Source organism: Trematomus bernacchii, unplaced genomic scaffold (genome assembly GCF_902827165.1).
Source record: "Trematomus bernacchii unplaced genomic scaffold, fTreBer1.1, whole genome shotgun sequence".
NCBI lineage: Eukaryota > Metazoa > Chordata > Actinopteri > Perciformes > Nototheniidae > Trematomus > Trematomus bernacchii.
Window position 1 is genome coordinate 15,105,281 of NW_022988050.1, and position 131,625 is coordinate 15,236,905.

At 39.8% G+C, this 131,625-nt stretch overlaps 1 protein-coding gene across 2 annotated transcripts; it reads right to left on the reverse strand.

The window, feature by feature from the left end:
- Positions 1-12,829: 12,829 nt before the first annotated feature.
- LOC117473824 (corticotropin-releasing factor receptor 1-like) lies at positions 12,830-91,496 on the reverse strand. 2 transcript variants are annotated; one of them, XR_004555062.1, is made up of 15 exons: positions 91,045-91,496; positions 83,426-83,513; positions 81,632-81,691; positions 81,168-81,293; positions 42,575-42,660; positions 37,289-37,395; positions 29,972-30,092; positions 28,146-28,299; positions 26,360-26,420; positions 24,844-24,916; positions 21,079-21,164; positions 20,752-20,887; positions 20,491-20,532; positions 13,382-13,737; positions 12,830-13,217 (listed from the first exon to the last, which is right to left on the reverse strand). XR_004555062.1 is itself a non-coding variant. In XM_034119724.1 (14 exons), exons 1-14 carry the CDS (start codon positions 91,072-91,074, stop codon positions 13,597-13,599), a joined length of 1,311 nt encoding a protein of 436 aa, XP_033975615.1. In that variant the 5' UTR covers positions 91,075-91,496; the 3' UTR covers positions 12,830-13,596. The 2 variants fall into 2 exon arrangements, 1 of the variants encoding a protein (XP_033975615.1); XM_034119724.1 differs by having other exon boundaries at positions 12,830-13,737.
- Positions 91,497-131,625: the final 40,129 nt, after the last annotated feature.

Genomic DNA, 131,625 nt, shown 5'->3' on the forward strand with positions numbered 1-131,625 from the left:
CTGAGGCTTTTATACACATATTTCTCTCCCTGTGGCCTCTTATTTATGCCTCTTTTTTTTAAAACTTAGTTTACAAATGCACCTTTTTTAACATCCATACTTTCTTGCCATGAGGTAGTGCAACTTTATCATACAGTATGTGCCGTTGTATGAGGGTTGTGTTGAGAGGATTCAAAATGGTATTGTTCACACATGATCACAGCATTGCACACTCAGTAAATGTAACCCCTGTAAGTAGTATTAGGAGCAGTGTGCCGATATTTTAAATACAGCACCCAGGTATCATTACTTGGTCTGTTCGGGGTCTTGAACCGGCGTCCTTGAGCTTCCAACGCCCTTAAAGGGTTCAAATCTGACCTTTTTCCCAGGCTTCACACCTCCTCCTCACCCTGTACATTTTTGTTTGTTTTGCTTCATAATGCAAAAGCTAAAAACACTGAGGAAACATTTAAATGTAGTTGTAATAAATCAACACTAGATGGCACTGAGACCTCACTCTCAACATCATAAAACGCAGCTTGCTCTCACTTTGCTTACTGTGTGGAGAAATTGAGTTATTGTATTTGACTTATAATATTTACCTCTTCTAATATTTACTTTCAGTCCGGTTCAGCACTGTGCAAACACTCGTTCATAACCAGCAAGTTAATGTTACTGACTTTTAGTACAAATGGAGTTTTTTTCATTATCAGCAGTGCACTACTTAAAAAGTGTCATGGTTTTGGATTTATGTTGTTTTAATTTTCCACCTTTTATTTTGAAATGTTTTCCTCCTTGTGTCTTGTCTGGTCCTACTTCCTGTGTTTTTGTGTCTTGTCCTGTGATTACCCTTCTGTGTATTTAGTCTTGTCTTCCCCCTGTGCTCCATGTCTGTTCGTCGTCGTTTCGTGTCCATGCCTCGCCTATGCTCGTCTATGCTTGTCCATGTCTCCTGCCTGTTCCCGTCTGTAAGTTTGTTCCTGTCTGTCGTGCTCCCCGGTTTTGTTTTTGTTAATTAGTTTCTTGTTTTTCATGTCTTCGGCTTTTTTTTAATAAAGCTCGCTTTTTGTTAACAAACCTTATTGTATTTTTTAACTGCACTTTGGTCCTATTTTCCCCAACCTGACAAAAATAGGATGACAGAGAACAGGAAAAGGCCGGTAACATCATGTTTTTTATTGTCTGTGGACAACAGTTGTCTTCTCCATAACATAAAAGGGACAATATATAACAAGGGATCTCATCAGCATGATCATTTATTCATGTCAGCAGCCTCTTCTCTTTTGTGAATAATATTGAATACATTTCATTGTTATTCTTTGCCATGTAAAGAATTTAAAATGTATTTTATTTATATTTGCACATCAGGAGTTTGTAGTGATTGATGTGCCTACGAGCCCAGGATGGGGGGTGGGGGTTATTACCTTGTTATTCGGAATGAGCTGTCAACATCAGTTTCCTTTTGTCACCAGTGGATGAGTATTTACTAAGGCCCCGCTCACACGGGACCGTTTGCGTTTATGCACAGTATGTGTATTCAAAAAAGTCTTCCGTTCACATGCATTCGTTTCATTTAATGTGTCTGTTCAAACGAGGCCGCTGGAAACGCTGTAGTACATATGCCGGGACTGTAAGTGGCGCTGTAACTTCCGCCAAAATACACCAAAAGCCGCGAAGAAGAGCAGCCCGAGCAGCCCCGCCGCAATGTTGCCATGGCTACCCTTCTGTTTAAGCCCCGCGGTGTATTTAGCAACATGTAGTTCATGTAATTCTCCATGTCCACTTGTTGCTGATGGTTGTGGTAGAGGAGCTGTAGATTTTGCACTAATATCTGTAGCATGGTCAGTAGCAGTAGCACTAGCAGTAGCTACTGACAGGAGGAAGTGTGTGTGGCGATTGCTGGTATTCAGCGGGATATAGTCATTTCCTCAGCATATGGATAAATGCAACGGGGAAGTTAACTGAAAGAAACCGAATCTGTGGATATTGCATCGACCGACCAAGAAGCACGTCTCTGTGGAGAGGACGGCTCAGAAAGAGAGATATTCTCTACAAACACCGGGTGAGATCCTCCTTTGTCAATATAATGGATCAATGCATGAAATCTGACTCTGTTTATTTTGTTTAAGGAGTATATTGGGCTTAACAATTCTGGTTTGCCTTTTATAATATTATTTCATTCAAGAACCCCTTGTGCGTTTAATTAACACAGCTATTTTTGATAGTTGCTACAGCAGTGAGAAGGAGAGGTGGGGCTATCGCTATTTTTTCAGGAAATATTCGTATAGAGGTGATTACACGGACTCGGTTGACCCCCCAGAGCGTTTCGTTTGCAAATCTATCCACCTTGGGACCCGTTATCGTTTGTGGGGTCAGTTTCTATCGGCCTCGTGTAAATAATAGGGCTATACGCACGCGAAACTATGCAGATACAAGCAGTTTTCTCCTCGTGTAAACGGCGCCTTAGTATACTGCCCACTTTTATACACATTTAGAGCACTTGTTCTTTTATTACATATTTCCTTTTTTTTCTATACCAGTACATTTTCTGACAGTTTAACAAGTTAAGAGTTTTGCTCAAAATACAGCTGAAACTATAGTGGATTGGCCAAACACTAATTCATTACTATTTTGAAGGCTTCAGTCATTTTTCAAACTCTACTGTTTTTCCTTTGACATCATTTAATAACCTTTACTTTGAGGTTTGGATTAAAACAAACTTGCTGTGTATCCTTTTTCACTATTTCTTACACAAATTAAAACATTTAATGTAGAAAATAATCAGCAGATTAATCGATAATGAAAATCCTTATAAATTATCAAATAGATAAATTATAATACGTGAACTTCACGTCAAACTAATAAAACAATATCATCCTGATATTAAGGCATGAGTTAGTATAATCTAATCGTATAAAATTGTACAACAGTCACAGGGAACTTTTTCTACTTTAACCACTTTGTTTATTTTTCAAATTACACTGAAATACTCCAGCAACCTTTTTAATTAAAGATTTTCACTTGTAGCCAAATGTGGTATAAATATTTGTCGTACTTAGGTAAGAGGTCTGAATACTTCCTCCACAACTGATTTCTCGCTAAAACTAAAAAACGAATTAAAAAGAATGTCTATCGGTTGTGTCTGCCCACCACATCACAGCCCAGAAATGTGGCTTGTTAGTGGGCGAAGGTAATATGTTTTCGTGCATCAGTAAGCCCTTTAATATCCTTCAAAGCCAGACTCACCCACACTGGAGAAGCACAAGCTTAACTGAGTTATTTCTAACAGAGTTGTATTGTTTACATGTGGGGAGGTTACTTGAGTAACCATGTTATGAGCTGAGCTCTCATGCATTTAAACGCACCGTTGTGAGTCAGTTAGTGTGACAGCTCCCTCCTGAGACCTCCGCATCCTCAGCACGGCCTTTCATTATTAAAGCTCCTCGCATACAGATGGCCCTTTAGCTTTACTGTTATTACACTCATTGTATAACACAGTCAGATTGTTTATATGCTGTATTAGCTTCTCTCAGATTTCCCTTGAAGAAATAATGGCCAATACCCTTTTTTCATTTATGGCTGCACCATTCAGTCAAATGGAAATGTCGTGTGTCATTTTATACACATTAGATTTAATGTTTTTGCAGAATGGAATTGAAAATAAAGTACTGTGCATTTGAACAATGTTTGACAGCAGAACAGGAGGTGGTAGTGGGAGAATTCCTATCCTTTAAGTGAAGATAGCAATATCGTCCTGTCAAAAATACTCTATTGCATGTTACACTAAAAAAGTATTAGAAGCTAAATTATTTACATTATTACTTACAGGGTGGAATGAACCCAGGCCATACATGAGCGATATTACTTTTATGTTTATTATTTTTACATTTAAACATATTTTCAAATACATTATATACGTTATATTTATTACCCTTTTTGTATTTTTTAGTTGCTTCTTCTTATTCATTTTGCGCAATCGCAAACATTTCCTTTGAGATTTTTACATTTGTCTTCTCTCACCTTATACCGTATTATATATTATTAAGTGACTAATGCTTTCACACATAAGCATCATTTGAATTGCACAGCTGGTGGAGGTGGAGCACATTCTATGCTGGAGAGTTAAATCTACAGCACTGTGTGATATTTAAACATTCATCATTTATTTTATCTGTAAGAAACTAGAAACAAATGGTGGAAGAAATATACAGATTGTCTAGGTCCATTAAGTAATACTACAGTCAAATACTCTTTAGAAAGTACCAAAGTATTGCCATCCTAATATACTTAAAGTACCCTCCGCAAAAAACACTCATTATGCAGATTGGTCTATTTCAGAATTGTATATATGAAATTAAGGATTATAATGGTGCATTCATGTTTTATCAACTTACATTTTACAGCTGGTAAACATAGACACAATTTTAAGTAATTACTATGCCGCTTGGTAGCTTGTAAATGTTTTAACTTCAACTATAAAAGTACGTCATAATTTATCTTTTGGTAAATTTTGTTTTATTATCTGAATCTTCAAAGTAACTTAAGTTATCAATTAAATGTAACGTATTTGCCTCTGACATTTAAAGGAGTAGGAGTTAAACGAAGCAGACAATTAAACTTCTTACTTAAACTAAAAAAAGACTTTGAAATCATATTCAAGTAGCTCTCCTTAAGATTTAGTCCAGGTTTATTTGTTCATTCCTTTTAAGTGAAAACAATGGAGTTGGCTAGAGTCTCCTTGTTGATGCATGAACTTCAAGTTTTCAGAATTGTGTGCAGTTCAAGTTTTTGTGTGCAGGCAATTCAGAATAACTTTAATTAAGTTCTTTGCCACAGACACACAGTTTGTGATTTTGCCAAAAATATAAATATTGCAATTCTCTTATCTGTGGGCCATAAATAAGAGATTAAATTATTTGGAGGTGTCTTTCACAACACCCAAAGACAACTTACAATTAAAAAAATACTATAAAAGGTTTAAAACATGACAAAAACACAAACCCAGTATAGTACTTACTGTAAGTTAATCAAATGTACTTAAATACTATTTTAAATACAAATTCTACCACTTAAGATGCATTGATTTTCTTCCAACTCCTTTGTTGAATGGTTGTGAAGATGGAACACGATGCAGCCTCTCTACTACAGAGTGCATCACTCTGACACAATACTCGTACTGTTCCAGACAAACCTACAGTCATTATGAAATCATCTCCAACAGCTCCGACTGTTAAGTTAATGACATAAGAATTGAGTCATGCTGACTAAACGTGAATCAGAGCTCCAGTCCCAGAGCTAAAAGCTGATTGCATCAATGACTCCGTAAACTGGCAGTAACAGTCCGACTCGAGCTGCTCTGCAGGCAGCCACTAACCTTGTTGGTCACTTTAAGTGTTTGCATGGGATTTCACATCCAATTTAATGTTCGTATGTTGTGATCCTTTGAGAATCAACATGAATACTGTCACAGTCAATATCTGCAACTCGCATACCCTCCCTTCCGCTCACTGTTGTGCATTTGCACAACATCTATGATTAAAAGCAGGAGAGGCTTTCCTCTTGTTCACGAGAGGAAATGGTGAATGTTTACTTGATCAGTTACAGGTTACTCTAGAGCTTTACAGTTCATAAACTCATCATATTCTATGCAGGCTGACATCATGTCGGCTTCTTCCAGATCTTCATCGAAGCCACATGATGGCTCCGTGTGATTCATGGCTGCACTTTTCAATCAGATGGAAATGTTGCAGATGCCTTTTGTATTTTGTAAACATTTACCCAAATTGTAGCCAAACACATTTGGTGTTTTCGGAGATCAGGATTAAAAATAAAGTTCTGTGAGCGATGTTTGCTTGCAAATCATCCAGAGATGGAAAATTATGCTACTCGTGTTTTATTTATGTAAAAGTAGTATTTTTACTCTGTTACAAGTAAAAGTCCACTTTTGGAAGAAATACGCAGCTCTTTTACTTCAGTAAAAGTAGGAATACCACAGTATATGATTGATGATATACGATTGAACGTCGTTTATTCAGAATCTTACATAGGAGTGAAATCATGCTCATTTTCAGATTCATACTTGTATTTATCAATATGTTGTTACAAGCAGTAAAGTACATTTATTCATAGTATCTATACAGCATTGTCTGAAATGCTCCGTTTGGGTTGCTTGGTGAAAGTTTGGGTCAATGTTTACTTCGTGTCAGAAGCTGTCATTCACATACGTCGTAACAGGACTAAACTAGTAAGATTTAGAATCTTTAAATGTAACTGTGACAGGTATTTATGGGTGCGTTTGTATTTTCAATCTGACGCTCTATGCTAAAATGAAAGCGTTGTTGTGTTAAGAAACAGCGTGTTCTATTTCTACATGAATTAACCAAAGGGCTAATTCAAACCCATTAAAGGAAAACTTTCATATTGATATGTAGAATACAAAATAAAGTGCCTCTGCTAGTCAGTGAGGATGACAATGTAACAGATGATTATGATGAGATGTGATAGTCTGTAACAGTATGCCTAAGTAAAAAATTAGAAAATGTTGGCTATAGCTAATAGGAGTAAGATTAAACGTACTTTTAATCCTTTCGTAATCTTGGAGCGCTTTTGAAACATGCAGTTCGGTTATTCAGAGCTGGCTAGCTCACAAGCTGGCTAACTAGCTAGCTCTAAAAAAAAAAAAAACGTCATGTTCCAACATTATTGAAGTCCTGACGGATTGTTAAAAGACATGGTTTCTTATGCCGCTTGCATTTGGTGTCTTTGTTAATTTAAAGGGGACCTACCTATTATGCAAAATCCACTTTTTCATGTCTTTTATACATCAACATGTGTCCCCTCCTCTGTGTAAAGAGACTCTGAAAGTTTCAGGAAAAAATATTCGCAATTTCTTTTCCCTGATCCATTTATATAAAAACCTGTCTGAAAACGAGCTGATCAGATTTTGGCCACTTTATAGATAGATAGATAGATAGATAGATAGATCGTACTTTATTGATCCCAAATTGGGAAATTGTTTTTGTTACAGCAGCATAAAAGGCATTTTACAATAAAACAAAATATACAAGAATAGAAATAAAATAAAATAAAATATAAAATAAAATATAAAATATACATGTCAAAATACAAAATAGAAAATATACATACAGATATTATATATATATATATATATATATACAAATATACAAATATATATATATTCAAAATATATGGAATTATGGAGTATTAAATATGAAACAGATTATGTGTGAGTAAAATGTACAAGGTGGTTTTATTTCTAGAGAAACTATGGAGCAGAGAGTTCTCTTCCAGCCAGAGGTGATTTATTGTACAGTGTTATTGCAGTGGGCAGGAATGTTTTCCAGTATCTGTCCTTGAGACAGGGGAGCTGCAGCAGTCTGTTGGAGAAGGAGCTCCGCTGACTGTCCAGCTGCAGGTGGAGAGGATGGGTGGGGTTATCCATGATGGACAACAGCCTGTTCAGTGTCCTCCTCTCCACCACAGCTTCAAAGGGTTCCAGCTTGATGCCGATGACTGACCCAGCTTTCCTGATCAGTTTATTGATCCTGCAGGTGTCACCGGCTCTGATGCTGCCCCCCCAGCAGACCGCAGCAAAGAAGAGTGCACTAGCCACAACAGACTGATAGAAGATCTCCAGCATCTTACTGCATACGTTGAAGGATCTCAGCTTCCTCAGAAAATAGAGTCTGCTCATCCCCTTCTTGTACACAGCGTCAGTGTTGATCCTCCAGTTCAGCCCATTGTCTAAGTGCACTCCCAGGTACTTGTAGACCTCCACAACTGCCACATCCTCTCCCAGAATGCACAGGGGCAGAGGAGGAGATGTCCTCTTCCTCCTGAAATCAATGACCATCTCTCTGGTCTTGGCCACATTCAAAAGCAGATGATTTCTTCCAGTCCACTCAACAAAATCACCCACCAGCGCTCTGTACTCCTCCTCCCGTCCATCCCTTATACACCCTACCACTGCAGAGTCATCCGAAAACTTCTGCAGGTGGCATGACTCTGAGTTGTATAGAAAGTCAGAGGTGTATAAGGTGAACAGGAAAGGAGACAGCACAGTCCCCTGTGGGGCTCCAATACTACCAACCACCACATCAGACAGCACACTGCCCAGCCGGACGTACTGTGGTCTGTCCGTGAGGTAGTTGGTAATCCAGGAGATGGTGGACGAGTTTACCCTCATAGCCTGCAGCTTGTCACTCAGTAGCCGAGGCTGGATCGTGTTGAATGCACTGGAGAAATCAAAAAAGGTGATTCTCACAGTGCAACCCGATCCATTCAGGTATGAGTGAGCACGCTGCAGCAGGTAAATAATGGCATCGTCCACCCCCAGGTGAGGCTGGTAGGCAAATTGCAGAGGGTCAAGGAATGATCTCACCTGCGGTCTGAGATGGGCCAAGACCAGTCTCTCAAGCACCTTCATCACATGAGATGTGAGTGCTACAGGGCGATAGTCATTGAGCCCAGAAGGAGTTGTCTTTTTAGGGACCGGAACAACGCATGATGTCTTCCACAGCACCGGGATGGTCTCCAGGTGCAGGCTCAGGTTGAATATATACTGGAGAACAGGAGCCAGCTGGCGTGCACAGGTCCTCAGGACCCTGGGGCTGATACCATCAGGGCCAGCAGCCTTGCCTTGGTGGAGTTTTTCCATCTGACTCTGGACCTGTCCTGTGCTCACAGTGAAGCGGGGGGGGGGGGCTAGATGGAAGGGGGGATAGAGGGGGGGGGGGTCTGAGGCAAGATGAGCAGAGGGGGGGGGGGGGGGGTCAGCGGCAATGTGAGCAGAGGGGGGGTGCAGAAGCCAGGCTGGGTGGTGGAGGAGAGGTGTGAAGTGTAGGTGGTGAGCAGAGGGGGGATGTTGACGCCAGGCTGAGAGGAGTGATGATGTCATCATCTTTTTTGGCTTGTGTAACCATTAGCCAATCACCAACCAAGGTAACACCCGTCCACCTTATCACCTGAATCTCCTCCTAGAGCACCATTGTGTTCTTTTTAACCAAATATATCGCAGAGGGGCTCCTTATTTTTCATCTAAAGTAACAGACAGAGAATCAGCACTTTTGAAACAGGGCTGAAACAGAGGGGTTTATGGGATGCTACAATGCATGATCTGTTTGGTATTTCGAGCCAAACACTTCAGAGACATGTTTTGTATATATCTGAGACCTGTAATATTGATGAAAAACAGTATAATAGGGGACCTTTTAATATTTCGATATATCAAGTATTTACATCACACTTAGACCGGCTTTATATAAACATGAACATCTTTTAACAATTTGGGATCTTTAAATAAAAGTACAAAAGTATTAATACCAACGTATACTTACCAATAAAAGTACAAATACTATACAAAATAATCCCTTTCAAACAAATGAATATAGTATCGCTGGATTGCAATTATTATTATTATCATTAATGTGTTCATCAGTTTATGCTGAAAGAGGTGGAGCTAACTTTAATGACCTTATACTAGCTTCGATAATAATACATTGCTATATATTAATTGGTTTATATTTCTAGTCTGAATTTTTAAAGCTAAATCTGTAAAAAATAAATGTAGTGAAGTAAAAAGAGAAATGTATTCCTTTGAATTGTAGTGCAGTAGAAAAATGAGAAGTAGAAAATGGAAATACTGAAAGTGCAAATAACTCAAAATTGCACTCAAATACCCTCTGAGACACCCTTGCGTGCACACACACACATACATGTACACAATATTACACACAACCACACACACACAGGGCTTAAAAGGATCACACGATGCTCAAGATGCATTCCTTGTTTGCTTTTGTCTCAGGGGACCGTGGAGACAAATGCCACAGTGAATCTGAGCCTTTTAAGTGTGTTAAAAAAAAAAGCGGTACCCCATAACACTAGCTGAATGTGTATATGTGTCTTGTGCTATATAAATAAAACTTGACTTCACATTGTTGAATATTTCATTCAGTCAAACGCGACACAGTTTATTATCTCTTCACATCTTTTCCAGTATGAAAATAACAATATTGAAAATAAATAACATTAAATAAGAATGTGAACTTCATTGTAATTCTGTTTTTACCACTTTATGTACCACATCACTATGAAGACGTCATTAAATATCTTCGGATGCTTTTTACCGTGTCACCAACATCCACTGCTGCTCATTTCTGACATTTTAAATGTTCTTTTTGGTAAAACTCACTAACATCATAGGCATTGTAACTCCACTTCTTACTTAAAACACAATACCGTTACAAAGTGTGTAATCTCCTGCCACCAAAGCTTGATTGTCTCCAGTTATGTCTGAGAGGACTGCTCTATGTGTTTGAACCTTCATGTTTTTAGAAAGTTCTCTTTACAAATAGCTGTGATTTTGTGTGAAAGGTTTGCTCTGTAGATGGAGAACTGTAGAGGATTGAACCAGATAGACAATTGAAAGTCCAGAAGAATCCCTCTGGGCATTAGTTCAATAAGAACTGGAATAAACAGGAAATGTGCCGCTTAAGCAAGCTCTTTGTAAAACTGCAGCAGAAATAAAAGGTTAGCGTTAACACAATTGGAACTGGATCAGGAAACATCCTCTGAGGATACTTTTCTCACAAACCCCAGTTTAACCTCTTCAATCTAACTACTCAATGGACTGTAGAGGGCACAAAGAAAAATACCTCTACGTGCGTTTTTTGAGCCAATTTGAAACGTAGTGGTTGGGTAATGATAATTGGTCCTTTAACACATGCCAATTTCTTGAGTGATTTAGCCTGTTATTCCTGTGCATTTCTGCTTTTCACGTGTCATTTGTTGGCAAAGCCTTTTTAGAGGCAACTTCTTTACGAGTAAAGTGACACATACAGTAAAGAGCATGAAAGTCTGCATAGAGAGGATGGACGGGTCAAACTGCAGGACTTTCTCAGGAGACATTTCTTATGCAAAACCCCAAATCAATCAGAGTTAATACCGTTGACTACTTACTTATGCATAACTTCATTTAAGTAACATACAAACATTTTGACACAAACCATGATTTTTTCTAAACTTGAACAATGAGTTTGGTTGCCTCAACATAACCATAGTTTTCTTTGAATTAACAGCATTAATGTGTTTCAAACTGGTGATATGAGATGAGCTGGGACTGGGGCTTTAAATGACACGCTAAAGCTTAAAATGCGTGAAATGACACCAAAATGCCCTTTGAAGCATCATGATAATTAAACACCTTCCCATGAGATAACTTTGGACAAAAAAATTACATTATTCCCCCATCATGAAATTGATTAAAATATAAGTTTGAAAATGTAAATTCTTCTTCTTTCTGAGCAAAAACGATTTAAAATGTCAGTAACACATTTGGCGTCCGCATTATACTGTTATTATCTCAATTAAAATAGACATTATGGAAAGAAAATATGACAGCTTAATTAAAAACATTTCATCCGTAGTGTAATTATGCGTTATATTACCCCCATATACTGTACATCCAATTACTCATGATGCAGCTTCACTCAGCTGATCAACACTAGAAGAAGACACATCACAGCAGCATGTGAATTCCTGTTACCTTAAACATTTTTGACATTTCATCAGAACCAGAGCTCACAATTCTATTGGGTATTAGTGCCATTGTAGGTAACTAGAAACATGTTTTATTATGCAGCCTTGAGAGGGGGGGTATCATGAGAATTGCGATAATACAGAAGAAGACAACACAAAAACGTCAATATAAAAGAAATCCCTTATAGAAAGATGTGTACAATTTTGGGCTATGCAATTAAAATATAAACAACTTAGCTTGACTATTTTCTTTGTAAAAACGGAATGTAATATTCAGGGTAAAAATTCAGATTTTTCCAAATTTAAATTCTTATTGTTTTTGAAAATCTTCATTCCCAGAGAATTTAACAGAAATGTTACATTGTTTTATTTTAGTATTACCCCAATCCAATGGCTCTACAATTATAAAAATGAACAATGGTCCTAATATGCCATGCACTTAACTTGAAAAGGAAAACAAAAATGGATTTTAGAGCAAAATGATGATGTTCATATACAATTTGACACAAACAGCAGTTGATACAAATGCACAGGTGCTAGGCATACTGGTATAGTAGGAATGTGGACTGTGACTTGCTGATCACATGGATGAATGTGCCCATGATTCACAGTGTGTGGTTTGTGTTTTTTTGGTTTATATTTGTGTCTTTAACCCCCTGTTTATATTATATTTATATATGTACAATCAATCGGTAAATAGAGATACTGTGTAGCTTGTTCCCATCATGTTTCAAGTCAACCCAACCCAACACCACGGAACGTCATTTGATGAGATACAAGAATACAAGAATGAACTTCTTCCTGGTAAAATAAACTGTATATCACTGGTTTGCTGGTAGAGAGGAAACAATAATAAGTCTCTTTATTCAGCTGAAGAGTTTTGTTCCAAAAACATCATTCAAAGTCCATTCTTGATCTTATAGGAAATAATAAAAAAACACAGTGAACATTTCTTTTAATCCGCTATTTAAATCATGAAAATGTACTTAAAGCAATACAGAGATAACAATTTTCCCTGTGAATGGAATACTATTAAATCATTAGATTATGATTTATGCATTCATGCAAATGCAGAATTACTGTTGTATTGGTGGAGGTTAAGTTAATGTTGAACTTAGTTTATTATCATTATTGAACCATAAAACCTTTAAATACAATAAATAAAATACTTGCCGATACATTTTCTAACAATCAAGTATGTATTTGTATTTAAATATATAAATATAAAATATATTATAAACTGTTTAACATAATATAACATCATACTTTATAGACTCTTCATAATCTCATAAAAAAGTACCTGAAATACAGTACTTGAGTAATTGTACTCAGTCAAGAATCTATGATTTTTGTACATTAGAGTAAGACAGGCTAACTATTCCCCCTGCTTCCAGTCTTTATGCTAAGCTAGGCTAATTACTTCCTGCCTCTGATTTTTCTTCATAGTCGATGTATTATTTTAGAACAAAACTCTTCAGGTATAAAATGATGGAATGCGTTCAACGTTCTGGACAAATTATAAAAGTAGCATGACTGCACTGAACAGAATTAACAAACACCATGACCAGACAATTGTTTGTGACAACAGAATACAAAATAAATTCATTTGAATAACTTAGTTTAAGTCCAGTGTCCGCAGGCGTGGAATCCAGTTCAGTGCAGTCCAAGCGGCCAAAGCTCTGAGTTTTCACAGATAGCGAAACAAATAAATTAAAGTATGCAAGCAGGAATACAACAGAGACTTTCTATGGCAGGCAAACATTAACGAATATGGAGTGCTGTACATTCACACCCTGATTCAAAGTCACCCAGCTTGGTCACGTGCATCACTTGATCCACTAACCTCTTGCTTTTCTAAAGTCTGCAGTGTCCTTTTTCTCCGTCCTCATCCATTTTTACGTCTGTGTAATGTCCCTCCGGAGGTTTAGGAGACTGATGCAGTCCCTCTCTGTGGCCCTGCCCCAGCTCACAAAGTGGTTCAGTGTACTCCAGTGATCTGGCAGAAAATGATGACGACAGCTCAAAAAACTGTATCCAGGTCGGCGCCGGCCTTCTGTCTCATAGTGACGAGGACTGCTTAATGCTGTGAAAGCTGACCCGTGAAGGGGAGGTGGGGATGGACATGGCCTGGGTCATCCGGGCCCGGATGGAGTGCTGCTCCTGCCACCGGTGGAACCGCTTTCTCACAGCCGACCGCACCTGGTGACAACAAAACAGGAAGAATCATAAAAGGTCAGCTGATCTAGTGCAGGGGTTTCAAACTCAAATACACAGTGGGCCAAAATTAAAAAATCGGTACTAGTCGAGGGCCGGACTGGTTCAATGTATATTACAAAACGTATTGAAATGAACCTATTGCACATATTAAATCTGGAACTAACAAAGCTTAAATTATTGCCTATAAAAACATCATTAAACATTAAATAATCAGTTTTAAATAATAGTTTAAAGGGGACCTATCATGCAAAATGCACTTTTGTACGTCTTTTATACATGAATATGTGTCCCCGGTGTTCCAGGGAACTCACCAAGTGTCAGAAAACACAACCCTCTCTATTTTCCTCCATACCCAAATCTCTAAAAAAGGGGCTGCAACGGATCTGATAAAAACTGATCCAGATTTGAACACTGTCCTGACGTCAGGACGGTGGCGCTACGGCTATTGGGCCAACTCCACCAATCAGGAGGAGACAGCCACGGCCATTGCCGTTCGAAAGCGCTGGAGACGCTGTAGTACATATGCCAGGCCAGTAGATGGTGCTGTTCTCACAGAATCAGCCCTTGCTAAAACAGAGCTACAAAAGTGCAAATTGAGCGAAATGAGGCATGGCTAAAATGCATGATCTGTTTGGTATTTTGAACAAAAAAAAGTATAAATATGCCTTATATAGGTATGGTCCTACACTATATTATTAAAATATAGCATGATAGGTCCACTTTAAGCCAGATACTTGGCATCTCATCTTGGATGCAAGTTCATCAATATTTGGGGTCAGGCTCTGAGGTGAGGAAATCCTCAGGATTGAGTGAAGGTGTGCGTGCAATATACCGGCGGGCCAGATCTAATAGGAATTAGAAATTATCCTGCGGGCCTTGAGTTTGAGATGTATGCTCTAATCTAGTGCATGTAAATGGTCTGCAAAGGATAAAATCATTGTGTTCTCTCCAGAGGGAGTTTCTCTCCCAAACAATCTCCCCTGCCTGAAACTCCTCCATTTGACTCCTTTGGTTACTTCTGGGACATAATGACATCACAATAGCCGCGTTCACACCAAGTACTTTGCCGTATTTAGTGCCGGCACTCAGAGCCCCGGCACTTATGACCCCAGGGCATTTAGTACAGATCGCGTTCACACCGGAGTACTTTTCCCTGAGGGAAGATTACGCAAATGAGCCGCTGACGTCACTTCGTCTTCTTCTGCTTTGGGTTTACTGGCAGGCCGCAAACAACTTCACGGCGTATACTGCCACCCGGAGTCCCTGGCCGGAAGTCCCCGGAGTTGGGGACTGGCTTCAGTAGAAGCTGCTGGGACTCCCAGCAGCTTCTACTGAAGCCTTCCGAGTAAATCGCCAGAACGCCGACACCTCCTCATCTCCACCGCTCCCATGTTTTGTTTTGTGTTGCCATAAGTTAGTCTCTCTGCGTTTGTGCGCTGGGCGAATGCTAATGCTAATAATGCTAATGCGAGGATAATAAAATGGCGGCTCTACAAAACATTTCAGAGTTGTACGGGGCGTGGTTTGCAATTCGCCCAGCCAACCAGAACTGGGGCACTTTTTTCCCCCAGGAAAGTACGATCTCTCAGCAGGCACTAAAAATGGGGGTAAAAGTTCCCGAGATTAAGTGCTCTTTTTGGTGTGAACGCGACATAAGGGGTACTAACGGAACTAAACGCGAAAAGTACGGTGAAATGTACTCCGGTGTGAACGCGGCTTATGTAACACTCACGCCAACACATTGTACGTGCCAGGCTAAGAGGCGGGACAACTTAGCGGTTCACCAATCACAACAGAAGCCGCCATTTAACCAATCAGAGCAGAGTGGGCTCTGTGACATAATGACATCACTGTGTAACACTTGCGCTTCTATTGGCACAAAATACAAATATGAACCTGAAAATGAGCATATGTCCTCTTTAAATGTCTTTGTCTTTGCTGTTTTAGGCCATTTAATGATATTTTAATATGTATGAAAACAGCAGACAAAAGTACATTTCACGTACTGTACTTAAGTGGAATTTTGAGGTACTTTTTTATTTTCTGCTACTTAACAGTTAGAATTCCTAGAACCTTTAGTTATTAAGACTTTGCAGATCTAGATTAATAGTATAACATGTAATCAGTATACATTATTATATTGGGAGATGTGCATCAGGGGGGAAATGACTGTCAACCAATTGGAGGTTCAGTGGTTCAGTCCCTACAGTCAGCGGTCAACATGTTGAAGTGTCCTTGGGGAAGACACTGATCCCCAGAGGTGCTTTGTAAGTCGCTTTGGATAAAAGCGTCAGCAAAATATATGTAAGATGATATTATATGAGTAAGACATTATTGATCCACAGGGGGAAATCCAAAACCTTTTAAAAGTCTCCATGGAAGACTTTCCTTCAGTGTTAATTTCGGAAACTATGACAAAATAGGTTTAGCACTTACCATTTGTTCCATGACTTAAAATTATAAGAAGGCAACAATTTCATTAAACACTTAATGTGACTCTGTCAACATTCATAAGCTGACAAAAAAAATGAGACTAAAATGTTGTGAAAATTAAAACGATCCCAACATCTCTTTTTGTCACAGTCTACCTTCGTCTGTGTTCTTGTCTCTTTTAGCTACTATATCATATATGTATAATAATACATGTTGCACTTCCTTGGGTTAGGTCAGGTTTATGTTGATTGATAATGGCATAGTTGGGTGGAGCAGATTCTCTAATAATGTGGGTTGAGTGGATGGGGCTGACCTACACACTACTAATGAGTTCAGTCTGGAGGACTCGGAGTAGCAGAGCTGCATAGTCACTCAATCTGGGTTTTTCAATTGATCATGATGAGGTGAAATAAGTTTGAATCCAAATGAAAATATATTTGTTTTTGGCTTGTCTGATTTATTAGATTTTATATATACAATCTAATAATGACAAAAAAAAGGACATTTGACAAAGGAAAACATTTTGCCTAGTGATGACTTAATAAATGATAAAATGTTGACATAAACTGGAATAAAAATATATGTTGTTTTTGACTAAATATATATAAATTAAATTAAACTGACTAAAATAGGACTAAAGCTAGTAAGAATTTATTTTATCAAGACAAATACTTTACCTTAATAAAATCCAAAATGTATATATTGTTTTGGCATGAATGGGCTTCCATACTTATCAATCTCTGCTATTTAAAATCAAATTTGCACCTGCAATTCCACTAAATTCCATTTAGTTTGTAACCAGGATCTATTGCTACATCTTGCAGTAAATCAGTTTAATGATGATTAAAAAGGGTTCCTCCTCTTCTCCTCTCCTCTCTCACGTCCAAACCAAAATCAATCGTCCCATGTGTCCCACTTCTCTACATCCCTGCCTTTAGTAATCACTATCCAAAAAAGAGCTTTAATCTAAAAAAAGCTGATCCCCACAATCACTCTAACACACTATGATATTTCACATCTCATTTCATCAGTGTGTTAACCAGTGTTGTATTGGCTTCTGTCATCTGTGAACAAGATTTAATCCTCCCGGCACATGTTATGGAACGAACTGTGTTCCCCTTCTCGCAAGTGACCACGGCTATCCTTTGTTCATCTGTCTCATTTATTTTCTGCTATTCTCAGCCTGAAACAAAATCCTAAATCAATATCCTCTGTAAACTACACACGCTGGTTAAGCTCCTTGTTGGTCAGTGATGAGACATCCATTCATCATCTAGCCGGCTCTCACAGAGTGGGATGTTGACCAAAGGCCAGCAGTCAGCTGATATCACATCCATGTGCCGCTCCTCGAGGAACACCTTGTAAAGTGATGATTATTCTGCAGTGGACTGAATCACCAGATTACGATTCAGCAGACGAACCAGCAGGCTGTCCTGATTAAACTCAAGATCTGACATAATCCTCATTACCACACAAAAAGGTCAGGTGATACTATATCTTAATGCTTATTTCATCTTCATCACGCAGGTTTTAGCTGAAGCCAAAAGGGTATTGATCGCTACTTGGGAGAGCACGATGTGGAAGTTAATTTACCCTTTGAAGTAGAAAGCTGTCCTTTTTCAGATAAAACCTTTTAAAGGCTCTAAAAATTGATTTTCTCTGTCAGCTTCTATGATAACAGATGAGGTCCTTCATGAACCGGTTTGGCCTTATAAGTATTTATTGCTGAAAAACATTAGCGAACAATTAGAACCAACAGGGTTTACAGGTCACTATTTAATTTAGGAAGATTAAAAAAGAAATTATGACATTGAAGTGGCCAGGTTTCATTTGAAAAACAGGAAATTTAGAAATATATTGATTACGATGTGAAAAAAGCTGTTTGGTTGTCAATCAAATCACCTGCTGAACTTACATGTTACGTGTGGGAGAGAAACTCCCTCTGGGATTTGAGCCTTTGCAGACCATTTACATGCACAAACACATATAACACACTACAGGAGAGGGAAACCCCCCAAAAGTATAGAAGGACCTCTTTATGATATATTTTATACTTTTGGGGTTTATACTTTTTTTAAACTTGCATGATTTTCTTCTGATTCATATTTAATGAGCATAGTTGAAGGGAGCCCAAAACTCCTTCTGTGCTGTGTTCTATAAATATAACAAATAACTTTGAACGAAAAAACATGTTTTCAGAGGCTTTCAAAACCTTTTCAAATATGTAGCAAGAAAGGGAAAGCTCAGCAACAGAGACAATGAGTTACGATGAACTAACTGAAACAACAGAGCTATTGTTTCTTATACTGCTACAGAGTGATCCGTCAGTACTGCCTGGTGCTTTATTTTGAAATTCAGTCAGTCGGTCTTTCACTACGTCCCAAATATGTCGATAGTTCTTGGATGGATTGCCGTGCAACCTCTTCTGCTTCACTTTTGTTATTTTGCTGCCTGTGAAGTGTAAAAGTTAAACTAAATAATCATTTGTGTGCTTGTTATTGCTTGGAAACTTCTGCAGAGATTGTGCAAAGATGGGAGGAGGGACAGGTAAGGTGGAGGAGAGGAGGGTTGAGATCTTTTGGAAGAAGACAAAAAGATTGATGCCTATTACTTTTTTAGATTTTTCTCTAGCTTGTGCAATGCTTTGCTTTTGGTAATTTATCTCTGTTTTTGGGTATGAAAACATTGTATATCCCACACATATTCAAACACACATTCAAAGATTTCATCCCCCACAACAGGAATCATATAACAAAAACTACTAAACAATAAAACGAATTAAATAGTAAAAAGTAAGAATAATAAATAATTTGATAAGATCAGTGTGGTTAATTTAGATTCAAACAATAAAGGAATTAAACAGTAAAATGTAAGAATAATACATAATGTGTTAAGTTCAGTGTGGTTAATTCAGATTTAAACCTAATAAATAAATCCTATAGCATTAAGTAGGAGAGTGTGCAACATTTAAATACGTTTCAAGATTATTATCTTATAAACAAGGACACATACATAAGAGATAGGTAACATGACATCTACCCTATAACACCACGTCTTATTATTACCAATAACCTTTGTTTTTACTTACAGTTTTGATACATTTGATTGAACCTGGTGTCCCAATGTTGAGTTATTTATACATTTGCTTTTCTCTCTCTGTTATTGTATAGTGGTGAACCCTTCCCACTTGCAGCATATTTTCCCCGTCCGGTTTTTCAGCCGGTGCAGAGTTACTTCCTGATTATGGGAGTTGTTTTTTTTCCAAGAGAATGTGATCTCTGCACTGGAACACTGATAAATACACACCTGGTGTTTGCAATACCAACTAAGCTTATTTCATTTACATCTGGCAGGTCCTAGCCAAAGCCAAAAGGGTATTGATCGTAACTTTGGAGAGCACGATGTGGAAGGTAATTTACACTTTTACTGTAGGTGCAAAACTGCACTTCAAAAAACAAAAACTTTAAGGCTCTAAAATGGATTTTCTCACTCTGCTTCTCATACTATGAATGATGAAGGCCTTTATGAACAGTTTTGACTTCTGAATCAAAACAAAATGAGTTTGAATTGGCCAGGGTTCATTAAAAAAAGGTGAAATTCAGCAATATTCCAGTAAAAATGTGACAACAGCTGTTGGATTGTCAATCTAACCACTTGATAGTGTTTGCAATATCTACGGGAAACCACGTAGTAGTCGTTTTTGGCTAACCATCTGACTCTTGTATAGTCCCCATAGTAATCCATACTGAACAAATCAAGCAGGTCCTTTCATACAGATACTTGGGTGCATTGATTGAACAGCTGCTGTCATGGAAAACCCAGATTTCTGGTTCTTATTCTGCTTATTCTTATTCATGCTTTTTTAAATAATGTTTTTTTTTGCCTTTAATAATAGTGCTCCAGTATACTCTGGAACAAATATCTGATGCCTATTTTTATACATGGTAATTAAATCACTTCTATAAGTACTGGTAATATTAATAATAATTTCATAACACATTAAATGTAGCATCTCTGCATGCATATTCATATTTCTGCACTATTTTTAGAGGGTTTCACCCCCGATTTCTCAGTGAGACCAAATTAAGACTGACATTGTCATAAGGAGTAGAAATTGATGTCACTTACATATGACAAGTCTTAATTATGCCCTAAATAAAAATGCTTCCAGCGTTATCACTCAACAACAACAGCCACCAAAAGGGAGAGTGGAAGCGCCTGAAGATGGGTAATATAAATACATGTTGGAAGCAAGGGGGAATGTTAAATGTTAGATCAATAAGCGGATGTGAATGTGCTTACCTCGCTGTTTAGGAAGCAGTAAAACACAGACACAAAGAAGCCCTGTGTGGTGAGGAAACAAAACATCATATAAAAAGGAGGGCATTCAAAACGTCAACGCCCTGATCCAGTTTCCATCACATGCACAGCAGCTTGTCAAACGTTACACTCATTCAGTCATCTCTAAGGATGAACAATTCATCCGTCCAATACTTGTTAATCAAAAATACACCCATGCAGATGATATTACACCCTGAGAGCATTTAGTACGTCTACACATACCTGGAAGGACTCCAAAAAAGAGTTGAAATATATAAAGACAATTTGAGAGATCTCATCTTCCCCCGGGTTGACAAAGAACAGCATATAGGTGAGTCCCAGGAGAGGAAGAAGTACCAGTGTAGCCTTCACAGCTTTCCTGCAGACGATCAAAAAAACAGACAGGAAGGCTGTTTTAAAACTTTTACTCACTGACATCTGTATCCCTTCACCACACTCGACAGATCCAAGTATACAACATGAATTATTTATGTGTGCACATTCCGGAGAAGCTCAAAAGTTTTGTCTCATGCATGTTCACCTGAATAATGCACGTGACAGTAAATGTACCTGTATTGGATTGTCTCTGACGTGGTGGAGGCCCGCAGTTTGGTCATCAGGATTCTCACGATGTTGAAGAGGAAGATGAAGTTGATCTGTTGGGTAAAGCAAACACAGCGATGAATTTGAGACCTTATATAAAGGGATTATAGTGTCTAGAAAGAGGCTGTTCAGGGGTCACTGTTTAAAGCAAACAATGGAGGATGGTTGCCTGGCAGCAGTGGGATACAAAACTCATCAGAGTGTACGGACAACAAAGCCCGGAGTGAGGGTCTCTCACCTGCGGATTCAACTCTCTCCAAAACAGGAAGGCCCTGAGGAACTCTCGTGTTGTGAACCACACAGATGACGTCCGTATACGCATCACGGGTTTAAACTATCATCAGGTTTTAAAAAACACTTTCCCAGTAACTACAAAAAAAAAAACAGCTTTGCTTTCTCTAATGGCCTTTCATTTATTTTGAAAGAAATATGGAAGCCCATTTGTGCCAGAAAAAGGAAATAATTGATTGAGGTACTTAAATTCAGATTTAGGGTCAAACTGTATGTGTACTAAGTCAACAATATTTATTTCAAAATCAAGGTTAAGTCTATTTAAAGTTAAAACATTTTTTTTGTACAAAAGTATAATTTCAAAGGAATCAGATTGCAATATATTATTTTACATGATAATATTACTACATTAAATAACAATTGATGGTTGTTATTGCATTTTTAATTGGATTTTATTTTCTAGATTAATTGATTAGTTAGGTCTACATTGCAGAGAAAAGCGAAAAATGTTTATTTAAGTTCCTCACACTCCCAGGTAATTAAAAATACTTTAACAATTTATAAATGATTCCAACAGTTGGTAATTGTTTTCCTGTTGATCAACCTATAATTACAGAGCTTCCTCCATCACTGTGGATGGCAGCAGGATGGTGTATGTTGGTCAGATTTCCTTTTTTGTGATTGACTAGGAAGAAAAATATTAAATAACACCAGCATTATCCTTTAATGATACTTAAACCTGTAACTGTTATCTAAAGTGCACCTTGAGATTAATATTCCCCACAATGTGATGAATGACACAATCAATAGCTTGCGCAATAGGTGTGGATTATGTAACAACGGAGCAAAAATAGCTGCAGGAACACTACCCAGGACCAGATGACCTGACCTTGGCCTGAACAGATGGATGGCAATCTCTCAAGAAGCATCCATTTCACCAGCTCAATAACCTCATGCATTATGTTAGCATGTTAATAAGATACTTATTTAATACCTTATCCCAGTACATCACCTAATGCCTGACATTAACTGCCGCCGATGGTAAAAGGCACTGATGGTTCACCACCGCAGAAACCTGACAGTTACCTAAAATATTCTGGTGTCCTGGAGATGATCCTGGAGGATCAAGTGCTCAGCAAAAGAGATACAAGCCTGAGAGGCAAATATGCTATTGTAAGCAAGACAATCTTCGGTGAAAGTAGCAGAGGGATATTGAAGGAGGCAGATGTGTGCTTTAGGGGGAGAGTAAGGCAGGAGAGACAGAAACATAAAGAGCCTCTTTGAGAGATGCCTTTTTCAACTAGCGAGAGAAGATCAGGGAACGTTCTGTTCAAGCACGGATGGGAAGGTCAGTCCTCCACTGGAGACCTGGCAGGGAGAAAATAGATCAAACTGAGCAGAGAAACGGTCAATCCACAACAGCGAGGGGAGGTAGGGTTCAAAGAGTCAGGGCGTGCATGTGGATCGGGACGGAAGGTGGAACAAGGACTCAATACCACAAGGTACCATGTGATGTAAAACACCAAAGTGCAAGAGCTTGTTATCCTTAGAAAGGGTTAAAAGTTGCTGTCATGACATTTATTTCATGATGTCACACTATTTGTTGATGTGTTTTTTGTATTTCCCTTCACCAGTGTATTGCCCGTTCTGGATGTGGTGGTGCCACTGCTTCTTGGGTTTCAACATGAGTTTTTTCATGCGTTTACGGGGGCCACGAGTGCAGAAACTCCCATAAAATATCTGTGCCCCGTTAAAGTCAAAGACAGAGTGTGTGCACCGGGTTTGATGGAGGCTTTGGAAGAAAGTAGAATTCCAGACGGGTTTAGCGCAGGTGCTAATCGATGTCCATAGAGAATCAGGCTTTCGCATTTTTCTGCAGAACCACTGATCCAAATAACTTCATTCGCAGAACTGTACATCCCCGGGTCCTCACCAGCACACATGCCAAGCGTAGAGCAGGTCGGTCAGAGGGTCGGCGAGATAATCGAACCCCAGATACACACACACAAACACATCTGTCACTACGATTAAGTTATCTTAGTGTATTATTTAGATACTCTATAGTATTTCGATCTATCTATCTATCTATCTATCTATCTATCTATCTATCTATCTATCTATCTATCTCTCTATCTATCTCAATTGAATAGAGTTGTCAAATGTAATGGATTATGAGCATTTATGTATTAACATTTAGGAATCATTTTAATGTTGCAACTGATAAAGGTGGAGCTAATTTTAACTACTTCATATACCGCAAGGAGACTTTAGTGATTTATGAAAATACATCCTCTTTTTGATTATATTCGGAATTAAGCACAGAAATACAAGCATCTCATAAATGTACTTGAGTACAGGACTTGAGTAAATGTACTTTCCAGCCCTGGACCGAGGCCAGGATCCTGGGAGCGCAGCCAGGAGGGAGTTACTGCAGTCCAGACGAGAGATGACTAAATCTTGTAAGTTGCCGCGCTGAGTCCCCTGACAATCTGCCAAATCTGCAGGATCGTTCAACATGAGCCCTGCTGGAGGCCTGAGTGTCAGCTTCACATAGAGTGAGGAAGAGTCACAATAACACACAGCTTTGCTCTGAATTTAAAGGAGAGGTCCTGCGGGGGCTTAATGTCCTGTTTAAAGAGTTAGCACGGATTCACCAAAGTCACACAATAACACCTAAGAACTAATCGATGGAGGCAGCAGTAGAGCAGAAACTCCCGCGTTCTGCGAGGTAAAATGACTGTTTCTGTCAAAGGAGCGTGGTGGCTCTGAAGAGGGGATAGATAACGGCTTCAGTCCCCCGTAGGAAAGGGTTGAGTGACAGCAAGGTTAAGCGGTGAAAAGATTCTAAATATAGCGTGCACTGCACTTAAACTGATATTGATTTTTTTTTGGTGGGCCTTTCTTTTAGGCGTCTTGTATACGTTTTGCTGATGTCCACAGCAATACATTTCTCAGCTTCTGTGCTGGTTCTCTGCCTTTTCTCCTGAGTGGGGGTGTGTCGACACCATCTAATGTATGTAACACACTACATATGGGTAAAGTACCTCTACTACCCCACTTCAAAGGATCTGAACTATTGCTTAAGAGTTTGTCTTTGTGTAGCTGCAGAATCGGGAGCCTGAGAGAGACAGCAGAGATTCACAATAGTCAACACCTAATGAAATAATGAAATAAAAGCCTGGAAAATGTTCCCTCAGACGTTGGAAATAACAAGATCATTCCTAAGTACAGACAAAAATGAACATACCTTTGGATATCATTCTCTTTTTCCATCAGGATTCCCATATTTCTAACAATGTGCCAAGCTGCAGAGATTTAAATGTCACGCTCGACAGGTAAAGTGTTAGAACCTCACATTCATCATTTTGTAACGTGAAGAATGTGTTGCGGTTTTTAACATTTCACGCCTGTCAGGCATTTTAAAGGACATAATAAAGACTAATTGTATCAGCGAGTTATGTAAAGTGCTGCTGCCTCAGGATAAAAACAAAAGACTCTTACCACTAAGACAAGGATCATGGGACCTTGGTAGATGTAGTCTGTGTAAACGCCAGCTCGCTTTCCAAACCAGCACCTGCAATTAAACAGAAAAATCACAAATGCTTACTTCTAGGCAGGTGTAATTATATTGTCACTCTTTATAAAGTATTCAGAATATGAATTTATTTTTGTTGAGCTGCTCAGGATGTTTATACATGTTCCAGTCCGAGAAAACACATTTTCTTTGAAATAAATAAATATCTTGAAACAAGAAGAACGTCGCAGCACTGAAAAGCTTGAAAAAATACTTTCTTTGAGGTAAAAAACTAAACTTATAACTAAAACTTATTCTAAAACATCATGGATCAAATGATGAACAACAAATGCCTGACTGAATTTGGTTTCTTCTACCAAAGAAAGAAATACCCTGAAAGAAGAAGAACATTGCTGCACCAATTTTTCTTTTAAAGAAAAATAATTTATTTGAGATTGAAAATAAAAATCAAACATTTCAAATTGATAAGAGGATAAGGCTGGTGTTCTATATTTCTATTCTTGTCAACAGATTCAATGGCAAAAGCCCAAAAGGCGTCTCAACACTAACTGACGTCCCTGCCCTGTCTGTGACACTCAGCCTCGAGCCCATCGGATCCTTCTGAAGACATAAATATTAAAAAATGGGTCACAAATTCAATTATTTAAAAAATGGAAAAATAATATACCTGAAAAGATGGTCTGTGTAGTTTCGGTGCTATTCCTCTAAGTATTCATCTAAACTTCTGGGAAGAAATTAAAATGTGCAAAAAGTAACCCTTTTTACGATTTAACGTGTCAGCGCTTCTATTGCACACTCTCAGAATGTAAAAGAGGATGGCATGATTTGAAGGAGAGGACAAAATAAATAATGTAATTCAACGTTGCCATGATGAGTGGAAATTCTGGGCGAGACACTCCCCCCCCCCCTCTGATGATGCTTATCATTTAAACGGAACTATATGGCTATTACCGCTGACCTTTTGAATAGGACTGTTTTGCAAAGAGGCTAATTTGCATAGGAAAGGGAACATTTTCCACGAAAAGCATAGCATATTATGTCATGTAAATATGTGCAAATGACACATGAGAACCAAAAAGTCATTTACTGCAGTTAGCATTGCATTTCAACCCTTGTTGATTTTGACAGTAAGAAAAACATCAAACACTGACATCCTTATCCTTAATGACACTTGTGCTTTAAGGGTTTTAATTAGATGTTTTTCAGCACACATATATATATAAAATGCAGAATCCATTTTCACCTGTGTACCAAGTGCAAAAAGAGACACTTTATATCAATCAAGATCCAAGCACTCCCTCTCAAAGTGGAAATCGCCAGAGGGATAATATGTAATTAAGAATATTGTACAATGAAAATGTGATTACCGCAGGTTAATAATAGACATTAGTCTCCTTAATGCAATACAGTTTGACTTTGCCTATGTCCTTTTATTAGCGGGTTTGGTTTCTCTGAAAAGAGGAGGCACAACAAAGGGCTTACTTTTCATTGTCGTAGTACAGCTTCCCAATCGCCCATGCCACAATTATAGGGAAGGGTATACCTGTGAAGGAAAAGAAAGGACACATAACAGATTCTTTCATCTTTCTCTGCTATTCAGATCACAAAATATGCCTTCAGGGATTTCACGCTGCAATAAGAAGTCCTTGATTCTTTTTTTCACCAGCGCCTGCCAAGCTCTGTCAGAAGCTATTGTTCCTGGTGTGCTGTGATCCACAGATTCAAGCCGAGACATGTCACCATGTGAACTTTTTGTGAATGAATGAGTAGCTGGACTCTGCTTGACGATAATGCAGAGTGATCATCTGATTTACTGATTTAAGGGAGTATAATAGAGCAGACAAACAGCCATTCCTTGACCATGAGGAATGTGCCAGATGCCTCGTCACATGTTAGTCAGGAAATGTTCCACTTAGAAATATACTGCCATTAGTGTAATGGTAAATCTCTATAAAAATATACTCCCACATGCCCAGATTACTTGAAAAATGTAATTTGTCTTGATTTAATCTCGTGCCTATGCCCATCTGCTTTAATAATAATGTCTGCTCTTGAAGCCCGAGTTGAAGCTAAGCGAAGCAAATAAAATTTGATCTTATAAATGTTTGCATGGCCGTCCTGAAATGTGCTGCCATATATTCCTTCACACGGAGGCTTCACGCGGCCCCGGGGGAAATGTAATCCAGATGGCACAATACACCTAATCTCAGCAGCACATAGTTGAGTTTGACAGTGTGAAACGGGGTGTTAGTGAACTCCACACCAAGACGTTTCCAAGCTGCCACAGCAAATCCTGGTATCTCCATCAAGTAATCTGCTCCCATTGTTAGCTTAATGTGTGTCTGACCCTCAGTGTGGTCTGTTAAAGCGAAATATCTAAACTGACTGGAGTTAAACAAGTAGTTTAACATTTGAGAAATACAATTACTCGCTTTCTACGCTATTCAAATTGATACTACTCAACAGCCGGGAGCCAATTAGCTTAGCTTAGCAATACCACTAGAAGCTAGCTTGGAAAATACTCCCTTATAAAAAACAATTTGTCCCTTAAACAATTATCTTTGTGAACATTAAATATGGTAGATTGAGGTGTTAGTAAGTGTATTTTTGATATTGGTAAGAGCATGCTACTAGTCTTTATGCTAAGCTAAGCTGACTGTTCCTGGCTCTCGATCTATACTTAACACGATTGATATCACTTAACAAGTGAGTGATATCAATCCTCCATTTGAAAGAAAGTAAATAAGTGTATTTCCCCAAAAACGTAAACAATGCTAACTAAAGCTTTTTCAAGCCGCAATGTTTAATCTACTGATCAGTTAGTTACCAACTATAATGATTAATCCATTAAATCATTTTCATGCCAAATGTAAGAAGAAATGCAGATTGTTTCCGTTTCTTATTAAAGTGAATATCTTTGGTATAACAAAATACGGTACCACTTTACAATAAGATTACCCTTATAAAGGGTTTACGAATAGTTTGTAATTAATTAATTAATTAAGTTGTGAACACTTTATAAATCATTAATAAGCTTTTATGAGACATGAGATAAACAGGGCAACTGTGACCGGTTGCTTGCCAAATAGTGAGCCCACATGTATCTGTACTGCTAAGCCTTATATTGGCTACCTAGCTTACTTCGTCTTCTTCATCAGCCAGCATCCTTGGTATCTGTTGTTCACTGAGTTGATTCTCGCTAAGTAGCCAATATAAGGCTTAGTCATCTTGCCAAATAGTGAGCCTGAGTGAGTTTTATTGTACGTACACCAGCCGATGCAGATGAACATCCACTTGCGCAGCTTGTCGGTGGAGTAGGTGAGGACGATGGCGGTGTGGAGGTAGCAGCCTTCGCCAAACATCCAGAAGAAGTTGGTGGAGTGGAAATAGTTGAAGGAGGCTGTGACGAGGCGGCACCAAATCTACGAGACAAATTATTCAGTTAAACATTTTACAGTTTCTAATTTTGTCCTACTGCAAAACACTGCATAGCACACCACATGTTCTGTGGGTTACATTATTATCATTTCATCAGGAAACTGTTGCTAAATGGTCTGTCAAAGGAATCTCTGTTTGAGACTCAACGGTTTTTAATACAAGAAACATGCTCTTCTTTATGACTTCCTTGTCCACCAGTCATTTGTAATACAAGTTTTATTTCCCAGAAACACACAGGGGATAACTTGAGTGAACTGAACACATATGGGGGATTTTGGATCCGTCCAATTGAGTTAACAGGCTTAAAGAATCAATGACCAGGAGTATTCAAACTCCTCTGGTGGTTAAAGGCAACCCAAAACCTCACTATAAAGACACATTATTATGTGAAGTTCATGAATACAGCAGCTGTTTCTTGAAACTCAGTTGCTGGGCCGTCCTTGAAGACACTAACAAGAAAGTATTCAAAAAATAATACAATTCAAAAACATTTTATGTAAAGAGGAACAGCTTAATAATTGAAGGATGATCATTTTTAGCACCAAGTCAGACATGTGCAAATACACACAGGATGTCATACACTTTTTAAAGAAAAAGGCTGGTGTTTCTTTAACCCTAACCCTTAACCAACAAGGTGTAACTCCTAAGAGTTTCTGTAACCATGACACTCATCAATCCTACTGCAGATATAAACCATACAAAAAGGCTTTATATGTGTTTATAAAACAGCAGGTCATTGCAGTTTTTATCAAACATTGCAAACAGAGGAAAAGAGCCCATTTGTTGGGGACTATTTCCAACGGCGGATTAATCCACAATTGGTGCTCTTGATAGTATTATGTGCATGGTGCAGCATGGTGTATGTAGGAATAACTCCAGTATAAACTGCAGTGTTTGTGTTGATAATGATAGACCCTCAACAGTTAATAAAACCCCCAAAAGGAAGTCATAGCGGTAGAAAACGATAGAGGCTCAGAGATTGTATACTATATATTTGGATACAAAATATTGTTCCAAGTAAGAGAGAAAAGGTTTCCAGACCGAGCCTCTTAAGGACAATTTAGGTTCTTCAAATTGAGTTGTGCCTAATCACTTTCCGCTTTCTTGACGGTTTGGCAGTTTCCCAGTGAATAAACACCAAACTGTCGTGCTAATGAAGACAGCAGCACACTGTGTACCTGAATGTGTAAACACTTGGTCCAAATAATGCAATTACTGGATCAGGTCCAATCCCCTAATACAAATACTAGAGAATGCCACAAAGATGACCGACCAGATGATATACGTTTTGGGCAGCTCCAAAACAAATGTTACAGTGTTCCAATTAAGTTGATCCAATCCTGGGAACATCTTTTCTAATCTGCTGCTGCTAATGTGTCGTCTATCTATTACAGCTTTGATTCTAATGAAATATTCTGCCTTTTTCTAAGTAATCCAGCCAAAAAAAACGACCTAAATGTATTTTTACAAAAAAAGAAAAGTACATCCCTTATGGGGGTCTGATACAAAACGATCACTTTTGTTCAAATATCTTTGTCTTTGTACTTTTGTGTGATTGGTTAATAATAAGAAAATATATAATATCACAAGACATGTCCTTTAGTCCCGAAAGAAAACTGTTTCTTGTCAAAGATCTAGAGATGAAGTGGTACGTACCACGTTACTTTCGTGCACTGCGGGACTCATGGTCATTTGGACGATAAACCATGTGGCGTTCCTCAGGATGAAGGCGGTGATGAGGTTCCAGTGGATGATGTTTCTCAGGCAGCGGATGCTCCTGCGAGGCAAACAGAGAAGAACAAACTCAGATTAAATAATTAATCAAAATGTGTATGTAAATGAGACCAAATTTGGGGAATTTTTCTATTTTGTAGCGTATTCTTAACCGAGACAGTACACTAACATCGAAATGAAATATACCCCAAACTGACTGGTTAAACATTTTTTTAAACATTTTGGCAAGTACAACTACTGGCTTTCTTTCTGAAAGTTCAAGATAAAAATTGAGTGGCAAAAATGCAGGTACAGCCAGAGGATGATTATCCTAGCTTAGCATAAAGAGACTAGATGTGGTTGGAAACAGCTAGCCCCACAAATCTGAAACAAATAGCCTACATGCAATATGTGATACATTTCTCTGCATTTTGAAATATTAAATATTGCAGTAATGCTTGAGTTTTTCCATGAAAATGTAATAATACGTTATTTATGGTATAACCAACCAAACTGAATGTCTTCAAATATGCTAATTTTATGCATACTGGCTCACTTATAAAGATACATTTAGTTAGATTATCTTGACTCATTGACCTAAACTACATTAAGTGTCACATGATGCCTTAACTTTCTTTGATAAATTAACATGTACAGATGAAAGCCTCTATTTTGGTTGGTAATATTATTGTAATATAATTGTTTTTATTATTATTATTTTTGGGGAAATTGCAACTCCCACATTATGTAAGAATGAAGATGTAATAATTTGTTGCAAATAAATTAGATTTTGCATTCAAGCTGTTTATAACAAAGTGCAGATGATAATTATAAAATGTGGGTGTTATAACAAAATGAAGAGAACGTTTATCACATACTGTATGTGTTGTTACAGGCCTGTTAATTAGAGGTGTTGGTAGATGTGTTTTTGAACTTTGGACGCTGTGTGTAATTTCATATTTACAGACATGAAAGAGCAAACTGGTAGAAAATATGTTAATTAAAAAAAATGTTGCACTGAATTTGAATCCAACACATGCTATAACCCTTTAAGTAATCTTGGAAATAATGAAGATATGTAGCCTCAACATGTCCCCTTGCCCCTAACATAACATAAAGTAACATTTCCACTGTAATCCTGTTTGTGTCATGCCCTGAACATTTTATGTCTTTATAAATTATGCAAATGAATCAACCTTAGGATACAATTAAAAATCTGCCTCAGAGTTAGAGGTCGAAAATAGAAGCACACATAACGGATGTAACAAAACGACCCCGGTCACAGCACTGACAGCCCGCTTGTTGTCACCAGCTGACGGCATCATCAGCCAGCAACCATGAATCACATGATTTCTTTTTTAAGCATGCATCAATTATTAATAAGTGCCACTTGCACTGGCTTTGTGCTGACTGAGCAGCCGCGCAGGAGCAAGATTGTTCCATTGACACTGCATTGATGTGCCCTTTTACTCCAATTTTTATTAATCATGGAGCTTTTAAAGGAAATAACGACCTTCGTAACACCATAACATGCAGAGAAATGCTGGTGCAGTTTGCAATTAGTACAATATTACAAAGAAGTAAAACAGAAGCAACCTAATCGGTACAAAAATAAGTATTATCAATGGTTTGTTCCCCAAAATAAGCAGCTAATCTGCATCCTTTTGACAATGAGTACTAATGGCAGCAACTGTCATCAAAGAAGATGTTTTCTTTCAACAACTGATTCATTACCCAGTGTGATCTCACTCCCTTTGGCATCCTGTCAGTGAATCAGCTCGGCCTGATGGGTATTAATTACCGACTCCGATCTTAATGCAGGTCTCAACCTGTTTTCTGTCAATTTATCTCATCCTGTCTTTCAGTACCAGTGGATCCTATCCCCAGTGTATAACCTTACACTTTAAATAAGTATGCGTAGGACAATGTGTCAATTCTATGGATTTGTATTGATCTGGCTCTATAAAAAATATTAATTTAGCTTGTTTATTGGCCATAAAAGCCCCCATATGGTGACTTCTGGCACATTATTTTCCATCAAATACACTCAATCCTAATTATTGCATATTTTAATGAGCAGGGGGGTGCATTTTTATATAACTTTCCCATTGTTATGTGCCTCTTGTGGTGTGTTTGTAATGACTTGACCTGCTGACAATTGGCTTCATTTGTGTTTAATCAAGCCCAAGATGATTGGCTTGGTGCGCCCAGAGAGTAACCCACACACAGGGTGACTCATCACGCACCGAGGAGAGTTCAATAAGGACGTTTCTTTTTTTTTCCTGTCTGTGCAGCCTTGTAATTGATCAAAAACAAACATTTAAAATCCATACTTTACTCTGTGTGTGAATCATCCCCTGCTGCACTGTTAATTAGTGGAATTTGTTAGTTAATTCGTGCATCAAACCCCCTTTTTACCATTATATAATTGATATCATTCTATTAAGAAAGAAAAAAGTAATAATAACATTTAAGAAATAAATCACTGCTTTATTTTATTCCCACTTTATATATTAGATTGTATGCTATATCTTGCTATGCTCTTTCATTTCACTGATAAATAGTTCTGTATTATGTTATTTTGCATACTCTTTAAACTTAACCTATTATTATTTATTTATGGTTACATAAAATGAGATAAGATAAGATGAGAATGTATTCATCCCTTAGGGAACCCTTTAGTTGTGGGCTGAAAGGTAAGAAGGCAGATAAACATACATTACATTCCTTAGATTATATTAGTAGTTTGTGCAAAATAAATCCTAGAGTGAATCTCTGGCAGACATCATGTCTGAATTAAAGTTTCAAAAACAATATGAATACAAATATGAAAAATTATAGACAATGTTAGACATATATGCAAATTGTAGAAATACTACAAACGAATGACACAATAGTATAAACAAAGTTGAAAAAAAAAAATATATATATATATAAATATATATATATAAATAATACAATGTAATAGCACAATTGTTTATTATCATTAAAACGTATAGCTATACTGTATACCTATAAATTACATTAAGTTACCACATTACAGTTTAAGAATAATTTACCGATATAGTCTAATGTATTGTAATGTTTATAATATATTTTCCAGAGTTTTAAATCAGAAGTTTCATTATGATAACATATCATACCAATTCTTGGGACAACAATACGATTTTAATTCAATTCAGAGGCCTACGATCGATATGAGGAGTATCAAACTGCCACACTATCAGTTACGTTAGATCAACTTTATGAATATAATCAATAATCATTATAACTGGAAAACTGCATTACTGGGCTCTGAGGGGAGGAGCTACACTTGGCTAGAAATGGCACAACTGTGCCATGGGTATTATAAAACAGAAGAGTATCTTTATGATGTTTTCATTTTGCATTGATGCTATTGGAACATTGAATCCGTACATTGATCCAGATTCATGTATCGTTACACCAATTTCTTTTTTATTTGACTTCGTTCAAATAGCTCTTCATTTGTTTGCTCACCTCTTAGCCTGTCATTGTGCTGCTATAACAAAGTATTCTTAAATGAAGTGTTGAAAGCATGTCAGTCGAAGGACTTTGTGAATACTTAAAGTATTTTTTTCTCCGGCTGCGAAACATTTTAGATGACTAATTCTGCACTCCCCCTCCCATCGTATTAAACTGGCTTCGTTAGCGTGAGTGTGGCGCTAGCTGCTGCTGCGATATAACAGGTCAGTGGTGCGCGTTTGAATATCCGTTGGCAAAAACCATGTTTACATTTCCAAAAGAGGGTGTCTGCGGTCTAATTTATTAATGCTTTCATCTTCCTGGTCTAACATCGCGGGCGTGGGAGGTGTGGGATGGTGAACAGCTTGTCCTCTTGCTCGCTAAATCAGATCCCTCAACCGTTTGATCAATTTCCTCTCTATGTTATGGCCTGATTGCAGACCGAGAGATGAGTTGTTTCCATCTTCCAGGGCATCGTGAAATATAAAAGTCTCATTTATTTTCATGCACATTAAGTGTTAGGTGACTGACAGTTGGAGCGCTTCGAGGCTCGGATGGACACACTTTGACTGTGCCGGGTGAATCATCGAATAAAAAGCTGTGCGAGAAAATATCTGAATGGTAGTCACTGACTGTCGTTAGCTTTTTTTTTCCTCAGCTAAGCTATCGTATCATCTGTTCACCACACCAAATGGTTCGAACGTCTTCAGTGCAGTCGGTTCAGTCTTCAAATACCCTGTTTATGGTGATTTACTGTTTCTCATCCTATATAAGAACATACAGTTTATGCAACGTGAACATTAATGTGGCTTCTGCAGCCTTTTAGAGGGTTCTGGCTAGAAAGGATTTGTCTTGTGAAAATATGTGGTTCTCATACAAGGAAAATAAAGAAGGTTGGAAAGGTTCAGGATTCCGAGGTTGGCAGGAAGGAAATCAAAATAGAGAAGATTCTTTGTGACAGGGATGACAGCCAGGTAGATAGTTTTAGGGGGCTTTCAAAAGCCCTAGTCCGTTTAGCCAATCAGAACTAGGGTGAAATGAATACCTTTGTTTTGTTTTGCAATGCACAAATTAAAGCAGACGCACGAAAAAATGATGTATTTCCTGAGGGAAGTGTAGTAAAACGCACAGTCAGGAATTTGGTGGGAAAAAATGTAAACACAGAAATCAACATGAGCGGAAAAACACTAACAGAACAACATGTAGAAGAACAGAAAAGCCCTTCTGATAAACAAAAACATTGAGCATATTCTCTGTGTTCTCCTTGGCCAAGATCTCAACCAAACATCGGGCCTCTTCCACTCATGGTTCATGTCTTTACCTTGGTCCATCTCAACAACACACAGGCAGCCCATAATCCTGCGTTTTGGTTCACTTCCTATAATTACTTGCGATTATGTTTTCACTGCAAATGAACCACACTAGGGTTCACATGAAAATTGTCCAAGACCACCTCCCAGGAGCTGTCTTAGACCTGTTGTTTTGTTCTGCAGAAGAGTTTGATAACTGCATTCACAACAGACTAAACAAAACGCACCAGTGGTTGGACCGCAACAAATTACGAGTACAATTGACTGAATGTTGGCTTGTGAAAGTGCCCATATATGTCTTGAAACAATTTCATAAATGAGAACGTTTGAAAAGTCAAAATTTGGGTGGACCAAGCAGAACAACATTTTAAAATGTGGCTAAAACGTCCTGTTTCTGCAATAGAGCTAAATAGATAATTATGTTGTATTTCTATGAACTAATAGTTTGAAAAAATGAATAGGTCATAAAAGATATTGCAGTTGATGAATGGGGGAAAACAAAGAAAATTGTTCTCATCAAAGCTACCATCGAAGTTGGCAACACATTTAGCGATGTAGTCACAATCAACCACACAACGCATGAAGAAGATGATCCGTTCTAACCTTTCCAAAGATCTATTCACTGGGAAAAAAACACTTTCAGTTCCACTGCTCAGAGACACTAGTGTCCAAGTATACCCGGTTGACCTTGAGGATTCTGTGTTAAAGATTTGTTCTTACACACTCTGAACACCTCTACTGTCGGAAACATCCAACCAAAAAGCTTAAAATACTATTAGGTGATACATAAATAAAGAGTTTGAATTATTCACTTTCAGATTCTGGATCAGTTTTGGTTGAGATTAAATAAAATATGAAGACAGCTCACACGTATCGTAGTATTTTATGCCATCAGTAGACCGGTAAAGGTTTTTTTCCACTATTTTCAGGGTTGGTGGTTCCATCCCTGAATCTTCGTGTCAAAGTGTCTTTTGCACTTTCCTTCACAAAACTGTTGTTCTTTCATTTTAAAAACAGATTGAGGAATGATATTCTTTTGTCAATTTTTATCACCACCAAGAGTTAATGTTTTCCATTTGGTTTTGTCTTTTGTCGACAAGATTACGAAAAAAACACTGGCTAGATTTTCATGAAACTTGGTAAAAGGGCCAAAGAAGAATCCTTTACTTATCAGAGCAGGCAAATGCCAAACTGTGTTTCACTTAGAATTGCAAGCATTTGTGCTGCATTCATGTGGCATCGGAAAAAAACTGGGTACATTTATGTGAATATCTCCTCATGTTGGAAAATCAACTCAGGAACAGCTGCTCATGACAGTGTTGTTCCAATGCTCTGAGTGATAACACATCTTCTGTTTTAGTGTCCACTTTGTGTCCACATTAAGATTTAAAGCGCATAAATGAATTAAAGTCTCTGGAAATGGGACTATCCGATAAGCACATGAATGCACCACTGAGGAAGTCTTCATTCTAGATATAACTGGGATTTGTTGTCCATGATATTTATTTATTTTTTTAACTTAAAAGCAGTTGAGAGCAGATATAAAACTAGTTCATTTCCACATTATTAAATTTGAACTAAATTGGAAATAACAGATCTTCAGTATATGTATAGGATTATCCAGGAGAGTCCTACGTTTCTGTGAGGAGGATCTTGTTAAAAAGCAAACCCTGAAATTGTAACTCACAGTGCGATTTCTATTCTGTCTCACTGTTTAAACTGCAATTTCAGTGTTTTTTTTTGCCCTCGAGAAATCTCTTCTCTCTGCTGTAATCTTTTCCACTCTCTGGTTCCAGTTCCACAACACTGAGCAGAAGTGTCAACCTTCGCTCCATCACACTGTCAGGGGCAACCTTCCCTTAAATGGCTCTCAATCTCATTAGAAAGAGTAGAAGGTGAGTAATAAATGCCAAACTCCCTCACTACCTTGATGCCATTTTTAGTCGGCTGCCACTTGTCCCCCCTCCCCCTCCCTATCCGAGCCAGGCAACATGGGTTGTGCATAAACGCTGTCCTGTCAAGCTTCTATTTATTGTGTCTCTCTGTGGCCTTTCATGCTTTTCTCACCCCCCGGCGGTGTCTCGGGATCAATAACAGCCCCGGCTGTTGAGGGTGCTAAGACCTTTTCTGTCGTTTACGCTCGGCTTATTTCGGTTTGTCAGAGAAACCCACTCCACCTCCACCAATTGTCCCAGCAGGCCTATGCAAGAGTGTTTTGGTTTTCTCCCTGAGATTGGTCTATTATTCCCATTTGCCGGGGAAATGTGCCCTAGTTTTTGCGGGCCTCTAAACCCCTTTACATCTGCGGGATTGAGATAGGGAAGGTTTCATCCCATGACCAAACGGTTTTTCAATAAGAACGAGAAGCGCTTTGAAACGAGGGATCTCGGGAATACTGACGTTTCTGTCACATCAAAGATGTCTTTAGGATTATCAGCGGACTGGTGGCAGTGGGACCAATACTTACCTCAGACCCAAGAAGAGGAAGAAGGCTACCAGCAGAGCCACCATGGAGATGCAGTGACCCAGGAAGTTGATGATCACAGCTATCTGGTAGTGCATCTTGCCTTTTTTCTGCGGGGAGAGAAGAAACACAGCTTGAGTCTTTTGGGGTATTTCTGATTTACAGAAACAATATTCTCAGGATAAGAGAAGAGACTTCAAAGACTGAAAATTACTTTTTCATCTATTTTTGTTCTTGAAGAGTGGACCCCTGCTGTGGTTTTAAACACAGGCGGATTTAGAAACTTTTAGGATTAGAAATGTGTTACATTTGAAGCTCCGAGCTCGATTTCCATTACATTATTAATAACTTCACTGTCTATATTGTGTAATAGATCATATAAAGAGGCCGCTCAAATATTCTAATGTGAAATAGTAGCTAGAAAATTGCCCCCTGGATTGACATGTACAGTAATAGACCCCCCACCTGAAGTGTGTATTCAACTTGAGTCTTAGTGGTTGCTTTGTACTTATTGGAGATTTTAATTAAGTTGTTCCTTGGGTTCCTTGGGTTAGCACAGAGCTGGGAAAATAATCTTCTTCTACTTCTTAGACTTGGAATAATCTGCATAGCGTACTATATCAATCTACTCCATGTGATAAATCCATCAACCGGAGAAATGCAACTGTTTATTTGAGCTGGATTAAGTCTCCTCCTTGTGTGTTTGATGATTTTATTTCCTGATTGTTGTGTTTTATTTGTATTTAGACTGTTACTGCTGTGCTGCTTGGGCCTGAACTCCCTTAGGAAAAATAGATTCCCATCTCAAGGGACTTCTTGGTAAAATAAACATTAAATACAAGTTCAAAGTGGTCATTTTATGGTCACTTTTCAACATGTATTTGTTGTTCTTTGCGTGACTGTTTTTACTCTTTATTCTTGTGCTTGTCTCTTTGTTGTCATTGTGTATCTCTTAAAAGTAATTTTTCATCTATTTGGGGTGCCTTTTCATCCCTTTGTGATCATTTTACGAGTCTTTGTGGTGGTTTTTCATCTCTTTAATATCTATTTTGTCATTTGGTGTTTTTTTTTTCGTATTTTATGGTCGCTCTGTGTCTCTTAGGGCTTGTTTTGTGTCTCTTTATGGTCGTTTTTTTTATCTCTTTGTTGATTTCCCTATTAGAAAAGATAAGAGCACACACGCTCACATACATTATCCACATTTCTGGCACTGCTGCTGTCTCTGAAGGTTTTACATAGAACACAACTTCCTAGGAATTGGAGCTAAAGAAATCTCACTGCGACTCAGATAGCCATTGTGATCGGATTTCCCCCACACTACCAACAGTAATCTGTGATGTAAATGGATTTACATAACCTAGCAGTGTCTACGCCCAGATTACATTTGGACATGTTTAATCCCTGCCCCCCCCCACCCTGCAACAAATCCTCCCATTCACTTTATTTTGTACATCTTTCACCCTTTTACTGATATTTTGTAGAAAAATGGCTTGGTATTAACACTGTATCATTAATTGTTCCATTTGATATCATTATTGCGCATCGATCTCTGTATAATCTTAGATATTTGTGGAATTGAAAAACAAGTCTTCATACTAAAACAAGAAAATAGGTTATTTTTTCCTTTTAAAAAGAATCACATGACCGTTACAAAATCAGTCATATTTCCCATATGCCACCTCTGTGGATAGGGTTTGACTGATTTTGGCAAAACACTTGGTTGTGGTTACGGAAATATTGCGGTCATGCTTAATGCTTTTCGACAGAATAATCCTGCACTCTCTCAGAATGCGAAATAAATTAAAGGATTTGTACGGATTTTGTTCAAGTCTGTTTTAATACACTTCTCACTTGTCATATGAGGCTGTAACTAACAACTTCAAAAAGTGATTGGCAAGATACAAGGAACTGAGGAATGATTCTTAGAAGTCTTTTACTTTAGAAGTCCTATTTCATGACAGTTTATGCATCCACTTCAACACAATTCAGAATATGTTTTTCATTTTGAATCCACTATATTTATCGGACAGCTTAAGTTACACTAGAAATCAAGATTTCACCAACAAATAACTTTTAAAATATGATTAACTGTGAAAGAATCTGTCTAGCAAACAGTGTGTATTAGCTACGTTATAATTGTGTTGATTGGTGAATTTGAAAAAAATATTCAGCCACTATTTTTCTAAGATTTTGGTTCAAAGTCATGGTTTCAGCCTTTTATGTGTGACAAATTGATATCAGGTCCCTTTCCTGTAGTGTGTTATAGGTTTGTGTGCATGTTAATGGGCTGCAAAGGCTAAAATCCCTAAGTTCCCACCAGAGGGAGTTTCTTTCCCACACACATGATTTCTGGGTAGTTGTTGTGTTTTATTTTGGATGTGGATGTGATTTGAGTGAAATCTCAGAGGAATCTGACTAACCCAATCCAACCAAATAGAGTTGCTTGTTTATAGCATTGTGATCCACAGTCCACATTGTTCAAATTAGGCTACAGCAGTTGGAATTCGACAAATCACTTGGGTATTCCTGTCCTGGGAGTTCCACATTGTGTATTGTCCCAGTAATTCAAACTAAATAAAACTACTGACATGTCCCTCTGCTGCAGCATAATACATTTTTTTACCAAACAAGGAATGTAGATTTTGTCTTACAGCTGAATCACGCTATAAAAGGATCATTTCAAGGGTAGTATGACAGGAGGGTGATTACAATGATTAGTGACTACACTTTGAATGAATTCAATGTATATATGAGCGAGGCTGCTGTAATATAGACCAGAAAAGAGAAAATGTGAGTCAGTCCTTTAAGAGACACTGCCAGACTGGCTAACACATCAGGACATAAATCAAGCCAACAGGAGGGTTTAAAATGGATAGCAGGGCTCAGAGAGGAGGGGGTGGACGACAACAGGATAATATAAGACCCAACCTACCACTCGCCTCAGGTCTCTGAGAAAGTGTGTGGGCTACAAGAGTCAAACCTAAACCTGAATCCCTCTATTTCCATGAGATACAACAAAGACACTTATCGTATATTTGAGAAAATAACCTTGAGACAGGCCCAAAAGGAAAAGAGGATCTTTTTCCTTTTCCTCAAACTAACTTTCCATTAAGCCTTTGATCCATAGAGTTTCTCTTCCCAGCGGGACCACTGAATATCCGGTTCAATACAGGCTGAACTTTAAAGAGAGGCGTCCTCAACGCCTCCCCTCCTGTTCTCCTACTGATGTCAATCACGCCAGCGCTGCCACCTGGTGATTTATTTCATGGCCGCAAAAAGAAAAAAAATCAAACCCATATTTAAAAAGGTCAGACAGTCCATATCCATCTTCCGCAGATCGATTGGACATCAGGCCTAGAGTCTCTCTTGGAAAACACAAAATGAAGGGCCGCGTTCCACAACATGTTTAAATGTCTGAAACTGAAACAACTGTACTGCATCTTGGGACCTGATTGACAAAATCGAGCGTCAAAAAGGATGTTATTCAAGACACAATACGGAAATAACTCTTACAAGAGAAATCAACATTTTGGAAAAAAAGCCTATATGCTTTTGTGTTAAGAGATATTTGAGAAAATCAATAATTCTCAAATCTGTTTAAATGAGTGTGAGCTAAAAGGCAATTAGCAACATTAGCATAAAGAATAGAAGCAGGTTGAAGTTACAGAATAAACACATATGGTACAGTGTGTTAATAGTGAGCTTTAGGGGTGTTTTTAGGGGTATTTTATTTACTTTCGCACTGCTTACAGTCCGCAGCTTAGCTAAGCTAAACTAAGCTAATCACTTCCTAGCTGCAGTTCTATAGGCTAGGCTACTTAGCATACAGACATCAGAGTGTTATCAATCCTCTCATATACTGTAACTCTTAGCAAGAAAAAAGTAAGAATCTATCTTTTCATTTAAATGTTGTGAACAATTTAGCAAGCGGTAAAACAGCTAGCTACTGAGTCTACTTAAAATGACCTTAACTTTAGAAGATTTGTGACGTGTTACAAATTGGTTAAGGACAGATAAAACAAATATTCTGACCTGCCAAACAGACATTGACAAAAGAGACTGTATGTCAAGCTAAATAATTGTACGTCCTGTTGCTGGAAATGCTACAGTACTAGATGTGAATTATTAGTAAAAAAATGTTCCCTTTTAAAAGCATTATTCACTTGTGTTGAGTTACGTTTGATAGAAATCTAAGCGGCCAGCTGCTTTAGGAAACAACTCAGCACTTTTTACATTTCTATTTTTTTAAGATTTATGTTTTCAATGTAACAAACATGGCAAGATGATTTAGAAAAGTATTGAATTACGGACTAACTGATACTGGTTTGGATCTTATCATGTTTATAAGAGATGAGCTATATAGAATATTGCCGGCTTAACCTTTTAAGTGCAGATATAAATTGGATTGAAATCGGGGAAAGGAAAACACAACAGAGCCTATTGAACCAGGGTAACAATGTTGATGGAAACTCAACTGTTGCATATTCAGTTCAGTCTCAGCAGATGGTCAGGTCAGGCAAAACAAAACATGTTGTGTCACATCTTTCCATCATGTCATTTTATATTTCACTTACATCAACTCAAATGTCTACTTGTCACAGCCTAATTTGGGTTAGCGTGTTCTGTGTGAGGGCTTTGTCGTCAGTTCAATCCTAACGAAAAATGTAATCACCACATCTGCACATCACAAAACACCATGCAGGTGGAGGCTAAGAGCATGCAAAAAAAAACTTGTGAATGGATAACAAACTGGAGCACAGCAGGTCCTAAAATGCAGCATGCTGTTGCTTTCAACCAAAGCCAACCGATTGTGTTTTCTTGCTCTCATTGCCAGAGGACAATGCTGTTTAGAAAAATCACATTTCCGTCTGCCATTTATTTTGAGGAATTTACTAAAAGAAACAGTTTTTTGTTTGGGTGCTTTCAAAAGAGAAATAGCTGCAGGTTGATTCGCAGATTATATATTTATAAAACCCGACAAGATGACATTAAAGCTGCAGCGCTTGTTAAATGCAAAACATTCTTTGCGCTCCTGAAGCCTGCAGGGGATGCTTTTGGGCATTTCATAGAACCGCCATGGTAGTTGTAGTCAGTTAGAGGCTGCAGGCTCTGAGGAACCAAACCTGGAATCTATATTTACTATAAATAAGCTCCGAGCAAACCTGCAGCATTCATCTTCCCCTGCTAACCTCGCCTTTGTTGTTGGTTTTTGATTATGTTTAATGCTGCATGAAAAGCTTCATTAATCAGAACACATGCACACAAACAACACACGCTGGGACCTCTTACCTCCTCGTGAAGTATGGCCTTACACATGGAGTAGTTCCCCTTCAGCGCCCATGTCCCGTTTGCAAGACATTTCTTGTAGACGTTATCTGTACAGAGAGCAAGAGAAGAAAAAAACTATGGTTATAGAATAATTTTCTTACGTTTTCTGTTATTTTTAAGTGAATACTTCTTGTGTTTTGGTGTTGTATCCCTGGAAATGGACAGAATGTGAATTCTTGCAAGATTACTAGTGGCACCGTGACCTTTTCTTTCGTTTTGAGACTAATAGGTAGAGATATCATTAGAGGTAGTCACACAAGCTGTGAGTTTTCACACGTTCTCTGTCAACACAGTCTACCACCCTCTGCCAAAGCATAGTTATCTTTCCTTATATTTTGACCCCCGCTTTTTTAATGCAAATGACCTGCATACAATCTGCATTTTTTACTGTTTTACATAAAACTGGTTTTCCTTCAGTCCTGCTGTTCATAAGCAATGAGCAAATACAATTTTACTACAAGCTGTGACGAAATTAGAAGGCATATTTTTCACAATTTCAATCTGTTAAATCAAAAGAAAGACTCAGACTGGAGACTAGACAGGAGTGACCCAGTGATTATTTTCTATATAAAAAACACACTTTCTGCATATTGCTGGGTAATGAACCCAAGTAGTAGGGGGTCGGCATGAAAGCCCTGACAAATGGTAAATACAATTATATTTTTCCATGCCGGCTTGCTCTATCACAGCAAACATTTCTTGCTGCAATCTCGAGCCAAAAATAAAGTAATCTCTAGCAAATGTTACATTTATTATTTTCTTAAGATGAAGGAAATGGAATCGTAAAGTGGGACCCTGTGGAGTTGAAATACTGCAGTGAGGCAATTTAAAGTTGAAAGGGAAGATAAATATTTTACATTCGATATTTATTTTGACATCAGCAGCTGTCTGCAGGTGAGGCTGCTGGATGGTACAGCCTGAAAGCTTGAGGTTGCATTAATTAAAAAATGATAAGCATGTATTGAAGTTGTGGTGCTCGCCATAAATTGAAGTAAACAAGTTGAAATATAACAAAATAAATGGAGGATTGTTTACTTCTCCAGGAAATGCTTTCTGTCATTTTCGAGACAGTCAGCAGCGGAAGCACGTACCAATGTGTCAGACAGTTAAACCCTCCTACCGTAACAAAGCATTTTTCACTCAATAATATGGACAGATCTGACCCTGATCTCAAAACGGGGGCGACTCAGGTCATTAGAAACCTTTCCCAGTGACAGATCTCAGAACTGGGTGCAGAAAGTGAAGTTTGCTGAGCAGTCAACGACACGGTTGAAGCTACATTGGTTTACTCGGCAATAGGAAAGCTGTCAACATCCATAAATAATGAGACATAACATCAATAAAATGAAGTGCTTGTTTGCTTCTATTTTGGGGGACGGTTTTGCTCTCAGGTTACATCAACCAAACGTTTGGACGAATAGTAAATATCTATACCGTCTACACTTTAGATAACCTTGGTCCATATCCCTGAATTACGGTCCACATATTAGTGCTTATTATAGATATAGAATATATGAATGAATGAAATGGATGAAACCCTCCGATTCTATATATTTAATGGTCACACATGCAGAGCAGATGGCCTCTGCATTTAACCCATCCTAGTAGTAGGAGCAGTATTAAAGGCTCTTCGGAAGGAGAACTCATCAATGTTAAAACGGTTATATACAGCATTTTTATAATCAATATGGTTTATATGACTATAGAATTTTAACCCGCTTCTGCAGCTTAAGGGCGCGTTCTATCATTTTTTAGCTAATTGTTTTGATTTGTTTTGGTGAAATCGGATATTATTTTATTGTAAGAGCAAACATTTGTATACATTTTGAAGCGGAAATTATTTAAAGAGGACATAAAATTTCAGATTCATATTTGTATTTTGTGCCTCGACTGACATGTCTCCATGCTCTAATGTTCAGAAAGCTCTTTATATTTCTCATACTGCCTGTGCTGCAGCACCTCTTTTCACCCTCTGTCTGAAACCAGAGCTCAGTCTGCTCTGATTGGTTAGCTGACTGGCTCTGTTCTGATTAGTCAATCGTTTAGAGATGTCCCGCCCCTTAGCCTATCACGTACAATGTGTTGGAGCGCTATCCAATAGAAGCACAAGTGTTACATGAAGCTCAGCGCAAGTTCAACCAGGAAGACCTTCTTTACTCATTCATTCACTATTTCCATGTTACTACTCTCTCTCCTCTCAATAAGTGATCGGGGGCGTCACTCCCCAGCTTAACCAATCACTTCGCTCTATTCTCACAAGCCTATCATAGCGCTTCGCTAAACCTTTTAAATCTGCTCTCCCCTCTGACAGCTGTCATTTCAGGTGACTCGACTCAACCCTCCTCCATCCCCTTTTTCACCTCCTGTCCCTCTGAATCCAGGGTCAAGCTAAGCCCCTCCCCTTCAGACTGAACGCAACTATCCATTCACCACCACCAGTGTCTAGACCCCGGGGGATTTCATCGGATCGGTTCTCCCCTCCCGAATGATACTCCTGCACAACGCCGGGGCCTAATCGCCAAAACTCCATTACATTCATTCGTGTATTCCTGGCAATAAATATGTATTCTTACATCAAAACTGTCTCTCCTGATTGAAATGGTGATGTCATTATATCACAGAATAAAACATAGGAGTCTAATTAAACTTAGAAGAAAGTTGAATATGTCCAAAATAACGAAAACAAATTGAAAGTTGAATAATACCCAGAACGAATGAACGATGTGTCAACTGTTTAAAAGTTTGAATGGAGTTTTTAGCTCACAGCATAAATGAGTGGATAACAATAAAACATGCATGAAAAAGTGAGAAAACTTTAAATTACACACTAATATGAACAGATAAGCCATTTGTTTTAATGCAAAGGTGGAACATTTCTGAAAGTTCAGAAAAATGTATGAATAATATCCAGAATTTCATATGAGATAAACATTTTGAAGGTTGTATGACGTTTTAACATATTCAGCTTTCACCACCAGCAAGCAAAATGGAGTTAACTCCCAACAAAACCGTGGACTTTAACATTATATCATCTCGTAAATAATTTCTACAGATCAAAAAGGTGAAGCATGAATCTACAGCTCTTGCCGCCCATTGTTCGAACAATATTTGATGACCAAAAAACGACAGTATTCCCTCCATACTTAACCAACAGGTCATTCTAGTCAAAATAGCATATAATAAGTCTCAAAAGTAATAAGACTCACATTACAAAATAATATGTATTCTTCCTTCTGGTTTACTGATTAACTCATTTGTTATTATAACACAAGAAGGACATTTTCAAAGTCGTCGAGAGATGAACTCTGCATTATCTTAAAAGAGTATATGAAATGCGACCACATTAGTGTGGAGGTGGCCTGCGATGGAGGCTAATTTCTTTTTTGCATGTTTAAATAATGAGAGATTTTGAGATGGGATTGGGTTGCCTGAGGGCAATAATGTGAAATGAGTGGGGTAAAAATAGCATGTTGACACTGGAAGGGGACTGTCATGCCCAATCAAGATTACCTCGCCTGTGATATTCCCTAAACCCCAAAAGCAATATCCTAGAGAGCCTGAAATCTGTCCATGGAGAATTATGTCAAAGTCAACATTTCTCTCTGCATGGACATCTATATCCAAGAATAAACATTTGTATTTAGTTCCTAATGGAGAAGATTCAACAGTACATTCCACTATTTTGCTTTCTTTACTTGAGAAAATCTTAGTGTACTGGTACAAATCAGACATATTAAAGAGAGTTCCCATAATTATCTGCTTTTATTTCAATCAAATTGACACAACAATGCATGAGTGGCTTCAGAAAGCAAACAGAATTGTGTAAAAACAGAGAAAACAACCAAAAACGGGACCGCACAGAGACATCACAGTCGAGGTGTTGTGTGAATGGTAGCGCCTTCAAATCAAGCGGTGTGACCTTGTAATAAATTCTTTCTGGCACTGGACCACACAGTGATTTATGGCCGCTAAACCGCTTCATAGAAATAGACCATATTATGTCAAACATATCGCACCAAAGACTGAAAGTAATTGAAATCTTCATCTTTATGTTATAAGTTCAGTAAGAAGCAATTGATTAATTTATTTTACAAGTTTTACAGCTGAAGCAAAACAAGGTGGATTTCCTGCATAACTCGCGGTGGACGGTAACAAAGTATATTGACTTGAGTACTGTACATAAGTACATTCTTCCTCAGTATCTGCAGTTTATTTGCAAATGATGGGTAACTTATTCCTTTTACTCAACTGAAAGACAGATACTATATTTTTGGCTTCACTACATTTATATGAAGCCCCCCGTTAGTTGTTACTTTAAAGCATAGCTTTGAAGTAAGCAAATTAATTTACTTTTCATAAATGCATAAGGCTAGGCTACAGTTGAGTCCTACTTATATACAATATGTTCTTTGTCAGTAGTTTTCCAACAATGAAGTGGCTAATATTGGGCTTGAACTTCTATGAAGCCTATGAGATAAACAAATATATATATATAAAAATTAAACAATAATCAATTGACTTTCCCGGAAACAAGTTAATCCAAATAGTACTTTTGTGATCAGGCAATTGACGGTCAGAATAAGTTGTCAAAAAGAATGCGCCTAATAATGTGGTGTACCATGTTAAATAAGGTGAACAAACTATGTGGTTAGAAAACTGTGGCATTACTCCATCTAACCCCAACCCCACAATTGTATTGTCTCAAGCATTATGCTTTTTGGGGTTTTCCCTCTCCTGTAGTGTGTTGTATAGGTTTTTGTGCATGTCAATGGTCTGCAAAGGCTAAAATACCAAAGTTCCCTCCAAAGGGAGTTTCTCTCCTGTACAACCATAGTATAGTAACATCACCTAGTAACACTTGTGCTTCTATTGGCTAGCGCTCCCACACATTGTACGGGAAGGGACGGGGAATCTCTGAGCGGTTGATCAATCACAACAGAGCCGGCCAGCTAACCAATCAGAGCAGACTGGGCTCTGGTTTCAGACAGAGGGTGAAAAGAGGTGCTGCAGCACAGGTAGTATGAGAAAAATACAAATATGAATCCTGAACATTTGCATAATATATAATAATAGATATTCCCAACATAAATCAAACGTGAAAATGGCTCCAATACCTTTCCGAAGTACCATACAATTGTACTTGAGTAGAGCCCAACAGTTAATTCACCATGCAAGTTAACAAAGGAAATGTAAAAGTGTTGATCTAATCCTTTAACCCGCAAATGGGCAAACGGGTTGAATTATCTTTTTTGTAAAACACAATTCGAAATCATTGCAGCACGACATGTTTAATTACACTGAAATACACATCGACCTTACACTTTGACAGAAGAATGGTGATATACTGCTGGACTACCGTATAAAAATAGACGGTATATACTTTGCCACTTTATGACTTAGAGTAAATGTCAAGAATGTCTCTGTCGTTTCTTCTGATCGTGTTTGCTGTCAGTATGCATGAGGGTGTTTTACAGCTGAAGCACGTTAAAGTGGATTTAAGGCCCAGAGAACATAGTGGCAGTATTACATTTGCTGTTAGTTGTTTCCAGCTGCGTCATAATGCAAAGCCTGTGACCTTTGGGGTTATAACATGTGAGAGGCAAAACGTTTGACAATTGAAAGCAGATCGCCTGGCTCCAAAGCGGATAATCACACCTTCTGAAGCTCAATAAATATTAACACGCTGTGGCTGCTTCGTTTAACCTGACCATCAACTGGAAACATTTTCATCTCGACACACCTGTAAAGTTTCGTGACTGCGCCATGGACGGATGCCATTGCGGTGACATGATCTGTCCACAGACATATCAATATTTGTACTGAAAACCTCCTCGGTGGCAGTTCTTGCTACAGTATGTGTCTCCGGGACATTTTGACACACACACACATACACACACACACACACAGACCCACAAGGTGGAAACACACTATCTCGGCTGGCAACAATTTGTGGTTTTAAGGAGTGTTATGCTGGAACAATTTCGTGGCGAACTGAACAACTACTGTGTACAGCTTTGTGAAGTCCTCCACAGAGACCTCCATCCATCCAAGTATCCTTCCAATTTTACAATAAATATCAAACGACTTCCAGTAAATCGGCGCAAGAGGATAATGATTATTAATGCGCACTTTCTCCTGGGCTGTACCGCAGCCAGGTGCCAGTGCAGGAGAAGAGGGAGCCATGGGATGACATCAGTAACCGAGCTCCGGTCAGTTTTAAAATTATGAAATCCAGGTGGAAAACATTGTGAAAATGTGACATTTCTGTTGGTGTCATGTACTAATGTGAGGAAAGTTAAAGTCACCACCTTACTCCACACGCACCTGATGTTTTCAGCGCCTCTCATTGATGCTTAAGGTTTCTGTATGCTGTGGAATACAATCATTTGACTGTGCGTATCACTGTGTAACATGGGAGTAATATAATTGTAATATTGATGTAAAGTTGGTGTAATAATGGGGTAATATGGGTGTAACATTGATGTCGTAATGGTGTAATGTTGGAGTTATTTGCGTGTTAATTGGGTGCAATAATGGTGTATTAACTGGGTAATATAGGAAAAATATGTGTTTAATAATATATAAATGTATACCCTAAATGAGCAATGTATCTCAAGAGATACAGAGTGTAAGCTATAAAATAAAAGTCATAGTTTGAGGAAAAATCTTGAAATATGTAATTTTACCCAAAACACATAAATAAATTACAATAAATTATTTTCCAAATTATTTATACGCACTTGCCCATTCAACAGTTAAGTTACATGCTTTTGGTTATTTTGACTTTTTCTTACCAGCATTTTTTATGCACAAATAAAAAATGATGTCTATTTAAAGGTTCCATGTCATGCTTTTCCGGTTATTACCCGTCCCCTTGTGTGTTATCTAGCTTTTTCTGCATGTAAACGGTCTGCAGAGTCACAAACCCTCAAAGTACACCCTGTAGCGAGTACAACTCTAATACCTGTCTATGCTGCCCGTTTGGAGGTTGGGGGGGGGGGCATCCCCCGTCCATTCGCGATGTCTCGCTGTCTCGCAGACCTCACGCAGCAAGCAGGAAATGAACCCAGCTCACACTGTCCGCTCCTCGCAGCAGCGAGCGGCGCAACGTCCCGCCAACACGGCATCCAGACCCCATGCAGCATTCTCATCTGTTTGTCATTACTGGTGTCCTTTTCTGGTTGCTAACGCCATTGTAAAACATAATCACTGATGTTCCGCTGTAACGGTGGTAGACCATAGTCGTAGACTCATCAGAACAGAGTGGGCGAGCTGACCAATCAGAGCACAGTGGGCTCACAGGGAGGGGGGGGGGGGGGCAGGAGCTCCAACAAGGCGTGTAGGACAGAGAGTGAATACACATACTATACAGAGATGCTGTATGAGAAACCAATGTGAGTTTGGAAAATTGCACAATATAAATCTATTCTAGTAGACCTCAACAATGGAATTATGATCAGTAGAAAGGCCATGACATGGGACCTTTAACATTAATGTTTACACACGGTTTATTAAGAGCACAATGATTAGTGAGCCATAGAGGTGCAGGTAAGTGGTTCCCTTTGAAGAAACATGTTTTCCCCCTGCCTCCAGTCTTGAATCTAAACTAACTGCGTCTCGGCTCCAGCTCTGTTCTTAATGAAGCAAATAACCTTCCTTTAATGATTGACCTGAGCTGACACAAAAACGTGACTTTCACTAAATGAACAAGATGAGTTCAGCGCTCGTTTGGTTCATTTGGGACGGGCGCCAGTTTCTAAAGGTTTCTTGGGTTTCTTTCTCTCTCACTTCAAAGTGCTCATGTCCCGTTAATGTTCATACATAAACATTCCCAGAAAGTGTTGCAGGACACCTCACTCAGACTGCAGTGGCAGATATTAGCATTCTCCTGCAGTCTTCTTGCAGGTATAGGGGAACGAGCTTCTGAAAGAATCGTAAAATTTGCATTGGTGACGAGCTCAAGGTCCCTAAGATATGTCCTGAATTCATTTACTCTCTGCTGCCAAACTGGTGATTTGCCAGGAGTCTATAAAAGCAGAGGACAGAGAGCATCCTTAGAAGGAGGTTTTTCAGGCTTGGCGAGTAACTGATTACATGTACTTGGATTACGTAATCAGGATACCAGACAAAGGTAACTGTACAGCTGCATAAAAGAAAGACATAATCAGATTACTGTAACATTTCTGACGATTGGCGATTGCCAGCAGGATTACAATGTTACTAAAAAGAGCAGATTTTGTAAAAGAATCTGATTGTTCTTCTACTGTTATGTAGGCTAATACAAGTGTGAATCTATACGCCTACTGCCGGACTCTGCTTTATGGTTTTCACTTTCTTTGGTACATTTGTTCCTTTTTTAATTCAGTAGTTGAACTTATTTGTTTATAAAATAGTGCCTGAGCTTAATTTATTGTATTATGTATAAAACAGAGCATTTTCTGTTAGATCAGATTTTATTTTGTTTTTTTATGGGTATAAAAAAGATGTGATATGGGTTTAATATTGATTTTATGTGTGTGTTTAATGGGTGTACAAATGGTGTAATATTGGTGTTATGTGCTTGTAATAATGGTGAATTAAGGTGTAATATGGGTATAATATGGGTGTATTATTGATGTTATGAGTGTCATATTGGTGCACTAATGGGGTAATAATGGTGTATTGTTGATTTAATATTGGTGTAATTTGTGTGTAATAATGGTGTAATAAAAGTGTAATATGTGTGTAATATGGGTTTAATAATATCTTTTTTAAACTGTAGTATGTGCTCATGTGTTTCATCGTTGGTGTATAGGCTACTGCCTGAATATGCTTAATTAAAGGCAGGTTTACCTATACATAAAATCTACAGAAGAGGACACATAATACTAAATATATTGTTTAATCTTTTCTTAGGTACATAATACACTAAAATAAAATACATTACATTTTTTTTTACAGGTAACTACTATTTGTAACGGAATATATTTCTTAATGTAACCGTCCCCAGGTGGTTTCAATGTTGCAGGTTACATAACATATCAGGTTTAATTTCTGCTCAGTGACCGGCCTTTGTTGCTTCTGAACTGATGTTAAAAACAGCATCGGGCCTGTGCCAGGGGCTTGATCCTCCCCCTGGAAACAGGAGCTCTCTAGGTACACGTGGATGGAATTGGGGCACCCCTCCTAGCCCTGGAGCTAAATTATCCTCTTTTTATATTCATATCCAAACAATACCTGCCTTGCAAATGCGCCGCTTAGTAAAAAAGATCCGTCCTCAGAGGCTCCTCTCTGTGGCAAAAAATAAAGAAATCGCACAGCGGAGCAGAAACGCTGCAGTCTTTTCGGGCCCGACACAAGCAAATACGCTGACCAAAATGTAGTCACACCTACTTAGCGACTCGACACATCGGATCAATTGCTGCAGCTAAGAACCATCTTCCTCCTATGTGCATTCTGAAAGCAATTAAAACCAGGACCAGCAGGGAACAAAACAGATATTATTCGAACTAAATGAGGTGCTTGGGTTTTTATGCACCACTGTAAAGAAAAACAGACTGAGCTGTAACGTGACGTGTTCACTTTTTTATGCAGTAAAAAGCTACATTAAAAGTTCTGTACTGTTGCAGATGTAATACATGTTTTACGATGTGATACTTGTTTAAATTCTATTTATGATCTGTTTTAAAAGGGGTGAAGCAGTTTAGATATGTTTACAGCTGAATGTTCTTGCCAGTGCTTGTTCATTTTATTTTTTTATTTTCTATAAGGTCCATAGAGTGTCCATGTGTTTGCAGTAAAGTCTGGACAAAATCAAGACGCAAACTATTTAACCTCAGCACAAAACATTGTGCGGTTCATCAGAAGGATTGCAAATGGAAAGAAATGTGCAAAGTCGAGTACATTTACTCAAATACTGTCCTAGTACATATATGAGGTACAATTACTTGAATACTTTCTTTAATGTCAGCTAACACGTCTGCTCTGGGACATGTATCTGTTACAGTTACATACAAATTAAAGGGGCATTATTATTATTTCTGGGTTTTCCCTTTCCTGTCTTGATTGGGCTAGTTTGTACTTTAGTAACATTGTGACATCACTTTGTAACACTGGCTAATCAGCAGAGCTCTCCACTTTAAATATAGTATAAATATTGTTAATTTGTTATAATAGTATTACAATTGTTTTTTTTTTATAGCTGTCATAACAGTCCTATTGTTATAGGATTCTTCTATTTCTCTTTCTGTGTCTTTGTATGCACCACATATACCAAAGCAAATTCCTGGCATGTGTTAACCTACTTTCTTCAGATTCTGATTCTGATCCTGATACAGGAAAGGGGAAAGGGGAAAACCCCAAAAAGCATGATAGGACGTCTTTTAAGGTTTGGAGTTTTGGTTGGACAAAACAAAGATTGTAAAGGTATAACTTGGGATCTGGGTAGTTGTGTCAGCATTTCAATTTTTTTAACCAATCAATGGATTAATGTGGATGTAATTAAATAATCAGCAGATTAATCCATCTTAAAAAATACTTTAAGTAAATGGTTCTGATTTGACTTACATGACATGAGTTATGTTCTAATATCCTGGCTTATACATGTTTTTATAGTGTCGCATTAGTCTTTTTCTTAAGTAAAGGGCTTCAATACTTCCTTCTCCACTTCTTCCCCTACTGTGAGCCTACAATAATACTGTACCATCTAGGTAAAGGGGAACAAATCCTGCTGAATTCTGTCTCTTCCACAAGCAAATGTTTCACTAACACCTCGTAAATGCTGAGCGTTTCTGACACCTGACATATTACTGCAACTTTCCACATCTCCCCCTCACTTCCACACCAATAATCATGAGAGTTCAGGTGAGCAGTACCTGTACTCTGGAAAACATTTGGAAAGTTTCTGCCACCTCATTTTCATTTGAAAGAAAAACTTGTTAAATGAACCAAAGTAGAAATTGGAGCAACTCCTGAGACATTGCAGGCACTGAGGGGGGGGGGGCGCTGCCAGTTTTCACGCTGGGTGTGTGTTCTGGCTAACTTCAGTTTTCTTCTGCAGCAGGAGACACCTCAAGGGTTTCCAGAGGACTGCACAGTGTGTCTGGAACCAGGTTTAAAGAGAGGAGAATAATCTACTTTTTTGTCCGACTTACTGCAGGGAAAAAACAGAAAAACCTGCCCATCACATCACTTTCCTTTTTTGTCTTTTCTGTCTCTGATGCTTCCCGTCTACACGCCCTCATGCATTCATGAGCAGTGGTGGAATGTAGTAAACAACATCTACTCAAGTTCCATTTTAAAGTGCTTATACTTGTGTAATTTCACTTTATGTGACTTCATATTAACATCATACATCAGATTCATAGCTAATACAAAACAAACATTCACTAATAAATAAACATTAACATATAGTTATAGGTTAAAATATCCAGCAGCAGCACCTGTACCCGCTATGATTAAGACAGGGGCGGACTGGGACTAAAATTCAGCCCGGGACTCTCGACCGGCCCACTTCGGTACCGCCGGCCCACCTCGGTACCGCAAGTAAATACCGCTAGTAAATTGTCAACGGAGGGAGGGGAGGGGTGCTAGTGACTTATCTGACCGGCCCACATCGTCTGACCGGCACACTTCAGTACCGGCCCATCGGGTTTCGTCCCGAACGTACCGATGGCCAGTCCGCCACTGGCCATTTCAATATGTTGTTACACATAATGACTGCTTTGGTTTTGATGCAAATACTTTTTTACTTTTACTTGAAGAAAACATATTATAAGAATTTTAAGTTTATTATTGTATTTTGTGTCTCTCCTGGGACATGTCTCCATGCTTTAATGTTCAAAAAGCTCTTTATTTTTCTCATACTGCCTGTGCTGCAGCACCTCTTTTCACTCTCTGTCTGAAACCAGAGCCCAGTCTGCTCTGATTGGTTAGCTGGCTCTGTTGTGATTGGTCAACTGCTAAGGGATGCGTCAGAATATCCCGCCCCTTACCCTATCATGTACAATGTGTTGGAGCGCTAGTCAATAGAAACACGAGCGTTACAAAATTATGCCACTATGTCAAGGATGTAAACAAAGGAGTCCAATCCAAGCCAATGCTCACCTGAACTCTCATGAGATAATAGGGACTCTTAAATATTTTATTCTGAAATGGGCTATTGCACACAATAACTACTTTTTCTTTTGGTACTTAAGTATATTTTGATGCCAATACTTTTAAGATTTGACAGCAGGACATTTAATTAAAACTAAGTATTTTTACAATTTGGTATTGGTACTTTTACTTATTTGAGTACTTTTTCCACCACTCAATATTTCAAGCTCATTCAACAAAACGATGGATTGCATTCCTCATGAGCTCACACGAGAGTGAGGCAGGGTGAGGATTTTGCCACCACACTGACCACGAGCACTACTCTAAATAACACTAACCCCCCCCCCCCCTATCCACTTTGACTGGCACAAGATCCGACAACTCACAGCCAGTCGGTGAAATGTGCACGCGCGCACGCACGCACGCACGCACGCACGCACGCACGCACGCACGCACGCACGCACGCACGCACGCACGCACGCACGCACGCACGCACGCACGCACGCACGCACGCACGCACGCACGCACGCACGCACGCACGCACGCACGCACGCACGCACGCACGCACGCACGCACGCACACACACACACACACACACACACACACACACACACACACACACACACACACACACACACACACACACACACACACACACACACACACACACACACACACACACACACACACACACACACACACACACACACACACACACACACACACACACACACAACACACACACACACACACACACACACACACACACACACACACACACACACACACACACACACACACACACACACCAAACATGCATATGAAAGTCTCCCTCTGGGGACCATTAAAGGAAAGTCAAGCTTGGTGAACAAACGGCGAAAGGGCTTTCCGGGTGGGGCGAGAGACGAGCAACAATAAAGAGCATTATGCCAGGCTGAGTCACAAAAACCAGAGGAGGGCGTGCAGCGCTGAGGGCGTGCAGCGCTGAGGGCGCCAGTCACCAAACAGTCGCTGAGCGGTCTGGACACCGCCCCCTGGACGCACATCATCCCCCCGTGCATATGTTTGACAACATGCTGTAAAAATCTCAGAGAGCAGCAGACATATCGAGGAGCTTCGGATGATGAGCACATGTTGATCGATCCAACTAAAGAGGCCCTATTCTGCTTTTTGGGTTTTCCCTTTCCTGTAGTGTGTTATATATGTTTTTGTGCATGTAAATGGTCTGCAAAGGCAAAAATCCCATTCTCTCCTCCCCTCCATTGTAGTCCTTTGTTTACTTCTGTAACATGGTGACATCACTATGTAACACTCCCGCTTCTATTGACTAGTGACTAGTGCAACAAAACATTGTCTGTGATAGAGATGTCCCGCCCCGTAGCCTAAGTAGTTGACCAATCCCAACAGAGCCGGCCAGCTCACCAATCAGAGCAGACTGGGCTCTGGTTTCAGACAGAGGATGAAAAGAGGTGCTGCAGCACAGGCAGTATGAGAACAATAAAGAGCTTTTTGAACAGTAAAAAATCAGAGAAGGGGCACAAAATACAAATATTAACCTGAAGATTAGCAATATTTCCTCTATAAGATTCGTTTTATCACGTATGAGATTTAATTAAGGTTTCCTATGGAGCCACATAAGTCCTGTAAGGTGATATTTATTATTCTGTGTGCAGAAATTATTATCTTTGTTCCCAAGAGATAATACCTTGTTCATTAAAAATAACATTCACTTAAATTAAATTAATAATTATTGGGGACATTTTTTTTGCTACTGCCCCTATCCACAGCAGTACATTTCTTCCATGCCATTTTCCCTCCCTGCTTCTCTCAACTGGGAGCATGTCCACAGCATCTACTTTAGGTAAAACATTGACTATAAAGGTACCTCACACAACCCCGCTTTAAAACGTCCAAAATATCCCTTTAAGTCGAGGATTTGTCACAATCTAATTTTAGAAGGCTGGCCTGGCACCTAGTAACCTACTTCATGGAAGAGCTGCTACAGAGTACTGCTACTGCAGGGCAGGGAATCTTTCAATCCTCGGACACAATAGAGTGCTGCAGGACTGAGTCGTAAAACCAGGAAACGAGTCAGCACTTCTGCACTTCCGGTTCCCTCGTTTTAAAGTCAATAGGTTTCTTGAATGGGTTTTCAGTTAGGGGCTGAAATGAAGCTCAATGTTAGTTCAAACAGAAAGAAAAGCTTAACGTTTATTCATTGTGTTTCTCTTACTCCCCCAGCTGCCACAATCTCCAACAGTCATTGTGCTGCTGTCAAACTTTAAATCTGTTTTCCTCTCTGCTGCTGTCAGCTTTTCAGGCGTTATCGCTTTCCGCTCCACCCCATCAACATCACAACCAGTGTCTAGACCCCAGGGTGGTCCATCCCTTTCTACCTACAGCTGCAACTCCCCCTGAAGATAAGTGATATCATGATGGAGTGGCTGAAAACGATACACATTTCTATCATCTTGTGTCAAAACATTTTCTTTAATCAAAACGAGTAAATCCCTCCTGAATGAAAGAAGGTCTGTGGTTAATACAAGCTTAAGAGATGTTCATGGTTTGTTCTGAGCTAGAAAATATATCAGTTAATACCAAAATCCCATATTTCTAAAGCATCTATGTGTCTTTATAGACACATTTGTTAACATGTGGCTAACTGAGACTTCTAAACATCAGAAGACTTGTCTGTCTTTGGATTATGGGTGGTGCTTTGAAGTCATGCAACCATGAAGTATTTCATTTGTAGCCTAAAGCTAGCTTTTTCTAGTGTTTGCATTCACAGATTGAATCCCTTGTTAACATACGCCACTTTATAAAATATGCTGTTAACATTTCATGGTTCAACTTCTATTCTTTTTAATATTTTTTTATAATTGTAACCTTTGCTATAATTATGAGGTTTGAAAAAACAAAACATTGTGAAGGAGTCACATTGTGCTTTGGGTATTTTTGTCAGCTTTATCCCTTTTCCCCCTATTTTTATAATAAGAAAAATTAATTGATGAATGGAGGAAATTATCAGTGGATTATTTAATAGCCTATAAACTCCACCTAAACCAAAATCCTGCGTTAACATACATGCATGAGTAATAATAATCTAGAAATATAATATATTATAGAATAACAGTCACAGGGGACATTTAGGCTAGGTCTGTTTCTTAGCAGATTTGATATTTCTGGTTTTCAGTTCAGTTCATGACCCCTGCTATCTGTAACTGGAGCAGAAACAAGGAATTTACATCAGTCTCCTTCTTCTTTTTAGAATCCAATTTAAGATCCTTTTTCACTCGGAAATCTTTTCATAGATTTTTTCTTTGCATTGTAATTGATCCGCCGCTGAGATACATCTCAGATCTCGGGCTTATTTCCGTACCGACAGTTCGGAATAATAAGGGGAGCTGACTTTTGCTCTCGGGCACTTGAACTCTGCAGTAATCTCCCTCTGGATCAGAAGACATGCAGCATCCACTCAGCCTTTAAGTGCCCACTCTGTTCTCACCGTGCTCCCCTATCTTCCTCTAAAGCCACTTAGTATTGTCCGTATATAACTTACACTACGAGTACAACTACTACTAGTCCCCTTTACTTTACTGAGATCAGCACTGACACCTTGTTGGTCTGGGGATAAAACAACTGTGACTTCTTTTTATTGTTTCTTTTCATTAGTAAAATATAGGACTTGTTCTTCTTCTATTCCCTAGAATCATTCAAATAGAAAAACACTTGTTTTATCACATATGTAGAATGTAGAATATCCAACAAACATGTTTCTATATGTCAATGTGTATGCAAGTGTTATCATTTATATAATATAATTATATAATAATATAATAAGTTCTAGTTGTTGTGTAAATAAGATTCAGATTCATATTCTGAAACAAATCCCCGGGGGATCATTTCTCTCATGCGGCTTCACTGCCAGCGGCTTGGTGCATGCTCTGTTTTCCCACACTCGGGGCACTTGACATTGCGAGCCATGCAGATTTGAAAGACCAGTTTACAACTATAAATAGCCTATAAATATTAATATTTATGTCATGCATAAATCCAGAATTATTATTTTTTTTTCTAAAAAAGTCAGTACCAATAAAACCACACTTTTTTTCTCGCTGGAGGCAGTTGGCGCTTTACCCAACTTGCACTAATATAACTCTTGAAGTATTCCCTGCAGATGGTTATTCTGTAAGCCTGCCATTTGCTGCGTACATTTTGGCAGCCATTCTCCTCCATTTACGCAATTTCTGCTATCTAATTTGCACCGTTTAGCTCTGCCCACAATCATTTTGATTGGTTCAAATAAAAACAAGCAAAGAGGTGAGTTTCTCCACTATGCCAGAGTGATAATATGTGGAGCCAGCTAAGACAAAGTGCTCTGGACATGGGTCAAGTTATGCAAGACCTATGACCTATAGAACCCTCAGGTCTGCTGGCAATGACCTTACTGTATGCCTAATGTGAAGACAAAGACCCATGGTGAGGCGTATTTTTTATTATTATTATGGCCCATGACTGTGGAACAGCTTACCAGAAGACCTGAGGGCAGCAGAGAATGTTCATACTTTTTAGTTATTTTGGGTCACCAGTGACTTTATTTAAGCGACAGTTTTGAAAGGGGGAGACAGAGGAGATAACACTTGGTCTCAGGCCGGATTCGAACCAGGGTCCCCCAGATAATTGGGCCCTAGTTTATGGGAAGCCTATCCATACTTTTAAGAGACTACTCAAAACCTACAATTTTAATTTGGCTTTTAATTGAGCTTTATTTACAGTATTCTTGTTTTATTCTGTCCTGTGTTTATTGATTTATCTGGTTTGTGTTTAACACAAAAAGTTGATTTGATATGAATGTGGGTTTTTATTGTTGTATTTCTTTATGGGTTTTGTTTTTATGGGTTTGTGAAGCACTTTGTGTTACCCTTTGTGTATGAACGGTGCCATATACACAAAAGTTTGATTTTGAGTTGTAGCATTAGTAGTAGTGGTAGTATTAGAAGCAGGCACAAATACCAAGGATATACAGTAGTTATACACATCAGCCTCCCAGATATGGATTGGTTTCTGAAATGTCTTTAGCATATACAGATGCTTTTTACACAGGATATACATGTATTATATTTTCAGATTATTCTATCTAGCTGCACTCAACCTTACAAGTTGCTTTCATGCTCTTTCAGATAGAAAGATACTTTGAGAGCAGATATTCCTCCACACTAGTTATAATTCTGTCTGCATGATGCGTCAAAAACACTTTTATTCATGAAGAGTAACACCCAAACTCCAGTTTTTGGAGCTGTGTCATCTAATAAATAAGAAATCTTTCAAATGGATCAGCTCAGTACAATAGAAACACAGGGATTAATGGTAACCTTCGCTCCTGGTGGCAGTGAATCAGTTAGAAATTAAATGGAGTGGAAACTAGTTGGTCATCGCCTTTTCAGCCCTCACATTCTTTGTGGAGAAGACTCTGGCCTGTCAAGCAATTCTTTAATTTAAAGGCTTTCAACACCTCAACAAAACCTCTGACTTATAACTGTAAAACGAACTGGAATGTTTCCTATAAAAATTGATAATATTTAACATGAGCGTCTGGTTGAACGCACATGTTAAATGTGTCGAAATGAGCCGAGAAGCAGACGTGGTAGGTACTTGCAGTTGCGAGTAATTTGGGGTGAATACACAATTAATCATTATATGCATGAGCTTATGTCTTAATAATACTTAATAATATAAGTATAGTATAATCATTATTATGACTATTATTATGTCTATTTATTTATTGTTGATTAATATTATATTTATTTATGTCCTTACTTATGTATTTATTTATGAAATTATTATTATTATTTTTATTTATTTATTTTTTATTTCAAAATTATTTTTCTTTATATGTTTAAGAAGCTTGTCAATGTGTTTTGCAATCTTTAACAATAAGTAAAAAGAAAACCAACATTAGTAAGTATTTCAATGTTCTGCTGCCTTATATTTCTCCACTACATTTCAAAGGAAAATATTATACTTTTTATTCCATTACATATATTTTATAACTTTACAAATTAAAATGTTAAGATTTTACATGTAAAAAAGATAATCACCTCTAATGATAATGTATTAGTCCCATGCAAAGTCAATTTAGTCTATTCATAAATCAAATTTAGTAATCCATTCCGCATACGGTGAGATAAACGAACCACGGAGCTACGCTGTTAGAATGGCTAAAAGTGAAAACTAATAATAATAAAAAACTGATTGAGAATGTGTTTTTTCTGTAAGCGCCCCTCCGTTGGCTGCTCACTGAGCTTCATCAGAACAATTTGTGCTGTTAAGAGTTTGCTGTATAGCATTTTTGTGAATAGGAACACTCACACAACCTTATGTTGTTTTCACATTAGGTGTCCTTACCACAAACAACTTGTGCTTTCAGCTCAGTGATGAATACAAAACCTTGAAGAGAACTCTCTGAAGTCACAGTGTTTTTCAATACCTTTACTTTGGCGTGATAGTCCTTTGTGCAGTACGTGTTTGCCTCTCCTGCCTCATCTGTGAAAAATACTAAATGTTTCATAATGGTTAATTCTGAAGTAATTTATATAACAGCAAGTGATTTGGAGTTTAATCCTCATTAAGTAAACATTACATCATCTAATATAATAATGCGCAACATTACATCATCAGCGCCGGTGAAAGATGGCCGCATTGTCTTTTGGCTCCTCTCCAACTTTGCCCTTTTTCGTATTTTGTTTGTGTATATTTACTTTTTGCCGTTTGCTTTTAACATGGTTCGCAACATGCAAGCCAACCGCACCAACTCTGCTATACAATATAGCAGAGAGGAACTTCTTCACATCAGAAACTTTGTGGACAATAACCCACCGACAGACAATGGAGATTCGCCATGGCTGCCTCCTGCCGTCCTACCTGAGAGACGCAGGAGGAAGACAAAGCGGGGGTCCCGTGCCGGGCTGCTGGTCAGACTGAGGAAACGAGAAAACCGACCCCCTCTTCCGAGTATTCTTCTGGCTAATGTTCAATCGATTGAAAATAAGTTAGATGAACTCAGAAGTCGTTTTCAACGGGATATTAAGAACTGTAACGTGTTAATTCTCACTGAGACTTGGCTAAACTCCGCTATCCCGGACTCCGCCATTGTTCCTGACGGATTCACTATTTTTCGCCAGGACAGGACAGTTAACTCGGGGAAAAGTAAAGGTGGCGGTGTGTGTAATGACTAATAACAACTGGTGCACAGATGTGAGGATTATTTCTTCTGACAATTCCGCTCATTTAGAGCACCTCATGATCACATGCCGGGCTTTTCACCTGCCGAGATAATTCACATCTGTTGTGATAACAGCAGTGTATATTCCGCCGCTCGCCGACAACAACACGGCACTCGATCAGCACTTCCAAGTGCTTCCAACACATCAGCTCCACGACGCGCGGGGGAAACGCCGGGTTACGTATTGTAACCCTTGTTATATTAACACAGGCGGAGCCCTCTACTGGACTCTATGGGTACTACCCTCTATGCAAGCATTCACCTACTGAGATTTCTATAGACGTAGCCGGCCTTGGGGCGGGTCTACCTGAACGCGCGCGCATCTCACCATATAAAACTCACCTGACTATCATCCTACACCTCTCTTCAGCAAGCGGAATAGGACAGACAGTGCCCTGAGTAGAGGGCTCCGCCTGTGTTAATATAACAAGGGTTACAATACGTAACCCAGCGTTATATCTCTCACAGGCTCCGCCCTCTACTGGACTCTATGGATACAGTGGTCCAACAATACCATTCCACCCTACTGCCCCTGACCGGCTTTTCTGGTCAGCAGCTGCTGCCCCACATTCTCCTTTACCCCGATTGTGACCGTGGAGAAGTCTGGGCTGCGGCTGACAGAGCACACTCTGCTGCGCTTGCCTCGCACAAAGTGTGCTCAAAAAACAGTGCTGAGGGCCCCCCCCCCCCTCCGCCCATAGGCAGATGGGGAGAATCCCCAGCCCTGTATGGACTCACTGTGCACCTACCTCTCTGAGTCCCTAAGGATCACAGGGAGAGTGCAAGTGCCCATGCCCCACACTCAAACACTGACCCCGTGCAGAGTGTGTGTGGACTAAAGTGTGGAGGTCTACCACCCTCCTGCCTCTTGGCAGGGGGGGAGAGCCCTTCCGCCCCGTAATGGGCCAGTGCGCACCTCGCCCATCCCGGGACCCCTCAGAGGGCCCGGGAAAGGCGCATTACGTCCGGGGAGGGGGTCAGATGCCCACTGACCCACAGCCCCCCCCTCCCTCCTCACCAGTCCTGTGTTGCCCCAGCAAGCACAGACGAGGAGAAAGAGCCAGACATGTCCAAGAGATAAAACATTATGAAGGGACCGTTGAACAAGGCTGTTGACACAGCTACAGCCCGGAGGTTGTAGGGGTTGCCCTCCACTGTGGGGGGGATGGTCACCAGCCGCCGTTTGTGCCTCTTGTGATCCAAAGGCAGGCTGGAGAACCACCTCTGCAGGCGGCGCATATGCAGTAACCCCAGCGGGACCACAATGTGAGCAGCCGCCATGAGACCCAGAGTCTGCATGACAGTTAAAGCTGTCACTGTCGGCCCCTGTCGCAGCCTGTGAACCGCCCGGAGAAGGGACGCACGTCTGCTCTCTGACAGGGTGGCGCGTAGCGCGCCTGCATCGAGCATCACTCCCAAACACAACGCCTGTTGGCGAGGTATGGGGGTGCTCTTTTTCCCATTGATCGCAAAGCCTACTTTGGTTAGGTGTGTGATCAATTGTGCTGTGCAAAGCATTGCCTGTTCCCTGGACCCGGCCATGACTATGAGGTCGTCTAGGCAAAAGAAAACTCTCATGACGTGGGCGCGCAGCGGTTGGAGCGCTGTGGCCACACATTTGCTGAATGTGCGTGGGGATAGGGAATAGCCGAACGGCAGCCTGTTGTACTCGTAGGCTATCCCCTGGAAGGCAAAACGCAGATACTTTCTGTGCTCTGGAGCAATTTCTACATGAAAGTACGCGTCCTTCAGGTCGATGGTGGTGAACCAATCTCCCGGTTGCACCAGCCCCATTAACTGTTTAGTAGTTAACATGCGGAATTTCCTGCAGGAAATGTGGTGATTCAGGCCGCGGAGATCTAGAATAGGTCTGAATTCCCCTGTCTTCCTGAGAACCAGGAAGTACATGGAATAAAGACCCTTTTCTCTGTGCTGAGGGTGCACAACAGACACAGCCTGTTTCTGCACCAGAGCCTGAATCTCTGCTGAGAGGAAACCCATCTCCTCCTGGAATGACAGATTTACCTCTCGCATACCCATAAATGGAGGTGGAATGCTGCAAAACTGGAGTGAATAGCCCCGTTTCAGCGTCCTGTCCATCCACTTTGTTAGCACACAGCTGAGTTTCCATTCCCCATAACATTGTGTTAATGGACAAGCCCTCAGCTGTGGGGCCGCAGCTATGAAGCTGTCATACTCTCTGGTGACCCGTTCCGCCGCAAAACTCCCCGTGAAGGGAAGATTTGCCCATGGAGGGTCGACACAGAAAGGGCCGATTATTTACTAGGTAAATTACTAGGTCCCTGAACGCACCGCCGCGCGCTCTTGTATGAGCGCGCTCCGCCATAATGCTGTAATTATTTTTTTCTCCCTGTCTGCCGCTAACACGCCTGTTCACTCTCCTCTCCGTCTTCTCTCCCTGTATCGCTAACTCTTCTCTTCACTCACTTTCCTCTCCGCTTCTCTCTGCCGCTCTCTCGTCTCTTCTTCTGTGTTTCTCTCCCTGTATCGCTCACTCGTCTCTTTCGCCCCCTGTCGGCGGCGGTTAAAATAGAATCGCCCCGTCAACATTTAAATCCCCTATTAATGTGTTGATTATAGGTCCGGGTCAGTATAGGTCGGCGTCTGGGTCCGGATCCGGACCGCGGTCCGCCTGTTACTGACCTATGCTCTAGGAGGTTGCTGTGTTGTGTCTCTGTTAGAGACCAGCGCCCACCTATAGCCCTCTTCAGGCAGGTCCCTCCCCATCCTGTTCTGGATGCGTCCGTGAACACTGTGATGTAGTAGGAGGTCACCCGTCCCAGTGGAGAGCCCCTCCGGAGGTGATCCGGGGACCCCAGAACCGGAGGTTGCCCTCCACTGAGGGGGGGATGGTCACCAGCCGCCGTTTGTACCTCTTGTGATCCAAAGGCAGGCTGGAGAACCACCTCTGCAGGCGGCGCATATGCAGTAACCCCAGCGGGACCACAATGTGAGCAGCCGCCATGAGACCCAGAGTCTGCATGACAGTTAAAGCTGTCACTGTCGGCCCCTGTCGCAGCCTGTGAACCGCCCGGAGAAGGGACGCACGTCTGCTCTCTGACAGGGTGGCGCGTAGCACGCCTGCATCGAGCATCACTCCCAAACACAACGCCTGTTGGCGAGGTATGGGGGTGCTCTTTTTCCCATTGATCGCAAAGCCTAATTTGGTTAGGTGTGTGATCAATCGTGCTGTGCAAAGCATTGCCTGTTCCCTGGACCCGGCCATGACTATGAGATCGTCTAGGTAAAAGAAAACTCTCATGACGTGGGCGCGCAGCGGTTGGAGCGCTGTGGCCACACATTTGCTGAATGTGCGTGGGGATAGGGAATAGCCGAACGGCAGCCTGTTGTACTCGTAGGCTACCCCCTGGAAGGCAAAACGCAGATACTTTCTGTGCTCCGGAGCAATTTCTACATGAAAGTACGCGTCCTTCAGGTCGATGGTGGTGAACCAATCTCCCGGTTGCACCAGCCCCATTAACTGTTTAGTAGTTAACATGCGGAATTTCCTGCAGGAAATGTGGTGATTCAGGCCGCGGAGATCTAGAATAGGTCTGAATTCCCCTGTCTTCCTGAGAACCAGGAAGTACATGGAATAAAGACCCTTTTCTCTGTGCTGAGGGTGCACAACAGACACAGCCTGTTTCTGCACCAGAGCCTGAATCTCTGCTGAGAGGAAACCCATCTCCTCTTGGAATGACAGATTTACCTCTCGCATGCCCATAAATGGAGGTGGAATGCTGCAAAACTGGAGTGAATAGCCCCGTTTCAGCGTCCTGTCCATCCACTTTGTTAGCACACAGCTGAGTTTCCATTCCCCATAACATTGTGTTAATGGACAAGCCCTCAGCTGTGGGGCCGCAGCTATGAAGCTGTGATACTCTCTGGTGACCCGTTCCGCCGCAAAACTCCCCGTGAAGGGAAGATTTGCCCATGGAGGGTCGACACAGAAAGGGCCGATTATTTGCTAGGTAAATTACTAGGTCCCTGAACGCATCGCCGCTCGCTCTTGTGTGAGCGCACGCTCCACCATAATGCTGTCTTTACCACTACGGTAAACTGCATTAATCGGAGTCTTTACTCTAGGCGTAGTGTGTTCTACTGAGGTCCCTGAATGCACCGCCGCGTGCTCTTGTGTGAGCGCGCTCCGCCATAATGCTGTTTTTACCACTACGGTAAACTGCATTAATTGGAGTCCTTGCTCTAGGCGTAGTGTGTTCTCTGACAGTAATACGCCGGCCATAATGCCCCTGTACCCGCATAGCGCTTTCCTTTAGATAGCACTCCCTGCGGTTCATCCCTCTCATCTGCGCATGCCCACTAGCCACCTCCTTTACAGGAGCTACAGCTGGGGCAGCGAATGGGGAATTTGTACGGTTAACATTGTGTGTAAGTGTAGCATTTGTGGAAACAAAAGACACTTAGATGTGGATACAGATCAACCTCATTCTTATTAGAAAACGTAGTGATCTGTGCATTATGCAGGGAGGAGGCGGGATTCGCCCTCGGGCGGAGAGATTTTCTCCCCCCGCCAGTCAGATCCGTGAAGACGGAGCACCCCACCTGGCCGCTCTCTGCTGCTGCGGAGCCTGCCGGGGTTGAGTGCCCGTCCCCGTGAGTGCCGGCACGCCGGTTCCACGGGATGGGCCGAAGAGGTGAAGGGCGCCGCGGGCACGGGATCTCCTCTCGTCTCACTGCGCTCCCTCGTCTGCAGGAAAGCCTGTGGAGGAGCGCGCTGCGGTTCCTGAGGACTCTTTTCTCTACTGAGGTCTTTGAACGCACCGCGGCCCGCGGACATTATGGGGAAAAGTGGAATTGTGGAGAGAGATGACTCTTACTCTGGGATAAATGCAATCGTTTTTACTGAATGCATTATTCCACACACACATCACTCTAGAACTAGAGTTTACAAACGTAAACCACCGTTCTCCTGCGGAGGTCCCTGAACGCACCTATTATTGTTATTATATATATATATTGTTTTGATACTACTGACATATTTTATATTGAAAATGTTAACTTCTATTTACATTAGAACTTTTAACTTCTATTTACATGCATACGACACACCTGGGACAGCGTGATGCCGTTGTTGATATTGTCTTGAGTGTGCAAGAGAACCTACATGGCGATTAAACAGATCCTGTATCTTGCAGATGCGCCGGTGAAGATGGCCGCATCGTCTTTGTGCTCCTCTCCAACTTTGCCCATTTTCGTATTTTGTACATATTTATTTTACTTTTGCCGTTTTACTTTTAACATGGTTCGCAACATGCTAGCCGACCGCACCTACTCTGCCATACAATATAGCAGAGAGGAACTTCTTCAATTGCGAAACTTCGTGGACAAAAATAACCCTCCGACAGACAATGGAGATTCACCATGGCTACCTGTTGCTGTTCTACCTGAGAGACGCAAGAAGAAGACAAAGCGCGGATGCCGGGCCGGGCTGCTGGTCAGACTGAGGAAACGAGAGAATCGACCCCCTCTTCCGAGTATTCTTCTGGCTAATGTTCAATCCATTGAAAATAAGCTAGATGAACTCAGAAGCCGGATTGCTTTTCAACGGGACATTAAGAACTGTAACGTGTTAATTCTCACTGAGACTTGGCTCAACTCCGCTATCCCGGACTCCGCCATTGTCCCTGATGGATTCTCTATTTTTCGTCAGGACCGGACTGCTAACTCGGGGAAAAGTAAGGGAGGCGGTGTGTGTGTAATGACTAACAACAACTGGTGCTCAGATGTGAAGATTATTTAATCGGACTGTTCCGCACATCTAGAGCACCTCATGATCTCATGCAGGGCCTTCCATCTGCCGAGGGAATTCACATCTGTTGTGATAACAGCAGTGTATGTCCCCCCACAGCCACTCGCCGACAACAACACGGCACTCGATCAGCTGTTTGGGATTATTGATAAGACCGAGACTTCACGGCCAGATGCGGCGTTCGTTGTGGCCGGAGATTTCAACACCGCCAACATGAAGAAGGTTTTGCCAAAATATTACCAACACATCAGCTGCCCGACGCGCGGGGCAAACATACTGGACCATGTTTATTCCCCTTTCCGGAATGGATATAAGGCTCTCCCTCGCCCTCCCTTCGGCAAATCAGACCATATCTCACTACTGTTGTTGCCTGCGTACAAGCAGAAACTTAAAAGGGACAGACCGATAACAAGGACAGTACAACGATGGAGCGAGGAGTCAGATGCAGCACTGCAGGATTGCTTTGCATCTACGGATTGGAGTGTGTTTGAGGACAATAACATCAACACACACACGGACACTGTCATCTGCTACATTGGGAAATGCATCGATGACGTGGTATCGAAGGTTTCTGTACGGACATTCCCAAATCAAAAGCCCTGGATAAACTCCGATGTGCGCTGCAAGCTGAAAGCGCGCACTATCGCGCACAGAGCTGGTGATTTGGAGGAGTACAGGAAGTCTAGGTATGATCTCCGGAGAGCAATTAAAAATGCAAAGAGACAGTACAAAGAGAAGGTGGAATCTGACTTCAAAGGCTGTAACACTAGGAATATGTGGGCGGGACTAAGGACAATGACTGACTACAAAGGAGCAGCGGGGGGTGCTGCGGGAGTGTCTGCATGCGCATCTCTCCCAGATGAGCTGAACAGTTTTTTTTGCACGCTTGAGAGCAGCCGGGCTGTGGAGGTACAAAGGGACCAAGAGCTACACTGCCCTTTTGTTTTAAATAGGGCAGATGTGTGTAAATCCTTTAAAAGGGTTAACCCACACAAGGCTCCTGGACCTGATGGCATCCCTGGCCGTGTTCTCAGGGTGTGTGCAGTTCAGCTGGCAGAGGTGTTCACAGACATCTTCAACAGGTCCCTGCTGCAGTCTGTAGTCCCCACATGCTTCAAACATTCCACTATCGTTCCTGTCCCGAAAAAGACAATCATCACCTGCCCCAACGACTACCGCCCAGTAGCACTCACCTCCACCATAATGAAGTGCTTTGAGCGGTTAGTCAAATCATTCATCACCTCCTCCCTCCCTGAATCTCTGGACCCCCTGCAGTTTTCCTACAGAGCAAACAGGTCCACAGACGACGCCATAGCCCTCACCCTCCACACTGCCCTCTCACACCTGGACCCGAAGAACAGGAACACATATGTGAGAATGCTGTTCATTGACTACAGTTCAGCATTCAATACCATTGTGCCCTCCAAGCTGGCCATCAAGCTCAGAGACCTCGGGCTCAACAGCGCCCTCTGTGACTGGATCCTGAACTTCCTGACGGGCAGACCCCAGGCAGTGCGGGTGGGAAACATCACATCCTCCACCCTGATTCTAAACACCGGTGCCCCTCAAGGCTGCGTGCTCAGCCCTCTCCTCTACTCCCTGTTCACCCACGACTGCGTGGCCACACACAGCTCCAACACCATCGTGAAGTTTGCTGATGACACGACCGTCATCGGCCAGATCACAGACGATGACGAGACGGCGTACAGAGAGGAGGTCGAAAACCTGACATCTTGGTGCCAGGATAACAACCTCCATCTCAACATCAGCAAAACCAAGGAGCTGATTGTGGATTACAGGAAGCAGCAGGGAGAGGGACACGCCCCCATCGCCATCAATGGGACTACGGTGGAGAGTCAAAAGCTTCAGGTTCCTTGGGGTCCACATCACTGAGGACCTGACATGGTCTCTTCACACCACCACCATCACCAAGAAAGCTCGACAGCGGCTCTTCTTCCTCCGCAGGTTGAGGAGGTTCAAAATGGATTCCAGGATACTCTGCAACTTCTACAGGTGCACGATAGAGAGTATCCTCACTGGCAGCATGACGGCCTGGTACGGCAGCTGCAAAAACTGCACAGCACATCACCAGGACGGAGCTGCCATCCATGGAGGACCTTTACTCCCAGCGGCTCAGGAAGAAATCACTACGGATTATCAAAGACCCCCATCACCCCAGCCACAAACTGTTCTTTCTGTTGCCGTCTGGCAGACGTTACCGCAGCATCCTGGCAAGGACAAGAAGATTCGGAGACAGTTTCTTCCCGCGGGCAGTGAGAAGAAAATTGAACAGTTGAAACAACTTCAAACATTCATCTGCTACTCAGTAGTATGTATCTAATACCTAATATATATATATCATTCCAATAACTTGTATATAGACTCGTACTGCACTATTCCACATCATCACTTTATTTTATTTTATAACTATTTTTCTTTTTGTATTGCTCTTGCTCTTATTGTTATTATGTTATTATGTTGCATTGTTGGAGAAGCCTGTGACATAAGATTTTCAACTACATAATTACTCTGTAGCTATGTCAGATTGACAATAAAGAACCTTGAACCTTGAACCTTGCTTATTTCTCCTCTGACACTTTATCTTTACAGTGACCTGTGTAGCATCCTATACATCACATGTAAGTGATTATTCTGATACCATCATGTTTCATCGGTTATAAACTGGCGAAGCTTTATTTATTGTGTCCCACCCCAAATATGTGGCTTTGAAAAAGATAATTTCATTGTATTTCAAAATGGCGTCCATCAACACAAGCACTATTTATTTATCGAAAGAGAAATGGTTAAGTTTGTAATTACCAGTGTTGTCAGTTCAATATTTTTAATTAATTATAGTAAGGGAACATCTTAGGAGTTAGTGTAGTGAGTTTCAGAGCAGTGTAATAATTATTTGACCTAAAACTAAATGTTTTTATGAATGTCCTCTGAGGAGGACATGGGGATTTGCTAACTTTTTCCCCATTTTACACGACACAAATGGAGGCCACTATGGGCCAAAACTAACACGTAGGTTTCTGTAGGGTTCATGGCAGACGGATGCAATTGCTCTCAGGAGGATAATAATAAAGGTGTGTTAACTGCTGAGCCTATTTACTGTGCATACGACACACCTGGCACAGTTTATTCATTTCACACAGGTTACGCAATCCATAGCGCGTGCATGTCGTCGTCCAATCCTTTTGTCAATCCTTCTTAACCGCCTTCGCTTCCGAATCAGCATTGCTATTGCATTTGACTGGTCGACGATCTGTATTTGTGTTTGCTTAAATAACTCAGACGAAGCTCATGTCTGAGGTCGGAAGGTAAACAGACGCCTCATATACAGCAGGTGAGCGTGGCAGTATATGTGGGAGGTTTTTCTTCTTCTTCTCTCGGTTTTTTGGCGGATTGCAACTTTAAGGTGCATACCGCCACCTACTGTACTCGCCGTGAAGTTGTTTGCGGCCTGCCAGTAAACCCAAAGCAGAAGAAGAAGAAGTGACGTCAGCGGCTTAATTAGCCTAATCCACCCCCAGGAACTCATTTCGGTGTGAACGCGATCTGCTTTAGTTCATCAGAACTAAAAGAGTTCTCATGAACTACTGTGGGAAAAGTACTTGGTGTGAACGCGCCATATGTTCGTATGACAAAATAAAGAACCTTGAACCTTGAACCGTTTTCCCCTATTGACCCCAGGTGGTAATGTCAGCGTAGGGGAGGCCTTTTTTTGGGCTTTATTAGGCCTTTTAGACTGCGCTCGAATGGAGATTATGTTAATCCTGAAGGTGAATTGAACCTCGCAGTGAACTAAATTATTACCCGGCTCTCAGTCTCTCTGTCCCTCATGTGGATACTCAGGGTCCTTTGGGTTTTTTTTACACTTTAAATTACCAGGTAACACATTTGCTTTTATCTCCTAAATGTACTGTTTACTGTGCTTTGTTTGTTTTACCTTCAGAGTGCTGCAGTGTCGTAAGTGAATAAACGTGACTATAGATCCATATTTTTGATCAGGCAGATGTCTTATTTTAACATTGGTGCTGTACGGTGGCCGACAGGGGTAGATTTGTTACAACGGTTACTAAACGCTGCAAATACAAAACGCTGCAAATAAAAAAATGCTGCAAGAAGCTCAAAGCACAACGGAAATGTGGACACTAAAAAGCCAACTTTCAGTGTCAATGGAAACGTACCTATAATGTAAGTTTAATTGGCTCATTTTAACAATGTGGTCGTCCTCCATGAAAAGTCCTACCGATATTACTACAGATCTGCTGTTAGCTAGCTAGCTAACTTAGCTAACCTTGTGTTTTGGCATATTTGTATTTTTATATTGACACGTTTCTTCTAATGTTAGAGTTTTAGGTCATTTTAGCGCGTTTGCACGGGTCTGCCACTGTAGGGGGGGTTAACAAATCACGGGTCGTGGGGTCCCCCAAGTGTCAAACTTGTTTTCCCCCTGCATTCTGATGAATTTCTCTGCAAAATGTTATGGTAAAGATGTGTGTATTTATGTAACGGAAAAACTGAATTCCGGCACCAGATGACAATTAAAAAGATAAAAAGGTTAATGGTTAGTGGTATATAATACAGAAAGACATTCTTATTTTTATGGATTTTTTCTCATTTATTGTAACACACATGTATGCACTATTTATTCTTCCCTTCACCTTTTGTGTCTTTTCTTTTGTGTGTTCATAAAGCACCTAGTCACATCAAGGACACATTAATGCCTTTAATTCATTTTGACCCTGCACGTAATAACTTGTGTGTTTCAGCAATATTTCTGCTTATGTTCAAAACCCATTCATAACATATCCCACATATCTAGTTCTTTAAGAGGTTCGGAAATAAAGCTGTATTATTTACTTAGTATAAAGTCGTAGTATTATTAGGGGGGAAAACTTCGGTATTTTATGAGAATAAAGTTACAATATAAAAAATAAAAAAATCAATCTGCCTGTCTACTCTGCATTAGGCTTTTATTATATAAAAATACCCCCCAAAAAACGTTTGTTTCATCTTTAAATATGATTTGATGCTTTTGTGCAGATCCATTTTGTTCTCACGAAAGAAACAAATCCATATGACCTCATTTTATCTTCTGTTTGTCAAATTCTGATTAATCTCAATATAATGGAACAGGAAAAGGTTAGGTGGTCATCCGTCAATCATTGCTGTTTGAGACGACGCAGACATGACAACACTACCTGATTCAGTTTCCTTTTATTTCTTCCAGAGATAAATATGTCACAGTGTAATGCGATGATATTATCACTGGTATGTCCACATTATGCTTGAAAATGTTTCATGGACACAGGGTGACGCATCAGAAATGCATCCAAGTTGGCGTTATGGTGATACAAATTGAAATAAAGTGTGAGGAAAATGTTTGAAGTGTCAATAGATTCTGAAATTCTCTTTCAGGGACTCTGATGGGTCACATGAAAGTATAAATTGTACATGTATACATATATATATATTTCTAAATAATATAAGTAGTCCTTGTATGGACAGAGTATCGTCCACTACAAAGGTGCCCTTGACCCATGCATTGGTTGCACAACACTGCTATCCCAATGGTGTGAAGTGGCTGCAGGAGGCTTAACTTCACCATGTGCTGTGGTGTGCATGTGTGATTTGGTGTGAATTTCCACCAAATAAAGAAAACCAATTACAAAAAACTAAATTAGGAGTTACGTTATGTTCTTTGTTACACATAATAGTAATCTAAGTATATTTGGGTTTTGGACTTATATTTTAGGCTCGAGGATATAATAGAGGCCTCTGTTGCACCTATCCTAGCCAGAACACTCTTGAGGATTCCAAAGTTGATTAAATAAATCTGGTTTGGCAAAAAGTACAAGCTAAAGGCTAACGTCATCATGCTAACATTCTCCCAATGTCAATGCCATGTTAGTGTTGAGCATACTATTTACCAAGTCACCAACTTAGTTTAGCATGTTAGCATGCTAACATTTACTTTTAAGAAGTAAACAGCAAAGCAAAGAGGAAGCTAGGCAGAAGTGCTACCCCTTGACGTAACCAATCAGATAACAGATAAAGCGGCGCAAGCTAGCAGTGGACTGCTGAAAAAACGAGCATAGACCAGCTTAAGATGGTTGCTGGTTTTAGCTGGTTTTAGCTGTGTTAGGCTGGTTTAGTTGGTTTACCAGGCTGGTTTAGCTGGCCAGGCTGGTCTTGCTGGTTCAAGACCAGCCTGGCCAGCTAAACCTCTATGCTGGTTTTAGCTGGTAGTTAAGCTGGTCTATGCTGGTGAAGCTGGTATTTATGCTGGTCTACTACCAGCAGTCTTGCTGGCGAAACTGAAACAGACACAGTCAGACAGAGAGGGCGGGACACGGGGGAATGGCGAGACGGCAGTGGTTGAAACAAAGCGGTATAAAACATGGTTTTGACTGGCGCTAACGGTCGGGGAGTGAAGATCAGTTGGGCGTTTCTGTGACTGCCCAGCGGTTGCTCTTCTGAGAAGAACCGCTCTGACAGCTCTCTCTACTGGGAAACGCGCTAAAAGTCCTTCTGGAGGTAAGCAACACAACTTCACCCAGTCTGAGGCTCTGTTTACACGGAAACGAAAACGAACCGAATTCGATATCAAAAAGTCTTCCGTCCACACGGAATCGGCTCAAGAAACGTGTCCGTCCACACGAGACCGCTCGACCCACTGGCCATGGTTGCCTGGTTGCCCTTCTGTTTATTCTCCGCGGTGGATTTAGCAACATGTAGTTCATGTAGTTCTCCATGTCCACTTGTTTCTGATGGTTGTGGTAGAGGGGCTGTAGATTTGGGTGAGCAGCAGAGGTGGGAAGAGGCAGGGCTTTGGCTGTTTCGGCGGCCTCAGTTTATCTTTTTCTCCCTCCCTGAGGCGAGCGTGTGCTCCTGCTGTAAAAGGCAGGTGCACCGCACCCACTGCCACTAACTCTGAGCCTGGCTCCCGAGCAGGACGTTCAATCTCCCCGGTAGTCCACCAGCAGATGAAAAACACCCACCTCTCCGCCTCTTCCAAGGGACGAGGGAACCGTGCGGCAGAGTTTCCGTTAGGTCAACATGTCCGTTAGAGTTTAAATCTTTCGGACAAAAGTGCCGGTCAAAGGTCTTCTTTGTTATTTATTGAGCTTTAAAACAAATTGATAACGACTCTATATAATAATATAAGAATAATAAACGGAGCCTCTCTTTTCCTCCCCCTCTCCTGACAGCCCGTCAGTATCCGTCTCATGCAGCTGGCTGATCCAGTAATGAGTGACCCGACAGTAAAAATAAACATATTTATAACTAGTATAGGTAGTTTGAGAGGTAATTAAAATAGCTAAGTGTGATGATCTAACTTGAAGTGTGTGTTTTGCTCCGCTCACCGCTCCATCACAACGGGCGGAGCTGCAGGTGATCATGCAGAGCTGCGTGTCTCTGTCAGCAGCAGCTGATCTCTGATCTCTCTCTCTTGTCCGATTAGACTTCACTCGCGTTTATGTCCATATCGATCAGATCTAGCTAGTTCTAGCTAATGATATGACTGCCTGCGTATCAAAGGACACCTTAACAATAAGCGACATTTTGACCGGAGAGATTTAGATTTGCCGGTCTTGAGCATATTTTACCGGTCATAGTCTGGTAATTGTTAAGGAATAATTCTTCTAGATATCTAACCTTTTACTCTGACATGTGTTATCTCCTTTAAGGAAAGGCCTTGGTGCCATATGTGTTGTTGTCACCAGTGTGTGACCGGTCAACTTGACTGGCACGAAGGGTAATTGTTGTGGGAACACTGAAGCACTTCTTTATCGGTGTTTGTGGGCTCTAGGATGTGAAATCCTTGAGGCCATGAGCGTCGGACGCAGGTGATTCAGTGTTTAGCCTACTCCTTCAGAGATGTTGATTTCTCTCTGTGAACCTGTTAAAAGGTCTAGCATAGAGAGAGGTTCTTCAGAATTGACGTGGCAACTCTACCGTGTAGTCAGAACCTCTGACTCTTTGATTTGTGATGTGAATCCTCCGGCCGAATACTCTGAATAAACCCATCAGTGTTTGACATCAAAGCTCCAACTCTCACCGTGTCTCCTTCCTGAGTCGGTGACTCCATGCATTGCTACACAGAAGTTTCCTCCACAGTAATTACCGGCTAACGGAAACTCTGCCGTGTGGGGGGGGTCTGCTGGAGGCTCCTGCTGGGTGCACTGTTCTGCGAGATACCGGGACCTGGCTCGAAACACTCGGAACGGGGAGAGGTGGGGAGAGGCGGGGCTATGGCGTATAGGGCATACACACGGAGCCGTTTGACCCTCCCAGAGCGTTCCGTCCGCAGATCTACCCACCTTGGGACCCGTTATCGTTTGAGGGCTCCGTTTCCGCAGTTCCGTTACGGCCTCGTGTGAACGAACCCTCCATACGATAGAGAACTGTAGCGGATAACACCCGTTCCATCTCCGTGCAAACGCAGCCTGAGAGTAAAAGGTTTCTCGAAGGTTCGTTTTGCTTTCTTACAACGTTACGTTAATGTTAACTTAACCTTAAGTTTGCTAGGAGGCTATTGTTACTTCCCTTAACAAGAGCTAGCTGTCTTAGCAGTTAGCAGCTAACGTTTTCCGCAGTTTGTGTTTCCCCTGAAAAACGTGATGTAGTTATTTAAGGGTAAGTTAACTTAACGTTATCTTACAAGTTGAGAGAGTTACGTTTTGTTTAAAATCGTCAATGTAATGCACGTTAGAGGTTTTGTGTTGAACATGAAGTTAGCTAACTGTAGCTCACTCTACCAAAGGTTAGCATGTTAAGCTGTACTTTCTGTGGCAGCTCGCTTAATACAAAGAGGGTGCTTCATTGTAAACTTTTCTCTCAAATGTGTGTTAAATCTACCTGAAATTGTAGGGACAGTTTTTTTCTACTCAACGATACAGACCATTGTTGAGGAGATGCAAGACATACTGTAAATGAGTTGGGTCCGACATATACTTTGAGTAATGTTACTTTGCTGCTAAAAAATGAAACATTATCAGAAGAGGACATCACCAAAGTGTGTGAGTCTGTCAGGGGATTTGATCTGTTCTCTGCATGTCGTACAGGGCCTATGTACACACTGCTCTGGTATTCATTAAAAATATAATTGTAAAATGTAAGTCTCCTGCTCTTGTCATCGTTCAGGCTTTGCATTTGAACTCCTATGACTGGTTGCGGACTTGAAGGGAACAACTTCCTGGCTTTCCTGACATCCAGGAAAAAGGTGAGATTCTAATCCATTTCAATGCCAAAAGCAAGTTATTGTTTGTCCTCCTGTGTTGTCTTATTTCCTTATCTTTCTTTCAGGTGTAACATCTACCAATGGTCTTACATGACATAGACCTCCTCCACCTCTTTGCTGTCCTACTAGTCAACCCTTCTGATCAGAGCCTTTCCTAAATAGTGATAAGTTGTTTTACAGTTCAGTGTACGTTCATTTAGCAACTTAATGCTTTACTGCTGTTGAATAAACCCTATATTGCTAGTGATTTTATTAAAACTATGATTTGCAATATTTTTGATTCCAATTACAATAATCTTTTTGTTATAATTGTAAAACACATCTTAGCATCCATTAGCAATCAATCAAACAAATCATCCAACACAAAATAGAAGAAATCTGGACCTATTCTATTTATTTTTATACAGCAGCATCTATTGGGACTGCTCATTGATGTCTTCAAGAGCCATTGAGTCTACCTTTTGTAGTCGGCCTATCAGAATGTTTATAATTTCTTTGTCTCTTAACATTCCTATAATCATTTGTTTTTTATTGTTGATATTGTTTTGTTCTTTATTTTTGTTGTGATAATCACTTTACAATTGTGTAAGTGCTATATAAATAGTTATACTAATATTATTGTTGTTACCATCATTACTATTATTAATAATGTTTTCTTTGTTTTCTTTATTCATCGCTGCAGAAAGGATCATGCCAGCCCACATCCGACACCTGAGGCCTGTACTACGAAGCTGGTTCAACCTAACCTGGATATGTTTGAGTTAGCCGGTTGGCCCAATCCAAAACATACGCGCTCTGGCTAAACTGTACTACGACGCTGGTTATCAAGTGGATCGCTCAAGCCAGCCGTGTCCTATCTAGTTAGGTGCGCGTTCACATGAAAGGGGTGGTATTTGGAGCATTCAACCAATCTCAAACACGGACAAGCGTACTGACAGCGCAGCGCGTCATACTTCCTGAATGAAAAGTGAACTTTAATATTAGTCAAATATGAAGAAGTTAAACTTTAAACATCCATGACTTAAACACTTTATCCAGGATAAAAGCCACATAGCTGCACCTGCAAGGTGAATACAGCTGGTAAAAGAAAAAGTGTTTGAATGCGTACATTAACAGGTTTATGAAATCACTGCCCCGTCCAAGACACGAGTGGATCTGACTTTAATTAGGAGAATTTGACTCGAGTGTTTCGTCAACTTAATGTGTTGCTTAAAATAATACTTCTGCATACAGTATGTGACACTGTGAGTGTTGCACGGCCAGATACGGCTCAAGAAGCTGACTCAAATAAGGAAATATATGATACATTATGATGTGATATGATATGAATGATAATGGGACACATCGACGTCTGCACTCACAGTGCCGCGGACTGTACTTAATGTTACTCTGATCCGGTTACTTATGTCGTGGCAGATATTTAAGTAAGCTTTCTTAACGCTAATATTATAATAGTCAGATTGCTCTGAAGATGGGAGGGGATATTCTATTAATTTTCACGTTCACACAGTCAGTTGATTTTGGCCGGTCGTCTTTCCTGCAACGGCAGTTTTTCTGTATTTCCTCTATCCTGTAATATGAATTGATGGCTTTAAACTCCGCACACGGAGCTCTGATTGGTCAGCAGGCGGTGCTTTCACTGAGTTGATCTCTTAGCCTGCCACCTAACCTGCTCCGGAGCAGGTTTCCCGCTCAGCATAAGTTTCCATGGAAATCTAGCCTGCTAAAAAGAGAACCAGCGTCGTAGGACCGGAAAGCCCGAGATTTCCCTGAAGTTAGCCGGCTAAGCGAAAATCCAGCTTCGTAGTACAGGCCTCAGATCAAGAACTTGTGAATCTTCAGGCAGAAAAGATGAAAACACCTGTTCAAAGTTCCAGTTTCCTGTACATGGAACCATGCCTGTCTGGGACTCTGTTCCACATGTCTTCAGTCAGTTCTGGACCCTATGACTCGGACACTAGTTATACCAAGGCTTATTAGAAGTAAGAGTGGTAGGAGAGGAGTGGAGTTATCTTTGTATTTAGGCTGCAAGTCGACAAAGGTGATCAAATGCTGATGCTAATAATGATCCGATTCATTTGATATTGATTGTCTGCCAATAACGAATCCTGATCCGATTCTTCTACTTCCCAGATAATACAGCAGCACCATGTACACTAGCTCTATTTGTTTTTGCCATTGTAATTCACCATAAGCAATTGTTGACTGTAACGTCTATGCCAACCAACTGTAATGTATTTTACCATACTTTAACGGTCAAGTTCTGGCAACCACAGCAGCCCAAATGTTAACGTAAATGTCAAGTTTTCTTTTTACAGTATACTTATATCTGTACATTTCTTTTCAGTTTGCTTCAAGAAGTGGCTTCAACAGAAATGCAGGCCAGATTGGGAAAGGCTGGACGCTATACAACGGGAAACATTATGGAAAGGAAAAACAAAAAACACTTTCTTTGTTGCCTTTTTCTTATCATACATAGTGTTACTGTTGTTGTTACCATTTAAATATTGAATTTTATTTATTACTTTTATTTTAAATCAAATGCACCTGTTTTAGATAATATATTTATTTTGATGTATAGGTTGATTTGCAGGTTGGTTGTTATTTGTATAATTATTGTATTGTTACTGTGTATTTTATAGCTATTTATTGCTATTTATTGAATTAAAATACTGTTATGAACACTATATAATGTATTTATTTTGGTAGATACCAGAATACATGACTCAATGAATCTTTGTAATATATTTATGTTCTCTGGTTTAAATAATCATACCAGTATTTAAACAATGTATGCTGGTCACCTGGAATCCTGGTAAGCTTCCAGCATGGTATATTTAATACTATTATTAAACATAAACTGGTGATCGATGGATGTTGGTGACCAGCCCAGCATACCAGCATACTATGCTGGTCTATGCTGGTTTTTTTAGCTGGCCAGGATGGCTGGTATAGCTGGTGGCCGGTTTAGCTGGTTTAGCTGGTTTAGCTGGTGGCCGGTTCACCAGCCATCCTGGCCAGCTAAAGTGTCCAAAACCCCTCTAAACCAGCCAACCATCCAGCCTAATATCTACAGCTAAGTTGGTCTAAGCTGTTTTTTTCAGCAGGGGTAACAATAGAAACTTAACTAACTAGTTGTTTTCACCACAAGGTCTGCGCCCTACCTCGTGGCAAGTGAAGACAACGTTTTTACCAAATTAAAAAATGAGCAATCGAATAGCTGTTGAGATATTTCACTCTAAATATCAAATATTGACCTTATGGTTTGACTAGCTGAAAAGTAGGATTCATCCTCTGTGGACTATAAATATCTGTATAAAATGTCATGACAAACCATGATTTTGTTGTTGGTATAGTCCGGAGAAAGTGGAGAAAGGACTAACTGCAATCCCTGGAGCCCTGGTGCAAGAATGGCTAAAAACTATATTAATTTCACCCTGTTGAAAACCGATTTCTTTGTAAAACATAGCACCAAGCATGTAATCTACGGAGCAGAACTCTTTGCTGCAGCGATTTGATGTCAGTTGTACTTTAAGAGTTTGACCTTAGAAGAAACTGTGGTACACCACCAGAGCAGAAATCTGAAACACTTTGTACTTTCACAGTCTTAAAAAGGTAATTTATTAAATATTTACAGACAAACTGCACGCATAAATGTGTCCGATAATTGTATTATTTGAATCAGATCATGTTTCAATTAGTCATTTTGAATGGTAGTGCTGCTCAAGTTAGGAATAAACACCAGTAAAGAGGTTTTTTCTCCTGTTCCGATCGTTTTAACAGGCTTAAGCTTCTCAGTTGGCAGCGGTTTACGCTTTTATTTTGTAACATAATACCAGCTTTCTATTTCTATTTAGACCCTGACACACACACATCTCTCACAGCGGGTGTACCGCTTGTCTTGTCTTGTCTTTCTTCTCGCACTTCACGGTGAATTATCCACAGCAGTCCTACTTTACACATGTTGTTTTTATTCTGTGTCTCCTGCTAATTTGTATGCTCATGCTAATTTCTGTATAAACAATTGTGTAAACAGGATTTGCCCAAGGGGAAGCCGAGTAAAGGGGGGGGAAGGGGGTGAAGTCTAATTAAATCTGACTTTAAATCTATTGTTTTTCTGTTTTTCTGGCAGGAGATGACAATGAAGACTTACTGGTGGTGTTGTATCTGACACCGTAGAACCACTCGGGACAGGGTCGTGACACCATCTGGCCCGCGCTGCTTCGGGGCCAGCAGGTGCCGATGCCATCGATGGAGGTGTCACAGGAGGGCCCCGGGCCTGTAGCGTGAGGACAGAAATGTAAAGACACAAACACGCATTCCTAACATGGCTCGGGACTACATATAGCCCATGGTGAAATCCTGACAATGCTCCAATGATCTTGGCAATAAATCCTGGAGCTGATTAAGCCGTTTGTGTGCACACATTTTAATGATTACTCCTGAGCGTGGTCTCCTGCTGAGAGTCGCCAAATCTATTTCAAGCCCTGTTCAGCTCTTTGATGTAAGTACTTATAATCTGAGTTCGGATCAAACTTGTTTCCCTCGTGGGGTAGAACACAACAATTGTGCTTTGTACTGTAGTAACTGCGTAGGTAATCAGTTTCACACACTCACCGCTCCACTGGCTTGTGGCGTTGCTCAGGGTCTGGTTCCAGGAGGTGGCCAGCGACTGTACTGCAACCCAAGATGGAAGAAGAGAATCATCAATAACCTCAATCTCTGTTTGCACACTGAAAGGAGGGCTATGAAAGTCTCATTAGATGCAGCTTAACAGCTACAAAGGGTGAGCATTAAAGGGCAACGGTAAACACTGGTGACAGACCTTTCCCTGGGCAATATCAAGGCGGTAGCAGCATATATGTATGAAGACATGCCCCTGGGGGGAAGGCTATTAATTCTGCAATAACTCAAGAGGACTTAGATAAAAAAAGATCCGGAAATAAGGATTGTTCTTGGGGGCAAAGTTGACGCCTCAGTCTCATGCTTTCACATTATTTTGCAAAACCATGTTTTCACACCTGCTTGTAGTGAGAAATAAATCAAAAGCAAAATTTAGATTTTAGAAACACCCCCACAAGCAAAACCACAACATTGGTTTGCTTGAATGCCTAAAAGGACATGTTTTAATGTTTTTTTGACAAAGACAGTAATTATTACTGAATTATTTTTCTCCAACTGATTGTGATTTTGCTTGTTATTTAAGCCAAGCAATTATGTCTCCATTAATCAATTGTTATTCTTTTAACAATGACCTTTAAAGGAGAATTTGCAAAAGAAATAAGACGTTTATGACCAGTGTTGGGTAATAAATGCCATTACGTGAGTGCTGTAAGTAAGGGATTAAAATTCCGTTTCAATAATCCCAGTCAGGATACTTTCACAGTTTTATATTTGACTTGTTGGCCGTCTTAATGGGAGTTTTATATCTAGTAACTATGACTCAGCCTGTGAAAATGGTTTAATTATATCTTCTATAGTTTTGGAGGAGCTTTCGTCACTGAGAAAATAGCTCTTGGCCTACGCTTGAGTTTCAAATATTTTGGCCTTTACCAGAAGGACGTTTTTTTTGTTTTATTACTTTTCTTTTTTTACACTCAATTCCAGTGCCAATCGACACCGGAGGTTGTTTTTCTTTCATCTACAAATGTGCTCAATGTAGACTTTAATAAAGACCTTTGTCTAAATGAAACAGATCTTAAAGATTGATAGTCTCCTTATTTAAATCAGGAAATACCTGATCAAGGAAGATGTTATCAAGCGGCAGAATCGGATTCTATTTCAGTGCCAACTTATGATACTTAATTACAACTGTAACAACTGACTCCAAGAGAAACTATTCAACTACTATGATAGGTATTTAAATCATCTTTTGAGTCATAAATCAAAAATGGCAAACTGTGGTTGAAGCTTCTCCAATGAGAGGGTTTTCTGTATTTTTAATATTGTAAACTAAATATTTAGGGGTTATTGAACTGAAAACAAAGCTATGAGCGCAGACATTTGGTCTGTGTTGGATATTTCTCACTTTAACAGAGACATTAAAGGACAGAAGATTGGCACCTAGCTGAGTCTTGACACAGCAATGTGACAGCATAATACCAACATTGTGAGTATGAAACCAGGAGGCAAATAAAAACAGGAAGATCATTGCTGGATTTGCATATCTCTCTGGGTGTTTACTCTGGTTCAGTGTTAAAACTCATACTGTACTGTACTACTGAATAATATAAAATACATGTTGTCAATAAACATAAGGAGAGTTGGCATTTAGTGGTCGTATAACTGAAGAGACTGAAAATCAATTGAAGCACCAGTAGTACCAGTAGAGCAACTTGAAACACGTAGGGTGTAACTGCCGGCCGTTTTAAAAGCTTGTAACAGTTGCTGTCGTCGTAAACATCGACTTACATGAGACATTTCTGGACAGCATGAGCAGGGCTTCACATGTCAGATTCTCCAAAGAGCCTGAAGGCAGCAGGCTCATGATGGCACACACCTGCAGAGATACAACACACATCAATGAGTCACAAAATCCACAACATCATGTCAAATACAGCTTTTATAGCCTCTTAAACATACAATATGTACATTTCGACTGCTAGGGCTGCCTAAAAAATCACTAAAGATGGAGTTTGTCTCATGAGGAATCGTGGGTTCATGGGATTTGTTGTCTTCACCATCGCAGTCAGATTCCCCCAGTGTTCATTGTTCAGGAGGTTTTTACCGGGAGCCGAATTATCCGCAGATGTCTCCTCTCCAAAACAAACGGACCCACTGATTAAAAGCAGTAAAAAACACTGAGTAAAGCAGTTTTACATAAAAAATCAGCGTTTTTCCGACACCGCTCGACAGAAGACAGATGTCCCGGAGAGGCCACGAATGTTTGCTCAGCTTGTTTCTCTGAATACGTGAGATCCAAATGTTGAGGATGATTTCACTGGGAGACGAATTATCCACAGAAGAATCTCCTTTTGACAAAATAAGTAGACCAATTGATGAAAAACTGTAAAAACACAGAATAAAGGGGATACATGTCTTTCTCCAATGAGGTTCCTTGCATTGTTTGTGATGGATAAGGTGAAAGAACTAGAAGAAACACAGAATAAAGTCTTTCTCAATACGGTTTCTATAATCACATTGTTTCGCTGATAACCTGAGATTGCAAATGTTGAGGATGATTTTACTGGAAGCCGAATTATCCACAGAAATCACCTCTTTTCCAAAAAATAGCCCAGGTAAATAAAGCAGTAAAACCATAGAATAAAGCAATCTGACATTAAAATGCAGTCCTTTTCAAGTGTGGTTCCTTTATTCACATTGGTTCTCTCAATAAGTTAGACATACATCTTAAGGATGATTTTGCTGGAAGCCTAATTATCCACAGTCACATTTTTCACAAATAAATGGATCAGGTGAAAAAAAGTGGTAAAATAAAAAAATTAAGCAATTTGCCCTTAAAATGTGTCTTTTTTCAATGTGGTTCCTTTAAAAACATTGTCTCTCTTACAACCTGAGATCCAAATGTGGAAGATGATTTAAATAGAAGCCGAATTATCCACAGAGCTCACTTATTTTACAAAAAACATGGACCAGGTGAAACAAGCAAAAACAACAAATAAAGCAATGTGCCGTTAAAATGCAGTCTTTCCCCAATGAGGTTCGTTTGCTCAGCTTGCGTCTATAAAGATCGAAACGCCCCATGACTAAAACCTTCATCCTAGATGTAAAAGTCACTTGTAAAAAATGTGGCTTAAAATGTAAAAGTGAAATTATAACAACCAAAACTCTAACACATACACAAGAGGGATGCACTGCCATTAGAGGCAACCATACAGTATGTACCGTTATCTTGATTCAAATGACCTATTTATCTAGGTCTGATGGAAAACATGTTGGATACTGTAAACACACAAATCATCTAAATATAAAACATAGTTGTTTTAAGACATTTTACTGCAGAAAAGTTGCATATACTTGTATTCCCTCACGTGCAGCCAATGAAGACGGCTGAATCCAGTTGAAGGTCTCTGTGCCCTTGAGCAGAGGATGCATGCATTAACAACCCCTCATTGCCTAATTTGGAGCACTTTGTAGTGTGTAATCTCCCCCCCCCCCCATCAACACTCTTTCATGTTTACAGATACAAAGATTGAATAAAACGTAGGCTCAGAAGTTCCTTACTTTGCCTTCTTCTGCTAAATAACAAATATTCAGTTTGGTTGCAGTCAGCCTACTTATCGTGTGTGCAGAGAGGGAAACACATTTAAATAATGCACATAATTATAAAAATACAGTACAGTGGAGGGTTAATGTGCATGTATCTGCTGCGTCTCCAGTGTGTTTGTGCTTGTTCCCTGCACAATAACAATGTAAGCTAGCAAATCATACATTTACACACCAGAGATGAATAACCTCTATTTGCCGGTATTTTAGAGGACAGCACAACGGATCCATTTTTCATCCACACTTTGACCTTCACTTGATTTCTCGTGACTGCTCTGGGAAAAAGTAAAAACATCCCTTGAATGTGTGCATTGTGCTGCGTGGAAACCATGATCGCTGCAGGCAGCTTCTGTCGGTGCCACTTCATAAGAGACAAAAAACACCACAAGAGACTGAAACATTTAATTTCTTTAGTTTTCCTGGGCTTCTCGACAGTAGTTGACCCCCATCTGGGTCGGTGCAGCTGTCCTTGAGTACGGGCCTGTTCCCTGCGGACGGCTACTATTACCCATATACTGTAGCCAACGTTTCTTTCCCTCTTTAAATAAAACATTCCGCCTCAATAATGCAGCATCGGAAACGGTAAACATAAAGATGGAACTTAAAGAAGAAGTCTAAATAATTGAAATTCCTGACTTTTTTTTTGTGTTGTTATTAAAAGTGTCGCTCTGGAGTGTAAAAAAAAAAAGGCATTCATAGCTCATGGCCACGGCAGCATGAAATGTGAAATACCAGCAGCGGGGTCTGGTCACATTGAGCAGAAAGCTACACTGGCCCAGATTGTAAAGAGGAGCTCCTGATGGCTCGCTGCGTCTGTTACACGCTCAGTGAGTCCTGCGCAGGTATCAGGGCACACTGACACACTGTGCTGCGGTTATTAAAGCTCAGCAGCTGATCGACAGGCAGGATGTAAACGGGGATCACACAAACTACTATTCAATCAGCGGGCGGTATTTTCTGCGGTTGAAGAACACGCACATCATAGAAAAATGAATAAAACCATGATGAAGGAATTTAAATTACATGCCTTCAAAATGATCATGAGGTTGAATGGAGTATTGTCAACAGAAAAAGTAGTTGGAGAGAAACACAGGGATATTGCCTTTGCAGACCATTTACAAAGACCTATATAACACACTACTGGACAGAGTAAACCCATAAAAGCACAATAGGACCTCTTTGAATATTTTGTTTCGTGAAAGAGATACATGCAAGTCATGCAACGTAATCGTATTATGTAGATCAAGCAAGACTATTTTTGCAATGATTTTTGCCACTATTAAAGTGTGGTTTCTTGGAAAGATTCAAACCACTAAAAGTGTATTTAGTAATTGATTACACTTTCAATTGCTATTAACACATTGCCAAAGCTTTTAATATTTACTTGATCCAAAGGTTTCTTGTTCTTTAAACGAGAAATATTTCCCCGCTCAAACCCTACTTTCTGGTTTAACAGTTTAGCTTAGAGCCGTGGAACTTAAATTCCACGGTCTTTGGCTTTTGCAACTTCATGAAAGGACCAGGGTTTTTTGGTGCAGTGAAAACAGCCGCAGGCAAGCTTCCCCTGCGGTTCATGATTATACTGGAAAAGAGTCAAGAAAGCACGATCCATGGTTAGTGTAAGATTTGCTTGGATTACGTAAATGCATTGTGGTCAGAAACCAATACATAATGTGCTTTGAGCAATTGCAGATTCATTGAAAGTTAAATGTATTGATGTGAGGATGCAAAGTGAGTTTTTGTATTGTGATTGATTGTGCAACATTTCCATCCATTCAGATATTTGTCTCAGTGTGTGTGAGCCACATGAGTGTGTGGCTCATTATTACATTTAAGTCAACAATCAAGACATGACTTTATTCTGCAATATGCTTTTTCTTCTATAAATAAATTAACATCAACTTGTTTGGAAAAAAATCTAAATATATTATGTCTATAATCATTGCTGTTCCTTAACATTTTGCATTCTGGAGGAGACATCCACGTGCCCACCCCGAGGGGAGTATACCTTTCATTATAATATTCAATTATAATCAGTAGATTTAGATGATATCTTATTATTTCAGATCTACATTCACATCTATGTATATAAAGTACTCCCTGTTCCCTGGTTTCAATATTTTATGGGTGTTAAATGAACATAAGCCGGTTAAATATATTGCTGTATGATTAATGTATGATCAGGTTGAAGTGTTGATGCGTTATTGGTAATATGACACTTACCCTTGTGGATGTCCTAATCACGGTTAATGATTTAGTAATGGTTTTAATTCTATTTTTGTCAATTATTTTCTTTATTTTACAGTTTACAGAGCTCATTTAAAATCAGTGAAGCAGTTTGGATATGTCTGCGTCTGTTTTCTATGACATCCATAGTGTCATGAGTGGTTCCTCTGCGAAAGGCCATGAAAACAAATGCAATGCTTTGAAACACCAAAGAACAAAGCAGCACTTAAATATTAAAAAGGATGATCTGAGGAAAAATCTTGAAACAAGTGGATTTGCATTGAAAGCAGGTTGAAATATTCACACCAGACTTTCAGACAATGCTTCGATAAGAGGGAGATCAAACGATGAGTCATGTTTTGAAGTTGATCATATGCATATAAAAAGATGCAACTCAAGTGCAGAACGTTGCACTGATAATTGGCTACAGCTGCAGGTAGATGGAAAAAAGGGCTCATCATTAAGACACCACGCACTGGACCTCTTCCATTCATGTCACAACAGACAATAACCTCCATTTCGATCAACGCATCGAATCCCAGAAAGACTAAACCGAGAGCCCCCTTAGCTAAAATGAAGTCTAATCTACCACATATGCTGTATTTAAACTCAAGTGTTATTCAACACATCCTGCTGTATCTAAACAAAAGGCTAATTTCACTGATACTGCTGTCCAGTTGCCGTTGTGTTCGCCATCTCCAACAAAAACAAACCTAGCGTCCCACGCACTGTCAGCAGAATATCTGGATTCCCACACCCAGTCTAAAACAGACATCGAGCTCTGATTCGAGCATCACATATCTCACGCGCAACATCAAATGATTCTCATCACACCCGTAACAAAGACAAGACAACTAATCGATACCATATTAAACGAATATAACCGGCAGATGTATCAATATTTCTTTATTTTTATTCTATGTATTAACTCATGTGTAGCACCTGTTAACTTTTTGCAGCTGTGACACAGTCATTTCCCATGATATGAGTCAAGTATATCTAAACTTATCTCAGACGGGGGAGTAATTAGTCATTTTATAATTAAATTAAATATTTGATCACTTTTTTGGTGTCTTGTAAAGCTTAGGGCGCTGGTGTGCATGACAAGAAAATGAAGAAATCACTAATTGAAATCTAACTACATCTGATTTGATACATTTCTGGCTTTACCCTGACATAAACCTTGGACTGGAGAAACCAGAGTCGACATGTTTCACTGTTTTCTGACATTTCATAGACCCTATCAAACTAGAAAATAACAGACAGTTGAATCAATAATGAAAAAGCCCAACACCTCGCATCACTCCCATCTGTGGGGGATACAGGACTTCTAAATGGAGAGGCGCTCCAGAAGGAGTTATTTTCTCCTGCATGGGCGGCCTTTAACAATCTGCCTCGCTGACACAGCCGGCATCATTTAATGAATGCATACATGAAGATGTTATGCACTGTACTATATCGGTATGCTGGCCTTGTACTCCTATGTGTACATCAATCTGTGTTTCTGTGCACTGGCTGTGAAAATAAATATCTCTCTGGGACAATAATCTGAATATGAAGATGAGCTAGGAGAAATAGAGAATAGGGTTACATTTCTGATTTACTGTCCTGTCTGTGAGGATGAATTATATGTAAGTGAAATGACCTCCATTTATGTTTGTTTTCTGAGAGTGGAAGACAGATGATAAACTTCTTCTACATTCTTTTTGTAGCAGAATTTACCTGCAAATCTTGGGGTAGAAGGTAGAATATTTACAAGTAGTATCCCATGTTTTGTAGATTGGTCTATTACTATGTTAATTTATTCTGTATTTTCAACATTGTGTATTCTTTCTTAGACACTTTTAATAAATGTAGGGAACTAGAGCTGCAACCATAAGTCTTCAAATCGATTAGTTGACTTTAATACAAAATGGCAGAACATTTAGATTTCTGTCTTTTCTCTGACATTAAAAGATGCCCCCTTGGACTTTGAGAAATCAAGGTGTACATATTTCCCTATCTTCTGACATTTCATAGACCAAAACAAATGAAAAAATAACCAGTAGAGGAATCAATCGTTTTTATCTTATTTCTTTTAATTGCTGCTGAGACAAAACAATTTCCCAAATTAGGATACGCAAAGTATATCTAATTTAATCAAATTCAAGATGGGGTAGTAAAACAGCTTGTCATTTTGCAATGAAAATAAATGTTGATCACTTTTTTGGTGTCTTTGGGCATGACACGAAAAGAAAGAAAGAAATCATTCCAAATCTAAATACATCTGACTTATGTAGTGGAATAAAAGGTCAAATATTTCCATAAAGTAGGATTACTTCTGCACTGTTTTGAGGTATGAGTATTTATATGTCATGCTACCTAAAACTCCCACTACTACATTTTATTTTACTGTACTGTAGCACACATGTGGCAGTTCTTCTGCTGATCTACTGTATGAGGTTAAGATAAGACTTTATTCATCCCCGGGATCAATAACAAGTACTTTTTGTCTAAGTATTTATTACTCTTGCACTCGAGAAAATATTTAATTGCGCAGAGTACATGTCTACGCTGGGGCTACAGAGTAATAGATAAGCAGTATTTTAATTATTTTATTCATTATCATCATAAGAATTGTTTATATTTTTTACAAAAAGGGAGGATTGTGCTTTCTGATTCTGTGTCTTTTCACATTATGTTTGCTACATGGCAATAGCATTTTTGTTATCTTTAAAATCACACACATCTGAGTATTTAAGAAATACTGAGGGACAAGAGCCCTTAAAAAATGAACCTCAGTCACATCATCATTTTACCTTTTGACAGCATCCCAGCAGACAGGTGATATGTGAGTGAAGGGGCCCTGCTTGGCCCTAAATAACAACAATGGGGGGGGGGGGGGGGGGGGGACGACACACACACACGAATAGAATGCAGGAGGGATCTGAGAGAAGGCTTCAGAGGATTCTTGACTATTCTTAGTGCGGCTGCTCTCCTCACACACAAGAGGTAGGAGGAATTAAGTGATTCACCTCAGGCTGCCATTCATAGCAACATCAGCATCTGCACCACAAGTCCAGAACACTATAATGACTGTCAGGGAAGCCTTTCTCAACAACTTACAAATGTTAATTAGACTTTGCTTTGAGGGATCAAACATGAGAACGGGAAGTGGAGCAATGCACTTGCTGCACTAACACTTCTAATCTCCAGTGTCCCAAATCCGGGTTTTTTAGCATCAGCATTTGAGCCCCGCGTCCCATGAAGAGGAGGCATCGTGTCACTTGGGATGTTTTTCTCATGCACTGTAAAACCCATACAGCTCCATGTCTGTGTGTTTACGCTGAAACTCAGCCTTCCTGCTCCAAAAGCTTTTAGTTCAGCACATTTAATGGGTATTATGATTTTTAAATAGCTGCGAGATGGAGAAAATATCCAAAAACTAACATCTGGATGTGATGCTGATAAATCCCTTCGCATCAAGATTACACTCTGCTGAAATCCTGCGAAGAATAAAGATCCAGTTGTCTTTATTAAGCTATTTTTAATTCAACCACAGGCTAGGGTTTTAGGATATAAAGCCAAAAATAACTTACCTCAAGCAGACCGAAGCATTTGCGACGCATTTCCAATCCTGTATTTTTCACATAATGTTCATGTGGGACGTTAAATGTCTTCTTGTCACTTTAAAAAACAATGTTTCTTCACTATCCCCTGAGTCACTTGTGAAAGTAGCACGATGTGTGCAGAGAATGTGATGCTGCTGCTGTGGGAAATGTCACTTCTGTCAGAGAGAGACGCGTGGTGAGAAAGAAACCTATCAGGTCTCCAAATGAGCAGCACAGATGATCCATTAAGACGATTCTTCTTCAGGTGAGCAGCTTCCCTCTCTTTTTCCTTGGTTTCTCTTGAAATGAAGTCACCGAATCCACCTTTGGAGAGAGAAGCGCACCATCACACAGAAACCACGGTGCCCTTCACAGCTGGCCCCGGACCAAAAACTCCCTTTGCATGCGTTTTTCTGTTCCGCCGGCTACACTATCATGTCCCACCGCTTCCTATCCGGTGTGTGAGTGCCGGCTGCGCTCCGTGCTCCAGATCATGTCGTCGACGCACCGCCCACGTTGTGCCATTTAAACCGGGGTGTGCTACGCGACTGAGAAATAACTAAATTCCTCATCCCGGAGTTAATTATGCAACGTCTCTACGCGGTTCCACCACATACTAATCCATAATCCCTTTGCAATCTAGACGTCACTGCTGTGAAAGTTAGACGACGGGAGAACATTGATTTTGGAAAGAGGAAAGGATCCGCGCGCATTACAGAAAATAAGAGAGGTTTACACAGGAAAGGGACCCCTGTTCTCCAGCTGAATTAGTGCCAAGATCAGAGTTGACTGATTTGGCCGTGAGCAAGATGGACAGATGGTCACACTGTGTCAACACAGTTCAGAATGTCTCCCCAGAGGAGGCAATTTTAAATAAAAAATCCAATGCAAATCATATTTCAACAAACATGCCTGTTAAAAATAGACTTCGAAATTAAATGCTTTCAGATTAGTGCTGAATCAATCGATCAATAAATCAATCAGTCAGTCAATCACTTGGTTAATGACAGTTAGGAAGCTCTGTGTGGTCCCACTTTAGACCTGCTGGTTTATAAACTCATTAAAGGCATGAGAAATACATTTCCACATTTTGGACTCTTGAAAGAGAAATACATTTAGATTTATTTGGCCACTAGGGGGCAGCAAAAACAACCTGTAAGCATAACATAAAGGGGACCTATCATCCAAAATGCACGTTTTGATGTATTTTATACATAATATGTGTCCCCGGTGTATCGGAGAACTCACGCAGCGTCAGAAAATAAAACCCTTTCTCTTTTCCTCAGTACCCAAATCTTTAAAAAACGGGGGTACAACGAGTGGATACAGATTTGCTGCCGATATGACGTAATTTCGGATGGCGGACCCACAGAAAGTTGCTATCAGAAACAATGCCTGACGTGTTTTGGACGTAATCTCGTCTTTGTTTACATTAGCAAGCCTCGCTAACACTCAGAGCTAACCTGTACTGTAGAGCACATGTGTTTAAAAAGCAGGAAATAAAAAAAGGAACTCACCTTGTGATAAACCCGCAAGAGAAAAAGCATTTGAGCTCCATACTATTTCAGAAATAATCCTTGATGTGGTTTAGAACAGGATGGCATTTTATTACAGCAGAATTTAACTTTATCTCCGGTAGAATTCTGATCAGGCATTAGCTACGCCTCCTCCTTTTTCAAGCTAAGGACCCAAAATCTGCGTTTCTCTAGCCTTATCTCAATACCCCTTCTCGACTCCTCCTTTCCCTCACTCGCGTCCCTTCCTTGCGTCTTAGCTCCGCCTCCGTAAGATGCGAGCGAGAGACACGAGGAGGAGACGCGAGGACAGAGGAGTCCTCAGGTATTAATTGGGATGTCCTTGTTCACTCAAACGTCACTTTTAAACAACGTCTGTTAATAATGACATGTGCACAGCTGTATCCCCTCTCATCGGGCTTAACTGAATAACCCCTTAGAACCGGCCCATTTGTTGTTAAATATTTATTTAAATTAATGAATCTTTCTCTTGTTAGTCAAGGAATTCAAAGTATGATGGTTGGTCCTGCTTTTGTGTTCCGTTTTGGTGTAAAATGTAGCCTACATTTAAATAAAAATATAATTATAGTAATGTGAAAGCCTTTACTCTGAAAATGTGTGTCCTGTAGATCCCCACATTCACCACAAACACACATTCAGGACTGTGCATTTTAAATAATTTAACTCCTGAATATCTTAACACAAAACAACACAAATAATTGTTATTTATCAAGATCTAGCCATTTATGAAATAGCTTTCTTAATAGCTATGTTTTAGTGACATTTAAGATGATTAAACATGACTTAAATTGTTAGTATAACCTTAAGAAATGAATTGCACATAATAATTCCCACGGAGCTGTGAGCACTTATACATTTATGTGACGCTTTTCCACTCATCTTCCAGTTGTCGGTTTTCCTCTGTTGAAATCGACCAGCTGTCAATGTGGGGGCGGGGCTTTTATACGCGAGTAGTGAAAATACTTCCGCGTAGTCTGCTCTCGTGTATCCTCCCTTTCGTCTCCTCCCGCACCCCTTCTCCCTCACCCCTCCTCGACTCCTCCGTGTGCATTTCAGCTATTGGGACGTCCTTCAACATGGCGTGTCTTGATCGATATCCGGGTCAAGTCCCGGAGGAGGGGAAGAGAGGAGTCGAGGAGGGGTATTGAGATGAGGCTTCTAACAGGGCTGGAATAGAGAACCGCAGTGACGCGTCCTAAAACCCGGAAGTAAACTCCTTCCAGTTCCTTCGACAAAAACGCAATGCAATTTCTCCATAGGATTTTGGAAAATAGCTGGAAACTAGGAAATGCATTTCCTGCAGAAAATGCGTGCGAATGCTGTAAACTGTGAACATTTGTGGCTGAATTTAGCTGAAAATGCAGAAAAAGCTGAATATGTTATTAGCTGAATGGTAGCTGCTTTTAGCTACAAAAATGCAGAAAAAGCTTAATATTTAAAAGAAAAGGTTTAAAAAAAGGTATAAACAACAACATGTATAGCCTTGATGTCCTGAAATAGCTGAATAATGTAATAGTTGAATGGTTTCTGCAGCTGAAAATAGGCTGAAGGAGTTAAATATCAGATGTAAGTAGTAGTGAATGAATTTGTATTAAGATGAGAAAAGAAAGTAAAAAGGCTTGGGAAAGCAGCAGAATATTTGAACTGCAAACTTTTGAACTAACTTGATGGTGAATTATCTGTCGCCATGGCAACTGCATTTGATGACACCCCATAATACGCTTAGATGTGTTGATGGCGGCATCGTTACCAAACCTGTGAAGTTTTGGGCCATTTCGAGCATTTTCACTGAAGTTATGAGAAAACCGTGTTTCATGGTGAGCATTGTGTTGCCATGGCAACGGCATTTGAAGAAATCTCAAAACCATCCCGTAGATGTCTTCACGGCTGGACTGTTAGCACACATGTGAAGTTTGAGAACTTTTTGAACATTTTCATAGGAGTTATACATTACATTAGGAGGTTACATTACTCTCTCTCTTCTCTTGATCACCCTCTCTCTTCTCTTGATCACCCTCTCAATCTTCTATCGCCCTCTCTCTCTTCACTTGATTGCCCTCTCTCTCTTCTCTTGATCGCCCTCTCTCTCTTCTCTTGATCGCCCTCTCTCTCTTCGCTCTCTCTTCTCTTGCTCGCCCTCTCTCTCTTCTCTTGATCGCCCTCTCTCTTCTCTTGATCGCCCTCTCTCTCTTCTCTTGATCGCCCTCTCTCTCTTCTCTTGATCACCCTCTCACTCTTCTATCACCCTCTCTCTCTCTTCTCTTGATCGCCCTCTCTCTCTTCTCTTGATCGCCCTCTCTCTCTCCTCTTGATCGCCCTCTCTCTCTTCTCTTGATCGCCTCTCTCTCTTCTCTTGATCGCCCTCTCTCTCTTCTCTTGATCATTCATCATCATCGGTGTGTGTCTGTGTGAGAGAGAGAGAGAGAGATTGTGTGTGTGGGTTGGGTGTGTGTTGTGTGTGTGTGTGTGTGTGTGTGTGTGTGTGTGTGTGTGTGTGTGTGTGTGTGTGTGTGTGTGTGTGTGTGTGTGTGTGTCTGTGTGTGTGTGTGTGTGTGTGTTGTGTGTGTGTGTGTGTGTGTGTGTGTGTGTGTGTGTGTGTGTGTGTGTGTGTGTGTTAATTGTTACAGCTCAAATGCATTGCAATGACTTCCATGTTAAAAAAGACTTTAAAAAGCTGAATGTTTTAAAAAGTATAACATATTTTGAAAAAGTTGAAAGTTTCCCATCATGTGCTGAAAAGGCTGAATAGTTTGATATTTGAATGGTTTATATTATTATATATTATATTACATATTAAATGTAAGTAGTAGTGAATTAAAGGTAGGGTACTGTAGGTAAGTTTGAGAAACCGGCTCGAGATCGCTAGAATTTGAAAATACACAACCGGAGAAAATCTGCTACTTCCTTATAGAGCCCCTCCTCCAACACACACGAACGCACACATGACCAATGAGGGCACGAGATAAGTTTGTGCACAGATGGAAGGCTGACAGGCAGGTAGGCCATCCAGTTATTTTAGCCGGGCCGGCTAAAATGATTGGTCGTGCTTTTTACATTATTACGGCTTCCACAGATGACATTTTTGTATGGATTTTTTGTCAAAGCACTTAAGATATTCATTGCTATCGGGATGTTAAGAGCATTCCATGGAATATAACAAAAAGTGTATCTCGAGCCGGTTTCTCAAACTTACCTACCCTACCTTTAATGTTTACAAACACCTGTGTGTGTAAACCCAGAGATCAAAGGTTACCATGGTGACAACTTATGACGATTTACCAACTGCAGCACTGAGTCCCATTAAGAATGCATTGAGGATTATATCTGACAATTTTGCCACCTGTTCAAAAACTATGGCTCCTGTAAAAAAATTACCAGACCGTGAGGAACCCCAATGAACTGATATGTTGTTTTTTTGGTTTTGTGTGTAAAATGTGGAGATGGGAGCAGTTTGTCTAAAGTGTACTTCTCTCTGTTCTGAAGAAAGTTCTGGAAAGATTTAACATGGGAATCAATTGGGAGCTAGGTGGACTTTTTGTCTCTACATGCCCTCAAGAGGCATTTTGTTTAATATTTTTTCCTAATTCTTTTTTATTTTCCAACCTAGGCGAGGTTTTCCTACGTTTTTCATGACAAAATATGTCTGAGGAGTGTAGGGTTTGGGAATTATGGCAAGTTTAAAACATTTTTTGGGGAGAATTTGAGGCACAGCATTCGCACTAATAAGGGGAAGAATAAAGATTCGAAGAACTATAGTGGAATGCTGTGGCACAGCATTCGCACTAATAAGGTCTGTGGTTGACACACATTTAAGAGACGGATCACGTTTTGTTCAGCCGGATAATATCCACATGTCTACCCTACTTTTATCATTTTCGAATCATAAATCTAGTCGCCAGAAGCAAAATGCTAACGTTATGCTAAAAACGAACTACAGCAGGGTCGCTGCTTCAACGTCACGCCAACTTAAGATCCATATTCAAACATACAGATTCTAAATGGTACAAGTTTGCAGGAGGCAGGTACTTGCTTTCAAGCAGAACAGGGCAAACCAACTTAGCGGCAGAGTCGGGTGTAACGCGTTACAAAGTAACGCGTTACTGTAATAATATTACTTTTGTCGGTAACGGAGTAGTGTAACGTGTTACTTTTATAATTCAGTAATCACACTACAGTTACTAACATTGCCCCGACACGCGTTACTTCGTTACTTTTATAAAATCAGTCATAATCACACTGACAGACAAGAGGGGTTTCCGCCGCAGGTTTATATGTACGTAATCTGCGCGACTTGCGCGTCCACATCTCCACGTGCAGCGCTGCATAAACATGGCAGAGTCAGCGATAACTTTCGAGGGGTGGAGGTATGCCCATTATTTTGAGTTCGTCCGAAGAATAGACAGGAATGTGACGGTGAGGTGCAAACTGTGTCCAGGCCAGAAGCTGTTATCCACTGCTGCAAACACCACGTCAAACCTCAACAAACACCTGCAAAGAACACATGCTAAGGTGAAGCTAATAGCTAAGGACCCCCGAACCCAGAGTGAGGATGTTGTGAGTGCGCCGCCGCCGACTCCGAAGCAGCACAAATTAGAATTTGGAGGACCGGTAACCAAAGCAGAGATGGACAGGCTTGAAGCATCCTTCATAGTAGAGGTAATGTTGCCCATTTGCACAGTGGAATCACCATCGCATCGTTCAGAGATATACTGCGCAAAATACAGATAGCAGGAGACAGAGGACAGCCATAGTCAGAGCTATCTGGATCAGTCTTATGCGACAATGGAAACTGAACTAAAGAGAACATTTGAAACTTTAGCAGTCTGCGTGATCTGCCTGTAGGGAGGGGCGGGCCGGCCCTGCGAGTAAAGTAACGAGTAAAGTAACGAGTAAAGTAACGAGTTACTTTATGTAGAGAGTAACGAAGTAGTGTAATATATTACTTTTTTTTAAAGTAATATGTAATATGTAATATATTACTTTTTTTTAGTAACGACCCCATCTCTGCTTAGCGGGAGTGTTTTTTACGTGTTCGGTGTAAAACCGTAAAACGGCCTGGACAACTTCTGTAGTCCTATTCAGCCACATGTTAACAACCATCGTTTTTCAGACACGTAAACTCTTCAAAAATCACCAGCGGTAAATTGTATAATGTCTGAGTTTTTTTGCCGTCAGTGAGGAAAAGAAATGGGGCTCAGAGCCTCAGAATACTGAAATCTGTATTTTATGTCATCTTTTTTTCCTTCTAATTTGTTATTATTTGGTGCAGGCACGAAACATACTACCAATATAAATACATTGCTTCTAAAATCGTTCTGTGTCAGAATACTTAAATCTGTATTTTTTTAAATGTCTTTTTCCTTCTAATTTGTTATTATTTACATTGCTTTTAAAATCGTTCTGTGTGACACGAAAAAAATGGCGAAATCGTGTTGGTGAACACGAATCAATAGATTAATTTCGTGACTATAACACGAAATGCCGTGAGACTGTGTTGGACGGGGGCCAGAGATATGGAAAATGCACCCAAATGACCCCAGAAGTGTTTTTCTTTTCCTAAATCTCTCTAAAAAGGTCACTTATTTTGCATCAATCTTGATACAGGGTACTTATTATATGTTATAGTTTGGATTCCTAAAGCTTTTAGTCTACTATCCCATCATTCAAGCGTGGTATTCACCAGCGCCATATAGATATAATAATAATAATAATAATAATAATAAATTCAATTTATAAAGCACCTTTCATTGCTAGCAGCAATCCCAAGGTGCTACAGGAGGCATAATAAAAACAAACAAAATAAACAAAAGTTTTAATCAAAAGCTTTTTTTAAAAGAAAGGTTTTTAGGGCTTTCTTGAAGGCGTCAGTGGTCTGTGGAGTCCTCAGGTGGTCTGGGAGGGAATTCCACAGGCGAGGAGCAGCTGCACAGAAAGCCCGATCCCCCATTGTGCGTAGTTTGGTCCTGGGGGGGCGAAGCAGATGGTTGGTTGTGGAGCGGAGGTTGCGTGTGGAGGTTTGAGATGTGAGAAGTTCCTTCAGGTATGGAGGAGCGTTCCCGTGGATGCATTGATGGGTCAGTAGTGCGATCTTGTAGTCGATCCTGAATGAGACAGGAAGCCAGTGGAGGGAATGAAGGACGGGTGTGATGTGGTTGTATTTTCTCACCCTCATCAGGATCCTAGCGGCACTGTTCTGTACATATTGGAGCTTCTGAAGGCTCCCGCTAGGAGTCCCGATGAGGAGAGCGTTGCAGTAATCGAGCCTTGAGGAGACGAAGGCATGGACCAGTTGTTCTGCATCTGACAGGGAGAGTGTTTAGCAATGTTCCTGAGGTGGTAGAAGGAGGTTTTGCACAGGCGTTTGATGTGGGTGTCAAAAGTCAGATGTCTGTCAAATCTTACACCCAGGTTGGTAACTGCTGTGGAGAGGGGTATGTTTTGGCCAGAAAAGGTAATGTGGGTTATGGGGGATGACTGGACCTGGTTTGGTGTGCCAACTAAAATAGCTTCTGTTTTGGAGCTATTAAGTTGCAGGATGTTTTCTCGCATCCAAGCCTTTATCTCCTCAATGCAGGTGTTAAGGGATGTTGATGGGAACGGTGACGATGATGGTGACAGTGACGATGCATGCGGGATAGGGTCTGTCTTTATCTGCGTGTCATCAGCGTAGCAATGGAATGATATTCCATGCCTGCTGATGACACGGCCAAGGGGCAGAGTGTACAGGGTGAACAGAGTGGGCCCAAGGACCGACCCTTGAGGGACACCACAGGTGACAGGGTGTGTCTGGGACCTCGCACCTCCCAAGGAGACGTACTCTGTTCTTCCAGACAGGTAGGACTGGAACCAGCTCAGGGCGGAGTCAGAGAGTCCGATGGTGTGTTTGAGGCGCTGAAGGAGGATGTTATGGTCGACAGTGTCGAATGCTGCAGTCAGATCCAGGAGGATGAGGAGAGATGGGGATCCAGTATCAGCCGCCATCAACAGGTCGTTTGTGACCCTGACCAGAGCTGTTTCAGTGCTGTGGGCGGAATGGAAACCGGACTGGAATTTTTCAAAGAGGCCGTTTAGTTGTAGATGGTCCTGAAGCTGGGCGGCAACTACTTTTTCCAGCACCTTGGCTAGAAATGGGAGGTTGGAGATGGGCCTGTAGTTGGCGCATAGAAGAGTTACGACATCTCCGTTCACTCCAATGGACCAGTTTTTTTACAGCAATGGCGGATCGTGGAGCCCTCAATAGTTCCCCGGAAGTTAGCTTGCCGCTGACCTCCGGGGGACTATTGAGAGTTCCACGATCTGCAGCTAGCAGCACAGTAGAGTAGAGTTGCAGCATAATAGACCGTTCGTGATGGACTTTTAAAGGTAAGAAGACGTTTAAAGATTTATATTGCGGATATTATCAGCACATCTGAGTCAAATGAACATGTGTATTAAAGGATGTTAGTGGATTATCCCTAAATCAGTAGATTTAGGGAACGTTTACAGATAACAGATTAGGCTGGGATACCGGATAAAGTTAGCAACACACCATGAACAGCTATTAATCCTTTCTCCTAATGTTATTTCAATCCAACGTTGTGGAATTAGAGAAAAAGGGCTTCTTAACGTGCTTTTATCCGGGGTGGAGGGAGTTAAATATTAGTTAAATATAACATTGGGGCGTGTGATTGTAGTGGGTGGAGGTGGTGAAATGAGGATATCCATTTTGGAGTTCAAGCTAGTATAATATAACGTTACACAATAATAAGGAAGAGAGCTATTTTTGTGATACATCGCTATTGATATGGATTTAGAGTGCATATTTGAGACTTCCAAACAGTAAACAAAAACGTAACTTATGGGTGAGTCGAGCCATATAATGTCCTTGTGATTCTGTTGATTATTACCTGTCTGTATTATGTTGCAGCTCAGCTGATTTTGGATTGATGGCAAAGGGAGAGGGACTTAAGTGAGAGTGAAAACACAAGGTAAGTTTAAAATAGGTCAGCAATTTCCCATCCTATAGGTTGCTCGATGTATCTAACCCTTTCCCCTGTCTTTGTCTCCCTCTTTCAGCACAAGAACCCCAGGGGGATTCAATGGAGCCTGAAGACCTGCAATGAGACCCTCACCCTGAGCCTGAGTCTCAACTCCCAGAGTTTTGCAAGCCTCTCCCTGTTCCTTATTTTTGATTAAACAGACATTAAGCTTCCCAATGGTGTGGTCTTCGTTTTGTGAAAAATATGATTACCTCACATATTTTGTTGCTGTTGTTGTATTTTGTGATAGTTAAATTGCTCCTGCTGACTTGAGCCAGCCATTCTTTCCTCCTCTCTGTGTCAGTGGGGAAACCTTACATTTGTACTCCTTTCTCTGAGCGATTGGAGCATCCCCAGGCAGCACAGCAAACCATGGGGGAGACCATATGCCAGGACAACACAGAAGAAAAGGCACAGACAAACTGCATGACATGCTATTCAATGTTTATTGAATTCCATTTATTTACAATGGATGTTCCTAAAACAACACATTTAACATCATCATCATGCTGCTGCTGCTAGTCCTTTGACTCATTGTGCTGTCAGTTGACAATCATTGATAGGCACCTGTCGGTCTCCTGTCCTTTCTGAAAGTCATAAAGATTACATTAGTCATTTAGATTACTTATGTCCTCAATTAACATGGGATTACTGAAACCACCATGAATGAAATAAATGGTAGAAATTAATCTAATCAGAATTTTGAAGCCTTCCTTCCCATCCCCTCCCTCTAAATATATCAATAAACATTAGGATGTGATGTTCTTGACTACCATACAAGTTTAAGAAGATAATATTTGTTTTAAAGAATTCAAAGCAATAAACAACAGCAACAGGCTTTTTAACGAAGGCAACGTTAGCCTAACATGTATATGTTAACAGGTAAGATAGCTGTTCACACTATCTATGTATATTTTCTACTTTTTGTAATGCTATTTTATTTCTATTTAAGATGTTTACATTTTCGATTGTTTAACGCTAGTCTTTTAACTGTCTAATGTACAATGCCTTGTCTTTTGCTGCTGCAGCGTAAACATTTCCCCAATTGGTATCAATAAAGTACTTCTTATTTATCTTAATCCTCAAATATTAGCACATTTTACTTTAAAAAACCTTTATTGACCACTAATTACCAAAAATTGCATTTCTATCCTGTTATTAATGCATTCAAATCGTGATTCAAATGGCCCGCCACGAACTTCCGGGAACTTTCTGAGTCTCTCTGAACCACGTGACGATCAAGCATTTTGGACTTCCGTTGTCGCAACTCTTCTATCTATATGGCGCTGGTTTTCACTAAGTAATGTTTTTTTTTTGGACGGACACTATAATCTAAAAATGTTTACCATGTTCAATCCGAATTTACTTTAAAATAAAAAAAATCTATATTGATTCTGACTTTTCTACATCCAACTCACAGGTTTATCATTGCTTTGAGAAAAAAGAGGATTAATTTACCCCTTTTAGAAGTGAAGATATAGTCATTTGTTCTGGGAATGTCATTTTCGAGCCTGAGGCCTGAAAAACATGCTCGGGGCTCAATTGGTTGTGTATTGCCATCCTAGTTGCGATTAGTAGCATCAGGGGACTTCCATCGCCAAGGTATTCCCATTCTTCGTTATTTCCTCCCTAAATTTACATTTTACATCATATTATCAGACGTGATATTCTGCTGGATGACTGATGGCTGGCGTCTAATATCCATACCACTGATGCTTTGAGTACGCAAAATGCTTTATGCACACTGCGCTAAAGCTTTCTTTAGACCCAGTGACGTACAAAGAGGCATTATTCAGAAGATGCTTTAATCCAAGGTGACAGTGCCCTCCCCTGAGAGTGCCATCTCGGGAAGTGTCAAGTCTGGCAACACGGAGACCATGGCAAACCATGTTATGTGGTAAGGATTGGACCTATTAGTGTGCTCAGTGTAGGACAGTCTGTACCTAAACTACTAGTATACGCACCTGTGTGGGACTAGCATTCAGGTGCAGAGATACAGTACATTGTAATCGACCTGTCATGGATGCTTTAGTGGAATTTGTTTTGGTATTGATGAGGATTTTCTAAGAGGCCACCTGGGCTTGTGTAAAACGGTCTTTCTAATCCCTTTTTCCTGGAGCGGCTGGAGTTTCCCTCCCTCCCTCCTCCTCCCCCCACCTCCTCCTCCATCTAATCTGAGATACAATTTATCTTCAATCTAGACATGTCACATCCCCGGGACTGGAAACTCTATATATACTCTCCATGGCATCGAATGCTGCTCTGTGTTATTACTATTTTTTTTTAGTGCCAAGGGTCATTCCAGATGCATGGTCGATGACAAAGCAGGCGTTCGCTGCATGTCGGGGTGTCACACATTTATGTGATGAACATGCACTCGACCCCTGCAAAGGTCCAGATAAAGTCGCTATTCTCTTCACATGACTGCATTCTGGGAGGAAAATGGGTAACCTACCGTCTCGTGCAGGAGGAGCTCATATACTTGGGTGGGAGGGGAGGAAAAAAGGGCCTGTTCTCACTTTGCTTTAACACATTTAAGGAGACAGTAACTGAAACCATAAATCAATAATATGATCAATCCACTGACAAATAATTTAATCTTCAACAATTTAAAAAAAACCAATTAATCATTTCAGTCATTTATAAGGGAGAAAAACATTTGCAGATTTCGGTTTCTTAAATGTGAGGTTTTTCTGCTTTATTTTGCTTTATATTTTAATGAATGCTCTGGAATTTTGGGCGGTTGCTCAAACCAAACAGGCTAGGTCTGGGAACTGGTGGTGGGACATTTCTTTTTGCTATTTTCTGACATTTTATAGACAAGTCAATTAATCAAGAAAAGTATACAGGGATAAATCAACATTGAAACATTACCCTTAAATACTTTGTCTTGGACACCGCAGTTAAACAAATCTCTACCTAAGGCATGGATTTCATACTTGTAGCTATACTGGTACAATGAGTTTGGCTCGGAAAGGCGAAACTCATTCTCATAGAATTTAGAGAAGCGACACAGTGAAATCCCCTTAAAGAAACACACATGCAGGAACATATAAATCTTGAGTGGGATACAAAAAATAAATCACACAAGGAGGAGGTTGGGGGGGGGGGGGGTTGGCGGGAGCTGCAGAGTAACAGTGAGAGGTGTCAGGTCTTGATGTACGCGCTGTACGTTTGCATGATTATGAGTTCACGGTGCTTGTCAGCTGGTAGCTACAGCTGATGAAGTGATTGTGGAGCATGAATGAAACAGCCGACACCAATCAGCTAATGCAAGTGGGACTTCAGTGTTCATCAGCAGATTGAATGCGCTCTGTTAGTTGAAAGACAGGTTTCAACACTTATTTTTTACATACTTTTTTATGTGTGTTATTGATGTGTGTTAATGATTTGAAACATCTTTTTTTAAATCTCTGCAGCTGAGCAAGCCCTATCCCCAGACTAGAGTCCATAAGACAGATATATATATAACTTATAAAATCATGTTTTGACCCGAACATCCTGTATGTAATATAATTGTGTAGGGGGGGTGTACAGTGGGTGGTCATTGAAAATGTGTTCTGATTATGTTCTTCACAGAAAATGAGCCAAGGCCATTGAGTGTGAGTTTGAAAACGGGTCCCACAGACCCGAACACCATACAAGGGTTAAATAATAAATTAAATGTAAAGAAGGTCATGTAATATGGATCAAAGCCTAAGAGTTAGCAAAGTAGACCAGAGGCCTGTACTACGAAGCTGGTTCAACCTAACCTGGATATGTTTGAGTTAGCCGGTTGGCCCAATCCAAAACATACGTGCTCTCGCTAAACTGTACTACGACGCTGGTTATCAAGTGGATCGCTCAAGCCAGCCGTGTCCTATCTAGTTAGGTGCGCGTTCACATGAAAGGGGTGGTATTTGGAGCATTCAACCAATCTCAAACACGGACAAGCGTACTGACAGCACAGCGTCATACTTCCTGAATGAAAAGTGAACTTTAATATTAGTCAAATATGAAGAAGTTAAACTTTAAACATCCATGACTTAAACACTTCATCCAGGATAAAAGCCACATAGCTGCACCTGCAAGGTGAATACAGCTGGTAAAAGAAAAAGTGTTTGAATGCGTACATTAACAGGTTTATGAAATCACTGCCCCGTCCAAGACACGATCTGACTTTAATTACATTTGACTCGAGTGTTTCGTCAACTTAATGTGTTGCTTAAAATAATACTTCTGCATACAGTATGTGACACTGTGAGTGTTGCACGGCCAGATACGGCTCAAGAAGCTGATTCAAATAAGGAAATATATGATACATTATGATGTGATATGATATGAATGATAATGGGACACATCGACGTCTGCACTCACAGTGCTGCGGACTGTACTTAATGTTACTCTGATCCGGTTACTTATGTCGTGGCAGATATTTAAGTAAGCTTTCTTAACGCTAATATTATAATAGTCAGATTGCTCTGAAGATGGGAGGGGATATTCTATTAATTTTCACGTTCACACAGTCAGTTGATTTTTGCCGGCCGTCTTTCCTGCAACGGCAGTTTTTCTGTATTTCCTCTATCCTGTAATATGAATTGATCGCTTTAAACTCCGCGCACGGAGCTCTGATTGGTCAGCAGGCGGTGCTTTCACTGAGTTGATCTCTTAGCCTGCAACCTAACCTGCTCCGGAGCAGGTTTGCCGCTCAGCATAAGTTACCATGGAAATCTAGCCCGCTAAGAAGTGAACCAGCGTCGTAGGACCGGAAAGCCCGAGATTTCCCTGAAGTTAGCCGGCTAAGCGAAAATCCAGCTTCGTAGTACAGGCCTCTGGAGTTGACATTGTTTTGTTAAGCGTTTTTTTCCAAAGTCAATAACCTTTAAGCCACCATACATTTGAAGTGGTCTTGACAAGCATGGAACCATTGAACATCTACATTTCCATGACAGAGCTAACTTAATTTGCAACTCTAACACTGTTTGTAGAATCAAATGCGGCTCTTGTTTTAGTATCGCCATAGGGAGAACCGAGCGGAGCAGGGGGAGAAAGAGATTTAAGGAGAGAGGAATCAAAGCAACAGGCATTTAACAAAATGAGACATCCTTGCCTCGGAGCAGTAATTTAAAAAACAACGTCAATTAAGTATGGCACATGGCACAACTGCAGTGTCATTGTTTGGTTATGGCCTATCGCTACAGTATATTTTACGATCTCTGTCACATCAGCATAACACTGTTCATGACAATTTATATATTTACTTTAAATTCAAGTCAAGACAAGAGTGCACAGATAAGAAAGGCCTACTTTTTTTATTATTAAATGTACTTTTACTATATTATGTTTATGATTGCATGAGACGCAACACACTTCCGTCTATCTATATGACAACATAAGGTTACAAGAGATTAGTCTTATTGATATTATAATTTTAAATCTGCAGTTTTTAGCCCTCAACCTCATGTAAAGATTATAGCAGTGGAAGTGGGTGTCGATAAAAATCAAGTCATTTTAAAGTGAAATGTTGTTAAGAACATCGTAAGTGGCTTTTTTGCAATTAAAAAAGCCACTTACAAGGGACTAAACAAGCGGTGATGGTAAGGCAGTTTGAGCGCACCTTTGATCATCTTAAACAAGATACAGTTCTGTGTCACATGCTGAAGGTGGGAGGACACAGGGAGGCACAAAATCAAGAAATATGAGAATTCCAGACTGAAGTTGACCTTAAAGATTTGTCAACGGCTGTTTGTAAGGTCAATGACCTACGAGATATCAACTTTTAAACCAAAGTCTCTTTAATCTGATGATTAAGACAGTTTGATATGGTAGAGAGCTGCAGAAAAAGAAAATAAGTGGACCAAATACTATTCCTAAAATCAATAACAAGAACCCTCGAGGTACTAAGAACGTTGGGAAGTTTGAATGTCTATATTTCCATGATTAAAAAAACAAAACATGCTAATGTTTGTTAAAGTTAAAAGTTCCAGAAGAAGCTAATAAGTGGCATTTGAATATTTTTGGTGTGTTTAAGGTCAACTACGGTCAAGTTGCTGGGTGTTTTGAGGTCAACTACGGTCGAGTTAACTGTTTAAAATTGTCAGCTTGGAAAAGTTGTATTATCATAAATTCATTCATCTAATCACTGTAGCAAACTTCAAACACTTTGTGAGATAGGAAAAACTTGTCAAGTCACTCAAGTGGGATGGTGACCTAGAAAAATGCATCAGCTCCATAATAAAGGAGTCAGCGTGTGTTTGTGTGTGTGTGTGTGTGTGTGTGTTTGTGTGTGAGGAGTGCGTGCTCGTGCTGATTCTTGTTTTGAGTTTTCGCCACATCTGTGCTCTGTGTCTTACCGGCACATTCATAGCAGCACTTGAAGAGCCCTCCCAACAATAACAAACACAAAGCGGCCTAAAACACACTCGTCTCTGCAGAATAATCTGCAGGCGTAATCAGGACGGATATGTTAGGGAGAAACAAAGACAGCAGAGAACAAGGAACACCGGTTCTGCTTAGGTACCAAGGGGGAACGGCATAGTGTATATTTATGATGTGCATGTTTCCTAACCACTACATCTCCTCTCCTATCGCACAGATATTTCACCTGGTAAACAATTTTAAGAGTCAGACCTTGAACCGGGTTTGTGACAAAGCCAATATGAGTTATTGGTGAAGCCTTCGGAAAATGGTGTATTGATTTTATGACACGGGTGGATGTAGTAGCACCTTCACAACATGAAAGAACTCTTTGCATGCTAATAAGGTCGCTTGACTAACATGGCCTTTGTGCTAACCACCGCTAACCTTCGAAACACACAAGTAGGTACATTTACCAAGCCATCCTGCTTTTGTTCCACAGCGATAAGTAGCTTTGTTTGAATTCCTCATCAACATGCAAAGCAGCCATGACATTTACGCGCTGCACTGTAAAGGACCCAGGATTATTGTTGTCTGATCACACACAAAAAAAAGTGTAGTGCTTTTTCAGTAGAGCATTTCATTTCCGTGACGTTAGCGGATTACTTCCTGACAATCATATTTTGGGGGAAAAGAACATTTGGTTTTATCAATTTGACTGACATCATCACTTCACACTCCTGACATTTATGAGGATGTAGGGGAGCGTTGTGTAAGATGATAACAACATAGATGAAATTGCAATCTGTTTGTCGGAAACGCTGTCATTGTGTAACTGTCCAGAGTTGTCCATATAACAGAAGAGAAATTAGATTGTTGGAGCGGGGTAACACAGCAGCAGTATACACAAGAATCAACAAAAAAAGGAAAACAAAATCTGATAAATATACAAATAAATATAAAATTCAATAAGCCACTTAAAATGTATAAAATAAAATCCAATTAATACCACATATACAAATATTAATAACAGTAGATGTAATTGGATGAATTTAACAAAAGTACCAGTGAAGACATTTTTTAAATAAATAAGTAAATAAAAAAATAAATCCAGATATAAATGAGATCAAATTAACTATAAAAAGAAAATGAAAAACACCAAGAAAATGAATATGAAGAAACTAAATTAATTAACAAATAAAGTGTAAATACATTCATTTATAAAGGTGCAAATAAATGTTCAAATACAGTATGCAGTACTAAAAATGCAAACATAATCTACACATTTAAATACAAGTAAGATCAAAACATTTACAATAACCACAAATATTTACAATATCTATAATAAGATAATAGATAACAAATATATTGTATAAAAATTAAGGTACAGGCAAAAAAGGAAAATACAATATTTACAATGAACTTGTGTCAATCACCTTGTATTTCTCTGTATTTTGGCATTTCATCTTTATCTGTGGATCCATGTAAAGAAAAAAGCCAGATTAATTAAATCAATTTGGTAAAAAAGCAAAACATTAAAACCTCTTAAAGTCACTGTACACTTCAACTACATATACAAACAAATACATAAACAGAAGAATATGCACACTCACAAAATGACAAATGTGCCCACGGGAATTGAAGTGGCTCTGGCCTTAATTTATCAGGACACCCAAAGAGTGTTTATGTCCTACATTCATCCATTACGGTAATGAAGCCCCCAACGAATGGACGACAAGGTGCAGCAGGTCAGTCTCCTTGAACCTTTTCAAACAGATCTGTGCCATTTTTTCATCCATCTATCATCTGTCAATTACTCTTTCTATCTGTGCCGATCAATATCCATCCGTTCATCCATCTGCTGTCTGTCTCTTCCTGCCTCACCGCCTGTTTGTATCCTAGAAAAAGAAACTAGCTGAGTCCCAAATCACTCGCTCATTGCTCTCTATATAATGGAGGCTCAGTGGTTTACTCAAGTGAGCAGTAAATTGGGGTTTGGGACACATACTCATCATTTAGCAATTTTCTAATTACATTTTGGGATTGTTACTCATTGTGGAGGTTTTGATGGCACTACAAAGTGGATACATTTACACACTCACAATTTAGACACACATCAAATATGGGATGAGGGACAGTACACTATTTAGAGGATAGCTTTCAGTCGCAACCCAATGCTAGCAGCTCTGTGTGGTTTGTTTCTTAAGATCCCCATTAGCTGCTTTAACAGTATAGCCCTGTAATGTTGGGTCCACATAATATAGAAGCAAACACACATGAAAGGAGCCGAAGCATCTTTCATTCATACGAGACACAACAATGCTCATAACAAACGCTAAGCTAAAACAACACAATAATTCAAAAGTGATCTAGTACAACAGATAGCTCTACATATTTATATTACCTCTTAGAGATCTAAAGTAATCATTAAGTAACAGTCCTCCTCTAATTATATACATAAGGCACATGTATAAGTAAGGCACATCAGTGATTTGAGCTAAAGGCTAACACTAGCATGGCAACGTGAACAATGTTCACTGTCCAAAGTTAGCATGCTAACATAGCAACCCAGTCTTCCTGGCATTCGGAAAACAAAGAGTGGAACAGGCGACCAAGTGTGCAGGTGTGCGTCATGTGAGAGGCCCCGCCTTACATTTTCCGCCACAGATTTGGGGAAATTGGTCCGTGCGCAAAGCATTGTGGGGATTTTAAGACCACGGAGTCTACACATGTGCAGCCTCGAAATTTCTCCAAACGAAGTACGCCGGACTCGGTAGAATTCCAAGTATGCTGGACATTGGAACAGTCCTTCGGTGGCACTCGATGACGTAGTATGCTTGAAATAGTGGCTCTGGAGCAGCTTTACTCGAGATTGAGAAACACCCGCTGTGTATCGCAATGATGCTCGAAATGTCCCATATAGGCCTACGTCTGTTTCGGTTATTTTTATTTTGAAATTCAGTTCCTGACAGATGCCAAAAAAGCCAGAGATTATGGAATTAAACAAATAAATAACAACGATAATTGTGTGTTATTGTTGAGTAAATCACAGTGTGTTATTTAGAAAAGAATAACAAATTAGAAGGAAAAGAATATTTAAAAAATACAGATTTCAGTATTCTGAGGCTCTGAGCCCCATTTATTTTCCTCACAGACGGCAAAAAAAGTCAGACATTATACGATTTAAAATAAAAACAATAATCGTGGCTTGATATTGAGTAAGAACATGTTTTTATGAACCCCACAGCTTCCGGTCTTCCAAGACCCGACCGGACAAAAAGACGTGTTGCAGGCACGAAACATACTACCAATAGAAATACATTGCTTTTGTGACACGAAAAAAAAAGGGGAAAATCGTGTTGGTGAACACGAATCAATAGATTACATGTTGTGACTATAACACGAAATGCCGTGAGACTGGGTTGAACATAGCTACCTGTGCAAATTAGCAGTTAGCACTACTTTTGATATTAAATGCTTGTTTTACTTTGATATCTAATTAGATATGTATACATTTGTCTATGCAACTGCACCTATTTCTGCCGTCAAGCTGCTGTAACACATGCGTCTCTCCTCTACGGATAAATACAGCTTATCTAATGTTATCTTATCGTATGTAATCTTATCTCATCTTATCTTATCTTAAACACAAGTACAGCTGAGGATAATGGGAATACGTTTACAGATGTTTGGTTGGGAAGCAAAGTAATCGTAAAAAAATAAAACATTTGAGTTTCATTCCAGACACTTCCTTTGAAATACAGTTCTCTGCCTGCTAGTGACTCCAGTGGAGAAATCAGGTTAACACCAAATCCTTTCATATTTATCATCGGGGATGAAATCTGGTGCCCAGATTTTTCTATGGCAAACCATCAAATGGTTATCCCGATTTGTCACTAAAAGCCAAACACATACAGCATGTTTTGCCAATCTATACTGCAGATATTCAGAAAAGTGACTAAATATGTCAACCTTATGGTGGAGCTGAAAGAAAATAAGTGATTTGCATTATGGGGACCTTGAATATTTGTACAAAATATTTTCCTGATCCATCCAATATAATTGTTTTAGATATTTCCAACAATGACAGCCAACCCTAAAGATGAGCTGCTGGCATTCTAAAAAGGGATAAAATGTGCGTCACACTTATGCAGTGTGAGGTGACAGATATGTAACACGGGTAAATATTAGCATGAAAAGATGGGTGCCTTTCTAGCAGCGTGACAGAGACCATGCAGGACCAGGCCCATATTGTGGAGAATTGATTATGTCTTGTCAGTGGTTCCGGTGGCAGCTCTTTATTTATCAAGTGGTCATGTTCCAGTGGACCTGGCAGAGCTGCAGCAGGTGTGAAGGTCAGAAACAGAGTCATATTTTAATCAAAGACCAGATAGCTAAAAATAAAACTCCCCCAGCGGGCAGCACACTGAGAGACTCAAGGAGATGTGAAAAGGCTCTACGGTGCACACCCTCTAATTATCACGCATACACACCGGGGTTGTTGTTATGCATAAATGTCAGTTGGACAGGTTTGCAGCTAAGGATGCCATTAGTGGTGAGGAATGTTCCGCAATGCACCTGGAGAGTGAGCTGGAGCCAAGACTGGCAGCAGGAAGTACACAACGCGACTGAAGAAACGTCCTGTTGAGAACACATAGAGCGCAATTATGATCGTGTGTGTGTGTGTGTGCGCGCGTGTGTGTGAATCTGTTTTAATTCAACAAACTGTCATGATTGTGGTTAGAATAATGGCCTAATTATTCCTTTGCATGTGTGTATGTTTTGCCAGGGCGTTTCATTTGCAGTGGAGCTACTTCAGATGAAAGTAAGGTTGTTAATTTATAGCCCTTGGGTTAATTGGAAAACGCCCTTGGAAAATAAGCATTCATGTAGATAAATAAATATTGTACAAAGATGAAGAGATAAAAAGATGGAAACATAAGAAGAGGACCTGCTTTTATGTGTGGTAGAGAGTGAAATGTACGGCTAATGCTTCAGGCAAAATGGTTTCATACAACATCTATTAGCTGCTTTAAATATTAGCAAGAACTGGGACTGTAGTACTTCTTGCAACAGAAAACACCACTATATATGTTAAATTAGATTATTCAAGTGATGCTGCGCTTATTTTATTTATTTAAATATGTAAAATATGTATTTTTCCTATACTGTCAATTAAACATTTCAATTCAGTTAAATAAGCTTTCTCTGCATAAAAAAGTCAACGTCTAAATGTCAGGCTCTTTAAATTTAACATTTTTGCACAAATATGTTTTATTATACAACATTTCATAGGTAGCAAAAGACCACATGTGTTAAGTTTTACTTTTTTGAAATGAATATGTCCATAAAAACACAACATGTATTGCAATAAGGTTGTGCTACGACTAATCATAATAACATGATGTAAGCTTTATGTAATGCCTCATTTGCGTCATTACATTTTATAAAACTTGTAATACAAAATATTTAGTCTTAATTAAGTTAATCAACTGGGGAGGTTTCATAATTATAATCCAATTATATAAATAGTTTAACCCTATCACCTCTATTATCTCACCTTTAGAGTATGTAACAGGTAAATAAATGTGGCTTAGCAACAAAGTTAGCTTAGCAATTAAAGATAATAAGTAGAGCTATTAGCACATTCTGTACCTTGAGTTTATTAAATACCTGCCGCCATCACACAGCAGCAGGATCAATGTGTCTCTACAGTCATGACAGTGAGTGTCAGTACTTTCCTACCCTTCACAGGGGGAAACTGTCTTTTCCTGACAACCGTGGCTTTATTAAACTCACCTGGGCCCCTGGGTTATTAAAGCTGGCCCTTGTGCTCACCACGTCTCTTTTTCAGGAGCTAGCGTGCACCTTGCAATACTTCCTTTTATTATTATGTTTTATTTGTATCTTTTATTATTATGTTTTATTAATATCTTTACGGTATTTTTGCTTCTTATATTCATACTCTCGTAGTGGTATTATTTTGAGCTTGGAGACATTTGGACAAACAGGTTGCTACCTCTCTAATCATTCAGATAAATAACAGCAACATCCAGTATAAAATGTTTTATCATAATTTGTAGTTTCTTATGATAATAATTCTACGTATTTGAAAGGAGCAGTTTACCAAAATGTCAATTACATGAGTTTTTTTATTGGCATGGTATTGTCTACCTTCACCATTGACATTAGCTTTCCTCCCATTAAAATGGTACTGATACTCTTGCTGAACTTTACAAATACTTGATGTCCAACACCAACGAATCCAGCTGGGTTTCTAGTATAGAATTAAAGGATGTTTTTTCTTCTTCCAGCCGTAAAACCATTGTGCAGTCAGCCTTTAAGTCTGTCCTTGACTATGGAGATACTGTGCCATTCTGCCCCATCAACACTTCCGTTGTTAAACCCTGTGTATCATAGTGCATTATGCTTTATCACAAACGACACATTTCCGACCCATCATTGTTCTCCGAAACACACGGTTCAATGGACCTCTTTACAGTAAAGAAGGGACAGCCATCTCATGTAAATAATTTATAGAGCTTTACTGCTGAAGCTCCAATGCTATCTCGCATTTAATCTAAAGTAAATATTGTCCAAATACAACCCTGTATGATTTGAAAATCTCATTCTGTTTCCATAAGATGGACATGGTGTTCTGGATCATTCTTCTGCTCCACTTAGGAGCTCATGATCTACTCTAAACTCAGCCTAAACATCCCACTGAGGCGGACTGCCTTTGCACAATCTACTTTTTCATTTACGGCCATCGAGCATCGGAAAATGCTTCCAGCTGAGCGTGCAAAACCTTTCACTCTTTTTCCCCATGTTGCAGAAAAAGAAGATCTTATCAACACTGATTTATCCATTATTCCGGTTATTTTATGTTTCTTTAATGAAATGTAATTGTATAAATGTACTGGATGATTATGCTGTTATCTCTATGTTAATGTGTAGAGTGGTTGAAGACTATGTAATGGTGTCTTTAAATGAAATGTTTGTAGTGTCTGACCCAAGGACTGCAGATGGAAATCAGATAATTGCTCAAAGTAGCATAAATCAATCAGTCTCCTCTTTTGGAGATCAATGTTTTTTTCTTGTCACAGTTTATCCGTGACTATGGCTTTACCGTGTGTTTCCCTGCGTCTCCCCCCCCCCGTCATGTGTCCGTGGCCCTCCTTGCTCCCTCCTCTCCTGGTCACCACTAATTACTCACACCTGCCACCATCAGGCTCCTCGCACTGCAGTTCATCACGCTGGGTGGACATCCACTCTCCTCCATATTGTTCCATCAGTGGCTTCTCCTAGTGGGTGAGTTTATTCTCCTTGTGTATCACCATCATCTACCACCACCTGCCAATGTGTCTGCCTGCCTTTCTTTATCATGAGCCTCCTGAGATAACCTCGGTATCCCCCTCAACATCTTCACCGGCCATTGCTCAACGCTCCCCCGCCTCGGTCAGCAATCTTTGTCATGCATTCCATTTCCCACTTTTTCCATAAATCCCTTTTCCTATCGCTTCAGTATCACACTGTGCCTGTTTCCGTGCCTGGGTCTTAACTAACTAATACTGCCATACGCACACATGGTGGAATTGTTTCAAGTGCTTTGCAAATTCTTTAAATGGATTCAACTTCAAATTGACGTCATTGAGAATCTAACCTTGCCTTTTTCTTTATTAACATTCATTATACATTTTTGTCTCTTTTCTTTTAATGACTATCTTTACAAAAGGTTTCTTGGCCTCAGGTTTCTTTAAAGCTTGATTAATTTAAAAAAGAATACATTTACAAAAAACCTTAAGGCATCCACCTAAGTAACCACATAAGTTATTATATATTCTCTAAATCAGTGCATTACACACAGTGGAGCTGAAAAGAGAATCCAATGAATTAAAGGAATGCAAACATTGGAATTTTAAACATTCAAAATATGAACTAACATTACCAACAGAATGTTATAAGGTAACAGTGGTCACGTTATGTCAAAAACATGTTTAGTGTTGCAGAGATACTGAAATTAACATGCTAACTAACTAGCCTCCTGCAGGCAGTAGCTCAGTCCATTGGGGCTTGGCAACCCAACAGTCAGCAGATGGTCACTGGAAGAAGTCCCTGGACACATAACAAAACAAAAGGAAAGAAAAAAATATATAAATATTTGTTGCATGGACTGGTAGCTGCAGAGGTGGCAGTTTACCTTCTGGTCCTGCATGTCCTATATGCATCCTATATTTCCCTTCCCCCCTCTCCTGTGTGTGTGTGTGTGTGTGTGTGTGTGTGTGTGTGTGTGTGTGTGTGTGTGTGTGTGTGTGTGTGTGTGTGTGTGTGTGTGTGTGTGTGTGTGTGTGTGTGTGTGTGTGTGTGTGTGTGTGTGTGTGTGTGTGTGTTTGTGTGTGTGTGGCAGGCACCAGCCTCTGCAGCTGTCAGCCCTATCTAGTACTGAAACCAGGCTCAACCTTCAAGATGTCAGCAGTTAGACTCTGTTCACACTGTCAGCTACTATCAAGCTTCTCCATCTGTTTGCACTTCCTCTCCGTCTCTGATTCTTCCTGTTTCCCTCTGCCACAGTTACCCTGACCTGACTCTGGCCATCACTTCTTGCCCTTGTCTGAAACCTCACACACCTGGATCCCTTTACCTGCCCTCTGTTCCTCCTGGACTCCCCCCTTTGCCCTTCTGAATTCCCTTGCCTGCCCCGCTTTTTCTGCCTTCGTTCGGGACTCAAACAAACATCACTTGAATCCAGTTTTCTGTTTTTCTGCTTGTGTCTCTGCCTCTGAGTCCTACCAACCAGACTTAACACTACCAACATGTATTTGAGCAACTGGCAAACTATGGCAGCCCCTTTACACTTTATTATTTTTGTTGCATGGTTTGGGGAGCCTAGTTACCTAAACAACACTGTAGCTATTGTACATGTTACAAAAAAGCCTTTCAATATTTGAATCTAATATGTATAGAACTTGTTTGTGCATGCATCTATTTCATCTGCAAGAGTGAATTTCCCCTGGGGGTGGATAGAGTATGTCTTCTTCTTCTTCTTCTTCTTGTTCTTGTTCTAATACCACATGTATAGGCGATAGTGGGTCAGTGTAGTGCCAGTTTGACCTCGAGCCCAGAAAAAGAAGAAGAATAGCTCCTCCAATTGGATTTGATGGTTTAAAATGATGCCAGCCCTACCAGGAGGCTGCTTAACAGTACACTGTGCAGTGCAAGATGTATGGAGCGTTAGCAGTTAGCATTTAGCATTTAGCTCACCTTTCACCAGAACTCCCTGAGGGTAGGGGTCTGATCCAGTGGCGTAACAAGGTTGTGATTGCCCCCCCCCATCGCCCCAAACATAAGCGCACGCTGATGTGCTCACACACATACTAATTTCGTCAGTTTAGCCGTTACATCTCCTTGTTCTCTCTTGTCCTATCTCTTTTGAGCGCCGCTCTTGTGCTTTGGTTTGCTGTATATTATAAATGCAAGCTATTCAATTTTTTATAATGCTGCCGAACTTGCTGCTGCTAGCTACAGTACCTATAACTTTTGAGGTTGATTAAACGGTTCGCACGTAAGGTATCACATGACATGAAAGGGAGCAAGGTCATTGGACAGACAAATTACAAATGAATTTAGGTTGCTTGGTTACTTTGAAGACTGCGTGAACCAGTCAATGCCATTGGGGCCCCCCCCCCAAAAAAAATATATATATACGGCTCTGGGCCCCGATGCGTTGCACCGGCTGCACCGGCGATAGTTACGCCACTGGTCTGATCCCTGGGGAAGATGACTGCCCAACTCCCTGCTGGAGTGTAAGACTTTCCCAGTACGTTCCACAGTAAACACACAGATGGCTGAACTCCACGTAAAGATTAGAAATTAGCAGTGTTATTTTGACCGGCTCTTAGAGTTCCAGCTGTTTGGTCAAACAGACTGAATGACTGACCGCATTACATTAAAAAAAAAAAGCAAGGAAGATGAGGCAATTGTATTTATATATCACACTTCAACACAAGGCAATTCAAAGTGCTTTACAAAAAATAAAAGTAAAACATTAAAGCATTAAGATATATTGCAACAGAAACACATTGTATAAAAAAACTGTAAATATATCAATGCTAAAATAAAGAGTAATGTAGATATAGAATACAAAACACAAAATAATGAATACTAATAAAAGGGTTTTATTTTCTGACGCTGCGTGAGTTCCCTGACACACCGGGGACACATATTTATGTATAAAATACATCAAAAAGTGCATTTTGCATGATAGGTCCCCTTTAAAATAAATCTGCTACAACAAAAACTAAAAACACAAGTTAACATATTGTCGAAGACTCTTTTAACAACTGATGACTGTAAATTGAGATTCTATCGAGCTAGCAGAGGTGAAATACTGCCCCCTATTTCTTTGAAACATGTGTCACGGAACATATTGCATGTTTAACTGTTCAATTTACATGGGACTATTTATGCTCAAGAGGCAGTTTGATATAGCTGTTCACAGTCAAGTATGCTTTTGCATCCTCATTATGTTGGAAAAAATCTCTATGAAATAAAGACTGCTACCACCACCACTCTCAACATCAGCACACCAACAGAAGCTCTGGCTGAGTGTGGCTGCCACATCCTGACCTTCCCCGTCGCTAATTACATTAGCCCAGCGTGAGTCATGTCAGACTGGTGGACTTCCTTTTATTGGTTGCTTCAACCCTGACTATAATGACTTCAGTTATTATTTAGCACTTGCTGTAGAATTATTTCATACTTTTTTCTGTTTTCTGCTCTCTGTTAAATTTGCTTTTAAAGCACGTCCCCCCCCCTGTTTATAGAAGGGAAACACATTCTGAAAGGTTTTTTTTCCATTACTATGCAATGTAGCATTGGTCTAAATCAAGATGCAGCATTCAGAGTAGTGCAGTTTGGCTCTTCAAACTAACTTTTGATTGAAGTTAATTCCCTTTATGTTGGTGTCACTTGAAATTCAGGATTTCACACTCATAAGAAATACTTAGAAACACTTTTGGATATTTAATTTTGAAAGTTAGACAATAAGGCAAAGGTAATTGTAATCCTTTTGTACTGTAGGGGAGAAAAAATCGACAGAAATTGAAACCTCTTAGAGATTTAGAGAATCTAGAACCAAATGTACAATTAGAGACAATGAAGTTGCATAAAAGCTGAATACATACAACAGTTAGATGTCTTCAATGGTGGTTGAAGTATTCAGATAAGTTAAAGTATAATAACACAATAGTTTAAAAACTCTGCTACAAAAGATCATGCTTTAAAAATCTTACTTGAAGTAAATAATAGTACCAAAACATGAGTACAAAAAGTAAAAGTACTCTTGTTATTATGCAGGATTTCAGAATAATGTATATTATTATATACTGTAGGAGATAGGATTTTATTGCATTAAGGTCAAGTTCTAGTTAACTATCATATACATTCAGAAAGCTCAAATGCAATGAAATGCATCTGCCCTGATGAAAAAAGGGCAGATACATTAACTACAAAACAAAACTAATAAAACATCCTACAATAATAAATCTGTGAGTGATTTAAAGGGCATGCTGTTCAGAAGTCTAACCGCCTGGAGGTAAAACAGTCCGACCTCTGATGCTCTGTGTATTTTCCTGAGGAAGGAATGAAAATAACTCACGTAACTTCCTATGAATTATGGAGCCATGTTTACTGTCCTACTCTTTTTGTGTATAGTCAGGTTACCAAACACCATCATGCTACCAGTAAGATGACTGTATTTTAGCCAGAAATGAACCAGGGTTTATGGGACATTGCAAAGTCATTGCAGGAAGTTTAAACTGCTGAATAAATAATGGTCAAAGGACAAGAGTCTAAGATCTCTTTATGCCTAACAATCTGATGATATGCATTTTTGGAGCATTAACTTGAAACAAAAAAGACTTAACAAGAACACTTTCAGCAGGATCATCTAAGTAGACAGTATTTCATTTGTTTTTTCAACATTAAAGGAGCAGTTGTGATGAATAGGTCATTTACGTAAGGCAGCATGCTATCCCAGGAGAGATCACTATATTATTGTCAATATTATCAAAAACATTTGCTCAGCTGGGCACAAACCAGGTCGACAAATTGGCAATGCCCCGGAAAATTGTGTTTTCATTTCTCAATTGCAAATATATGTCTTTGTTCCAGGTCAGTGGAATTCATGAAGCATTTATGTTACGTATAGATAGGGACCTAATAAGATGGAAATACAGAATAACTTATACAGTTTGTGTTAATTACATCCTACTACTCTTAAATTCATACGTCAAAGAAAATAAGAAACCGTTTTGATCATTAAGTCTGTGAGTAAAACTGAAGGGTTTTTATCTTTCCCTTGGTGCAGAATCTTAATTTTTTCTGTTTGATAAATACCAAACATGAATTTCAAACTGTGCACCACATGAAGACTGTGAACTGTTTGATCTGTGTTTAAAGTGATAATAATCTTCCAGGCTAACAGCACTATAACTATCAATTAGCCTGCAGCAGGTCAGTGGGTAACAGCAGGTGAATTTCAACATATGTATCCCACACAAACAGTAGGGGGGGTTGGAAATTGAAAGCCTGGTATCCATCAAGTCTCCCTGCATAGCTTACAGAAACCCAGTCACACTGTGATAACCTCGGCTCACGTCAAGACCAAATCCCTTAATCTTGACGTGAGATTTCATCTCCTGAGGCATTTAATCATGACATGATTTCAACATGTGTGCTGTCTCAGTGACAGGTCCACTGTGACAAAGGTCACTGTCAGCAGGAAATGACTGTCAAGCCCACCTCTGCCCCCTGCTGGTGGAGAACTCCCCATGCAGTCACATCATGGCAGCAGCTGTCGGCTTCTCTAATGACCTAAAACTGCAGGTACAGGAGAGGAAGTGCTCTCTCAAGCCAACACCATCTGGTATGAAGGTACTTGTTTGTGTGCATCAGTCTCAGAAATTAAACTCCCTTAACAAGCTCATTAATTATTGTCTTGACACCGGAGAATGTTTTCAAAAGTAGAAGACGGTTAATTAAAAAAAATCTGGGGAAAATAAATATATTAAACCAATTTTCAAATATGACTTGTAGGTGTTGCACCATGAGCCAAATTATGTAATAATGACCTGCTAGTAGACTAGGGACAGCCTGTTAAATTAGAATGAAAATGAGGAAAAAAGGAATCAAAAAAGCAAAAAATAACAAAACAACAACTAACAACCCTATATGGCCAGATAGTCCACTTAGGTATTTTTTTAACAATCCAGTAATTTACATTTTTAGACAAGTAGGTGAATATTGCAACTGACCACTGAGGTGAGTTCTATTCAGGAAGTACTACAGAAAGGTTGCGACATTTTTGAAAATAGTGTCTTAGTGGAATGATCATTACATCCTTAGCACATTTAAAGATTCATGAAAACATCCTTTGAGATGATAACGATGGAGATCGCTAAAAATGTGGTTAAGGTAATACATTCCTTAACTTTAGTGTCGTTCAAATGGCCGAATTGCCAGAAGAGGGCATGGTTCTTTCTAGGCCCCCTAGAACTTAAGTTAGAATGTCAAAAACATAGCACCAGAAATCTCCCCAAAAGTTTAGGACAAGCCCAAAAAGTGTTTAGTAAGTGTGTTTGAGGAAAACCACAAAGGTTGTATCTGGAGTTGTGATCTGGGAGAATGTAAACTAACCCGAGCAAAGACTTAATATGAACATCGGTGGAAATGCTGTGTTTAGCAAAAGCAAGTCCCCTGTTTTAGGTGGCCAAGAAATACTTCATACTTAACTGCAAGTCCTTCTCTAATGCAGGTATTACTTAATAATATTTCTATTTTTTATAGTTTTCACTTTTACATGTTTTATTAAATTACTCATTGCTGGGGTCTTAAGTGCCTCCAAGGGTTCAAAACCTTTCCTCATGTAAAGATCGGAATCAATTCAACTCACAATTCTTTCCTCCGTGAAGGGCAACCTCATAATTAATCAGGTAAATAATTAATTCAACACAGGAAGTCATGTTTGATCTTATTTGAATTTTAATAAGCTACTTACTGCAGGTCACATGTGACAAGGTAGCTGACTTTCACAAGCATAAAATAGTGTGGTGGTTCTCTCATCATTTTCTTCATAATAGCATCATATCGCAGATTTATTTCAAGCTGGAGATTCTTTTCAATTTCTAGTGACACTATATGTAAGTTGTAGCAGTTTACTGACAAATAGGTATGAAAAGTGAAGGTCATTCTGTTGTGTACATTTGCTTATTTATACTTATTTAAAGAGGCCCTTTTATGATTTTGGGGGGGTTCCCTCTCCTGTAGTGTGTTATATAGGCTTCTGTGCATGTAAATGGTCTTCAAAGGCTAAAATCCCCAAGTTCCCTCCAGAGGGAGTTTCTCTCCAACACATTCCCCCCCCCTGCCTGAAACGCCGCCATTGGACTGCTTTGTTTACTTCCGTAACATAATGACATCACTATGTAACACTCTCCAACACATTAAAGCATGGAAACATGAAACACAGTAGAGGCACACAATACTAATAAGAACCTGAAAATGAGCAGAATAGGGCACCTTTAAAAAAGTATGAGCTTAGTACAGACAGGAGCAGCAAGGCTTTACAGTTGCACACCTGCAGTATATGTTAATTATTTATGATCAAAATACATTATTGTAGCTCATGTGAACTTTCATGTAGTAATTAATTAAATATGCTATAGTGCTACTTACATGTTAACTAACATGCTTTAGTTTAAATGTTAAACTCTTCCTAGTTTACTTAATCCCAGAGCAACACACAACACATGACAACAAATAAAATGTATATTTAATCTCGCACAAATGTAGTCCAACACTGATATACAGCATTTTGTTGTTCACGTACACTAATGCTCCAGAGTTATTTTGTTAAAAAGTGTTTGAAGTCTATAAGAAATATATATTTTTTAAATACATCAGAGTATGTTGCTGCAACCGCAAGTTTGTGCTATTTTTCAACTCTATGATGCTGTTTATTAATATAATTCTGTTCTTTTTTCTTTGAGTATTGTAGTAAAAAATAATAATTTTATACCAGGATATTTTATGAGACAGTTCTTGTACAGTGAATTCGTCTTATCTTTACAACTTGAGTAGTTAACCCATCTTTTACTGTTTTCAAAAAGTATTCTTGTATTTGGTATGTCTCATTCCACAGATGATTTAGTTTTAGGTTTCTCATGATCCTCCCACAGTTGACTCCACGCACTCGGCCTCATGATTCCCGTTCTGAGGTCGTTAAAACATCTGGCTGAAAGAAGACAGTTATGTTCTCTGAACTCGACAGAGCGCCTGACCTTGCAAACGATAATAAAAACCTCTAAGTCTGAATGGGATGCTTGTTATTATGCAGCATAATCCAGTATGACGGAAAGTTCATTCCTGAAACAAACCCCAATGTCCGCTGGTTACTGATGAACTCTGATCATTAGACTTTTTTAATTTTATTTCGGCTGCTGATACTCCTTCTAGCAATGATACGTGCTACTTGGAATTTATGGAAGCAAAGAAATATCATTATAATACACATTTTATGACCAATAGAGTACCTCACTGTGAGTTTGACCCTGAATTTTACTGAGTAATAACTCTCCTTTAGAGTTAGTACATTTTATATACTGTTACTTTTTATATCTCTTTTGATCCTGATCCCATTTTATAAATGTAAAAGTCTTGTAGTGAAGAACACCTAAACCGAGTCCATGTCACGATCAACACCAAGTGTAAAGAGAACAGGACAACACCAATACTTTAAAGGATTTACGTTGAGTCAATACCCAGACCAGTGCCACTCCTACACTGACACACTTGTCCAACATTGTTCTAAATATCAGTCAAATTAACATTCCCATAAAATTACACATGAAATGAGGATTTCGGTTAATTTACCTCATTTATTGCCATATTATATATATTTGTGCCATGGAAAAAGTCTTGATAGAATGACCAAGACGCATTGCAGAGATGTTTACCATTGTTTTGTAATTTAGAGATAACCCAGCAGTTGTGGTCTTGCCCATTCTTTGATTAAAGTGTCTGAGACGGAACCTGTGACAAGACCAAAACCTTTAAAAAAGTGGTTTTGAGACCAAGACCTCTCCATTATTTTAACCCTTCAAATAAAAAATCAACTTGACTTTCAAAGAGTTGTGAAAAATCGAATGTGTACTTCAAACTTATTGGGGCGTCATGTTGTTGAGGGTAGTGCCTTGCTAAGCTAACAAAAAGCTATCAATTCTGAATCTCCGCCAGTTAAGGTGGAGACTCGGGAAGATGGCGAAATCCCACTCATTGCTTTCAATGATTACAAATGATGCTTTTGATCGCACAAGTTAAACACAATCAGTTACTACACGTTATAATACTTTTTTATTATTTGTGAAAGGATGCCTGTTTAAACTGAAAAGCAGTTTTCAGTTTCTCTTTAATGTTTAATTTAGATTACACTTAATGTATAGCTTTAAAATATTATATATATATATGAATTTGTGTGGTTCCAATTTGAAAAGAAACCTAATTGGACTGAGTTCAGACTGAGTATGTAAATAACTTTTCCTTTTTTGGCACCGTTTTGCTTCCATACGAAATGTCTCTTTAGATAAACATTGTTTTTATTTCTGAGAGCCAACAAACATCTGCTTCTGATGAATTGTACGTAATCCTTATAATTACAGTAGTTGAGATGCCAGAGTTAATACTTTCCTTACATGACATATAACCTCTGCTCATGTTTTCCACGAGATGTTTCTGTTTTGAATTCATGGAATGTTTCTGCTGCCCATTGCTCAACTGATGATGAGGTGTTTTCTGGAACATCACGGGTACTTTTTCTTTTACAAAATGAAGCAACAACAATCATGTGAGGAGACCTTCCACGAGAACAACGCTTGATTGTCCAGGGGGGGGGGGGTTTCTAAAATCTCTGTCTCCCCTTGCTGGTACAACACTGTGGACCAATCTGAGTGCATGTCACGCTAAAAAAAATGTTAAATGTAAATCTATGTTAGTTTTAGTATTAGAAACTCTCAAAACCCATTAGTCTTTTGAATTACCTGCAGGCAGCATGGCTCTAGAAATGTCAGTACTAAGAGTTCATTCCAGATGAACATATGTCAACTTAATAGATTTTCATAAAAGTTGGTACAATTGTTAGTCCCCAAAGTGAATTCCCTGCTTTTTACAAACGCCGTATTACGTTCATATTAGTACAGCGGATAAGCACAACAATTGTGCATTTTATGAGAAAAGCATGACATTTCTAACATAGTTAGAGCATACCATAAGGTTTATTTTCAGATGTGGAGGGAAGTCAGATTTGACCTGTGAGGACCGTGAGAGGTCAAATCCAAGATGGCCGCCAGTCTCTCGGGTCAAATGTTCAAACACGCTTAATTTTGGAACCAAACATTGTAGAAAAACATTTAAGGTGTCATATCCAACTAAATTAGGGATGCCCAATCATTTGGTGATACTTTTGAGATTGCCAGAATTCAAGAAAATGCATTTAGGGGAAGATAAAGGTAGAAATTGACCAAAAATAAGCTGTCAATCAGTTGAAATTTGGTGTGTGTGTGTGTGTGTGTGTGTGTGTGTGTGTGTGTGTGTGTGTGTGTGTGTGTGTGGTCACCCAGCGCTAGCATTAATACAGAGACTGGAGGAATATGGCTTTACTTGGCACAGTCTGCATGCTGAAGCAAACATTTGTTTTTGTCTTCAAATACATACTTACATGATTGTGACGAGCATAATATTTGCTCCCCGCCCAACTCTCTAAGTGCTTGAACTCCGTGACAGGAGGATGAAGTATGTATAAATGGATGGAACTATCAACAAAACAACAGCGTTTTATTCCCCAATGTCATATTTAATAGAAAAATAATGATGCACCACTTATTGGAGAAAGAAGAATGGGGAACAGAAAGGTTTAGAGAGGGACAACATGCTGAAACCTTGCAACTTCAGTGCCAGAGAAAAAAGGTACTGTGAGTACACTTGTGGTTATTGTCCTCATGTTGCACATAGAAAATTCAATTAAGATGTTTACTGCATGTGGGCAAAAATCCATCAATCTTTCAATTTTCTAAAACTTGTTATATCCTTAGAGTCATTTAAAATGAGTTTTTTTCTCCATGCCATGGAGTCTAAATGGGTAAACCTTTGTATTTGTAATTGTACAGCCATGCTAGGACAAACAAATCCCCTTTGCCCATCTTCTCTCTGCACTCTCTGTCACACACACAACATACATAACCCTTTCTTTGCATGACCTCTAAATGTCCATGTGAGCCACTAAAGAACAGAAAAAAAGCTGCGCTACCTTGGCTTTATAGGTGGACAGGCAGGGAATCGAACCCCAACCCTCTATAAGTGGAAAGGGACAGCGGTGAACCTTATAGTTGAGTGCAGCCCTTTGTTAACAGCGAGGGTTAAGAGAGCTGTTTGTGCTCTACATGGAACTGTTTTCCATCTCCCTCTTTGGTTTACATTATTATTATTATTTTTCTATTAAATATGACATTGGGGAATAAAACGCTGTTTTGTTGATAGTTCCATCCATGTATACATACTTCATCCTCCTGTCACGGAGTTCAAGCACTTAGACTTAGAGAGTTGGGCGGGGAACAAATATGATGCTCGTCACAATCATGTTAGTATGTATTTGAAGACAAAAACAAATGTTTTCATCAGCATGCAGACTGTGCCAAGTAAAGCCATATTCCTCCAGTCTCTGTAGTAATGCTAGCGCTGGGTGACCATAAATCCACTGGAATATACCACACACACACACATTTTGCAAATTTCAACTGATTGACAGCTTATTTTTGGTCAATTTCTACCTTTATCTTCACCTAAATGCATTTTCTTGAATTCTGGCGATCTCAAAAGTATCATCAAGTGATTGGGCATCCCTAATTTAGTTGGATATATCACATCACACACACACACACACACACACACACACACACACACACACACACACACACACACACACACACACACACACACACACACACACACACATACACACACACACACACAGCAAATTTCAACTGATTGACAGCTTATTTTTGGTCAATTTCTACATTTATCTTCAACTAAATTCATTTTCTTGAATTCTGGCGATCTCAAAAGTATCACCAAATGATTGGGCATCCCTAATTTAGTTGGATATGACACCTTAAATGTTTTTCTACAATGTTTGGTTCCAAAATTAAGCGTGTTTGAACATTTGACCCGAGAGACTGGTGGCCATCTTGGATTTGACCTCTCACGGTCCTCCCGGGTCAAATCTGACTTCCCTCCACATCTGAAAATAAACCTTATGGTATGCTCTAACTATGTTAGAAATGTCATGCTTTTCTCATAAAATGCACAATTGTTATAATATGAGAGCTTATCCGCTGTACTATATGTACAGTTTTAATTGTGGCCAAAATGATCAGTCAGGGTGGCGCGTGGCGCAGTGGGTTGTGCGTTGGTGTTCGGATCAGCAGGTTCAAACCCCACTGCAGTCAGCATGTCGTTGTGTCCCTGGGCAAGACACTTCACCCAAATGGCTCCTGTGGGGATTGTCCACAGTATTGAGTATGTAAGTCTCTTTGGATAAAAGCGTCTAACAAGTAACATGTAATGTAATCTACAAAAACGTTATTATTGCAATATTTCAACTTTGTTTATTGTCCGTTTTTTAACTCTTAACACAAGTGGTGGAAAGTAAATTACCATAAATGTATAAAATGGCAATTGGCCTGTATTTATATAGCACTTCATCCAATCTTACGACCCCTCAAGGCGCTTAACATTTACAAGTCATCATTCACCCATTTGCACCCCATTTATAAAGAGCAATGTACCACTTCCTCAAGGAAGCTAACACCCACACACATTCATTCACCATTGGCCGTGCCATTGGGAGCAACTCTGGGTTAAGTATCATGCCCAAGGATACATCGACATTTTGACTGCAAGGGCTGGGATCAAAAACCACAATCTTCCAAGTATTTATACGAGATGTTTTATTATGGATTCTTACCACAATATCATTAGAATCGGAGGATGAAACCCTCTTTATTTGTCACACAAAGTCAAATTGGACCTCTGCATTTAACCCATCCTTTAGGGGCAGTGGGAAGGAGTGGATCTCTCCAAGTCCACACTCCATATTTAGGTCTATTCGGGGACTTGAACCGGCAACCCTACGGTTCCCAGGCCAAGTCCTTACAGTCTGCGCCTCTGCCGGATCATGTGTAATAATTATTCATTTTATTTATCACCAATAGGCTACTGGTATATCGATCCTTCAGTAGATTCTTAGTCTTGTCTAAATTCATAAAACAATGTTGATGTGTTGCAAAGGTTTGTATGCCAATACGTCATAGGTCATAATGTAAAAAAACAATAACTATGCTTTTATATCTGGCCTTAAGATAAAAAGGTGTGTTTAAGGTGTGATTATATTTTCACCCTCCATTTGCTTTGTGTTGGAGTTCAACCACACATTTTGAAGTTGAGAAAAAACTTGTTGTTGACCGTCAGTAAAGCTGTCTCACATGCAGGACGATAAATCTGCAAACACCTCTTCATATTGCAAAGATTTAAATACTTGTGCAATATGACTTTTTAATTTAATACTTGAAATTACAAATATGAGTACCAGCTGTCGAGCGGTGGAAGTAGGCAGAAGGAATCCTGTAGTCAGCCCTACTCTTCTCTCAGTTTCTGATGTGAGAAACAGACACAGAGCGAAGTTTGAGCCCAAATGATCTCTGACTGCTGAGCCTCTTCACTTCCTCACGCTGCCAAAACAACAACGGGGAACTTTTTCCATAAACAAACACAGAATACAGATTTTGAAAGCATTTCTATTTAAGATCCTGTTCAAAATATGCTAATGATTAAAGTGGCAATACCTTTATTAGAATACTCCAGAAGTATAAATGCTATTTTACCAGAAATATTAAGAGTAGACATTGTGCAGGCAGAATCGCCCCTTGCATATTATTGCTGGAACGTAACTTAGTAGGTTTACTTAAGTACTTGAGAACAATTTGGAAGTACTTGAACTTTAGTATTCACATCTTATGCTACTTTGTACTTTCTCTAAACTTATTTAAAACAAATAATCAGCATCTAAAATAGAAAACTTTATTATTTATTATGAAACTGCACAACAGTATATAAAATAACTTTGAATTATGTTCAAAGCATTAAAGAGACTTTACGTTACCCCTCACTGGAAATAACACATTGTCTCTATGCTGACTCTGCAACTTAAACATTTGAAACATTTGGGATTGTGGACTGTGTCGGGCACAAAGATTATTAATTCAGTTAATTGTTTATTTACATGGTCTTTCATTTAATAACTGTTATTTGACCTCACAGTAGTCAAATAAAAAAATGGTTAACTATAGAAATACAGTAAGAGGGCTATACATCCATACCCCTTGGTGTTCCCATGTTAAGAAGAAAATGCAGCTCTCTTGGTTGTAATGGTAGATAATATGTAATAAAGTGGACTCTTAGCATGCCTTTCTGTGGAGAATATGTGATAACGTGCCCAAGAGTGGTCCTTTGCAGTATAGAGAAAGACATGCAGTGCCCTCTAGAGAGTTTATTTTCAATTGAGAAAACATGATAGGATGCCATAAAGGCAGCCTCAAATGCTAGAAAAGTTTTCTTTGCTGGTACCCCAACACATGCTGAGGCCCATTCTCATAATATCACTACAAATTCATTGTTGAACCAGTACAATACACTACTTCCAGCCCATCAGAGGTGAATCATTCCTACGTTTCTCTGTGTTTCTATGATACTATTTTGCAAGCCACTGTTCTTATTGTTCCAGTACTTTTATTTGACAGTTTTGGTAACTTCATAGATTCAGATAATTAGTTAAAACAAACAACTAATAAATAATGACACAGCAAATTATAGGTAATGATATCTAGCAGCAGTATATAAAGCTACGAGTTTCCAAAAAGCATCTTGAGTACTTTCAATATTTTCCATAAACATATTGAAGTCTGTCTTTAGTGTTATATATGAGTTTCACATGCACGGGGTGACAGTGGCTTAGTCTATAGGGACTTCTCTGTAGAACCGGAGGGCCGGTTCAAGTCCCAGAGCGGACCAAATAACAGAGCATGGACTGGTACTTTGAGACGTGCCAGTGCACCTCCTCATGACTGCCGATGTGCCCTTGAGCAGGGCAACTGACCCCCACAATGCTGCCAGGGCACTGAATAATGGCTGCCTTCTGCTACTATTCTAGGATGGGTTAAATGCAGAGGTGGAAGAAGTAGCCTACTCAGATTATTTTAAGTAAAACTAGCAATACTAAAGTGTAAAAATATACAGCTAAGTAAAATGTGTGCATTCAAAATTGTACTTACGTAAAAGTACAAAAGCATTAGCATAATGCTTCAGGGTTGCACTTGTTAACGGTGGGGTTTATTTGAATGACTTGATACACTATCGGGTAGCTTAACCTAGAATATTATAATGTAATGTGTGTTGATTTTGTATTAATAACCTACAACTGCAGAGTCACTAGTAACTAAAGCTGTAAAATAAATATAGTGGAGTAAAAAGTACAACATTTGCCTTAAAGTGGACCTACAGTATCATGCTATATTTAAATGATATATTGTAGGGCCATACCTATATAAGGTATATTTATACGTTTCTGTTTTCAAAATACCAAACAGATCATGCATTTTAGCCATGCCTCATTTCGCTCTATGTGCTGTTTGCTGTCTACGGGTCTGATTCTGCTGACCACGCCCCCCTGCAGGAGAGGTGAGCCGTGCTCTGATCAGCTGCTGGGCTGTCAGAAGAGGGGGAGAAAAAGAGATCTCCGTCCTCCGTGTTTTATTATATAGAGTCATTATTCATTTGTTTTAAAGCTCAATAAATAACAAAGAAGACCTTTGACCGGCACTTTTCTCATTTTGTCCGGAAGATTTAAACTTTAACGGACATCTTGACCGGCGAAACAAACTGAAACTGAAACTCTGCCGCACGGTCAGAGTTCGGTTCCTTGGAAGAGGCGGAGAGGTGGGTGTTTGTCATCTGCTGGTGGACTAACCGAAGAGAATTACAGTGCTTGCCTCGACGGGGAGGGATTGCATTGCAGCGGGAGCAAACGCTTGCCTCGGGGAGGGAGAAAAAAAGCCACAGCGGAGAATAAACAGAATGGTAACCATGGTAACTATGGGCGGGAAGTCTGCTTTTGTGGCAGACTATAGCGCCACTTACAGGCCTGGCATATGTACTACAGCGTCTCCAGCGCTTTCGAGCGGCAATGGCCGGCCGTGGCCCAACCCCACATTCCCCTGATAGGTGGAGAGTTGGCCCAATAGCCGTAGCGCCACCGTCCTGACGTCAGGACAGTGTTCAAATCTGGATCAGTTTTTATCAGATCCGTTGCAGCCCCTTTTTTAGAGATTTGGGTATGGAGGAAAATAGAGAGGGTTGTGTTTTCTGACACTTGGGTTGCGTTCGAATACTCCAAAAAAACAGCTCCTAAGTTCTAACCCTATCGTCTATTCCTTGACCTCGGAGTGAAACGTCATGGGGTTAAGGGATAGTGGATAGGAGAATTCAAAAGGATTTAGGAGAAGAGACTGCGGCACTTTAGAGAATCCGACTGCACTTTCACTATCCGACGTGTTTATGATGCGCCAGCGGAGGTCATAAATGTGCGCCTGCTGCTGTGGGGAAACTATGGAAACTACAGTTTTCTATACAGCGGACTACAACATGGATGTTTAATAAGAACGAGGGACTACTGTAAACTCATCTAGAGACTCTGCACCGTGCTCTGATGCTGTTGTTTTATGCTTTATGAACAGGGACAACAGAGAAACATATTCTTCATGACCAAAGTTGGAATTGAAATAAAAAAGGAAAGTGAAACTTATGCTCGTCACCCTCTCCCTCCGGTCCACATTAATACAAATGATCCCAATACGTATGATTGTATGAAAAGATCTTAAAATCAATACAAATGTATTTATTATAAACGTTAGTCCTTAACATCTATCACTGTGTATATCACCATTCAAACATCTTTTAAAAGTTGAACAAACCCCACACAGCTCAGTAAAGACTGTGAAATGTTGACTTTATTTGATCATTTCAGTAAAAACTAAAGTTCATATTTCTCTTTTTGATTATAATACTGATGAACGTTCAAAACAAAGCACTTTGGCAACTTACCACATACGTTTTAAATTGCTTAATAAGCACCGTAACTTTATACCGATATCATTTCTCGTTCATAATCGGTTGTTTCCGTGAACGGCCGACTGTTGTGTGACGGCAAATGCTGCGGCCGCAAGGCATTGTGGGGCAGCATTTTCTCCTCTCCTTTCGGTTAGGGAGGTCCAGTGGTTCCTAGGCTAAAGGAGGTTATAAAGGAAGTTTGAAACCTCCTTTCCTTTTAATTTAGAGAATTCGAACGGCACTTATCATGGCTGCCACTGAGGGACTTCCGGGTCATTTCACTCCGTTAGGAAGGTTCCTAAGCTAAATGGACTATTCGAATGCAACCAGGGTGAGTTCCCTGGAACACCGGGGACACATATTCATGTATAAAAGACGTACAAAAGTGCATTTTGCATGATAGGTCCCCT

Bases quoted from the DNA above. Each gene is read 5' to 3' on its own strand.
- LOC117473824 (XM_034119724.1), bottom strand. From the start codon at position 91,074: ATGCGTCGCAAATGCTTCGGTCTGCTTGAG. The intron at 81,692-83,425 runs GTAAGTCGATGT...CTTGGGTTGCAG, and splicing joins GCTGTCCAGAAATGTCTCAT to TACAGTCGCTGGCCACCTCC. The intron at 81,294-81,631 runs GTGAGTGTGTGA...CTCACGCTACAG, and splicing joins CGCCACAAGCCAGTGGAGCG to GCCCGGGGCCCTCCTGTGAC.